Source organism: Sciurus vulgaris (genome assembly GCF_902686455.1).
Source record: "Sciurus vulgaris genome assembly, contig: HiC_scaffold_596_arrow_ctg1, whole genome shotgun sequence".
Lineage (NCBI taxonomy): Eukaryota > Metazoa > Chordata > Mammalia > Rodentia > Sciuridae > Sciurus > Sciurus vulgaris.
In genome coordinates this window covers 3,887-148,065 of record NW_027632426.1, presented here as the reverse complement: position 1 = coordinate 148,065, position 144,179 = coordinate 3,887, and the positions used below count along the sequence as shown (strand labels likewise).

The window sequence follows — 144,179 nt, the reverse complement described above, 5'->3', positions numbered from 1 at the left end:
GATTGTCCAGTCCACTGCTATGCATCTTCTTTTGATTTTGATACTATTTAAATATGATTTATGAATGGAAAACATGGGGGATATCCATGATAAGTATTTGTGAACCCTCATCTGTGGGACACTCATTGAAAGAGATTTTCCAGATTCCTTTTGTTCTAAATCCTTTGGAGATAGAGGCCAGTGCTGACTCTGCCTTACATTGCCATCTCCCTTCACCAGATTGGGTCTATTGGTGTCTAATATCAATGTTCTCACTTACTGAAAACCCTGGCTTCATTTTAAAGTCTTTTGAGGAAGGACTGGTATACCCGTCCTCTTCATCCTCCAGGGTAACTAGCACAGTGTTTATCCACAGGGGCTCAGCAAATGTATTCATTGAGTTTAACTAACTTAGAATGCAATTTATATATAAGTGAAGATTTTATGCTTTATACACATGGATAGAATAAATAAAGGAGTAAAGCAGGGATGTTAGTTTATTCTTTACCTAGAACAAAAGAGTTATCAATTATTATCCACTTGAATATCAGAAAGCCAGGATTTTAGCCTATTTCTCCATATCTTTTTGCTACAAACCTGAAGAGTACTTCGATCCCTTCTCCCCATTTGAAAAGAAGGTTGAGAAAAGAGTAACTAGTTACACAGCTAGGAATATGGTCAACATTAGTTTGCATTGATGTGCAGAGAGGATAGGATAGTGAGGTCTAGAGAGTACATTGTGATAATTTTCACAAGTATAAACTCATACATCTCAATTCACCTCTTTCTCCAGTTGGCCAAAACATAGGTAGCTACTGATGTCATCAGTCTTATCTTCAGAACTTACATTGTGGATTGCTCTGAGATTGGGGAGAATCCCCACACGTTTTCTAACTTTTACCTCTGGAATCTTATTCACCTTTTTGTCACAAATACCTAAGAAAAACTAACTCAATGGAGGTAAGATTAATTTTGAATTATGGTTTAAGAAGTTTATTCCATGGTTGGATGAATCCACTGGTTTGGGCTTGAGGTAAGGCAGAACATCATGGTGGAAAGCTGTGGTGGAGTAAAGCTATTCAGTTCCATAGCAGTCAGGAAGAAGGAAGGAGAAAGACCCAGAGTCCGGGGACAAGAAATACTATTCAGGGCCTGCCTCCAGTGACCTCCTTCTGCCAACACTGCCCCACTCTCTACAGTTCACTCAACTACCCATAGTCCATTCAGCTACCAACAGATTAATCCAATAGTGAGATTAGAACCCTCATGGTCCAATCATTTCCTAAAATTCTCACTTGTGAACATTGCTGCCCTGGGGGACCAGTCTTCATGAAACCAGTCTTTGGAGGACATTTCAAATCCAAACTATAAGAGAATCAAATCAGGTTCTCATGACAAATATCAGAAAAATCCCCAGATGATTGATAATCTCATATTAGGACATCTTATAATGCTACAAGGAGCAAAACAGTATGAAATATTTGGAAAGGAATCAGCAGAAACATCAATGGAAAAGAATACAGAGGCCGTAAACAAATCTATAGAAATAAGTCAACTATCCTTAACAAAGGTAAAAAGTTAATTTAATAAGAAAGGATAGACACTATAATAAATGGTGCTAGAACAAGATATCCACATTTTAAAAAATCTATACTGAGATCTTAAATCTTTCATAAAATGGATCACAGATAAAGGTGTGAGGTGTAAAACTATAAGACTCCTTGCTATGGTGTGCATGTATTTTGAATATGTCCCCAAAAATTCATGTGATGGAAGTTTGCTCCCCACTGTACCAGTATGGAGGTGATGGGGTTTTTAGTTGATGGCTAGATCAGGGGGCACTATCTTCAACAAGGATTAATGTAGTTCTCCAAGGATGAGAGGACTGGGTCAGTTCCTGTGAGATGAGGTTATTATAAACGAGGTGCCTCCTCTGTCTCCTGCTTCTTCTCTCACCTTATGACATCTCTAGCACACACTTCCACTGTGAGCTGCCATCTGCCATGTTGTGACAAACCACAGCCTCAGCCAGGTGCCTATCTAGCCTCTAGAACAGTGAGTCAAAATAAACTCTTTCCCTTATAAACTACCCAGACTCAAATATTTTGTTAAAGGAGCACAAGATGGACTAAGACACAACTAAAGATAAGATGAGAAAATCTAAGTGAACTTTGGTTTGGTGATATCTCTTAGACACAATATCAAAAGCACAATCCATGAGGAAAAATATTGGTAAGTTGAAGTTCACTGAAAAAAAAAAAAAACAAACTTATGCTCCATGAAAGTGCTGTTAAGAAACTGAACAAATAGTACACAAAGACTTGAAGAAAATATTTGCAAAATACAAATTTGATGAAGTATTGTTATACAAAAGTATATAAAAAGCTCTTAATACTCAGTGATATTAAAGTAATCAATCCAACTTAAAATGGGTAAAAGATCTGATACCTCATCAAAAAATGTATAGAGATGATGTCAAATAAGCATATAAAAGGAATTTCCAAAAATCATTTTTGTGGGTTGGGGTTGTAGCACAGTGATAGAGTGCTTGCCTATCATGTGTGAAGCACTGGGTTTTATTCTCAACACCTTACATAAATAAATAAAATAAAGGTCCATCGAGAACAAAATTTTTTAAAATTATTTCTCATTATGAAATTGAAAATTAAACAAAAATGAGATAACTTCTGCATATCTATCATAATAGCTAAAATTAAAAAAAATAACAATACCGAATGCTGCCAAAGATGTGGAACATAGAGGACCTTCAGTCATTGCTAGTAGAAATGTAAAATGATATAGACACTTTGGAAAACAATTCATCAGTTTATTACAACATTAAGTGTAATCTTACCATATACTAAGGTGATTACAGGCTGAGGTATTAACCAAAATGTGCTGAAAACTTATATTCACAAGAAAACTTTATATGAGTGCTTACAGTAACTTTATTCATAACTTTCAAAACACTAGACATAACCAAGATGTCCTACTACTAAGTGATGGATGAACAAATTGTGGTGTATCCCTACAATGGAAGAATATTAAGAAACAGAATGAAGTGAGCTATAGAGCCATAAAAGAACATGGAGGAAATTTATCTAATGTGAGAAAGAAGTCAGTGTGAAAATTCATATACTATCTGACATCCCATTCCAACTGTAGGGACATTCTGAAAAAGTCAAAACCATAGAGATAGTAAAGTGATCAGCAGTTGCCAAGGGTGAGAAAGGAGGGAGGATAAACTGGTGAAGCACAGAGAAGTTTTCAAGTAGTAAAAATATTCTGTATGAAACTGTAATGGGGTTAAAGGCATTCCACATTTGTCATAACCCACAGAACAATTCAGCACAAAAATAATATCTGATTTAAACCATGCACTTTAATTTATAAGGATATAGCAATATTTTTCATCTATTGTAACAAGTATACATATTAAAACAAGATACTAAAAATAGGAAAAATGTGTGCATGGACAGGAATATGTAGAAACTCTGTATGATCTGCTCAATTTATATCTAAACCTACAAGTATTCTTAAACAAATGTCAGAATGGGACAGCTCCAAATCAAAGTGTTGGTGGCATCCCTGTGATGGCAAAGTCAATACTCCCTTTAGGGGTGCACCAATCTGGAATTCAGAGTCATTTATTATTTCCATGCTTGATCCCTGAATGTACCCTGGAATCCAGATAGTTTGAGGTAGCCTCTGTGCTCTGAACAGTGAAGAGAGAACAGTGGCATCTGGTAGGATAGGAAGAAACCACTTCACAGGGCATAACTCAGTGAATATAACTGTTGAGCCCTCACAATATCCCAGCAGCAACCACAGGTCAAAGGAGAAGGAGACCAGGAGGAATGGAGGGTTACAGGATGAAAGATAAAAGAAACTTCAGAGAATGGTAAATTTTGAGAAAGAATCAGAAGTTGAATAAGAATCTAGATGAGGACTAAAGCATCCTGGTGTGGCCTTGAACCACTCATCTTTTCCATTAACAGCCATGTGCTGATTATAGCACAGAGAAAAAACACTGTGGAATCATAAGCTCTTACTGTGGGGGGAGAAGATGCTCCACAGCTCCTTAGTCTACTCTGAAAATACATTCAAAATCCTACTGGTACTGCAGACTTGTCTTTGGTCAAATTTAGTTTTGGACATGAATGGCTGTGTCACTTAACACCCAAATGCTAATCCCTGACCTTCTCCACCTATTCCTCTTCTCTCAGAAACTGATTCACTGCAGGTGGCAGTCATAGCACCTTGGTCTGATATAAACCATCTGTCATTCTTCAGTACACTTCACTTTTCAAATTCACTGTCAGTCTCCCAGGACCCAATAGTCTAGCATGTAGGAGGGACATGGTTGTTCCTCTATGTGCTGCCTCTCTGCCTCCAGTGGTGGAGTCCATGAGTCAGGTAACTGGGCTTTGTTCCATGTGCCACGCCTCCCTTAGTGCAGGACCTGGCACCTAAGATCACCCAATAAACACTCCATAGAGAAAAGGCATTCTTCCACAGTATCCTGGTGGGGGAGGGGCCAATAATTTACAACACTGGTTATGAAATATTTGCAACACTGAAAAAAGCTGTAGCCATTAAATTGTATACTCAGAGATTTCTCTCTCTCTCTCTCTCTCTCTCTCTCTCTCTCTCTCTTCTCTATCTCTTTCTTTCTTTCCCTCTCTCTATCCTCCTCCCTCTCTTAACACACACACAACACACACACATATCTTGTAATATAGTCATTACCTGTGTTTCTATGGACAGAAATAAACCATGTAAGCAATGCTGTTTCTTAGGTTCCTCAACCCCTTCATCCATTGGTGCAGCTTTTTATCTCCTGATTGTGGAAGAAGCCTTAGTATATGACCAGATATAAACACTTTTATCCTTTACATACAGCTAAAAAATCACCACCACAAATCTCTATCATCTTGACATTTCAGCACCTACAAGACTACAAAATACAAGTGGTTATCACAACTTTTTTTAAAATTACCTTGACAAGATATCTCAGAGCTTTCCATAGAATCTAGTTTTAAAAGCATCAAACACCTCAAAATCAAATTTCTTGGCATGGGTCAAATTGCTAATCATGCCAAGCTGACTGGTAACCATAGGCTGAAACAATAAGCAGAAAAAAATTCTTGAATTCCCTTTTGGAATACCTCTATTCCACCCATCCTCCTCTCTGCATCTACTAAAAGTTTCAAATTGATCACACTCAGCATCTCCATCTTTTATCAAGAGGAATCCTTTAGGGTAAGGGAAATGCTACCATCAATTCAGAGAGCAATGATAGTTAAAATGAGGCTGCTAAGTCATGGTAACCTTTGGAGATCAAAGCCTTACCTCTGATGGATCATGAATGCACTGTCCAACTACAAAACTTGTATTGTTTCTCTCCCCACAGGGAGATTCAAGATGGCAATGAAGTCATTATGGCTGTAGAACAAAACATAAGGTCAGTCAAGTTCCTTTAATAAGACAGAATATAGAAAACCAAGTGGTAATTATAGCATTATACAAATGATTTTCCATATCCCTAAGCTAACTGTGTCCCTTGTGTAAAAAAATAATGTATTCATCCAATCTCTTTATCTATATCATCTTGGACATATGTTTCCAACCCTTCCAACAACTTTGGTTCTTAAGCCAATGCCTAGAAAAAAATATAGTCAATGATCTCCCAAAATGGTTCATCTTGGTATAACAATTTTGCTCTATCAGAACAGATCCCTCATAAGTATAAGTACGTTAACAGATTTGGGATATAGGAGTTCTTAAGGTACTTTCCATATTTTGGTGAGTCATTACTGTAAAATGACCTATCTAGTTATCTGGGCCATTCTAGTAATACAGTTAATTCATCATTGCCTCTGCAAGTACCACATAACACTACCACCTTGAATTTTATGGTGCATTTTACTTTAGTGGCAGAAGTCACAGCAACAGATTCTGTGAGTTACAGGCTTTCTCCAAGCATAGAAAAGGCCTGTGTAACACCATCCTAAAGAATACACTCACAAGTTATTATAAATTCCCCTTGAGGTAATGATATTCTAAGTGGTAAAACATCTGACACACAATGAGGTTAAAAACCAATGCCATAGCTACTAAGTGGTCACAGAATAGGACAAAGAAAGCATCCAAAGAAAGCATCTAGTGGGTGGAGATGGGAAGTCCAGCCTGTTCACTCTTATTAGAAAGGATGATAGGTCAGGCTCTATTCCTGGACCCCTCAGTCTCAACCGAAACATTACCTTCACCTCTTAATCAGTAGAATCTTGGTGCTCCAGTTGTTGAAAGACCCAGAAATGAAGACCTCCTTGCCTCCTTCAGACCAGTGGATAAAAGTAGACTGGGCCTGCTGGGTGGGCTTTATGGAGTCGTTCAAATCCTGCTACCATGATACAACTCTTAGTCCCCAGGGAGCTGTAAGAAGGAGTAGGTTATTAGAATAAATTGTTACCCAAGAATTCTTAAAAAGATCATTCTCCTTCTTAGAGTATAAAGGGGTGCTAAGCTTCAGCTAAGGAAATAAGCCTTAAAATTAGAATAAATCATATTTTTACAAACCATAGAAAAATAACTCATCTTGAACTAAAAATGGTCAAATGGCTTATGCTCATGTGCTCCATAAATCATAGTCTAACTTTTGAGTTTCCATATATTACTTACCCTTTCAGAGCCTCAAGATTGCCCTTTAAAAAAGAAAAGAGAAGAAAAAGAAAACCCTACTGCCTACTGTCAGTTTAATTCATAGGCAGACAATTATAATGTGCTTCTGAGTACCTCTTAAGAGAGAGAAAATAATAAAAACAAAAGATGGCTATATTTTTAAAAATTAAGTCAGGTATATATTTTCACAAGCAACTATAAACAGCCCTCAGTTATCAACTGTAAAGGAAGTTACAGATACCAAACTTCATAAAAAAATTATAAACTCTATTTTAGCTAATAAGTTACACAAAGAAGGGCCATTAAAAATTAATATTAAAGGTCTGGGGAAGTAGCTCAGTGCCAGAGCACTTGCCTAGCCTATGTGAGGCCCTGGGTTCAAGCCCCAGGACCACAGATGAATCAGTTAATTAATTAAAATAAAAAAACAGATCATTGATTCCAGGATATCTTCTGAAAGAATGTTTGCCCACAAACATTTTAAAATGTTAAGCACCCCTGATCTCCTTAATGTTTTCTCAAAGTGTTGTTCACTATTTAAGTCTTTAAAAACTCGATTATATTTTTATCTCCAATGTTGCATGTATTCATTCAATTAATTAATCTGTGGACACTGAACTGTGTTCCAGGCACTACACTAGGCACTAGGAACACATAAATTGATTGCAAAGTGTCTGCCTCCCAAGAGTTTACTAATTGAAAGAGGAACCACTTGACAGAACTGTTGCTATGTAGTATGATAAGGATATTCAACAGGTGTAGTAAAAGCATAAAGGAGCCCAGTGTTTCATACTGGGGATCAGGGAAGAGAAAAAAGATGAATTGGATCTTGAAGATGATGGAGGTATTATTTAGCTGTAGAATTTACTGAAAGTACAACAAAAGATTATACAGAAGCATGGAAAATCATGCACTTTGGGAACTTCCAAGTAGGCAGTCTAGAGAATGTTTATTACTGCATTACTATTAGCTACAGTAACAAGGCGGGCCAAGTATAAGTAATATTACCTTAGTTATATATGTAGTTGCCCTTTATATAATGTCATTTGTGGGGACTGCTGATTTCATGTTCTCAGATACAAGAAAACTTATCTAAGTGAATTGAAGAAATTGTCTTTTGACTTTGTATCACCATTTCTCAGTCAATACAATTACAGTCAATACTTACTCAGCAAAGGAGGCAAAATTTGCCTTGGTGAGGTAGATTGTTTTATTAGATCAACTTAATTTTAGAGTAATCACAAAAACACATAGTAATATAAATGAATGGTATAGTTAATGTTCTTCCTTTAAGACAATTTCACTAGACTGTAGTTCTGGGTCAAATCCTGAATCAATTAATACATTTCTCTTTTCAAAGTAATTTTTAATTTTGAAATAGTTTTTGATTTAAGAAAGGTTGCAAAAATATTTCATAGTTTTTGGATATACCACACCTAGTTTTCCTTATGGTTGACACATTATTATGGTACATTTGTCACAACTCATAAATCAACATTGACACATTATTATTAATCAAAATGCCCATTTTATTTGTATTCACATATTTTTACAATTGATCCTCTCTTTATTCCAGAATATCCATTACATTTATATGACAGATTTCCTTAGGCTGCTGTATACTGTGACAATTGCTAAAATTTTCCTTATTTTTGATGACCTTGAAAGTTTTGAAGTGGTCAGGTAGTTTGTAGAATATTCCTCAACTTGAGATTATTGATACTTTTATCATGATTAGACTGGATTATGTTTTAGGAGAGGAATACCACAGAAGTAAGTCCCTCCTTGTCATATCATTTCAAGGGTACATACTGTTAGTATGACTTATTACTATTGATGTTAATCTTGATCACCTAGCCTCAGTGGTATTTGTCAAAGTTTTCCACTGCAGTCTTTTTCCCCTTTCCATACTGCAATTTTTTGAGGGAAGTCAATCTATTCAGCCCATTTAAAAAGTAGAAAATTGTGTTCCATCTCCTTGAGAAGAAACTATCTACATAAATTCAGAATTCTTTTGTATGGGAGAGTTGTCTGTTACATATCATTTATTAATTTATTTATTTAATCATTTATTTATATCACTATAGAATCATGTATTTTTATGTCTTATATTCTAATACTAGATTATTTATTTTATTGTTCAAATTTTCCACTATAGGATGGCTCTGGTGTCCCTTTGACATATGCTTATTCAGTTTCTGTTTTGAGCACTCTTTTACTCTTTGGCATTACAAGAATGCATTTTTCTTAGGTAACCAGATTTAATACAATTGGAAAAATTTTACATATATATGTATACATGTATATGATCTTAATGTAAAGGGCAAAATATGTAAGTAGAATATTAGTATATATGCATCAATAACTAAGGCTTTGCATCGTCAGATGTTTTGAGTGCAATATCCTATTCACATCTTGCTTTCAGCTTGGTTGAGAAAATGAGCAATGATTTCTTTTTTGGTAGCCGTATATAATAGAAATCAAATCAATTTAAAAATAAACACGTTAAAGAGGAAATTGGGGTGTTATTAATAATAATTAGAAATTATTAGAGGATTATTAATTCAATACATTTTCATTCCAAAACAGAGGTAAGTTTATATTATAAAAGGAGAAAATTTAAGAAACCTTCAATTTACTTTTGAACAAGAGTAATCTGCAGATCAAAAAATACTAGTTCCACTTTAAGAGATGACAAATCCCCTGTATCATAAATATTAGAGAAGGAAAAAGACTTAAGACATAATGTCAACTTTCAGTACTTTAGTTCTTGAAAAGGTAAAATGATTGGCAGCTGCCCAAATGATTATGTGATTAAGAAGTTTTAACTCACATCAATTCAATTCTAATTCTCTTTGTGCATTTGTATTTGTTGGATGTCCTTTTAGTTGTTTATTTATCCTGTAACTTATCCTGTAAATTTATCCTGTAGTTAAGAAATTGGTAGCAATCCAAATTTATAAAAAAATTGTAAAACAGCTATTAATTAACATACACTTGACTGGCACTCTCAGCACCTTTCCCTATGAATTTCATTGCCCTTGAGAGCTGACAATTTCTCATGAACTGGAACAAAGCAAAACTTCAACAAATGAGAAAAAGAATCAGCAGCAGCATTGGATGTAAACCCAAGTTCCTGCTTTCTGTTTCTCTGCTCTGTTTTTCAGAACTACACTGTATGACATAAGAAAAAGAGGTTTTAGAAAAATATTCCTATGTTTTAGACATAACCTCTTTGAATTCTTATTACTTAGAATTTACTTGAAGGAATGGGAGAAAATTAGAGTAGGAGTAGACAAAACTAATTTGTAGTTCACATTACAATTGTTGGCAGCTACTTATTTTCTAAAGTAAAACTGTGTTTAGATTCAATCTGGGAACTAAGAGATCACAAAAGATAGGGCAGTTATTTAAAAAAAAATCCCAAATTTTTTAACCAAGTAGAACCCATGGGTTGATGCTAAAATATTAAACAACCTATGAGCCTAGAAATTTGAAAGCAATTTCTTTTTTTTATTGTAAACGAATGGGATACATGTTATTTCTCTGTTTGAACATGGAGTAAAGGCGTACCATTTGTGTAATCATAAATATGAGGTTTTTAGGCCTCATCAGTCTTTTCAACTTTTTAAAAAGATTTTTATTGAGGAAAATTTTATAAAATATTATGATTATATTTGAATAGTTTATACTAATATTTTGAGCAAAATAGTTTTTAGTACACAATAAAATGAATATTACAAAACTCAGTTTCCTGAATTGTGTCTCTAGTTTTGATTTGGTATCTGTATAATTGTCAGTGAAATCCAAATTTAGATTTTGGTTGGAATTTAGTTTCTAAGTCATATTAATACCTGAGATTGTGGCAAATGTATAAACACAAAATATTCATATTTGTAATCTGAATGTGTTCAGTTAGGACTTTTGACTCATGGTGAGCATACTGAATGCACACGTGTCTGCCCCAACTCCAGTGTTCATTTTACACTCAAAGAGTTAGTGTTCATCCCATGCACTTGAGGATTGTTATTATTATTTTTTTCCCATTACCACCAACCTGCCTGGGCAAAGTCCTGAAGTCAGATAACTGTAATAACCCAAAATGTTATTTTTCTAACAAAGGTCAGACTTGTCACTAAGTTCTGTAATGCGCTACTGACATATCACATGCTATTTTATGTTTTTTTATTTTACTTAATAATTCAATTATTATTAAGTGGAGGGCCATGAATTTAAGCCTGGAACTGTGTGAACCTAAAGATCATATGTAGCATTCTAACATACTCATTCATATAGCACAACTAGTTTATGACTTTAAGTACAACTACCCTTACTATACATGAAGATTGTCTTTCAGGTAGGGACAGTAGAATATGGTATAGTTGATTTCTGATTGCTGTCTGTGTTGAGGGTTTCTGGAATAGCCCAGTAGACCCTAATATAAGCATACCTCAAAGATACTGTGGATTTGATTCCAGTCAAGTGCAATAATGTGAATAGCACATTAAAATGAGTCACACAATTGTTTTGGTTTTCTTTTGCATAAAAAAGATGCTTATAGTATATTTTACTGTACTAAGTGTACAATGACGTTATCTTAAAAAAGTATGTACCTTGATTTAAAATTTTTTAATCTTTATTGCTAAAAGTTGTAACAATCATCTGAGCTGTTTTAAAAATAATATGCTAGTAGATATGCTTGAAGCAGGTTTTACAAACCTCCAAATAGAAAACGGATGTAATATCTGAAAAGCACAATAAAGTAGATGGTAGTATATGAGATATTTTTGTGCTGAAGAAGGTCTACCTATGTCCAGAGAAGCCCATTCAGAATTAACCAGGTTGTACTTAAAAATAAACACTATTCTAATTCAGAAACTTGAGGATAGAAAACAATCTAATGAAAATTAAATGACAAAGATAAGAATATGTACTTACTTTGTTTATTTCAGGATCTCAAACTTGATGCAGAATTGTTTCCAGATATTTGCATAATGGAACATCATTCAAAAATGATGTTTTAAGAGTGTTGAAAATGAACAGAAAAGGTAGAGGCTGATGTTACAAGAGAACTATACCTCAATATTTGACATTGATTCTCTTAAATGAGAATCAGAGTAGACTTCCTCAGATTTCCTTGGTGAATATTTTACAAAGAATATTCACAATTACTCAAAAAAGAACTTAGATTTCCAAAGAGAAGATGAATCATTGCCAGAGGATTTAGAGGCTATGTTGAAAAAAATATGGGTTTGTATCATTATTCTTTTCCATCATAATTTTTCCCATCATATATTCTGTCCATTATATTTCTATTCAATAGCAAATTTCTATAGATATTATCATTTCATGTCCTATAAATATTCTTAAAATTAAAACAAAACAATTTCAAGTGAGGAATGAATAAAAATGGATCTCCCTTGGATCCATCCAAAGGAAATTAACAAAAGTTAAAATTGACTCTGCAGTTTTTCCTATGAGGCATTGTTTTGTCAGGTTCTCCAGAACATAATTACTCCAGGTTTACAGCTCATGTGAAAAACTACATCACAAGAACAGTCTTCTTTCATTTTATTTAGATTAGCAATTTTCAAAATATTAGTGTTGGCATTTATGTGGTTTAATTTTTGTCTTCCCTTTGCTTTGATTGCAGTTCTCCAGAGCAAAAGGACAAATGGTTCTCTTCCATTCAGAGGCATTTTCTTAGTATAGTTATTTTTAAATTTTAACATGTAGTAAGAAAATTAAAAGCTTTAAGTAATACCTTCATCTCTTTCTGTTGTCTTCAATCTACCACTTGAAGTTTCTTTAACATGTCTATCTATTGAGTTTCCATAAATATGAGGTTTTCTGTGGAATACCTAAAAAATCATAGACTGATTATATCCCTATCATTGAGAATACAGACTGAAGTGCTCAACTTAGGATCATGTGTTGGACTCACAGTCCTTCACTCTTTCCATTTTCCGCTCCCCAACTAATGAAGAAAAGCTAAATGAAAAGAGTTCATTGCCTTGTTTGATCTAGTAAAGTATCATGTGTTGTCTTCTTGTACTTATAAGCAAGATTCCATACCCCTTCCAGAAAACAGAGGGCTTTCAGGATACAACATCATGCAGATGTGCTGAAGCTGATTATCATTCTCAAGCTTTATATTACCTGGATCTTCAATCCATTATTGTTAGCCCACACTCCTAATGTCCAAAAATGCTTTGCCCTTGCACTATATCTACAACTTTTATTGTTTATTTGTCATTTGTTTATTTTATTTATTTAGAAAGAGGGTTTAATTAACTTGCTGAGCTTCTTAATTATTGAGACTGGACTCAAAGTTGTGGTCCTCCCTTAGCCTCCTGAGTCACTAGGATTAAAGGGATGTATTACTACATCTGGCATGTCCTGAAATTTTATGAAACCTCTTTTCATCCATAATATAATCTATGTGATGAGTCATTCATGTATCTTTAAAAATCACTTATGAATATACTGAAAACCCTAGTGAAATAAATTTATTTTAAAGTCAACCATAGCAAAATCCATCTAACTTTGTGTTCTTTTGGGTTATCATTGCATTTCATTAGAAACATCAATGTGGAGCAAGAGAAAGACAGTGAATGTGCTTTATAAGGAAATACTAGAAATATCATGAGGGAGATGAATTTTCCAGGGTATATGTTTATCTTTGTGTGCATAAAAACTAAACTCTAGAGGAAATGGGAACAAGAGAAATTATTAATTTCAATATTTAGCATTTATGTTTGGAAAAATATTGCTTTTCTGTTTTGTCTTATCACTGATGTGAATGTTTCTCTGAGACCTTTTCAAAAGAAAGAGAGTGGCTTAAAATTATAGCCACAGGAAGGTATTCCCTATTAGCATAAAGCAAGTGTCTCCAAACATCTCACATCTTGAAGGTAGTTTTGAAAAATTATTCAATCTTTGAGATTTTGTGGATTGAATACTTGCAGATAAAAAGTGGATGATCTGGGAGAGGAATTTTAATGGATTGGACTGTTTATGCCAATCATATTGTTAAATAAATATTAAATCTTTAACCCAAGTTATTATGTATAATGTTTGACTGAAGTTATGGTACAGGAACAAAGATGTATCAATAGGGAAAAGATGGCAATATTTTTATAAAACTATCAACTGCTATACTTTACAGCAGCTCAAAATCACCATGGAATTCTTTTGTTTGTGGAAAATGTGTAAGCAAAAGAGTTATGTTTCAACAGAAGTAAAAGGTTATTATGCAAAAGTTCTGACCCATTCCTGAGAGCCAGATGCTATTGTTTGAGGGAAGTACTCAATTTTTAAAAGTTTGAGGACTACAAAGTTCTCCCTATAGGTCAGTAGAAATAAAGCACACATACCTCAATTAAGATTTTGTGGCAGGTGTTTATGTTATGGAATTCAATGGAAAAATCCCTCTTTTTTTAGGCACATCTTTTATGTATGAAATATGTGTGTGATGGAACCTGAGTTACCACTCTAATTTTGACAAGAGCTGTGCGCAGTTTGGGGTTCTCTGCTTTTATAACTGAAACAATGAATGAGTCAAGAATGAAGTGACAATACTTTGCTCTCTTATACAGTTTTAGTGGCAACAGTCTCTTTCAGGGAGCCCTGTTTCTAGAGAGTTATTTTCCCAAATAAGAATGCATGTTTGGAAAATATTTTCATGTAATCTTTTGCTTTTTTGTGCACAATTTATGAGTTCTGCTAATATGGAACAGAATACTCATATTTCTACTTTTGTCTGTCTTATTATTTGTTTACTAGCCAAAGAACTCTATTGAATTGCAATTGTTTTTCACTCCCAGAAAGGCTTGCAGAGAAAAATATACTTCATGTAATTACTGCTATGAAATATATACCTAATGTTAAGGAAATTATCTCAGAAACAAGGTAATTCAGAAGATAGGTTCTTCACTATAGACTCCATGAAAGAGTTTCTTCAAATTTCCATGAAACTTATACTTAAAGTTAAGGCTGTGTATGTCACATTCCTTTGTTACTCTGGCAGATGGCAGTTTCTGGGTTGGGCACTTCAAAGTCTTCCCTGTTGGTTGGGCTCTGAGTTACCTTTTGCATAATCTTTGGACTTACAAGGAACACTTTAGAAATCAATGCATTTAAAATGCTTTTTATAAAAATTAAAATTCAGTTAATCAACAACTTTTAGGCAATTTGTTTTTTCAAGTAACTGATCTAAATGGGAAAAATTCTGTAAAAGAATAACATGTAAATTATCAGTGATTTCATGTTGCTTTGTTTTTATATACTTTGTGTTTATATCATTGTGTGACCATTTATTCTGCTTTATGTGCCATGTCAGCTGTGTCAATCCAGAGCCCTAACTGCTGATTTATTTGACAGTTATCTTATGTAAAACATATGTGCATAGCCTATACATTTTTGGTAGCATTGCACTGTATGCACTGTCTTTGGGAATTCAGTGATCTCTATAAATACCTCAGAATTCTTTTTGAGTTTGCTGCAGATTGTCCTTCTATTTTCAATTTAGTGTAGCACATAGCTAGTAAAGCTGATCTTTTTAATGACAGAATTGGAAAAAAGGAACTGAGTTTTCTAAGAATTACAGTACCTTTTTGTTAGTACTCTCAATTTTCAATTCTCAAAAGATTTCAACAACAACAAAAAAATTTGGGCAGCCACAATAACAAGACACATAGAAAATACCCAGTTAACAATTATGCTTTAAAAGTATTTAGTGACTAATTCTTTTTTATTTACTAATTCTTATTTTGATTTTACCTCAGCTGCTTTTATAACAAAGACATAAGCTTCTCCACTATAAAAAGAGCATTCAGGAAGAAATAGAATATAATTTTTCCTTTTCTTATTCACATTGAATTATGGAAATGCAGTAATGGAAATTAGGCAGAGGAATATCTTTGAGTGTTGTGGGTGTGTGATTGGGAGTAGCCTTCATGTACTCTCTTCAAAATATATTTTATTTTCTTACTTGGTTAAGCTCCTATATTTCATGAATCATATATCATAAGAAAAATACATATTTTATTAAATGAAATAATGTATCAGGGAATGAGAGTATCTTATAATCAAAGGCTTATGTTCTACTTAAGTCTTATGCTTTCCACTGTTCACAATTGAAATTAAGATTTGTCCTTGAATGATTATTGGTGATTATTATTCGTTCACCTGTCTGAAAGTCATTATTTATAGCTGTACTTATTTCTTTTCTTTACTATAGAAAGAACTCAGATACAGCAAGTGAAGTCATCAACATGACATTACCAGTGCTAAGGATAAATGTAAGTTACCTCACTGGATATTCTTAATGTTAAAGAGACTGTGATAAACTATATATGAATTAGTATTTAATAATTTAGTTGTAAATATTATCCCCACTATTATTGGACAAGTCATTATCAGAGATACTAATGATATTGTATACTTAAGAATTTACTCCATAGCAGAATTTTTATATAAATAACATTTGAAAATTTGGTGGCTGCAGGTTCTGAAGATGAAATGATTGATGCCTCTAGTGAAAAAAAAAAAAAAACAGCTTTGATTGGATAATGGACTTGAAAAACATTAATATGAATAGCACAATCTTCCTGGTTGCTTTTGGCCTTTTTTTTTTTTTTTTCTTTTTTTGAGGCAAAAGCAAGTTTAAACCATTTTCTAGTGGAAAAGATATAATGTTTGAGGATGACTGAAGGTTGAGGAAATTGAAGGTTGTCTCATTGCTTTCCTAATAAGTTATGTAAACAACACAAAATGAGCACTTATAGTAATAGGAGTGACATTTAGAAGACTGAAAAGTAAGGAAAGTACTTGAACAACATTATTTCTTCAGACAGATTATCTATTGTTATAAAAATATGATTAATATAATGTGTTATGATACATTTAAGATATGTCATAGTATTATTAACTGCATTTACATTGGCACTTACACAATCCTATAATAAGCCCTTAAGAATTCAGGGAAACCAAACTTTGGAATATGTCTTATTAGCAAAATTTAGTAATGTATTTACAGTATAATAAAATTTTGTATGAATTCATAAACCAGGCACATCTGCATTGATATCTTACCCAGATAAGAAGCTAGAACACTTTTAAATGCTCTTCACTGAGAAAACAGAGCCAACATTAATGCAGCTCACAAACAGATGTGAATACTCATTCCACAAAAGATATTCTTAAAGAATTGTTTTTTCTTCAGTTACACTTAGTCCTCAAAATAGTATGTGGGAAGGGCTGTTGCTTTAGGTAGTTGTCACCAACTGTAAGAGTGTATATGGTGGAAATTCAGGCAACAAACAGATTCCTTACAGTAAAATCCAAATAGTAAACAGCAGTACATTTTGGTTTGCAACAAACTTAGTCACAGTACTAGCCACCATAAAGTCTATGTATAGATTTTTTTTTCTTTTGTAGGACACAAATATCCCTATGGAATAAAAATGTGCACTCTTCAAGACACTGCACTCTGACACAGAGATCAAATGTACAGCACCACCACTTCCAACCTCTTACAGTTCTTCCTCATGGAAGAGGTTCCCCGTAGAATGCAGTGCCAATTCATTGTGAAACCCAGGCACCTGGCTGTGTCTCAGAATTCAAATGGTGAGTTTGCTTTTCCTCCTTTACAAGAACCTTCCTTTGGCACAAGATTTCCTTCCTGAGCACAAATTTAGTAAAAAGACAAGGATCCAAATTTTCATCCTAATGAAGTACTTTTTCTTTTAATTTTTCTAGTGTTTTAAAAGGAAAATCTGCAGGTTTAAGAGTATGGTTTTGTAAGTAAGCAATAGGCATGGCTTCTCTATAAGTAGCAGTAAGTAGCACTATAGTCATTCCCTTTTTTTCTTCAGCTTTTCCTTTTAATCTCTTGACCATAGTAGACCCAAAGAAGCTATAAGTGCTTCTTTGTACCCAAATACACTACATGTGTGCTCCCTGAAATGTTCACATTATATAAAGGAAGTTACCCCTTGATGGGTATTAGAAGACAGTGAAGTCTTACCTGGATACTTGTACTGGTTAGTATGTGAGCACTAACATGATTTCTAGAGAAGTCTCTTCTTAGCTGAATAATCTAATATACATTCTGTGTGAAATCTCTCTTTCTTACCTACCCCACAGTATGGATTCTTACATGGTAAGGATGTAGATCAATGAAAGAGCCCCATGATTTACCATACTTTTCCTCTTCCTTAAAATATACAATCTGACTTCATAAGAGTATTCTTACATGGTAAGGGTGGTGATCAATGAAAGATTCCCATAATTTACCATACTTTTGCTCTTCCTTAAAGTATACAAGTATGACTTCAAAAGAAACAAAACAAAATGGATACTAACAAAAATAAATGTGATTTTAAAGAGAAACAGAATTTCTACATCTGCCTTTTTTACTCTGAACCAACTAAAGGATCCAGTGAACAGTGTCATTGTGTTTTGCAAATGAGCAAACCTGGGCTCAAGAGAGAAAGTGCAGACCTTATAAGATCATTGAGGACAACTCACTTTCTGCCACATGTCAAATTATGGGCATAATCTCAATGCCAGGTGAAGTTCCAAAATATTTTGTCTTCCTATGAAACAATTGATGTAGAATTAAAGAAAAAGTGTCTCATATTACTTTAAAATTTAATTTATAATGACACCATTTTGTGGAAAAATTGTATCCAAATTTAAAGAAAACTGACAAATCACCATTCATTGTAAACTTTTATTTTTATTTGAGTTAGGTATTACACAGTATGATCCTTTAAAAGAGCCTCCCTTAAAGCTTTTAAAATTATTTAGTTAGCATTATTATTTTCATACTAAAACAAAGTCTCTTAAATAACTGGAACTTTGGTATGTGCTGTGTCTACTTTCTGCCATTCTGACACTTGACATGGTCTGTTGGAGTAGAGAATCCAACACTTGACACAGTCTGTTGGAATAAAGGACTCAACACTTGACACAGTTCTGTTGATCATCCTCCCTCTTGGGGACGATAGGCATGGCATGTCTCCATGTGTAGTTGCTTTTTCATATTAATAATCAATATATCATTAGAAACTTATATGAAAAAACATTGGGAAGATTTTACCGTATTGGGACAGAATATAGTGCACAATAAAAATTTGGCAATTGTACATATAAAAAATATATGAAAATAAACAATTGTAACTGTGCTTGATTTTGAAGGAGCCTGTGATTACTTAGTATAACAATAGATGGATAAAGAGGCATTCCTCTGAGCTTGGATGTGGTGTTTAGCCTTTGTTGCTTTCTTAGTTTTAATAGTTGATTCTAGAGATACTTTGCATAATTTAGTTTAGTCATAAATATAATTTGTGCTTTTCCTATGTTTCATCTAATTCTTTGAGAATCAGAATAAGAGTGTAGTCTGCCATTATATGATATTAGAATAGACTAAATATTAACTATAATTTGATTTCTTTTCCCTTTAATAATAGTAAAAATTTCTCACTGTTAAACACCAGAGTTCATGGTGGGGGTGGTTTCTCAGAAAATTTAGTGATGTGTTTTTTCTGAAGGTTGTAGGCTGCCAGATCATGGTGCCCTCAGATTAGCTGGGATACGAGGTTGTTTTAATCTATCTGGGATATAAGATTTTTTTTTCTGGACTGTCATACAGAGAGAATGTGTACTTTTAGAAGAAGCATAGATTGTACTTTTGAAGGTTTTTCTTGTTTTAAACTAACCAAAAATGATAGAATCATTACTAAAGAAAAATATCTATAAAAAGGCTGGCAGAAAAAATAAAAGATAGATTTAGCCTCAGAACACTTGTTGTCTCCATGTGCTATTTCTCCATCATGCTGATGCCTCCCATCCACCTAAAAACCCAGAACCCTGCTAGAGCTGAACCCCTGCAGGTATGATTTTTTTTTTTTTTATTTACTATGCCACATTTATTCAAGATTTTAAGTTTTGGGGGACCAAATGGTTATAACTGCTCTCTGTGCCCTTTGTTCATTTTCTGTTCATTATGTTTTTCTTTCTAGAAGCCCAGATTCCTTTTTACTTCAACCTGCTGTGCTCTGCCACTTTCTCCATCCATTAGTGCCATCACATCTTTATTCTTGCCTCCATGCACAACTTAAATACCATTTTTGAAAGAAAAAATAGGAATATTATTACATAAAGGAGGCAAGAACAGGTGACATGGAAAAAGAAAATGGATAGAAGAAAAAGGGCCTGTTTGAAGACAAAATGATATTCTAATGAGGTGGTAGAATAAAACTGATGGACAAGAGGCAGACTCTAAAGATGTTGCCATATCAGTTACAGATTCTGCCCTGAACTTTAGACTAAAACTTCTATTTCAGAAAACATCAATTCATTTGTTTCTTACAATTACAAAGGATGTGCATTTGAAACTGACTCAGCTGAAAACACCATTTAACTTCAACTTTTATAAAATCACCTTGATATTGCTTTCCAATTTCTCTTTCCAAGCTGACTCTAAACTCAAATTTAATTATTTATTGTTCGTTTGGCAACACTACCTTGATGGCTTACCTTAAATTTTGTAAACATCCAAGGTATTTGGCATTTCACTTTTGTTCAGGGAACCATATTTTTGCTGTTAAAAGTGATTTGTTCCATCCTTATTAGTCCAATGCCCCTAGGGATTTTGTATTCACGTTCTAAATATGGAACACTGGAATTTTAAGTGTGAGAATCAACAGACTGCAAGGACTCTGACTTCCTAGAAATATCTCAGAACTATATACTCTGAGAAACTTCCACATCCCTGACAAGAGAAAGAGACAAGTCTTTACAGCTTATAGAGCAGAAAGTCACATTTCTCTCTCTCATTCCCACAAATGCATTCTACTCAGCTTATTTTTTTTCTCAGAGACACTTTTCATGTGCCTTCAAGGAGCAGGTAGGGCAATAGGATAATCTCTTCTTTGAGTCCATTCTTTTGGAAGACCAGGAGAGAGGCTGCTTCTGCTTTCAGTTCTGCCAAAATTAGTGTGCAAAAAATTAAATAGCCTAGCTTATAGCAAAAAAGTTAATATTACTGTGCAAATAGGCCTGATTTATGGAGCATGTGGGTGTTGTAATAGTGAGGTATGCACAACAAAATTCTATGGTGTAACAGAATGTCCTCAATTTGTAGGATATTGGAAAAAACAGATGGAACATTTGTAGCATTTTCTGTGTTCTTACATAATGTAGTTTGGTCATATAATTTAAATAATTATTTCCCAATTTAATTCTATAAGCACCCAAGTGAATTTAAAATTTGGATATAGTTTTAGAGATCTTTCATGAAATAAAAAATGTATGTAAGTAATGCTACTGACAATACAAATATATTTGATTTAGAAAAAAATCACAAAGATATATACTCAAATAAGTGACTTTCTTGACAACATTCATTACTGACCTGGCTAGGGTTAGTAACTACGCAGCTAATTTTCTAACTGTATTCAAATCTAATAATCTATATTTTACTTCTCTCAATATGAAGTGAGTTACTCATCTTGAAAATGTAAACTAAAATAGTGTCTATATCTACTACATGTGATGTTCTAAAAATTACCCAAGTTAATCGTAAAAAAAAAAAAATTTAGAAGTTATTAATGAAAATGGCAACATTCAGTAAATGCTTTTGTTAGTATGGACAAACACATTCTCATTAAATTCCCTATTTTCTTTCATTTTAATTTGTCACTGACTCTAACAGTGATGTACTTTTATTACTATTGTAGATGCATCCACTTTATTTCTACTAGGATTTCTGCTGCTTGTGAATTTTTAAAATTAATTTTACATTGGATAAATTTACATATGAGGTGGATAGTGTTAATGATAGGGAAAGTAGAAAGCTATACTAGACTTTAAATATAAAAGGTAAGTAATTATAAACATAAAAACTTGATTTTGTACTGTGTATGATAACTTAACAAGTGTGATTTAAGCAATAATCTGCACAATTTGACTAAATTTAGTATTAAAAGCTTTGTTGTGATTAAAGAAAGAAATTGAAGGTGAATGAAAGGTTATAATGGTTTTACCACAGAGAAAAGCAAAACAAAGCAGAATAATTTCATATAATTGCATATAGTTTGAATTAATGAAGTTGTTTGATAAATTCTAGTCTAAAAATGTGAATCAACACATATATTTAAAATGAGTGATTTACTGGACTAATAAAATCAGCCCTTAATTATTATGCACAGGAAGTCCTTGAAATTTGGTCAATCTGATATGCACAAATGTTTGTTAACACATAAAAATTTATTTGGCTGAAATATAATAAGATTTCATTGAATCATAATCATAGTTTATGTTATCAGTAAGATATAAAATCTTGCCACTTTTATTTCCATACTTTTGTGAAAAACATTATTAATTTTTTATTGTTTTTATTATTTATTAAATATTATTTTTCATGAGAAATAAAGTAATAAAAGTAAGATAGTTACTATATATAAATGTATATAACTGATTTTTCTGATGATTCCCTAAAATTATCCTTTAGCACATTTATGTCAACCAAAAAAACAAAGTTTAATGTAATTATGACATATCACCCTGAAAGGTACCAAAGTGAAACTAAGTAAAATCTAGTATGAGGTGATTAGTTTTCCAAAATGAGGAAACCGTACAATTTATAATCCATACTAAATAGATTAGAGTGTAGATGTTTAATTATAGCAGTTTTACAAAAATACACTGATACTGTCTACTATAATTCAGGATACCACAATTGGATGATCACCATACAAACGGTTGTAAAAAATACATACTTGTGTTTTATTACAATATATATGTTATGTATGTACAGATATACACTGGTATTTCATATTATTTATGTAGTATGTATAACTGTATACAAAATTCATGAAAATGTGTACGTGTATATATTTATATGTTTATCTGTTTAATGAATGCCTTTTAAACTGTTAGGTAAATACTAAAGGAAGAAAAAAAGCACTGGTCCAATTCAAATAATAAGAATTGCTTTTAAATAGTTGCTTTTGTACAGTTCTCTATAGAATTGATTGAGTTGAGCAGTTTCTTCAACTTGCCCTTTCACAAAAGCAAATACCTTTTTTTCTTTCCTTTTTAAGTTTCTAGGCAAATTTTATTAGTAGGAAGAACTCCCTCCATAGACACCTAGTGTAGTTGTGCCAGGCTAGTTCTAAAGTTGGTAAGGATGTGGATTCAAGACCCCAGACTCGGGGAGTTGGGTGGAAGAAGGTCTGTGGTGAGCAGCCTGAAAACTCAATAATTGTGGGAACAGACATACATTTTATAGGCTTCTAGTCCAATCACAATGTGCCACGGGCGATCAGATCACCAGGTTCCTATAGACTTCCCTTATTAACACTGAGTCAACTTGGGGCAGTTTTATACTTTCTTAGGTAAGAAAAGCAGAACGCTCCTCCCTGCAAGTTTTCCTCACACATTTAGGACATTCACTGCTGCCAGCCAAGAACTGGGATTTCTCCCAAAATTTCCCCCATTTTTATTAATTTGGACATGGGATTCCTTCAGGAGGACTTGATTGACCTAAACCCTTGTGATTCTTTTGTTGAAAGTGGACCACAAACATTTTATAACTGCAAGTATTAGAAGAAAGAGTATGCAGGATAATCCTGACATTATAGTAGGATTTAGCATATTAAAAATATTCTATTTAAAGGTAATAACATAAGACTTCTCCTGGGAGGGAGAAGGGGGCCATGACTAATGTTCTAAAGTCCCAAGAAACGAGCACATCCTACATCCTTTATAGGTTATGGTGTCTTTTGTTCTCCAGTTCTTTCCCCCTTGTCTACCCTTCCTGTCTATGTGACTATGCCTGGTTGTGCAGGAAGATGCATAAAGTGAGAAGTGAATGATCAGGGGAAGGGAAAAGTGATTCAGTCAGGTAAGTCTGGAAATCAATGGACTCTGCAGATCCTTGACATTCCATTCTCCCAGGGGCAATCTCCAATTTCAGAGGCAGATGGCTTTCTTGGCCACCATTTCCTCAATTTGACTTGATCCCCTATTTCTACACTAACTGTTTGTCCACAATTCTGACTTCATTTCCTCCTTTTGCTTTTGAGACTCTTTACTGCTGTAACGAAAGTGAGTGATGACTGCTTTGGCTCCTTTGAGCTGGAATGGGGCAAAGTGGGGCAAGCAGTTTGGAGTTCCCTTTAAGAAACTGTGTCAATGGAGGGTTCCATGGTAGAAGTCTCGTTGGAGAAGAACAGGTTGTAAAGTCATCTGGTGGTGGGTGCTTCTATGAGAGAGAAACAAAAGACGTGAGTATTGAAATGAAATTAATACAAAATAAATGTTGCAGCATCTGGAACATGTCATGAAGATGACAGAAGTAAATAATCCCTTACTAGGTGGTGGAAGAACTGAGAAATTGTTCCCATAACAAGGCCTAAAAAGCGCTGGAGAGAAAAAGGTTTTTATGTGACTTTGTCATCATTGATAACATTGTCCAAGTTATCAGGAATGTAAACACCACATTTAACTCTTAATGTCATTGATCTCCCCAGAAAATATAACTAAACTACTTTGTGTCATCTGATTTTGTAAAATATCTTTTTATTGGTATAACCTGTGTTTAGTAGAGATCTCTATATTTCAGTTACTTATGGCTAGATAATCGTACTAGCAAACATAAATTAATCCTATCTGTTTAGCTTAGGAAGGTCTGTAGGCCTTAAAATGACTAAAAATTTCTGACTCTGACAGTTTCTCTTGATAGTTATCAGGCACATTTGCCTAAGAATCTCTCATTTTTAACTTCCAAACTTTACTTATTCTAGTGGGCTAACACAAGTGTATTTTATATGTTACATTTAACTATTGTTTTTTTTAAATGCCCAAGAATATTTTGGTTTTAACTTTTTCTAGATGTTTATGATAAAGATGATCAAATTGTTCCTGTATTGTTAAGAGTCAGCGGAGCTTCCACAGTGGTCTCTCATGGGGAACTTGAGAGCAGCTTCTTAGGTCCTTTAGTGCCATTTGCTAGATAGGGTCTCTTTAATGAGATGGCTTCTCTTGGAAGCATTAGAGATTTCTCCCTTTTCCGATGACCCTCCTCTAAAGCAGGTGCACTGATTGGCTTTCTATCCTCCTGTGGTCTCATCGACTTCCTTGTTTGGGAGGTCATACGACCCAGAGTTGCAAAGCCCCACAGAGAAATCCTCTTGTTCCCTGGATTCAGGCTGACTTTGAGGGCAAGATGCAAATACTGGTTTTTATTGGCCTCTGAATTTAATGTCAATCTCTAAGTTTGATCTTAAATAGTGAGAAAGCCAGTCTCACCAGTCATAAAGTAAGAGTAGTGGGCTTTAGCATTAGTGTCTATAACTTCACAGTTATTTACCCTTCGTTTTTTAACTGGAGTCTGTATTAGTACTGGAATTAACCATTATATACTATCTGTTCTGTAGGTGATGGATTATCACAAGTTACCCAGATTGTGTGCTCTTGAAGCAGTACCTCTGCAAATATTAACTGGTAACAGTTTTACAAAATGAAATTTGCAAGAGTAAAAATACATTCAGCTTGTATAAAAGTTATCTTGAATTTTGGCTGAGCATTTAGGCTCTACAATATATCCCCTTTTGAGATCACAGTAATTCCACAACAAGAACAAATCCTCTGACTATAACATTATTTTTTAATATCTTTTTTATTTTTACAGACACACTTTAATTCATTGCACACAAATGGTGTAAAACTTTTCATTTCTATGGTTGTACCCAATGTATATTCACACCATTTATGTAATTATACATATATATATATAGGGTAATACTGTTTAATTCTACTGTTTTTTGATTCCCTCCCCCTCCCACTCCCTTTTCTTCTACACCCTCCAAAGTATCTTCATTCTTCTCTTCCCCTTGCCACCCCCCATTGTTATATATTGTTATGCCCTTATCAGAGAAATCATTCAGCCTTTGGTTTTGGGGACTTGGCTTATTTCACTTAGCATATTTTCCAACTGCATCCATTTACCAGCAAATGCCATAATTTTATTGTTCTTTATGACAGAGTAATATTCCATTGTGTATATATACCACAGTTTCTTTATCCATCCATCAATTGAAGGGCATCTACGTTGGTTCCACAATCTAGCTATTGTGAATTGAGCTGCTATGAACATTGATGTGACTGCATCACTGCAGTATGCTGATTTTAAGTCCTTTGGGTATAAACCCAGGGATAGCTGGGTCAAATGGTGGGTTCATTCGAAGTTTTGGAGGAATCTCCATATTGTTTTCCAGAGTGGCTGTACCAATTTTCATTTCCAACAGCAATGTATGAATGTGCCTTTTCCCCCACATCCGTGCCAACACTTATTATTGCTTGTGTTCTTGATAATAGCCATTTTAATTGGAGTTAGATAAAATCTTGGGGGGGGGGTTTAATTTGCATTTCTCTAATTACCAGGGATGCTCAGCACTTTTTCATATATTTGTTGATCACTTTATATCTTCTTCTGTGAAGTGTATGCCCATTTCCTTAGGCCATTTATTGATTGGGTTCTTTGTATTTTGGGTGTAAAGTTTTTTAAGTTTTTTATAAACTTTAGAGATTAGTGCTCTGTCTGATGTGTGTGTGGAAAAGATTTTCTCCCACTCTAGGCTCTCTTTTCACATTGTTAATTGTTTTCTATGCTGAGAATAAACTTTTTAGTTTGAATCTATCCCATTTATTGATTCTTTCTTTTATTTCTTGCACTCTGGGAGTCTTGTTAAGGAAGTCTGGTCTTAAGTCAACATGATAGAGATTCAGGCCTACATTTTCTTCTATTTGGTGAAGGGTCTCAGGTCTAATTCCTAGATCCTTGATCCATTTTGAATTGAGTTTTGTACAATGTGAGAGATAGGAGTTTAGTTTAATTTTAATGCATGTGGATTTCTAGTTTTCCCAAAACCATTTGTTGAAGAGGCTATCTTTTCTCCATTGTAATTTTTTGGCACCCTTTTCTAGTATGATGTTACTGTACTTAAGTGGGTATGTCTCTGTGACCTCTAACCTGTACCATTGGTCTACCTGTCTATTTTGGTGCCAATACTATGCCGTTTTTGTAACTATTGCCTATAGTAGTGTTTAAGATGTGGTATAGTGATACCTCCAGAATCATTCTTCCTGCCCAAGATTACTTTGGCTATTCTGGGTCTTTTGTTCTTCCAGATAAATTTCATGATTGATTTTTTTTTCCATGAGAAATGTCATAGGAATTTTAATTGGAAATGCATTAAATATATTTAGTGCCTTTGGAAGTATGGCCATTTTGACAATATTAATTCTGCCTATCCAAGAACATGGGTGATCTTTCCATCTTCTAAGGTCTTCCTCAATTTCTTTCTTCAATGTTTTATAGTTTTCATTTTAGAGATCTTTTACCTCTTTGGTTAGATTGATTCCCAAGTACTTTATTTATTTGAGGCTATTGCATATGGAGTTGTTTTCCTCATTTCCCTTTCAGCTGTTTTATTGCTTGCATATAAAAATGCTTTAGGTATGTGTGTTGATTTTATAGCCTGCTATTTTGCTGAATTCATTGATGAGGTCTAGAAGTTTTCTGGAGGATGTTTTTGGATCCTCTAAATATAGAATCATGTCATCAGCAAATAGTGACAGCTTAAGTTCCTCTTTTCCTATTCATATTCCTTTAATTTCTTTGTTCTGTCTAATTGCTCTGGCTAGAGTTTCAGGGACAATGTTGAATTGAAGTGGTGAAAGAGGACATCCCTGACTTGTTCCCATTTTTAAATGGAATGGTTGCAGTTTTTCTCCATTAAGAATGATGTTGGCCATGGGCTTAGCATAAATAGCATTTAAAATGTTCAGGCATGTTCCTACTATCCCTATTTTTTCTAGTGTTTTGAGCATGAAGGGGTGTTGTATTTTGTTGAATGCTTTTTCTGCATCAATGGAAATAATTATATGATTCTTATCCTTAAGTCTATTGACATGATGGATTATGTTAATTGATTTATGGATGTTAAACCATCCTTGCATTCCAGGGATGAACCCAACTTGATCCTGGTGCACGATTTTCTTATTATGCTTTTGGATAAAGTTTGCCAATATTTTGTTAAGGATCTTTGCATCTATATTCATCAAGGTTATTGGTCTAAAATTTTCTTTCCTTGATGTGTCCTTTCCTGGTTTGTGTATGAGGGTGATATTAGCTTCATAGAATAAGTTCAGTAGGGTACCCTCCTTTTCTATTTCCTGGAATACTTTGAGAAGTATTGGAATGAGTTCTTCTTTGAAGGTCTTGTAGAACTCGGCTGAGAATCCGTCTTGTCCTGGTCTTTTCTGGGATGGTAAGTTTTTAATGGCTTCTTCTATTTCATTGCTTGATATTGATCTGTTTAAATTGTGTATGTCCTCCTGGTTCAGTTTGGAAGGAGCATATGTCTCTAGAAATTTGTCAATGTCTTCGGTAATTTCTATTTTGTTGGAATACAGATTTTCAAAGTAGCTTCTCATTACGTTCTGTGTCTCAATGTTGTCTGTCATATTTCCTTTTTCATCACGAATTTTAGTAATTTGAGTTTTCTCTCTTCTCTTTGCTAGTGTGGGTAAGTGTTTGTCTATTTTGTTTCCTTTTTCAAAGAACCAACTTTTTGTTCTGTCATTTTTTTGAATTGTTTCTTAGTTTTAATTTTACTGATTTCAGCTTTAATTTTAATCATTTCCTGTCTTCTGCTACTTTCCTGTTATTCTGGGTTTTTTTTAGGACTTTGAGCTGTAATATTAGGTCATTAAATTGTTGACTTTTTATTCTTTTCTTGATTGTGCTCCATGCAATGAATTTTCTTCTTTGGACTACTTTCATACTGTCCCAGATATTTTGATATGTTGTATCATCATTCTCATTTACCTCTAAGAAATGTTTTTATCTCCTCCCTGATGTTTTCCATTATTCATGTTTATTTCAATAGCATATTATTTATTCTCCAGGTGTTGGAGTAATTTCTGTTTTTCATTTTGTCATTGATTTCTAATTTTATTCCATTATGATCTGATAGAACACAAGATAGTAACTTTTTTTTTTTTTTTTTGCATTCACTAGGGGCTGCTTTGTGACATAACATATGGTCTATTTTAGAGAAGATTTCATGTGCTGGTGAGAAGAAAGTGAATTCACTCATTGATGGATGGAATATTCTATATATGTCTTATACATCTAGATTATTGATTGTGTTATTGATTCCATGGTTTCTTTGTTTTTTTTTTTTTGGAAGATTCGTCCAGTGATGACAGTGGTGCATTAAAGTCACCCAGAATTATTGTGTTGTGGTCTATGTGATTCTTGAAGTTGAGAAGGATTTGTTTGATGTAGAGGGATGCACCATTGTTTGGGGCATAAATATTTACTATCATCATGTCTTCCTGATTTATGGTTCCTTTAAGCAGTATGAAATGTCCTTCTTTATCCCTTCTGACTAAATTTGGCTTGAAGTCCACTTTATCTGATATAAGGATGGAAACTGCCACTTTTTTACTGAGTCCATGTGCGTGGTAGGTTTTTTTCCCATCCTTTCACCTTTAGTCTGTGGATGTCTTTTTCTATGAGATGAGTCTTTGCAGGCAGCATATTGTTGGGTCTTCCTTTTTAATCCATTCTTTCAGTCTATATCTTTTGATTGATGAGTTTAGGCCATTAACATTCTGGGTTATTATTGAGATATGATTTGTATTCCGAGTCATTTGGTTTATTTTTGGTTTTTAAGTTGGCTTGATTTCTCCTTTGAGTGAATTTTTCTTTAAGGTTCTTCCTCCATTTGCTGACCTGACTATAACTTTAAAGAAGCTGAAGTCTGGCTTATATTGGAGCCACTCTAACATGCAGTAAGGTGGGATGCAGAGCCTTATCTGAGGTAAGGAATGGCCCCTCACAAATCTTAAGTGTTGTAAATCTGATGGTGAGTTTGACTTCCTTAAATATCATTTTAAGTTTATATATATATATTGTTTCCTTAGTCTATATGAGCATTAGTCAACACAATTTAACATTATAACCAACACAAAAATCAAAGAATGGCTGAGAGAGCTCTTAAATTTCCTTTTGTGTGGAAAAGTGACAAAATGTTTTTTTATGTTTCATGATAACATTTAAAGAAATCAAACTCTCACTAATTTTAAGAAATACATTTCATTTGAAATTTTTTTTATCTCGGTGGAAAAAGTAAAAAATTTTACATATAACCTACTGATAATTAGTCCTATAATAGAGCATTAAATGATAGAAACAAATCCCCAATAAAATTTACTCTTTATAAGTTTGAAATTACCATTACAGGCAAGTTTAATTTGGAAAGGAGCAGCTTGATAAATTTCTGCTTTAAAGACTTGTATACCTGGAAGAAATGAACACATTTAATATACAAATAATGACCATTTGAATTATCTTAATATTTTATATTAACCAAATTTAGTTTTTTAAAGAAATCTTTAGTCTCTGTAATGTAGTATAATACTCTAACAATTGTTGTTTAACCATAATTGTATAACTGTATAGCCCCAATTTTCAAGAGTAATTTTTCTAAAGAAGAAAACTTAACAGACATGATGTTTAGAATAAATTAATGTTTCTAAGAAATCCTTGTCATATTAACTTATAGATGCAAACTTGTTGAAATTTGTCCTTTACTTACACACAGACTGTCTTAGCACTTACTTAGACCCTCATATTTATCACATAAGCATTTTCTTATCCAGAAACATTTTGTTTTTCACTAAATATATTTCCATATGTAGAACCTTTTATTTTTTCTTTCCTATCTGTTGACCCTTTGTTGTTTGCATCCTGAAGCAACTCTTATGCAATTTCTGAGTTTAGTTAAATCACTCCATTTTAACAATATTTAAACACTTTGTTGTTTATAGTACTCTAATTGAAACACAGTTGAAATTTTGGGGCCCTTTGTATATAGAATTGTACCTGTTAGGACTTAACTCTTAGTTACCTTGTTATTAGTGATGACAAAAAGCAATTTTAAACCCTTTTTATTCATCAATCTAAGAAAACACCAATAACATTTGTATGTTACCCACTGGAATTTAAGGAGTTAAGAGTGCTCAATGTTATTTAATAATTAGCATTTTAAATTTGCAAATTAATCAGATGTCTCTAACACACACATTTGAGTAATCTTGTATCTGTTAAGTCTAATTTATTTATTTGACTGCAAAACCAAGATATCACACCAGCGTATTAAACAGTTTGTGCTGACTCTTTCCTGTTGAAAAGTCCTAGATACAATTGATATTAGACATTTATAAATGTCAACATTTTATTTGTTTGACTACATAGAGAGAGACTTGCAAGTTATTTTCAAAGACCTTTTACTTTTAATAGTTTACCCAATTTAAATTGAACCTTTTTAAATCACATGAATTAAAACTATTTGGATCCATTTTATGCATGCTTACTTTAAATATCATGTACATGATATATACATGCATATAGACAATACGACATCAGAAAACATGATATAAACATAACACAAACGCAAAGGCCTTGTAACGTTTATCTCCATTGAAATGTAAAAGATGTTCAAAAATAACCCTAGATTTGGATGAAAAAGAGAACTGATCAACAAATCACTAACCTATATATGTAGGATCAAAATTGTGAGCTTGAAATAGCATTTAAGAAAAACAAAACAAGAATCCTAGAAGAAAAATGATGATGACCATTAATTATAGCATGAGAGAGTGAGAAAGAGGAAGGCAGAGAGAAGGGGTGAGAGGGAGGGAGACAGTGAGTTTGCATATCAGTCCAGGAGACTTTTAAAGTGGACACTTTTTCTTCACTCTCAGGTTGATTCACCACTGAGCCTGCTGCAAGCTTCAGCAAGGTCAGGTGGGGGAAATTGCCTAGGGTTTTTTCTCCATTTTTCCTGATTGGGAATCAGGTCAGGTTTGGATGCAGAAAATTATGAAACATTATCTCCCACTATTCTTGAGAAAGGGGCTGCTATATCATACTCCTTACTGCAACATGTCACAGGTAGGGTTATTTTCTCCACACCAACCACCTCCCATGGAGATTTTTCTTTTCCAGTAGGAGGAGGTGTTGGTTCACTCTTTTGTTTGGGATAGGGTTAGGGGGCATGAGGAATGTGACCAGACAGGATTCTCTCTCAAAATTGATTGCTTAGGAATGTCCTGTTCTCCCTTTACTTGCAGAGAACAAACAGGAGTAGCTGGAGAGGCATTTCTTTTGCTATCTGTGCTGCCTTTTCTTCACCATTTTTCCCAGGATGGGGAGAAACTACAGGTTTTGTTTCACTTTTTTCTATCATCTGAGAGAGTAAGATTTTTGGGTCTACATTTTATGCTGCAAATGGATTATTGTGAGAAAATTAGACCCTTTTAAAACTCCATGCTTCACAGAGGGAACTCCAGAGGGAGAAAGAGAAAGCAATTCATTCCAAGGGTACAGAGGGGGAGGAGCAGATGGCAGGAGGCCTTTGTTACTCAGTGGGTGGCCTCTGTTATTATTGGCATCAGTTTCCTCCTCTTTAGAAGTTACAATGCTTGAAGCAGAGGCCTGAAGTATTATTTTCTTGTCTCTGGGTTTCACTTTAACCTCCTGCTGTGAGAGAAGTGTTAAAGCAGCTAGCTGTGGGGCTCTCTGCTTAGGGGGAGACTGGAGTAAACAAATCCCTCAAAACAAAAAGAAGGACTGTAAAGTAAACTGCAATGAGTATCCCTAAGCCTAAGATAGGATACCCATGGGAGGACTAAGGGAGCCTATCTTCTGACATACAGAGAAATGTTTAGGATCCAATATGTCTCCTGTTTAGCAGGGAACTTCTGTCAGTCCTTATGTTATTGCTGTATGTACACACGGTGTCTCCAGTAAAATCTCCAAAGAGGAAGATGTGTTTCCAAATTTGGGGGGGGGTCAATTTCTGAAAGTGAAAGTAGAGCCACTGGAAGCGGGGGCGTATCAAATGAGCCAGCAGTGATTTGGACAAACAGGATGAACAGGGAAGAAAAGGGGGAGAGTGATCCTGTGCTCACCCTCACAGGACCGTCAGCACACCAAACACAAAGGATCCTTACTAAATCAGGGGGAACTCACCAAGGTACAGGAGTAGGTGAGGCACATTGAGAGCTAAAATATAGTTGTGCCAGGCTATCTCAGATCCTGGTAAGCAGGTGGAGTCAAGATCCCCAGACTATGGAAAATGGGTGGAAGCAGCCTGCAAACTCACTTATTTGGGGAACAGCTGTACATTTCATAGGCTTGTAGTCCAATCACCATGTGCCACAGGGATCAGACCACCAGGTTCCTATACGGGTTCCCTTGGTAACATTGAGTCAACTTGGGGCAGTTGTTTACTTTCCTAGGTAAGAGAAGTGGAGCGCTCCTCCTTGCAAGTTTTCCTTACACACTTGAGACATTCACTGCTGCCAGCCAAGAACTAGGATTTCTCCCAACAACCTAGAAGGAAAATATGCCATTAGATTATATTTGGTTTACTACTGAGTTTTCTTTATAATTTATCCTGTGTGATAAAGGGTCCTCCATATAACTTCAGGTAAAATCAGGCACAAGTGGAAAAATGACTTTATTAACTAGAATCTTTGATGTTCCTAGTTTCTGTTTCTAGTTTAGACTATCAACTATTCTTTATGTAAATGGGTTTAAAAAGTTTGTTTCTAATACTCTGTGTTTTATTTTATTAATGTTACTTTTCACATATGACCTCGGACAATTTATAAAATTCTTGGTGTGATCTAACCCATGTAGCCTAGAAAGGACTTTCAACTATTTTATTTATACATTGATCAACAAAACTAAAATCATATTAATAATAATATTAATAATCATATGCAACATTTCCATCATCAGATGTTATTGTATCAAGGCCCAAAACAACATCCAAAGACTGAGGGTCTATATAATTTCCAAACCACTCCTGAATATTCATTCCACACATGTTGGTTATATATACTTTGCAGCTATTTTCATAGATCAGGACACATAGATTCAGTAGAGATAAAATGATCCCTGGTCCACAGTAGAAAGCAAAGCAGTCAGGCTGGAGGCTTGGAAACTCTTACTCCTAATCCAGAGTGATGTTAGTTTAACATGTGTCCTTCTGTCACATCCCCTTTCTCCTCTTAAACATTAGGTAGATGCTGCCTTTTCATCCTGAAGCTATTTTTAACTAGGGAGAAATGACATCTTTGAACTCCTTTGATTTTCACACTGTGTATTTTTCTTCTGTGTTCTCACTCAGGCATCCTAAAATTGTCATACCCTAAATTTGACATGGAAAACAGAAGAGCTGATCAAAAGATCATTTGGTTAATGGAGCATCCTGAGATTCAGAAACCTGGAACCTGGGAGCTGCTCAGTGTAATCAGGGTCTCTGGCTACTTTACATGGGCTGTTGGAGGACAAGTCACTTTGCCAACCTGGTCCCCTCAACCAGGAGCTCACGGAGGTCTGGCCCCTGGTGGCTGTCAGTGTGTTCCTGAGTGAGAAGGTACACATCTCTCCACTGTTGTAATTTCTTCCTTAACTGGGACAGTTCTAGGGTCTGATCATGAATATGATATTGGAATTTTCCAAAGTAGAATACAGATAAATTTAAGTCTGTAGAGTTTTACAATAGATCATATGAACTTTGACAGAGATTTTGGTAAGAACATACCCAAGGATCTCTCAAAGCAGAATTCCCTTAGACTATAATAAAAGAAAAAAAAAAAAAAACTGGGTGTGGGAAAACATAGACCTCCCCTGTATAAAAAAGTGCTCTGTAAGATTCCTAGACATTCTCTAAAGTTAGGTGTCTTCCTGAATCTTCTACATAAGGATGCTCTTTCATTTTCTCATTTGACCAAGGACATTTCCATGCGGTAAAACACATCATGCATTGTGCTGGGATGGAATGTAAACCATACACAAAATGTGTCCTGATTCACACAGCTGGAGTTAATGGGAACAATGAAAAAAGAAGAGATTTACAGACTCAAGAATTCAGCAGCACTCAGGAGGTGATTTGGACTAAGAGTAAATGAGGCAGCACTTGCACATTATGACTACACCAAAGGTCACACAAATAGGTTGCTCACATAAAAACTTGCTTAATTTTATATTTGGTAATTATTTTAACTTGGTGCATTTTGGAAAAGTGGAAATGAAGCTTTCCATAACAATTTTAGACATCATGCACAACATGATTTGTTGATTTGTAGTTTCATAATTATTTGGGGGCCAAGTGCCTGTCATGGGACTTCATGTCCTTTCTTGCTCAAATGAGCTGTTAGTTCCCCCAGCTGAACTGCCAGAGTTGATTCACAGATCTTCATACCTGACTGAACTGCACATAGCCCCCTGTCCTGAGCTTCATGGCTAGCATCAACCTCTCTGCTAGCTCCCCATCCTTGCATTGAAACTTCTCCCCCAGCACATGATCATTGATGTCTTTGTCCTTTTCATGTTTGGAGAAGAAACAAATGGGTCTTCCTCACTGGATAGCTGGACATACTGCTGTAGGCACTGCCTTCAGAGGAGGAGGCAGGCCCACCCCAGGGACAACAGAAACTTCAAGTCCCAGGCTATATGCAGGGACCTCCACCTTTTGAAATCTCCCCAAGTACATGGTATTTGATTATATTCACATTTTAGATGAGGAAATAGAGGTTCAAAGACACAGGAAGTATCATAGGAGGGCAATTCAATGTATTTGGCAATCAGATTCACATCTGACTCTGAATCCTTGACTACTGTAATTACCAAAGCCCCTTGAGTCAAATACTAAGCTGGGCGTGAAGCACAGACTCTGTGGACACTCAGAAAGATCTCTACCACTACAGGACTGAAGGTTCCCTTGTGCCCACAACTTCAAAATACAATCATCTCCAACATAAAAAGTTTTATCTTGATCCACTTGTGTAAAGTATAAGGCTTAAGACTGTAAATGTCTGAAAGAAATATGCCTAACACTAATAAAGTTTGTATTAAATGGGAAGTAGTAGAAGAGTAAACTATCAGTGTTTATGCCAGGCACTGATGTAAAAACAATAAGAGAATTAATACCTACATGACAACTCATAACTGTAAGTACTATGATATAACACATAAACAGAGTAGGAAACTGAAGAAAAGACAAGAAACCTGGATTAGAGTCCAGGAGACTGGCTGGTGCCCTACTCTATACATAGTTAATAGGGTCTTGAGGGATATATTTTTTCATATTTTTCCTACAATTATCGCATGATTCTAAGAAAAAAAAAATACTAAAATATATTCTGCCTTTTTCCAAAATTTATTTCTTGAATTTCTTAGCAACTTTCTGTACTTTTTAAAAATTTCTTCCATATGAAAAAAAAGTCAATAAATTTTTGGAAAAAAATGTAGGTAAATGGGGCAAATTTGAGCCAGGTTATTTCTTATCATAGTTATTAGCACAGGTAATTTTCCCATGATTCCTTTAGGCCCAACAGCCCACCTTACTGATATGCAACTGGGCTCCCATTGCCAAGCTGATGGTTGGAGGGATGGGCCTCCAACCTTCTGAGCAGCTTGGGTTTTACTGAGGCTGATGGTCTTCTCCACCTAGCTTCATTCTCCCCTTGACCTCATAGCATGTATTTCAGACCATACAGCAGCTTCTAGACTGGCTGGCTATCTAGCAACCCTGAAGGTTCAGGAGCTCAGGGAAAGAACTATAGGGTGCTAAATATTCTCTGATGTTCCAGATACTATTTTTTGGTATCAGGGATTGAACTCAGGGTCACTCAACCACTGAGCCACATCCACAGCCCTATTTTGTATTTTATTCAGAGACAGGGCTGAATTGCTTAGTGCCTTGCTTTTTTGAGGCTGGATTTGAACTTGCAATCCTCCTGCCTCAGCCTCCTGTGCCACTGGGACTACAGGTGTGAACCACCGCACCTGGCAGAAACCATATATTGCACTACGGGAGAAGTCTCCTGCACTCATAAAAAGAGGCTGTGTCCCTAGAAATGGGGATTTCTCACCAGCAGAGTTCCTGGTCTTGAATATGTCACTTCTGTATACCACTGTTTCAGTTAGAACAAGACTGTACTTGAGCTCCTTTAAAGAAGGTACTGTGCACTGTCACATTGGTTCCTAGCATAACCAGAAAATGCTGTCCACTTGGTACTCAACAGAAGCTTGAACTGAGTGAAAATCATTAGTCCCAGACTCTTAGATCAACACACTTTTTATATGTCTGTAGAATCTGATATGATACAGAGAGGATCCTAGTAAAAATGGTGCGAGCTATTCTGATAAGAACAGGCAATTTATGCCTCCAAAAGCAGTCAGTAGATGGGACATTAACCATATTCCCACTCTACACCTATGAGTAAATTAGAAGATGCTATATTCTTTGTGCCTCATTTTTACATTTTCAGTAAACTGAAGGTTAAATACCAATCCCTAATTACTATAAATATGTTAAGGATGGAATTATATGAAAGAAGAGGAAAATCAAGTTGGAGAACATCTTGTTTCTCAGAGGAAAGAGTTGATCATTCATCACTTGCTGACTGTGACCTCATCTATAATTCATGGTATTTTTGCAGCTGGTTGACCAAACAATAGGTTGTAGATTTAGATATAAGAAATTTTTCATTGAGGTCTTAAAAATGCTGTTTGTTCTCTTTCAGTTGAGACTATAATTCCTGTTGATTTCTAGAAGATTCATTTCTGTCTATAGATCAGGTAAAGAGCTGACAGATACTGCCAAGATGACATTTGAGACAGAAAAGGTACAGTCTGGGGCTGCAATGAAGGAATCCAAACTTGTAATGGGTTAAAGATAAATTAAAGCAAAGAAGTTTTATGAGGCCTAAGGGATGACAATAGCCTAATCATTAAATTACTTTAGAGAAAAAGTTGATCAACACCCTATAACTTTGAGGAGTCCTTAGTATAAAAACAAGGTTCCAGATGCCAAAGCTCAAAGTTGAAGTCTCTGCCTACAGTTCAGAATCAGACTCAGGAGTGAGGAGATAGGGCCAGTGCACCAAGTAACAGTCTAACAGATGGTTAGAGACATCATGGAATGTGGGAAGCCCCTGCCTTTCAGTTGCCTTATCCAGGATTACCCACAGGAAACCTGTTTCTTTAGAAGGTCATCACAGATGTGAAACTCCCACTCATCTGCCAGTCTCAACAGTTATTTAGCCTTATACCAATACAGTCAACCTCTCTTTCCCCCAAATAAGTAAGAATACTTCATGTTTCTCCTTTGCATAAGCAGAAATAGTTTCTCAACAAGTTATATTTTCTTCAGCACTACACAGAAGTCACCTCACCATTTCTTGAACATTAAAATGGATCTTAAGGCTTTTCCTCAAAAATGTAAATTTTGCCAATGTAAAACTGTCATAATGTTCTTCTCTGATCGAGTCATTATTTCTAAGTTCCTTAAAATATATTGAAGAGCTGGGATCAGTAATGAATGCCTGGAATCCCAGCTGCTCAGGAAACTCAGGAATGAGGATCACAAGTCCAAGGCCAGCATCAGCAACTTAGTGAGACCCTCAGCAACTTCGTGAGACCATGTCTGAAAATAAAAAAATATAAATGATTGGGGATGGTAAATTGCTCCGGGGTTAAACCTCTAGTACCAAACCTTCTGCCTCTCACCAAAAAAATACAAGAGTGCTATATAACTCAAAGTAATTATGAGTGTTCTGGGCTTTTTATTTTATCAATATTATTCTTGTTATCATCAATTTTTATACTGACATCTTTTCGCTTACTGGTCATTTGTTGGTGTTTCACCAAACCTAAATAAAGTTTGACATCACTGTCTTTTGACCTCCTCCTTTATGTTTCCTGGCTTTGTTTTTGTTTCCTACTGTCACTAAACACTACATTTCATATCTCTTATGTATGGATTTTATTCTGGTCACACAAGAGTTATTTCTAAGGTCAATGTGATTAAAACATGCTTTGGTATAAACTTGAGTACATGTAAAGTCCACCCATTTTGAGACTTGTAAATATGATCCTATTTTTGTTTTAAGTTTGTTCACATATTTAACAATATAGGGCCCATCCAAAATATAGATGGGCATTAATCATTATGAGGTGTGGCCTTTCTCACTTCACATGATTTTCCAATTATTCTGTGTAATGATAGTGGTGCTGAGATTTATGTAAGCCTGTAATGGGATTCCTAGCTTCCATTAAAAAAGTTACTATTGGTCCAGGAAAAATTTGATAGAGAATGGTTGCAGATCATATACTATACATTTAGTGTCCATTAGGTCCAGTTTTGCTACACTCCTATTTCTAAGACATAGTGTTACTCTAAGCCAGCTCACTTGCTGTTTCAGAACCCTCAAGTCCTTTTCTCCACTACCATCTGGTCATTGTATAAACCCTCCATCCTCCTGTGTCTTCTAACCTGAGATGTCTTTTCTGCCTTGACTGTAGAATCCCAGTCATTCTTCCAGCTTGTTTACATGCATGAGGGACCTCAGGTGTCCATAAGATAGTGTAAGTTTTGCTATTTGGTATAGGGCCATCAATTGGGTCAATTGAGTAATATGTTTTCTCCAGAAGTCTCTAGGTATTGCTGAATGCAGTAAATGTTCTCTTGCTTTAAGACAATTAACCACACTCATGCATTGAATTTCTCTGAATTTATTTTTTGTGCAGGATCTTGACTTTGCTGAATCATGTGTTATTGAATTGTCCAGTCCATCGCTATGCATCTTCTTTTGATTTTGATACTATTTAAATATGATCTATGAATGGAAAACATGGAGGATATCCATGATAAGTATTTGTGAACCTTCATCTGTGGGACACTCATTGGAAGAGATTTTCCAGATTCCTTTTGTTCTAAATCCTTTGGAGATAGAGGCCAGTGCTGACTCTGCCTTACATTGCCATCTCCCTTTACCAGGTTGTATCTATTGGTGTCTAACATCAATGTTCTCACTTACTGAGAACACTGGCTGCATTCTAAAGTCTTTTGAGGAAGGACTGGTATACCCGTCCTCTTCATCCTCCAGGGTAACCAGCACAGTGTTTATCCACAGGGGCTCAGCAAATGTATTCATTGTGTTTAACTAACTTAGAATGCAATTTATATATAAGTGAAGATTTTATGTTTTAGATACATAAATAGGATAAATAAAGGAGTAAAGCAGGGATGTTAGTTTATTCTTTACCTAGAACAAGAGTCATCAATTATTATCCACTTGAATGTCAGAAAGCCAAGATTTTAGCCTAATTCTCCATATCTTTTTGCTACAAACCTGAAAGGTACTTCAATCCCTTCTCCCCATTTGAAAAGAAGGTTGAGAAAGAAGTAACGAGTTACACATCTAGGAATATGGTCAATATTAGTTTGCATTGATGTGCAAAGAGGATGGGTTAGTGAGGTCTAGAGAGAACATCGTGATAATTTTCACAAGGATGAACTCATACATCTTAATTTGCATCTTTCTCCAGTTGGCCAGAACACAGGTAGCTACCGATGTCATCAGTCTTCTCTTCAGAACTTGACATTGTGAATTGCTCTGAGATTGGGGAGGATCCCCACACCTTTCTAACTTTTAACTCTGGAAATCTTATTCACATTTTTGTCACAAATACCTGAGAAAAATAAAAGAAAGGAGGTAAGATTAATTTTGAATTATGGTTTAAGAGGTTTTATTCCATGGTTGGATGAATACACTGGTTTGGGCTTGAGGTAAGGCAGAACATCAGGGTGGAAAGCTGTGGTGGAGTAAAGCTATTCAGTTCATAGCAGTCAGGAAGAAGGAAGGAGAAAGACCCAGAGTCTGGGGACAAGAAATACTATTACAGGACCTGCCTCCAGTGACCTCCTTTTGCCAACACTGCCCCACTGTCTACAGTTCACTCAACTCCCCATAGTCCATTCAGCTACCAACAGATTAATCCAATAGTGAGATTAGAACACTCATGGTCCTATCACTTCCTAAAATTCTCACTTCTGAACATTGCTGCCCTGGGGACCAGTCTTCATGAAACCAGTATTTGGAGGACATTTCAAATCCAAACTATAAGAGAATCAAATCAGGTTCTCATGACAAAGATCAGAAAAATCCCCAGAGGATTGATAATCTAATATTAGGACTTCTTATAATGCTACAAGAAGCAAAACAGTATGAAATATTTGGAAAGAAATCAGCAGAAACATCAATGAAAAAGAATACAGAGGACAGAAACAAATCTATAGAAATAAGTCAACTCTCTTTAACACAGGTAAAAAGTTAATTTAATGAAGAAAGGATAGACATTATAATAAATGGTGCTAGAACAACTAGATAGCCACATTTTAAAAAATCTATACTGAGATCTTAAATCTTTCATAAAATGAATCACAGATAAAGGCATGAGGTGTAAAACTACAAGACTCCTTGCTGTGGTGTGGATGTATTTTGAATATGTCCCCCAAAATTCATGGGATGGAAGTTTGCTCCCCACTGTACCAGTATGGAGGTGATGGAGTTTTTAATTGATGGCTAGATCGGGGGCACTACCTTCAACAAGGTTTAATGTAGTTCTCCAAGGATGAGACGACTGGGTCAGTTCCTGTGAGATGAGGTTATTGTAAACAAGGCACCTCCTCTGTCTCCTGCTTCTTCTCTCACCTTAAGACATCTCTTGCACACACTTCCACTGTGAGCTGCCATCTGCCATGTTGTGACAAACCACAGCCTCAGCCAGGTGCCCATCTAGCCTCTAGAATAGTGAGCCAAAATAAACTCTTTCCCTTGTAAACTACCCAGACTCAAATATTTTGTTAAAAGAGCACAAAATGTACTAAGACACAACTAAAGATAAAATGACAAAATCTAAGTGAACTTTGGTTTGGGGATATCTCTTAGATACAATATCAAAAGCACAATCCATGAAGAAAAAATATTGATAAGTTGAAGTTCACTGAAAAAAAAAAAAAAAAAAAAAAAAAAAAAAAACCTTATGCTCCATGAAAGGTGCTGTTAAGAAACTAAACAGTATACAAAGACTTGAAGAAAATATTAGCAAAATACAAATTTGATGAAGGATTTTTATACAAAATATATAAAAAGCTCTTCATACTCAGTGATATTAACCTAATCCATCCAACTTAAAATGGATAAAAGATCTGAAACCTCATCAAAAAATATATAGTGATGATGTCAAATAAGCATATAAAAGGTTGTCCGAAATCATTTTTTGTGGGTTGGGGTTGTAGCACAGTGATAGAGTGCTTGCCTATCATGTGTGAAGCACTGGTTTTATTCTCAACACCTTACAGAAATAAATAAAATAAAGGTCCATCAACAACTAAAAATTTTTAAAATTATTTTTCATTATGAAATTGAAAATTAAACAAAAATGAGATAACTTCTACATACCTATTATAATAGCTAAAATTTTAAAAGTAACAGTACCGAATGCTGCCAAAGATATGGAACATAGGGACCTTCAGTCATTGCTAGTAGAAATGTAAAATGATATAGACACTTTGAAAAATAATTCATCAGTTTATTACAACATTAAGTGTAATCTTACCACATAATAAAGTGATTACAGGCTGAGGTATTAACCAAAATGTGCTGAAAACTTATATTCACAAGAAAACTTTACAGGAGTGATTACAGTAACTTTATTCATAATTTTCAAAACACTAGACATAACCAAGATGTCCTCTAGTAAGTGATGGATGAACAAATTGTGGTGTATCCCTAAAATGGAAGAATATTAAGAAACAGAATGAAGTGAGCTATAGAGCCATAAAAGAACATGGAGAAAACTTATCTAATCTGAGAAAGAAGTCAGTGTGAAAATTCATATACTATCTGACATCCCATTCCAACTGTAGAACATTCTGGAAAAGTCAAAACCATAGAGATAGTAAGTGATCAGCAGTTGCCAAGGATGAGAAAGGAGGGAGGATAAACTGGTGAAGCACAGAGAAGTTTTAGTAGTAAAAATTTTCTGTATGAAACTGTAATGGGGTTAAAGGTATTCCACATTTGTCATAACCCACAGAACAATTCAGCACAAAAATAATATCTGATTTAAACCATGCACTTTAATTGATAAAGATATATCAATATTTTTTTATCAATTTTAAGAAGTATACATATTAAAACAAGATACTAAAAATAGGAAAAATGCGTGCATGGAAAGGATTATGTAGAAACTCTGTATGATCTGCTCAATTTATATCTAAACCTACAAGTATTCTTAAACAAATGTCAGAATGGGACCGCTCCAAATCAAAGTGTTGATGACATCCTGTGATGGCAAAGTCAATACTCCCTTTAGGGGTGCACCAATCTGGATTCAGAGTCATTTATTATTTCCATGCTTGATCCCTGAATGCACCCTGGAATCCAGATAGTTTGAGGTAGCCTTTGCGCTCTGAACAGTGAAGAGAGAGCAGTGGCATCTGGTAGGATAGGAAGAAACCACTTCACAGGGCATAACTCAGTGAATATAACTGTTGAGCCCTCACAATATCCCAGCAGCAACCACAGGTCAAAGGAGAAGGAGACCAGGAGGAATGGAGGGTTACAGGATGAAAGATGAAAGAAACTTCAGAGAATGGTAAATTTTGAAAAAGAATCAAAAGTTGAATAAGAATCTAGATGAGGACTAAAGCATCCTGGTGTGACCTTGAACCACTCATCTTTTCCATTAACATCCATGTGCTGATTATAGCATAGAGAAAAAACACTGTGGAATAATAAGCTCTTACTGTGGGGGGAGAAGATGCTCCACCGCTTAGTCTACTCTGAAAATCCATTCAAAATCTACTGGTACTGCAGACTTGTCTTTGGTCAAATTTAGTTTTGGACATGAATGGCTGTGTCACTTAACACCCAAATGCTAATCCCTGACCTTCTCCACCTATTCCTTTTCTCTCAGAAACTGATTCACTGCAGGTGGCAGTCATAGCATCTTGGTCTGATATAACCCATCTGTCATTCTTCAGTACACTTCACTTTTCAAATTCACTGTCAGTCTCCCAGGACCCAATAGTCTAGCATGTAGGAGGGACATGGTTGTTCTTCTATGTGCTGCCTCTCTGCCTCCAGCGGTGGAGTCCATGAGTCAGGTAACTGGGCTTTGTTCCACGTGCCACGCCTCCCTTAGTGCAGGACCTGGCACCTAAGATCACCCAATAAACGCTCCATAGAAAAAGGCATTCTTCCACAGTATCCTGGTGGGGGAGGGGCCAATAATTTACACACTGGTTATGAAATATTTGCAACACTGAAAAAAGCTGTAGCCATTAAATTGTATACTCAGAGATTCCTCTCTCTCTCTCTCTCTCTCTCTCTCTCTCTCTCTCTCTCTATCTCTCTCTTTCTTTCCCTCTCTCTATCCTCCTCCCTCTCTTTAACACACACACACACACACACACACACACACACATCTTGTAATATAGTCATTTACCTGTGTTTCTATGGACAGAAATAAACCATGTAAGCAATGCTGTTTCTCAGGTTCCTTAATCCCTTCATCCATTGGTGCAGCTTTTTATCTCCTGATTGTGGAAGAAGTCTTAGTATATGACCAGATATAAACACTTTTATCCTTTACATACAGCTAAAAAATCACCACCAAATCTCTATCATCTTGACATTTCAGCACCTACAAGACTACAAAATACAAGTGGTTATCACAACTTTTTTAAAAAATTACCTTGACAAGATATCTCAGAGCTTTCCATAGAATCTAGTTTTAAAGAATCAAACACCTCAAAATCAAATTTCTTGGCATGGTCAAATTGCTAATCATGCCAAGCTGACTGGTAACCATAGGCTGAAACAATAAGCAGAAAAAAATTCTTGGATTTCCTTTTTGAATACCTCTATTCCACCCATCCTCCTCTCTGCATCTACTAAAAGTTTCAAATGATCACACTCAGCATCTCCATCTTTTATCAAGAGGAATCCTTTAGGGTAAGGGAAATGCTACCATCAATTCAGAGAGCAATGATAGTTAAAATGAGGCTGCTAAGTCATGGTAACCTTTGGAGATCAAAGCCTTACCTCTGATGGATCATGAATGCACTGTCCAACTACAAAAACTTGTATTGGTTCTCTCCCCACAGGGAGATCCAAGATGGCAATGAAGTCATTATGGCTGTAGAACAAAACATAAGGTCAGTCAAGTTCCTTTAATAAGACAGAATATAGAAAACCAAGTGGTAATTATAGCATTATACAAATGATTTCCCATATCCCTAAGCTACTGTGTCCCTTGTGTAAAAAAATAATGTATTCATCCAATCTCTTTATCTATATCATCTTGGACATATGTTTCCAACCCTTCCAACAACTTTGGTTCTTAAGCCAATGCATAGAAAATAAAGTAGTCAATGATCTCCCAAAATGGTTCATCTTGGTATAACTATTTTACTCTAGCAGAACAGATCCCTCATAAGTATAAGTACCTTAACAGATTTGGGATATAGGAGTTCTTAAGGTACTTTCCATATTTTGGTGAGTCATTACTGTAAAATGACCTATCTAGTTATCTGGGCCATTCTAGTAGTCAGTTAATTCATCATTGCTCTGCAAGTACCACATAACACTACCACCTTGAATTTTATGGTGCATTTTACTTTAGTGCAGAAGTCACAGCAACAGATTCTGTCAGTTACAGGCTTTCTCCAAGCATAGAAAAGGCCTGTGTAACACCATCCTAAAGAATACACTCACAAAGCTATTATAAATTCCCTTGAGGTAATGATATTCTAAGTGGTAAAACATCTGACACACAATGAGGTTAAAAACCAATGCCATAGACACTAAGTGGTCACAGAATAGGACAAAGAAAGCATCCAAAGAAAGCATCTAGTGGGTGGAGATGGGAAGTCCAGCCTGTTCACTCTTATTAGAAAGGATGATAGGTCAGGCTCTATTCCTGGACCCCTCAGTCTCAACCGAAACACTTACCTTCACCTCTTAATCAGTAGAATCTTGGTGCTCCAGTTGTTGAAAGACCCAGAAATGAAGACCTCCTTGCCTCCTTCAGACCAGTGGATAAAAGTAGACTGGGCCTGCTGGGTGGGCTTTATGGAGTCGTTCAAATCCTGCTACCATGATACAAACTCTTAGTCCCCAGGGAGCTGTAAGAAGGAGTAGGTTATTATTAGAATAAATTGTTAGCCAAGAATTCTTAAAAAGATCATTCTCCTTCTTAGAGTATAAAGGGGTGCTAAGCTTCAGCTAAGGAAATAAGCCTTAAAATTAGAATAAATCATATTTTTACAAACCATAGAAAAATAACCCATCTTGAACTAAAAATGGTCAAATGGCTTATGCTCATGTGCTCCATAAATCATAGTCTAACTTTTGAGTTTCCATATATTACTTACCCTTTCAGAGCCTCAAGATTGCCCTTTAAAAAAGAAAAGAGAAGAAAAAGAAAACCCTACTGCCTACTGTCAGTTTAATTCATAGGCAGACAATTATAATGTGCTTCTGAGTACCTCTTAAGAGAGAGAAAATAATAAAAACAAAAGATGGCTATATTTTTAAAAATTAAGTCAGGTATATATTTTTCACAAGCAACTATAAACAGCCCTCAGTTATCAACTGTAAAGGAAGTTACAGATACCAAACTTCATAAAAAAATTATAAACTCTATTTTAGCTAATAAGTTACACAAAGAAGGGCCATTAAAAATTAATATTAAAGGTCTGGGGAAGTAGCTCAGTGCCAGAGCACTTGCCTAGCCTATGTGAGGCCCTGGGTTCAAGCCCCAGGACCACAGATGAATCAGTTAATTAATTAAAATAAAAAAACAGATCATTGATTCCAGGATATCTTCTGAAAGAATGTTTGCCTACAAACATTTTAAAATGTTAAGCACCCCTGATCTCCTTAATGTTTTCTCAAAGTGTTGTTCACTATTTAAGTCTTTAAAAACTCGATTATATTTTTATCTCCAATGTTGCATGTATTCATTCAATTAATTAATCTGTGGACACTGAACTGTGTTCCAGGCACTACACTAGGCACTAGGAACACATAAATTGATTGCAAAGTGTCTGCCTCCCAAGAGTTTACTAATTGAAAGAGGAACCACTTGACAGAACTGTTGCTATGTAGTATGATAAGGATATTCAACAGGTGTAGTAAAAGCATAAAGGAGCCCAGTGTTTCATACTGGGGATCAGGGAAGAGAAAAAAGATGAATTGGATCTTGAAGATGATGGAGGTATTATTTAGCTGTAGAATTTACTGAAAGTACAACAAAAGATTATACAGAAGCATGGAAAATCATGCACTTTGGGAACTTCCAAGTAGGCAGTCTAGAGAATGTTTATTACTGCATTACTATTAGCTACAGTAACAAGGCGGGCCAAGTGATAAGTAATATTACCTTAGTTATATATGTAGTTGCCCTTTATATAAATGTCATTTGTGGGGACTGCTGATTTCATGTTCTCAGATACAAGAAAACTTATCTAAGTGAATTGAAGAAATTGTCTTTTGACTTTGTATCACCATTTCTCAGTCAATACAATTACAGTCAATACTTACTCAGCAAAGGAGGCAAAATTTGCCTTGGTGAGGTAGATTGTTTTATTAGATCAACTTAATTTTAGAGTAATCACAAAAACACATAGTAATATAAATGAATGGTATAGTTAATGTTCTTCCTTTAAGACAATTTCACTAGACTGTAGTTCTGGGTCAAATCCTGAATCAATTAAATACATTTCTCTTTTCAAAGTAATTTTTAATTTTGAAATAGTTTTTGATTTAAGAAAGGTTGCAAAAATATTTCATAGTTCTTGGATATACCACACCTAGTTTTCCTTATGGTTGACACATTATTATGGTACATTTGTCACAACTCATAAATCAACATTGACACATTATTATTAATCAAAATGCCCATTTTATTTGTATTCACATATTTTTACAATTGATCCTCTCTTTATTCCAGAATATCCATTACATTTATATGACAGATTTCCTTAGGCTGCTGTATACTGTGACAATTGCTAAAATTTTCCTTATTTTTGATGACCTTGAAAGTTTTGAAGTGGTCAGGTAGTTTGTAGAATATTCCTCAACTTGAGATTATTGATACTTTTATCATGATTAGACTGGATTATGTTTTAGGAGAGGAATACCACAGAAGTAAGTCCCTCCTTGTCATATCATTTCAAGGGTACATACTGTTAGTATGACTTATTACTATTGATGTTAATCTTGATCACCTAGCCTCAGTGGTATTTGTCAAAGTTTTCCACTGCAGTTACTTTTTCCCCTTTCCATACTGCAATTTTTTGAGGGAAGTCAATCTATTCAGCCCATTTAAAAAGTAGAAAATTGTGTTCCATCTCCTTGAGAAGAAACTATCTACATAAATTCAGAATTCTTTTGTATGGGAGAGTTGTCTGTTACATATCATTTATTAATTTATTTATTTAATCATTTATTTATATCACTATAGAATCATGTATTTTTATGTCTTATATTCTAATACTAGATTATTTATTTTATTGTTCAAATTTTCCACTATAGGATGGCTCTGGTGTCCCTTTGACATATGCTTATTCAGTTTCTGTTTTGAGCACTCTTTTACTCTTTGGCATTACAAGAATGCATTTTTCTTAGGTAACCAGATTTAATACAATTGGAAAAATTTTACATATATATGTATACATGTATATGATCTTAATGTAAAGGGCAAAATATGTAAGTAGAATATTAGTATATATGCATCAATAACTAAGGCTTTGCATCGTCAGATGTTTTGAGTGCAATATCCTATTCACATCTTGCTTTCAGCTTGGTTGAGAAAATGAGCAATGATTTCTTTTTTGGTAGCCGTATATAATAGAAATCAAATCAATTTAAAAATAAACACGTTAAAGAGGAAATTGGGGTGTTATTAATAATAATTAGAAATTATTAGAGGATTATTAATTCAATACATTTTCATTCCAAAACAGAGGTAAGTTTATATTATAAAAGGAGAAAATTTAAGAAACCTTCAATTTACTTTTGAACAAGAGTAATCTGCAGATCAAAAAATACTAGTTCCACTTTAAGAGATGACAAATCCCCTGTATCATAAATATTAGAGAAGGAAAAAGACTTAAGACATAATGTCAACTTTCAGTACTTTAGTTCTTGAAAAGGTAAAATGATTGGCAGCTGCCCAAATGATTATGTGATTAAGAAGTTTTAACTCTCACAATTCTAATTCTCTTTTGTGCATTTGTATTTGTTGGATGTCCTTTTAGTTGTTTATTTATCCTGTAACTTATCCTGTAAATTTATCCTGTAGTTAAGAAATTGGTAGCAATCCAAATTTATAAAAAAATTGTAAAACAGCTATTAGTTAACATACACTTGACTGGCACTCTCAGCACCTTTCCCTATGAATTTCATTGCCCTTGAGAGCTGACAATTTCTCATGAACTGGAACAAAGCAAAACTTCAACAAATGAGTAAAAGAATCAGCAGCAGCATTGGATGTAAACCCAAGTTCCTGCTTTCTGTTTCTCTGCTCTGTTTTTGAGAACTACACTGTATGACATAAGAAAAAGAGGTTTTAGAAAAATATTCCTATGTTTTAGACATAACCTCTTTGAATTCTTATTACTTAGAATTTACTTGAAGGAATGGGAGAAAATTAGAGTAGGAGTAGACAAAACTAATTTGTAGTTCACATTACAATTGTTGGCAGCTACTTATTTTCTAAAGTAAAACTCTGTTTAGATTCAATCTGGGAACTAAGAGATCACAAAAGATAGGGCAGTTATTTAAAAAAAAATCCCAAATTTTTTAACCAAGTAGAACCCATGGGTTGATGCTAAAATATTAAACAACCTATGAGCCTAGAAATTTGAAAGCAATTTCTTTTTTTTATTGTAAACGAATGGGATACATGTTATTTCTCTGTTTGAACATGGAGTAAAGGCGTACCATTTGTGTAATCATAAATTTACATAGGGTAATGTTGTTTGATTCATTCTGTTATTTTTTCCCTTTCTGCCACCCTTCCCACCCCTCTTTTCCCTCTACACAGTCCTTCCTTCCTCCATTCTTGCCCCCCTCCCTAACCCTAACTCTAACCCTAACACTAACCCCTCCCACCCCCATTATGTATCATCATCCACTTATCAGCGAGATCATTTGTCCTTTGTTTTTTTGAGATTGGCTTTTCTCACTTAGCATGATATTCTCCAATTTCATCCATTTGCCTGCAAATGCCATAATGTTGTCATTCCTCATGGCTGAGTAATATTCCATTGTATATCTATACCACAGTTTCTTTATCCATTCATCAATTGAAGGGCATCTAGGTTGGTTCCACAATCTGGCTATTGTGAATTGAGCAGCTATGAACATTGATGTGGCTGTATCTCTGTATTATGCTGATTTTAAGTCCTTTGGTTATAGACCAAGGAGTGGGATAGCTGTGGAGTGGCTGTACTAATTTGAAACCCCACCAGCAATATATGAGTGTACCTTTTTCCCAAATCCTTGCCAAAACCTGTTGTTGCTTGTATTCTTGATAATTGCCATTCTAATTGGGGTGAGATGGAATCTTAGGGTGATTTTGATTTGCATTTCTCTTATTACTAGAGATGTTGAACATTTTTCCATATGTTTGTTGATTGCTTGTAGATCTTCTTCTGTGAAGTGTCTGTTCATATCCTTAGCACATTTGTCAATTGGGTGATTTGCATTTGTGGTGTAGAGTTTTTTGAGTTCTTTATAGATTCTGGAGATTAGTGCCCTATCTGAAGTATGATTGGCAAAGATATCTTCCCACTCTGTAGGCTGCCTCTTAGCATTGCTGATACTTTCCTTTGCTGAGAAAGCTTTTTAGTTTGAATCTACCCGCATTGCTGATTCATGCTTTTATTTCTTGTGCTATGGGAATCCTGTTGAGGCACTCTTGTCCTAAGCTGACATGTTGAATATCTGGACCTACTTTTTCTTCTACAATCTGCAGGGTCTCTGGTCTGATTCCAAATCCTTAATCCATTTTGAGTTTAGCTTCGTGCATGGTGAGAGATATAGATTTAGTTTCACTCTGTTGCATATGGATTTCCAGTTTTCCCAGCACCATTTGTTGAAGAGGCTATCTTTTGTCCATTGCATATTTTTGGCACCTTTGTCTAGCATGAGAAAATTGTATTTATTTGGGTTTGTGGCCGTGTCCTCTATTCTGTATCATTGATCTACCTGTCTATTTTGGCAACAATACCATGCCGTTTTTGTTACTATTGCTTTGTAGTAGAGTTGAAGATCTGGTATTGCGATACCCCCAGCTTCACTCTTTCTGCTAAGGATTGCTTTAGCTCTTTTGGGTTTCTTATTCTTCCAGATGAATTCGATAATTGATTGCTCTATTTCTGTAAGGTACGTCATTGGCATTTTAATTGGACTTGCATTGAATCTGTATAGCACTTTTGGTAGTATGGCCATTTTGACAAAATTAATTCTTCCTATCAAAGAACATGGGAGTTCTTTCCATCTTCTAAGGGGTTCCTTAAATTCTTTCTTTAGTGTTCTGTATTTCTCATTGTAGAGGTCTTTCACCTCTTTTGTGAGATTGATTCCTAAGTATTTTATTTTTTTCGAGGCTATTGTGAATTGGGTAGTTTTCCTAATTATTCTTTCCAAAGATTCATCACTTATGTATAAAAATGCATTAGATTTATGTGCATTGATCTTATATCCCGCTACTTTACTGAATTCACTTATGAGTTCTAAAAGTTTTGTGGTGGAATTTCCTGGTTCCTCTAAGTATATAATCATATCATCAGCAAATAGGGATAGTTTGAGTTCTTCTTTTCCTATTCGTATCCCTTTAATTTCTTTGGTCTGTCCAATTGCTCTGGCTAGAGTTTCAAGGACGATATTGAATAGAAGTGGTGAAAGAAGGCATCCCTGCCTTGTTCCATTTTGTAGGGGGAATGTTTTCAGTTTTTCACCATTTAGAATAATATTAGCCATGGGCTTAGCATAGATGACTTTTACAATGTTAAGGAATGTTCCCACTATCCCTATTTTTTCTAGTGTTTTGTGCATGAAGGGGTGTTGTGTTTTTTTTTTTTTCTTTTTTTTTTTATTGTAAACAAATGGGATACATGTTGTTTCTCTGTTTGTACATGGCGTAAAGGCATACCATTTGTGTAATCATAAATTTACATAGAGCAATGTTGTTTGATTCATTCTGTTATTTTTTTCCCTTCCCCCCACCCCTCCCACCCCTCTTTACCCTCTATACAGTAGTTCCTTCCTCCATATTTGCCCCCCTCCCTAACCCTAACTCTAACCCTTCCCTCCCCCCCATTATGTGTCAACCTCCACTTATTAGCGATATCATTCGTCCTTTGGCTTTTTGAGATTGGCTTATCTCACTTAGCATGATATTCTCCAATTTCATCCATTTGCCTGCAAATGTCATAATTTTATCATTCTTTATGGCTGAGTAATATTCCATAGTATATATATACCACAGTTTCTTTATCCACTCATCAATTGAAGGGCATCTAGGTTGGTTCCACAGTCTGGCTATTGTGAATTGAGCAGCTATGAACATTGATGTGGCTGTATTTCTGTAGTATGCAGATTTTAAGTCCTTTGGGTATAGGCCAAGGAGTGGGATAGCTGGGTCAAATGGTGGTTCCATTCCAAGTTTTCTAAGGAATCTCCACACTGCTTTCCATAGCGGCTGCACTAATTTGCAGCCCCACCAGCAGTGTATGAGTGTACCTTTCTCCCCACATCCTCGCCAACACCTGTTGTTGCTCGTATTCTTGATAATCGCCATTCTAATTGGGGTGAGATGGAACCTTAGGGTGGTTTTGATTTGCATTTCTCTTATTACTAGAGATGTTGAACATTTTTCCATATGTTTGTTGATTGCTTGTAGATCTTCTTCTGTGAAGTGTCTATTCATTTCCTTAGCCCATTTGTTGACTGGACTGTTTGAATTCTTGGAGTAGAGTTTTTTGAGTTCTTTATAGATTCTGGAGATTAGTGCTCTATCTGAAGTATGATTGGCAAAGATATTCTCCCACTCTGTAGGCTCTTTCTTCGCATTGCTGCTAGTTTCCTTTGCTGAGAGAAAGCTTTTTAGTTTGAATCTATCCCAGTGGTTGATTCTAGCTTTTATTTCTTGTGCTATGGGAGTCCTGTTAAGGAAGTCTGGTCCTAGACCAACAAGATGAAGATTTGGACCTACTTTTTCTTCTATAATCTGCAGGGTCTCTGGTCTGATTCCGAGGTCCTTAATCCATTTTGAGTTTAGTTTCGTGCATGGTGAGAGATATGGGTTTAGTTTCATTCTGTTGCATATGGATTTCCAATTCTCCCAGCACCATTTGTTGAAGAGGCTATCTTTTCTCCATTGCATATTTTTGGCCCCTTTGTCTAGTATGAGAAAATTGTATTTATTTGGGTTTGTGTCCGTGTCCTCTATTCTGTACCATTGATCTACCTTTCTATTTTGGTACCAATACCATGCCGTTTTTGTTACTATTGCTTTGTAGTAGAGTTGAAGATCTGGTATTGCAATACCCCCTGTTTCACTCTTCCTGCTAAGGATTGCTTTAGCTATTCTGGGTTTCTTATTCTTCCAGATGAATTTCATAATTGCCTGCTCTATTTCTGTAAGGTACGTCATTGGGATTTTAATTGGAATTGCATTGAATTTGTATAGCACTTTAGGTAGTATGGCCATTTTGACAATATTAATTCTTCCTATCCAAGAACATGGAAGATCTTTCCATCTTCTAAGGTGTTCTTTAATTTCTTTCTTTAGTGTTGTATAGTTCTCATTGTAGAGGTCTTTCACCTCTTTGTGAGATTGATTCCCAAGTATTTTATTTTTTTCGAGGCTATTGTGAATGGGGTAGTTTTCCTAATTTCTCTTTCTGAAGATTCATCACTTATGTATAAAAATGCGTTGGATTTATGGGCATTGATCTTGTAACCTGCTACTTTACTGAAATCACTTATGAGTTCTAAGAGTTTTCTGGTGGAATTTCCAGGTTCCTCTAAATATATAATCATGTCATCAGCGAGCAGGGATAGTTTGAGTTCTTCTTTTCCAATTCGTATCCCTTTAATTTCTTTGGTTTGTCTAATTGCTCTGGCCAGAGTCTCAAGAACGATGTTGAATAGAAGTGGTGAAAGAGGGCATCCCTGCCTTGTTCCAGTTTTTAGGGGGAATGCTTTCAGTTTTTCACCATTTAGAATGATATTAGCCATGGGCTTAGCATAAATGGCCTTTACAATATTAAGGAATGTTCCCACTATCCCTATTTTTTCTAGTGTTTTGAGCATGAAGGGGTGCTGTATTTTATCAAATGCTTTTTCTGCATCTATTGAAATAATCATGTGATTCTTGACTTTAAGTCTATTAATATGGTGAATTACGTTTATTGATTTCCTGATGTTGAACCAACCTTGCATCCCTGGGATGAAACCCACTTGATCATGGTGCACTATCTTTTTAATATGTTTTTGTATGCGATTTGCTAAAATTTTGTTGAGAATTTTTGCGTCGATGTTCATTAAGGATATTGGTCTGAAATTTTCTTTCCTTGATGAGTCTCTTTCTGGTTTAGGTATCAGTGTGATATTGGCTTCATAGAATGAGTTTGGGAGGGTTCCCTCCTCTTCTATTTTATGGAATACTTTGAGAAGTATTGGAATGAGCTCTTCCTTAAAGGTTTTGTAGAACTCGGCTGAGAACACATCTGGTCCCGGACTTTTCTTTGTTGGTAGGCTTGTGATGACTTCTTCTATTTCAGTACTTGAAATTGGTCTATTTAAATTGTTTATGTCCTCCTCGTTCAGTTTAGGCAATTCATATGTCTCTAGAAACCTGTTGATGTCTTCGAAATTTTCTATTTTGTTGGAGTATAGATTTTCAAAATAGCTTCTAATTATGTTTTGTATTTCCATCCTGTCTGTTGTGATATTTCCTTGTTCATTCCGAATTTTAGTGATTTGGGTTTTCTCTCGTCTTCTCTTTGTTAGTGTGGCTAAAGGTTTATCAATTTTGTTTATTTTTTCGAAGAACCAACTATTTATTTTGTCAATTTTTTGTATTGTTTCTTTTGTTTCAATTTCATTGATTTCAGCTCTGAGTTTAACAATTTCCTGTCTTCTACTACTTTTGGTGCTGTTCTGTTCTTCTTTTTCTAAGGCTTTGAGCTGTAGTGTTAGGTTGTTTATTTGTTGAGTTTTACTTCTTTTATTAAATGCGCTCCATGAAATAAATTTCCCTCTAAGTACTGCTTTCATAGTGTCCCAGAGGTTTTGATATGATGTTTCTTTGTTCTCATTTACCTCTAAGAATTTTTTAATTTCCTTCCTAATATCTTCTGTTATCCATTCATCATATAATAGCATATTGTTTAATCTCCAGATGTTGGAATAGTTTCTGTGTTTTACTCTTTCATTTATTTCTAACTTCAATCCATTATGATCTGATAGAATACATGCTAGTGTCTCTATCTTCTTGTATTTGCTAACATTAGCTTTGTGGCATAATATATGGTCTATTTTAGAGAAGGATCCATGTGCTGCTGAGAAGAAAGTGTATTCACTCTTGGTTGGATGGAATATTCTATAAATGTCCATTAAGTCTAAATTATTGATTGTGTTGTTGAGATCTATGGTTTCTTTGCTCAATTTTTGTCTGGAAGATCTGTCCAGTGGTGAGAGCGGCGTGTTAAAATCACCTAGTATTATTGTGTTGTGGTCTATTTGGTTTCTGAAATTGAGAAGGATTTGTTTGACATACATAGATGAGCCACTGTTTGGGGCATAGATGTTTATGATTGTTATATCTTGCTGATTTATGCTTCCCTTAAGCAGTATGAAATGACCTTCTTTATCCCTTCTGACTAACTTTGGCTTGAAGTCCACATTATCTGAAATGAGGATGGATACTCCAGCTTTTTTGCTGAGTCCATGTGCATGGTATGTTTTTCCCCATCCTTTCACCTTTAATCTATGGGTATCTTTTTCTATGAGGTGAGTCTCTTGCAGGCAACATATTGTTGGATCTTTCTTTTTAATCCAGTCTGCCAGTCTATGTCTTTTGATTGATGAATTCAGGCCATTAACGTTCAGGGTTATTATAGAGAAATGATTTGGTTTCCCGGTCATTTGGTTCATTTTTAAAATTTTGTTTATTTATTTGTTTGACACAACTTGTTTCCTCCTTTATTTGACAATTCCTTTAGGATAATTCCTCCCTTTGCTGATTTGCTTCTTTGTTTTTCATCTCTTCCTCATGGAATATTTTGTTGAGAATGTTCTGTAATGCTGGCTTTCTTTTTGTAAATTCTTTTAGCTTTTGTTTATCATGGAAGGATTTTATTTCATCGTCAAATTTGAAGGTAAGTTTTGCTGGGTATAAGATTCTTGGTTGGCATCCATTTTCTTTCAGGGCTTGAAAAATGTTGTTCCAGGACCTTCTAGCTTTTAGGGTCTGGATTGAAAAATCTGCTGATATGCGTAATGGTTTCCCCCTGAATGTAATTTGGTTTTTTTCTCTCACAGCCTTTAAAATTCTGTCTTTATTTTGTATGTTAGGTATTTTCATTATACTGTGCCTTGGTGTGGGTCTGTTGTAATTTTGTGTATTTGGAGTCCTGTAAGCCTCTTGAACTTGATTTTCCATTTCATTCTTCAGATTTGGGAAATTTTCTGATATTATTTCATTGAATAGGTTGTTCATTCCTTTGGCTTGTTTCTCTAGGCCTTCCTCCATCCCAATAATTCTTAAATTTGGCCTTTTCATGATATCCCATAGTTCTTGTAGATTCTGTTCATGATTTCTTACCATCTTCTCTGTTTGTTCAGCTTTGTTTTCAAGGTTAAATATTTTGTCTTCAATGTCTGAGGTTCTGTCTTCCAGGTGTTCTATCCTATTGGATATGCTTTCTATGGAGTTCTTAATTTGGTTTATTGTTTCCTTCATGTCAAGGATTTCTGTTTGGTTTTTTTTCAATATCTCTAACTCTTTATTGAAATGATCTTTTGCTTCCTGTATTTGCTCTTTTAACTGTCGATTGGTGCGATCAATCAATGCTTGCATTTGCTCTTTCATCTCATCATTCAATGCTTGCATTTGCTCTTTCATCTCCTCGTTTGCTTCTCTGATCATTTTAATTATGTACATTCTGAACTCCTTTTCTGTCATTTCTTCTGCCATGCTGTCATTGGGTTTTATTGATGTAATATCTAGATTTGTTTGCAGCATTTTCTTTCCTTGTTTTCTCATGTTGTTCAGATATCAGTGGACCGCTGAGATATTGCAGATTTCCTCTGTTGATTTACAATGACCCTGAAGATTTCTATATATATCCCCTCTTAGCCTGCAGTAGGCTGAAGTCTTGGAGGAGGTTGATAATGCTGTGCTCCACAAGGAAGCTGCCTCTCTAGGAGTGGTGGCCTTCAGGTGGGGTATATTCCCTGCTAGTGGGCAGAGGTGCCTCCACTTGTTGACCAATGGTCATCCAAAGGGGACCTAGGCTGTGGGCTGAGGCAAGGCCTGTTTGGGCCTGAGCCTCTGGTTTTACCGTCCTTGTGGGAAACCTCACCCAGCAGGGAAGACTCACCCGGTGGGGAGGTCTCGCTGGTCAGTTTCCTCCTAGAGGTTCCCCTCAATTTACAGCTACTGCCTGGGCTGGGCTGCCTTCCTCTGCAAAGTTTCCAGGGGCCCGGCCCTACCTCCTGGGCCTGGGAGCCTCACCCTTCGCAGATGAATCTCCTTAGGCTGCCCCTCCTCAGAGAATTTGCCCATAGGCCTGGAACCTTCGCTCCGCCCTAAGCCTGTCTCTGTGCGGCTCTTCCACCCAGAAGCCTCCTAGATCCTGGGACCCTGTTCTGCACCTAATCGCCTGGCTGCGTGGCCCCTCCTCTGAGCAGCCACCTGTGGCCCCGAACAATCGCTCTGAGTCCCAGAGACCCGCCACAGGCCTCTTCCTCCAGACAGCCGCCCAGTATGCCGGTGGGGTCACTAGGAGTCCAAGAAACTCACTTCGTGCCTCCTCCTCCCACCAACCACCCATAGCCCGGGGCAATCAATCACTCCGAGTCGAAGTGACACTGCCCGTTCCTCCTCCTTCTCCAGATAACCCCCCGGGTGTTCAGGAGCAGTCCCTCTGAGTGGCTCTGAATCCACGTGACCCGCTGCACGGATCCTCTGGGCAACCGCCCAGAGCTCTGGTGTGGTCCCTCAAGACCAAGCGTCCCACCACGCTTCTCCTCCAGGCAGCCCCCCTGTGTTCAGGAGCTGTCACTTTAAGACCAAACAACTCACCACTCGCCTTCTCTCTGAGCAGCCGCCTGGAGCGCTAATGCAGTCACTGCGAGTCCAAAGGACCCGCCGCGCTCCTTCTCCTCCTTCTCCTACTCCTCCGGGCAGGCCCCGGGGTTCAGAAGTGGTCAGGGTCCAAACAGCTCGCCACGCAGCCCCTTCTCTGGCAACCTCCTGTAGTTCCCGTATAGTCACCCGAATCCAAGCGGCTGCTCCTCTTCCTCCTTGTCCTCAGGGCAGGCCCCGGTGTTCAGAAGCGTCGTTCTGATTCCAAACAGCTCGCCGCGCGGCTTCTCCTCTGGCAACCGCCTGCAGCTCTGGTGCAGTCTCTCCGAATCCAAGTGGCCACGCTCCTCTCCTCCTCCTCAGGCCAGGCCCCGGTGTCCTGAGTCCACACAGTTCTCCCCGCCACTCCTCCCCCGGGCAGCCGCCGGAGCCCCAGTGGCTGCTCCGAGTCCCAGCGCTGTGCCGAGCGGCCTCCTCTATGGCGCTCCAGCGGGGGGAGGGGCGTCTCGCCGGCAGTTCTACTTCACAAAGTTTCCTGCATTCCGGGACCCCCGTCCCATCCGGGATGCCCCCCCCAGGGGGTGAGAGTCACCCGGCTACTTTGAGTTGGTCCCAAGCGTCTCAATATCTCCTCTCTTGAATCCTGAGTTCTGGAGCAACACGTAATGCAGCCACCCTCTAGGCCGTCATCTTGAAAACCCGGGTGTTGTGTTTTATCAAATGCTTTCTCTGTGTCTATTGAAGTAATCATGTGATTCTTAACTTTAAGTCTATTGATATGGTGAATTACATTTATTGATTTCCAGATGTTGAACCAACCCTGCATTCCTGGGATGAAACCCACTTGAACATGGTGCACTATCTTTTTAATATGTTTTTGTATGTGATTTGCTAAAATTTTGTTGAGAATTTTTGTGTCGATGTTCTTTATGGATATTGGTCTAAAATTTTCATTCCTCAATGTGTCTCTGTCTGGTTTATAGAATATTGGCTTTATAGAATGAGTTTGGGAGGGTTCCCTCCTCTTCTATTTCATGGAATACTTTGAGAACTATTGGAATGAGCTCTTTTTTAAAGATTTTGTAGAAATTGACTGAGATCCCATCTGGTCCTGGATTTTTCTTTGTTGGTATGCTTTTGATGACTTCTTCTATTTCATTACTGGAAATTCATCTATTTAAATTGTGTATGTCCTCCTTGTTCAGTTTAGGCAATTCATATATCTCTACAATCCTGTTGATGTCTTTTAAATTTTCTATTTTGTTGGAGTATAGATTTTCAAAATAGCTTCTAATTATGTTTTGTATTTCAATCGTGTCTGTTTTGATTTTTCCTTGTTCACTCCGAATTTTAGTGATTTGGATTTTCTCTCATTTTCTCTTTGTTAGTGTTGCTTAAGGTTTATCAATTTTGTTTATTTTTTCAAAGAACCAAATATTTATTTTGTTAATTTTTTGTATTATTTCTTTTGTTTCAATTTTGTTGATTTCTGAGCTGAGTTTAACTATTTCCTGTCCTCTACTACTTTTGGTGTTGGTCTGTTCTTTTTCTAGGGCTTTGATCTGTTATGTTAGTTCATTTATTGAGTTTTACTTCTTTCATTGTATGCGCTCCATGAAATGAATTTTCCTCTAAGTACTGCTTTCATAGTGTCCCAGAGATTTTGATATGATGTTTCTTTGTTCTCATTTACCTCTAAGAATTTTTTGATGTCCTTCCTGATGCCTTCTGTTATCCATTCATCATATAATAGCATATTGTTTAATCTCCAGATGTTGGAGTAGTTTCTGTTTTTTACTCTCATTTATTTCTAATTTTAATCCATTATGATCTCATAGAATACAAGGTAGTGTCTCTATCTTCTTGTATTTTCTAACATTAGCTTTATGGCATAATATATGGTCTATTTTAGAGTAGTACACATGTGCTGCTGAGAAGAAAGTTTATTCACTCTTGGTTGGATGGTATACTCTATAAATGTCTGTTAAGTCTAAATTATTGATTGTGTTATTGAGATCTATGGTTTCTTTGTTCAATTTTTGTTTGGAATATCTGTCCAGTGGTGAGAGAGGCATGTTAAAATCACCTAGTATTATTGTGTTATGGTCTATTTGGTTTCTGAAATTGAGAAGGATTTGTTTGACATACATGGATGAGTCACTGTTTGGGGCATAGATGTTTATGATTTTTATGTCTTACTGATTTATACTTCCCTTAAGCAATATGAAATGTCCTTGTTTATCCCTTCTGACTAACTTTGGCTTGATGTCCACATTATCTGAAATGAGGATAGATACCCTAGCTTTTTTGCTGAGTCCATGTGCATGGTATGTTTTTCCCCATCCTTTCCCATTTAGTCTATGGGTATCTCTTTCTATGAGGTGAGTCTCTTGCAGACAACATATTGTTGCATCTTTGTTTAAAATCCAATCTGCCAGTCTATGACTTTTGATTAATGAGTTCAGGCCATTAACATTCATGGTTATTATTGAGATATGATTTGTATTCTTGGTCATTTGGCTCATTTTTAAAATTTTTTTAATTTATTTTTTGACATGACTTGATTCCTCATTTATTTGACAATACCTTTAGGATAATTCCTCCCTTTGCTGATTTGCTACTTTGTTTTTCATCTCTGCCTCATGGATATTTTGCTGAGAATGTTCTGTAATGCTGGCATTCTTTTTGTAAATTCTTTTAGTTTTTGTTTATCATGGAAGGATTTTATTTCATTGTCGACTTTGAAGGTAAGTTTTGCTGGGTATAAGATTTTTGGTTGGCATCCATTTTCTTTCAGTGCTTGAAAAATGTCATTTCAGGCCCTTCTAGCTTTTAGAGCCTAGATTAAAACATCTGCTGATATCCATATTGGTTTTCCCCTGAATGTAATTTGGTTCCTTTCTCTCACAGCCTTTAAAATTCTGTCTTTATTTTGTATATTACGTATTTTCATTATAATGTGCCTTGGTGTGGGTCTTTTGTAATTTTGTGTATTTGGAGTCCTATAGGCCTCTTGAACTTGATTTTCCATTTCATTCTTAAGATTTGGGAAATTTTCTGATATTATTTCATTGAATAGATTGTTCAATCCTTTGGTTTGTTTCTCTAAGCCTTACTCAATCCCAGTAATTCTTAAATTTGGCCTTTTCATGATATCACATAGTTCTTGGAGATTCTGTTCATGATTTCTTACCATCTTCTCTGGTAAACTTTGTTTTCAAGGTTAAATATTTTGTTTTCAATGTCTGAGGTTCTGTCTTCCAGGTGTTCTATCCTATTGGATATGCTTTCTATGAAGTTCTTAATTTGGTTTATTGTTTCCTTCATTTCAAGGATTTCTGTTTGTGTTTTTTTCAATATCTCTAACTCTTTATTGAAATGATCTTTTGCTTCCTGTATTTGCTCTTTTAACTGTCGATTGGTGCGATCATTCAATGCCTGCATTTGCTCTTTCATCTCATCATTCAGTGCCTGCATTTGCTCTTTCATCTCATTGTTTGCTTCCCTGATCATTTTAATTATATATATTCTGAACTCCCTTTCTGTCATTTCTTCTGCCATGCTGTCATTGGGTTTTATTGATGTAACATCTGGATTTGTTTGGGGCATTTTCTTCTCTTATTTTCTCATATTTTTCAGGTATCCACAGACCCCTGAGATATTGCAGATTTCCTCTATTGACTTATAGTGTCCCTGAAGATTTCTAGAATATCCCCTCCTAGTCTTAAGTAGCCTGAATTCTTGGAGGAAGTTGATAGTGCGGTGCTCCAAAGGAAGCTGCCTCTCTAGGGGTGGTGACCTTCAGGTTGAGTATATTCCTTGCTAGTGGGCAGAGGTGCCTCCATTTTTTGACCATTGGTCACCCAAAGGGGAACTAGGCTGTGGGCTGAGGCAAGGCCTCTTTTGGCCTGTGTCTCTGGTTTTACCATCCGTGTGGGATAATGTCACCTGGCGGGAAAACTCACCCAGTGGGGAGGTCTCGCTGGTCAGTTCCCCTCCTAGAGGTTTCTGTCCATCCACAACTACCGCCTGGGCTGGTCTGCCTTCCTCTGCAATGTTCCCAGGGGCCTGAACCTACGTCTTGGGCCTGGGAGCCTCACCCTTCTCAGATGAGTCTCCTTAGGCTGCCCCTCCTCAGAAAATCTGCCCGCAGTCCTGGAACCTTTGCTCCACCCCTCATCTTTTCTCTGTGCGGCTCGTCCACCCAGAAGCCTCCTAGGTCCTGGGACCTTGCTCTGCACTTAATTGCCTGGCTATGTGGCCCCTCCTCTGAGCAGCCACCTGGAGCCACATACAGACGCTCTGAGCCCCAGCGATCTGCCGCATGCCTCCTCCTCCAGGTAGCCGCCCGGCGTTCTGGTGCGGTCGCAAGGAGTCCAAGCAACTCACTGTGCACCTCCTCCTCCCAACAACTGCCTGTAGCCCTGGTGCAGTCACTCCAAGTCCAAGTGACCCACCACACTCCTCCTCCTCCTCTGGGCAGCCCCCCGTTTTTCATGAGTGGTCATTCTGAATCCAAACAACTCACCCTGGGCCTCCTCCTCTGACAACCGCCCGTAGCTCTGGTGCAGTCACTCCGAGACCAAGCAACCTGCCACACTCCTCCTCCTTCTCCAGGCAGCCCCCCGGTGTTCAGGAGCAGTTGCCATGAGTCCAAGCAACACACTGCATGCACCTCCTCATCCCGACAACCACCTGTAGCCCTGATGGAGTGACTCCGAGTCCAAGTGACCCGCTGCGCTCCTCCTCCTTCTCCTCTGGGCAGCCCCTGGTGTTCAGAAGTGGTCGCTCTGAGTCCAAACACCTCGATGTGCACCTCCTCCTCTGCACAGCCTCCTGGAGCCCCAGTGGGTTGCTCCAAGTCCAAACGCTGTGCTGAGCGGCCTCCTCTCCAATGCTCCCAGTTGTCTGAGTTCACTGCTCCAGTGGGTGTCTCATTGGGCAACTCTACTTCACAAAGTTCCCTGTGTTCTGGGACTACTGCCCCATCTGGGACACCTCTCCAACTGGAGCGACTCACCCTGTGGCTTTGAGTTGGTCCCAAGTCTCTCAATATCTTCTCTTCTTGAATCCTGAGTCCTGGAGCAACATGAAATGCAGCCACCCTCTAGTCCCCCATCTTGAAAGCCTGAAAGTAATTTCTTTATTAAGAAAATAAAGACATGTTGCTTAGGGAGAGGAACAAAAATGACCAGTTATCAGGAACATTAGTAAATAATAAATAAAACAAAATGTCTTATCATAGACAACTATTTTAAGAGCATTATTTCTTTTTTCTCTCAGAAAACATATATTTAGTTATAATATTAAAAACAAACAGAAATTTACCTTTTAATAGAAAATCAAATCCTATCAGAAGAATTAAATGGAGTCAGCCATTTTTTAGAGATGCTGATTTAGGGTCCCCACCATAATATTTGATAATCAACATGACTAAGGACATAATATAAAAATAACTAAAGGATTCTATGAGCTCACAGTCTAGAAATTATTGGAAGAGAAAAGTGACAGATTACAAGAGTAAGGGAGGGATGAATCAACACAAATGAAAATTCTGGATTTCATTGTAGAAATAAAAAGCAGAAAGATGATCAATGCTTCTGAAAGAGAAGTAAAGGTAATTTCTGGGAAATATAAGTTGATAGTTGTTCCTTCTTGGTAGGTTTGGAAGCCATCTCTAGATTGAGCTTCCCAATGTAAACCAGGGCATTGACAATGAGATATCTAAAAAAAAAAAAAAAGCCATAATCACCTCAAAGAAAATAACAGCTAGCATAAATCTGCCCATTGTCTTTGTTGAAGCTATGGAATTACTCCTTTCAATTACTCCTGTCTTCATAGGCTTCCTGATATGATCATCTGTGGTTAAGATGGTTTTTTGAACACCATTCCACTTTCCAGGGACCTATAGACAAAACTGTAGTGGAGTACAGGGTCCCCAAAATAACTGTAATGCTAGCTTGGACCAGTGAAGGCCAGAGACAGTAGATTAGACTTGACTCCCACCAAATCAGCAATTCCTTCCATGCTATCAATGTAGTCTCCCTGAATGGTATGATGTTGGCTCTCCACATACCTAAAAGTAGAGAAGATAGAAGCTGGTTTTGATTTTATATTGAACTATTAGCTGTAGTAAATAGTGAAAAAAAGATGATATTTGTCACCATCCTTAAAGATCTTACAAATTGTCTAGTAAGAGATAAGATAGGTATACACCTACAGAACTCAAGGATTTTTCTAAATATTGTAGGTTTGACTGCTAATTGGAAATGTAAAAAGGGCATTTAAATGAAGGCTACACTAGGCTGTTGAAGGATGTGAAAGATACAGATAAGATGAGAAAAAAGAAAAGGATTAAAAATCAGGGATAGCAGCAAAGTGAAAGAATAAAGCAGGAATGGATCAAAGAATATTTTTGGTCATTGTCTAAATTAGTAGAAAACAAGAATGGACAGCATTCCAGATTCAGAAGACTGATGCCAAAGAGGGAACTCACCACAAAAATCCTCAAACATGAGATTCTCAGTTATTTTATTAGGGCAGTGGTGGTGGGGTGGTGGGTGTCCACAGATCAGGACTTTCCATGGAAAATGTTAACTTGAAATCCTGAAAGGATGAAAGAGGGTGACTTATTATACAAAAGAATTCACCCTTCAGATGGAACCAGATAAAATGATTATTTCAAGTGCAGATGTGGAGAGCTAAAAAGACTTTTTAGTGGGAAAATGTGGTGAACAGTAAAATATGTGGAAGAAGTGTGACTAGGAGACTTTCACTTGCTACTTTCTATAATGAAAAGAATGAAAAATGGAACACAAAGGAAATAAGAGGAAAGTCAAATTAAGCTGATTGAGGGATCCAAAAACAAGGACAGGAAAAAAAATGATTAGAAAATAAATTTTAGGTAGAATTTTTGAGATGGAATTCCAAAGGAACTGATAGATGGTCAAGTAGTACTTTATCAAAATGGGGCTGGAGTTTCAAAGATATGAAATAGGAAATAATTTGAGAGCTTTGCTTTCTGGAGATGATATTAACTCAGGTGTTTGTATGCATGCATTTATTTATCTTATAGCAGTAGGTCAAGAGCTGGAGTTTTCATAAATTTTTCACAAAAGGATTCACTAGTTCCAGCATTGCAGGATTGTTATGAGGATTAAATAAGCTCCATGTACATGAAGTGCTGAATGTAACTGTCAACACTTAATGAAGTTCAAATTATATCTTTGGGGACTGCTTAAAGTCAGAAAGTGGTGGGACAAGAACAAGTCAAAGGAAAGGAGGCAGAAAAGTCCAAATAAAAGAGTCTAGTGCCAGAAAAGAAGGAAAAGAAAGCACTCCAAGGGAAAATGTTTAAAAATGCCTAGCTCAGTAGTGAGAGATTGGAATCTAGTCATGGATGACCTCCAAGGGAACAGTGTCAGGAGTAAGGAGGCAAGTTTAAAATACAGGGATTCCTGGGAGCAAGGGGAGAGGCCTGAGAGCATAAGATGTAGAAACTTTAGATGTTTTGGCAATGAAAGAGGGGAAGAATATAGGAGAGCACCTGGTAAGGATAAGAGGATTAAATAAAAAAAATACTTTTTCTTTCTCCAAGTTAGGGGAGTTATGCTAGTATAGTCAGTTGCAGAAACCCACCATTTTGGGGACTTCAACAATTTCCACTTTTTCTGAATAAAAACAACCCTAGGATTGAGCTCAAGTTCAGACTTGCAAATCATTGTGTTCAACACAGCACTAAGCAGCCAGCTGATTTTATTACCTTACCAAGTCATATGGACTTTTCATGCTCCCATCCACTGTAACCTGCATGTGCTATTCACCTGATGATAGCCAGCAAAGCAGTCACTTCAGATTTGTAAATCTACTTAACAGATTTGAAATTATCATTAATTCAACATACTCTTTCTTCCCTTGCCAGCTCTGTTACTCCTTCAAGTAATTCTTCCCAAAATAACATACCTAACTTTCTTCTCCATGAGCTTTTTTCTGCCTAATTTTTATTTTAAGTCCAAAACATAGTCGTTATACCCTTTCTTGAGTTTTCTCTCCTTTTTCATCCATATTGAAACTGTTAGTAATATTTCCCCATTCAGTTGTCACAAATATTGTTCCCTTTTAAATCAGAATTCTCAAGTTAACAAGAGGAAACTGAAATGTAGTAAAATATTGTTTGTATTAACAAATAAGTAGAAAAAGTTAGCATGTATCATCCTGGGAGAATTTCTTATCTTTTTGCCATTTCCTCTTGAGTTTTAGTTATACCTGCCATCATTTCATGTTGTGAGGAAAATTTCTTTAGCCCTAAAGAAAAAAAATTAAAATTTGAGTGTAAATTACCTCAGTAAAAACAATGATCCTATTAACAATTACTGTGTCATGAGGAATTCAAAGAAATACAGGATAATTTTCTGTACTCAAAGAGATTATGGTTTGCTTGATCCTTCCTCCATCAAAATATAATAAGTAGAGGAAACCTAATTGTAAAATCAGAAATCTGAAATGTTCCAAGCCCCAATACTCTTTGAACACTGACAAGATGCCACAAGTAGGAAATTCAGCACTTGACCTCATGTGATAGCTCACAGTCAAAAAACAGGCACATTAAAACTCTTGTATAAAATTACCTTGTGGTAATAAGGTACATATGAAAAATAAGTGAATTTTATTTTTAGATTTGGGTTCCATCTCCAAGATTGGCCATTATGTATATGCAAATATTTCAAACTCTGAAAATACATGAAGTTCAAAACACCTCTAGTCCTAAGCATTTTGGATAAAGAATATTCACCTGTATCAATATGTGTAGCATATTTTATTCTGCCTTGTCTTAACATGTTTACTGTACTCTGCTTTCCAACAAATACCTGCCTCCTCCCTAACATAGTCTTTGAATTGGTAAATGAAATATGGACACATGGAAATGACAAATGGTCTTAAAAGCACATGGAAAATGAGATACAAGGTCAAAAGGCAAGTTGGATGTGGTGACACAACCTGCAACCCCAGCACTTGGGAGGCTGAAGTAGGAGGATAATTTGAGTCCAGGTGTTCAATCATCCTGAGTAATGTAATAAAACACCATTCTCAAAAAAGGAGAGGACTGGAGAAACCCACCTACACAGGTATCTTCATAAAAAAGATATTTTATACAATGGAAACCAAAGGAAGTAAACATAAATTCTCAATCACATTTTATGCTAAAGTCCTAAGTCTCACCTTCTAACCTCTTTTATTAGATATGAGTTTGTGTGGGGGGTAAGGCCAAGGGTAACTCATAATACCCAATCTTGACAAATAAATTTAAGCATTAATGTACAGTTCCTGTACTAGGATCTAACACCAAGGACATGGCTAGACAAAGGCAGAATCACATTTAAGTTCATATAAACAACTCTAGCTCAAACAATTAGCCTTTTGACCAGATATATAGCCTCATGACCAGGTAAGTAGGCACTATGCCATGTTGAAAATTTAAACCACAATCCTAAAGTGTTACTCTATAAAATTCCGGAATGTAGAATTTCAGTACAGGAATGTGTCTTACTCAGTCCAATCCTTCTTTCTACAATACAGTATCAAGAGATTATCTCATTCCTCCTTAAAAGTCTCTAGTCTTGGAGATCTCACCACCATCTGAGAAGATGATAAAATTGATTTCTGTAGCTGCTGGAACATTATTTTTTGTACTGATCCCCAAATCTACTTCTACTTGCATAATTGGAAGTAGCTTTTACTTCTGGAGCTACAGAATTGTATTTTAACAACTGACAGGTCTTAAAACATGTGAAAAACACCTGTCATAACTACTTTAATCTTCTCATTATCTGGCTAACAAGCACAGGTTTCTTATATAACAGGTTTCATGCTCTCTGACATTCTCTGACATTTTCTGGGCACACTCCATTAACTATCCTCATATACTCCTCCTGAAACACAGAAGTCAGAAATTCAGTACTCAGAGTTTACTGTTTTCTGATGTGTTTTCTCATTTTAGATACAGAAATTTTTACTTATAAATCAATAAGGAAGAATGGGAATATTTCCTTTGAAATTAATCAGAGGTCTTTTAGGATGCTCAAGAAATACACTTTGAGAGCTTATTTCCAATTATTTCTTATAGGGTATTCATAGAGGTGATATCAGGAAAGTTCTTGGCTGCCATGCAAGCAATTTGTATTTAATGTAGGCTATAGAGAACCACTGAAGGATTTTGATTGGGAGAGAACTCAAATCAGATTTTCAATTTAGAATACATGTCAGAGGGATTAAATAAATGCAAGTAAATCTTGCATTTATTAGCTTGAAATTTTATGGAGGAGGAGGGGATAGAGATCTATTTCTTGGTGGTGACAGTTCATAAACAACAATAACAACAATCTGTTAAGATTTGATGAACAAAAGTATTTACAACATTCTGTGATGCAATTCTCTTTGAATTCATTAACTTTCAGTATTATCTTGTTTAGACACATATTGTATCATATTTCTTATCTCCCTCCAAATCTTGCTTCCATTTTTATATTCCTAGTTTACAATAATGGCCACAGAACCTGGGCAGATTCTTTTCTCTTATCCCCAACATGTATTCTGCCACCAAATCCTTTTAAAAGTTCATATGAAGTTCCATTCAAATTTGTCACCTGCTATTCATTTACATTGCCATTACTTTGGTTTAAAGGCTTCATGAGATCTTACATGGACTGACATTCCCATTTTACTCCCTCAAACATGTATTCTAAATTACAAATCTTATTTGAGTTCTTCTCTCCCAGTTAAAATCTTTCAGTGATTCTCTATAGCATACATTTATAAAAAAACTTCTTGCATGGCAGCCAAGAACTTACTTGATATCACCTGTATGAATACCCCTGACTTCATTTTCCTTAATTCCTATAACATTATTTCTCAACATTCTCAATTACTTGTAATATCCAGAACTCAATCTACTGTCATTTTCCCCTAACTTTATATAAATACTGGTGATTTTCCAACTTATATATCAAATTCATTTTTTCTCTTAATATATAACCATGTAAGTATTGGGTACTTGTTGCCTACTGTTCCAATATTAGCTTCTCTAAATTGTTACTAGACCATCTGCTTAGGATGCAGTAAATATCTGTGAAATGAAGGAACACATTAAATGTTTGTTTCTTGTCTATCTTACTTCTATGTCTCTGAGTTCCATAAAAATAGGGACTTTTTGTTTTTCTGTTTTTTTCTGCACTAGGAGATCATATATACTGAGAGATCAGTAATGTTTGCTGAATAATGTTGTAGAAAAACAGTGAGGAATTGAAGTTTATTTTCCCAGGGTCCCAAGACAATATGGAAATAGAGAGCCTACATTAAGCTCTATGGTTATGGGTCTTTCAAGGTCTTCTCTCAGGAGTAAGGCATGTTGTATTTGTGTAATCCTGACTTTCTGAAATCCTGACTTGCCCTGCACATTTTGGTATAATGTTACAAGAGAAAAGAGATATGGCTGCCATACTGGTCTTCCAGACCAGTTCAGCCTTTTAACATGAAGAGAAATAGGCCAAGGCACTTGATAAGCTGATAAGCTGAGATCTTATGAAGTTTCTACTATAGAATTCAGAACTTCATTTGCTTGAAGGCCATAACTGTATTCATTAGAAGTGACATTTATTAGATATCTTCTATGTGCTAGGCATTGGTCTAGCCTTGGAATAGAAAGGTAAGTAAACATGGTCATTTAAAGAACTTTCAATATATTAATAAAGGGGTGAGGAAATATGCATAGGTTTGTCCTGTATAAACAGAAAGTAAGGGAAGGCATACTAAGAAGAGAACATCAGAAACAAAAGCTCTGGGTACAAGGATATCTGCTATATTGTTGCTTAGTAAGTAAGTCATCCCATGCTTCTAGAAGACTTGATATGTGGTAAAGACTAGTGAAAAATGAACCTGAAAAAGCAGGTTATACAATCTGTGGTGGAACCTAAATGTCACCCTATAACATTATACCTTCTGGTAATACAGAGAATTGGTATAACTTGATATGGTTTTTAAGGAAAGAAAGTTGTTGAATGAAAGAATCCTTGAGAGACTGGCAAAACAGGCAAAGAACAAAGAAACTTGATTTAATTCATGGCAAGAATGTGGGTTCAGTGTTATAGAAAAGGGTGGAATACTTCCCTTGACAAGAGGGAAATAATTCCAGAGAATGAAGGAAGAAGGAAAATGGAATGTGGTTGAGGGAACACAGACCAAAGAAGAGGACAGACTTAGCTGGGCAGGCTTGAAAGACTAGGAGAAACTAGGTCAAAGATGAACTAGTGAAGATAAAATTCAGGAATGAGAAAGACAAGAATTTGGTAGGTAGACAGGTAAGCCATGGCTAGAATAAAAATCTCAGGGTTCCTGTTGGAAGTTTGGTAAAGTGACAGAGATTCTTCTGAAGTTTTCTTCTTGGAAAAAGCTGGAGGAATATGTGCTAGGCTTCTGCTACCATAAGAAGCTAAAAATTTGGTACATTTTTCTTCAGATTACCTACTTTCATACCCATAATGCAGAACCTTCCAAATACTCATGTTTCCAATTTCACTTAACAAGTTACTTGGGCATGGAATAAGAGTCCCATTTGCTTCAAGCATACTAAGATGCTCTGACCTATGTTAATGAATTTTTCTCCCCTTACTTAATTGATATAATTAAAATATCCATATAACTGAAATTAACCCAACCATGGGTTACTTGGATTTGGTGGCCCAGTGTTCTTAAAAAGTACATGAACTACTGAATAGACTGTAAGAAATTAAGTAATGTCAGATGTCAGGAAAGATTTTTTTTACGTATTAACCATATAGCACTATATTTTTTCCCTCTGACATCATGAGGATCTCATGATGTCATGAGTAACAGTAACCTATAGTAAACAGTATAGTAAACAGTAACCTATAATTCCAATAAAAACACTGAATAGTTTTAATTAAATACTAGGAATGATAACAAATTTTATTATAATAATTATAGGATCAAAGAATTTCTTCTTTAGAAAGAAACTTCAAAGTCATCTGGCTTCTCTCTGTTCTGAGGCTTAACTCTCCTCCATTCACCTCTGTTCAAATGGTCATCTAGCCATGTGACATTCTTTTGCTAATATATTTGGATTTCACACAATTCCAGAGGCTGCCCAAGAAAAGGTCTTGTTGATCTAGTCATTAGACTAAAAACCCTGCCCCTAATAGAAGAAAATATAGACCCAACTCTCTATCATTTTGGCTCAGGAACCAACATCTTCCTTAAGACTCTTAAAACAGAAGTAAAATCAAGAATCAATAAATGGGATGGTATCAAACAAAAACTTCTTTGCAGTAAAGGAAACAATCAAAAGAGCTCTCAGAATGGTAGAAAATCTTTACCATCTACACCTCAGAGCATTAATTTCAAGGATATACAAAGAACTCAAAAATCTTAATACCAAAAATCCCCAAAAACTCAATCAATAAATGGGCAAAGGAACTAAACAGGCACCTCACAGAGAAATGCAAATGGTCAAAAAATATAAAAAAAAATGGTCAACATCGCTAGTAATGAGAGAAATGCAAATTAAAACTATACTGAGAGTTCTTCGCAGTCAGAAATATATCAAGAATACAAGTAACAGTAAATGTTGGCAATGATGTAGGGGAAAATGCTCACTCATACATTGCTAAGTGGACTGCAAACTGGTGGAACCACTGAAGAAAACAGTATGGAGATTCCTCAGAAAACTTGGAATGGAACCATCATTTGACCCAGTTATCTCACTCCTTGGTTTATACCCAAAGGATTTAAAATCAGCAGACTACAGTGACACAGCCACATCAATGTTTATAGCACTCAATTCATGATAGCAAAGTTATGGAACCGACCTAGGTGCCCTTCGACAGATGAATAGATAAAGAATATGTGGTATATATATACAATGGAATATTACTCAGCCATAAAGAAGAATGAAATTATGGCATTTGCCAGTAAATGGATGGAACTGGACAATATCATGCTAAGTGAAATAAATCAGGAGTAGAGTTCTGGCTCAATGTTTGAGTGCTTGGTTAGCATGTGTGAGGTCCTGGGTTTCATCCTCAGCACTGAATAAAAAGTGAATAATATAAAAGTATTATGTCCATCTACACCAAAAACATTTTTAAAAAGAAATTAACCAGTTCCAAGAAATAAAAGGCCAAAGCACTCTCTGATATGTGGATGATAACTTATAACAGGGGAGGGTAAGGAGGAAAAGTATGGACGTTCACTGGATTAGACAAAGAGGAATGAAGGGAAAGGAGGAGGGATGAGAATGGGAAAGACAGTAGAATGAATTAGACAAGTCTTTCCTATGCTTATATATAAATACAAGACCAGTGTAATTCCACATCATGTTCAACCACAAGAATGGGATGCAAATTGGAATGGGTTGCACTCCCTGTATGTATGATATGTCAAAATACACCTTACTGTTATGTATATCTAAAAACAACAAATTAAGAATAAAACTTTATATGGACAAAAAAGGAAAAGTTCTTGTCTTTTTTATTTTTTAATGTTAAGCTGATATTATGCAACCCTCAAGGTTTCACTCCTTGGTTGTAGTTTGACTCTTTGCCCTACTATGTAGGTTATTCCTTCAAATGATTGAAGGTACCTCTCAGATATCCCCCAGATCTTAACTTCTTTTGCCTAAACTTCTCCAGCCAATTCATCTGTATTTCAAATGATATGTTTTCATATTCCTTAAATCATTTTTTTAATTTTTTTTAATTGTAAACAAATGGGATACATGTTGTTTCTCTATTTGTACATGGAGTCAAGGCATACCATTTGTGTGATCATAAATTTACATAGGATAATGTTGTTTGATTCTTTCTGTTATTTTTCTCTTCCCCCCATCCTTCCCACCCCTCTTTTCCCTCTATACAGTTCTTCCTTCCTCCATTCTTACTGCCCTTCTTAACCCTAACCCTAAACCTAACCCTAACCCTAACACTAATCCCTACCACCCCCCATTATATGTCCTCATCCTTAAATCATTCTTATCTCTCTCCTTATTCAATAAATCCAGTTTTACTTTTATAATATTTTCAGGGTAGGGTCTGATCAGTTTAGAGAAAAATTATGTGTTCTGGGACATAATAATTTTTTGATGATGCTAGATTTAATCATGCCTTTTAGAAACCCTATCCTCTGCTGACTCATATTGATCCTACTATCCCAAACCTCAATTTTTTTTTCTACTACTCCTAGCTAAAACTGTGAAACAGTCTTAATTTCTGAATTTTAAGTCAGTGGGCTCTGACAGTCCTCATTCCATTATCTTCCTGGCCTAGCCTCAGAAATAGTGTATGGTTTACAACTATCCTTGAATTGTTGAATTTAATTTGCTTTGATTCTAACCTTCAGGAAGATTCTTTTCTGCATCCCAACCTCATGATTTCATTTTTCTTTCTAAACCTATTCCCTTTCACTAGCAGTACCACCATTAACATAGATGGACAAGTCACAAAACTGTCTCATATCTGCTTACCAAGCCTATGCTCTTTATCCCTTAAAATGGAAGATTACCCAGAATAGTTTTGTTTCCTCCCTATCTCTCCTGAACTATTACAGTTGTCTTTAGGGCTCCCTTCCTATATGCCTTCTGTACCATTTGCCTTAGAATAGAAAGACAAGTAAATATGATTTTAGGATTCTCAAAGTAGAAAAGAAAATAAAAAGCTAGAAAGAATATTATTGGGTCAGGTGCTGTGGTCATTCTACAATACTTTATTACAGATTTATTTTTATGTCACTCACTTGCTTAAATTCTAGGCAAGTGCTCTGCCACTGAGCTAAATCACCAACCCTCAAACTTTCCATTCAGCAGAGCATACACTAAGTTTCTTACCTGATAGACCTAGAGTTATATTCAACTACTCTTCTACCTTTGCCATATAGTCTAGATATGTCAGACTATGTGCATGTCTCAGGTTATAATGTTCCTTTTGCTATTCTAAGATATTATAATTAGAATGCTACATGCTGACAATATTTAACTACCTCTTATTACTCCATAATACCTGAATTTGTTTTACAAATTTGTTTATTCATGCTTAAATAACTAAATGAAAAATTGCTGGGAAACACAGAATCCAAGTATCGTCTCACTAATTAATTTCAAATTGCTGAGGCAATTTAGCAAGGCCCTAAGCAACTTAGTGAGACCCTACCTAAAAACATACAAAGGGCTGAGAATGTAACTCAGTGGTAACGTGACTCTGGGTACAATCCCTAGTACCCAAAGGAGAAAAAAGAATATTATTGAGACATCTGTGGAAAACATAATGTATTTTATCAATGTTAAATTTCCCAAACGTGATAATTGTATTATTTTATATAACAGAGTGCCATTTTTCTTAGGTATACATTAATGATTTTGACTCACTTTTTAAAAAATGTTAAGTATATATGTATACTACATATTGTTTGAATCTTCTTATCTTCTAAAAGGGTAAACAGAAAAAGCAAATATGGCCATATTTGATAGGTGAATCTAGGTAAAAGATATATAAATGTTCAATGTATTTATTATTGAACTGCTTTTCTGTAGATCTCAACATTTTTAAAAATGAGAAATTAGAAAAAAATCATTTAAAGTCAGTATATAGAAATGATTTCACAATGGTTCTCCTGGCTGTATGAGAACCTCATTATTTATACTCTGCATCCTATGCATTTTTTTGTCATACCCTGTTGTCTATCTTCTCATTTATATTTTTAAGGTAAGATCCATTCTTAAGTCTTCCATTTGTTACTCATGTTTTCCTTGGGCAAATTACTTAGTTTCTCTTAGTTTCAATTTTTTAAATCTGTAAAATAGACATAAGAAAGGTATGGACCCCCAGGGCCATTTGTGAGGATTAAATGAGATAATACATATAATTCATCACTGTGATTGTTTTTAAAAACTCTTCAAAATAAAAGGTATTATTTGTATTATCATGTCTTTTCTCTCTGTATTTCATACCCAATGTATGTCTTGCTCACAACAGGTGCCTCATATTTGTTGACAGACTGCATGATGCACTGCCCTGTACTACCTTTTTGTTGTTTTGGGGCACAATATAAAAAGAACTGATACCTGACAGAATAAGAAAATCATTAATACCAATGATAATAAGTGACAGAAATACTTTAGACCAGCAGATTTTGTTATTCAGTGGTTAATAAGGTAAAAAATGAATTTCAAATTCTCTGGATTTTCTTAGTGTATGGGCACAGATAACTCTGTTAGCCTGTGTGAACAATCCTTGTTCTTGTATCTTAGACATTATCAACTCCATTCCCATCCTGAAAACATACCTGTGTTTAGACATCAGGCAAAACATTTCACAATCAAGTCTTTGATTCATACTTTTCTCCAAAAGTGTATTTGTTAATGCTTGGCCACATATCTTTGGTATAAGATGTTAAGTTGAGAAAAGTGTACCACATGAAAAGAATATACATGGCCCCCTACATGATTCAGGATTCAAGCCCCACTCCTCGTGCTGAGGAATACATAAGGCATGGAAAATATTGTTTACTTTTATCATTCTGACTCACAATCTGAAAGCACTCCCACTTTATTCAAGATTAAGTTCAATCTCACTATTGTGTCATTTTAGTTCTGTACAATCTTTTTTTTTTTAAGCTGTGAGCTCAGATTTAATTCTGTAAGTCTCTGCTCATCCCAAGTATATTTACTGTGCAAAGAGTAAAATCACAAATGAATTTACTAGGTAAGAACAGATGAATGAAAACTGCCATCACTTAGTGAGAATACAATCTGAAATATGAGCTTTAGAGGTTAAAGTTCTTTTCTTTATTTTATTGTAAACAAATGGGATACATATTGTTTCTCTGTTTGTACATGGAGTAAAGGCATACCATTTGTGTAATCAGAAATTTCCATAGGGTAATGTTGTTTGATTCATTCTGTTATTTTTTCCCTTCCCCCAACTCCTCCCTCCCTCTTTTCCCTCTATAGTCCTTCCTTCATTCTTGCTCCCCTCCATAACCCTAACTCTAAACCTAACACTAACCCCTCCCACCTCCCATTATGTGTCATCATCCATTTATCAGCGAGATCATTCATTCGTCCTTTGGTTTTTTGAGATTGGCTTATCTCACTTAGCATGATATTCTCCAATTTCATCCATTTGCCTGCAAATGCCATAATGTTGTCATTCCTCATGGCTGAGTAATATTCCATTGTATATCTATACCACAGTTTCTTTATCCATTCATCAATTGAAGGGCAGCTAGGTTGGTTCCACAATCTGGCTATTGTGAATTGAGCAGCTATGAACATTGATGTGGCTGTATCTCTGTAGTATGCTGATTTTAAGTCCTTTGGGTATAGGCCAAGGAGTGGAATAGCTGTGTCAAATCGAGGTTCCATTCCAAGTTTTCTAAGGAATCTCCACTCTACTTTCCAGAGTGGCTGCACTAATTTGCATCCCCACCAGCAGCGTATGAGTGTACCCTTTTCCCCACATCCCCACCAACATCTATTGTTGCTTGTATTCTTGATAATCATCATTCTAATTGGGGTTAGATGGAATCTTAGGGTGGTCTTGATTTGCATTTCTCTTATTACTAGAGATGTTGAACATTTTTTCAAATGTTTATTGATTGCTAATAGATCTTCTTTGGTGAAGTGTCTGTTCAATTCCTTAGCCCATTTGTCAATTGGGTTATTTGTATTCTTGATGTTGAGTTTTTTGAGTTCTTTATAGGTTCTGGAGATTAGTGCTCTACCTGAAGTATGATTGGCAAAGATTTTCTCCCACTCTGTAGGCCCTTTCTTCACAATGCTGAGAGTTTCCTTTGCTGAGAGAAAGTTTTTAGTTTGAATCTGTCTCAGTTATTGATTCCTGCTTTTATTTCTTGGGCTATGGGAGTCCTGTTGAGGAAGTCTTGTCCTAAGCCGACATGTTGAAAATCTGGACCTACTTTTTCTTCTATAATCTGTAGTATCTCTGATCTGATTCTCAGGTCCTTAATCCATTTTGAGTTGAGTTTCATGCACAGTGAGAGATATGGATTTAGTTTCATTCTGTTGCATATGGATTTTCAATTCTCCCAGCACCATTTGTTGAAGAGGCTATCTTTTCTTCATTGCATATTTTTGGCACCTTTGTCTAGTATGAGAAAATTGTATTTATTTGGGTTTGTGGCTGTGTCTTCTATTCTGTAACATTGATCTACCTATCTATTTTGGTACCAATACCATGATGTTTTTGTTACTATTGCTTTGTAGTATAATTGAGGTTCTGGTATTGTGATACTCCCAGCTACATTTTTCCTGCTAAGGATTGCTTTAGCTATTCTGGGTTTATTATTCTTCTATATGAATTTAATGACTGCTTGCTCTATTTCTATAAGGTATGTCATTGGGATTTTAATTGAAATAGCATTGAATCTCTATAGCACTTTTGTTAGTATGGCCATTTTGACAATATTAATTCTTCCTATCCAAGAACATGGGATACCTTTCCATCTTCTAAGGTGTTCTGTAATTTCTTTCTTTAGTGTTCTGTAGTTCTCATTGTAGAGGTCTTTCACCTCTTTTGTGAGAATGATTCCTAAGTATTTTATTTTTTTCGAAGCTATTGTGAATGAAGTAGTTTTCCTAATTTTTCTTTCCAGAGATTCATCATTTATGTATAAAAATGCATCAGATTTATGAGCATTGATCTTATATCCTGCTACTTTACTGAATTCACTTATGAGTTTTAAAAGTTTTGTGGTGGAATTTCCTGGTTCCTCTAAGTATATTATCATATCATCAGCAAATAGTGACGGTTTGAGTTCTTCTTTTCCTATTCATATCCCTTTAATTACTTTGGTCTGTCTAATTGCTCTGGCTAGAGTTTCAAGGACGATATTGAATAGAAGTGGTGAAAGGGGGCATCCCTGCCTTGTTCCAGTTTTTAGGGGGAATGCTTTGAGTTTTTCACCATTTAGAATAATGTTGGCCATGGGCTTAGCATAGATGGCCTTTACAATGTTAAGGAATGTTCCCACTATCCCTATTTTTTCTAGTGTTTTGAGCATGAAGGAATGCTGTATTTTATCAAATACTTTTTCTGCATCGATTGAAATAATCATGTGATTCTTGACTTTAAGTCTATTGATATGGTGAATTACATTTATTGATTTCTGGATTTTGAACCAACCTTGCATCCCTGGGATGAAACCCACTTGATAATGGTGCACTATCTTTTTAATATGTTTTTGTATGCAATTTGCTAAAATTTTGTTGAGAATTTTTGCGTCAATGTTCATTAAGGATATTGGTTTGAAATTTTCTTTCCTCTATGTGTCTTTGTCTGGTTTAGGTATCAGGGTAATATTGGCTTCATAGAATGAGTTTGGGAGGGTTTCCTCCTCTTCTATTTCATGGAATACTTTTAAAAGTATTGGAATGAGCTCTTCTTTAAAGGTTTTGTAGAACTCGGCTGAGAACACTTCTGGTCCTGGACTTTTCTTTGTTGGTAGGCTTTTGATGACTTCTTCTATTTCATTACTTGAAATTGGTCTATTTAAATTGTGTATGTCCTCCTAGTCCAGTTTAGGCGATTCATATGCCTCTAGACAGTTGTTGATGTCTTTGAAATTTTCTATTTTTTTTGGAGTATAGATTTTCAAAATAGCTTCTAATTATGTTTTGTATTTCAATCGTATCTCTTGTGATATTTCCTTGTTCATTCTGAATTTTAGTGGTTTGTATGATCTTTTTTTTTTAATTTCCTGCCATTTTCCTTCCCAAATACTGTCCAAGAATATATCTCACTGTGATTCACCATTATGTTTCTGTTTAAATTTAATGTGCTTGAAAAGTTCTCCTCTTTTAAATTCTCCCCAGCCAATTCATTTTTAAGATTCAGATCAAGTTGCCTTCCTCTATGAGAACATCACTGACCTTTCAGGCTGACAATTCTCTCTCCATCCTCTGAACTTCACTAGCACTTACCACCTATAGGACTCATTGAAAATCATGGAATAGGCTGGGCTCAGTGGTGCATGCCTATAATCCCAGTGATTCTAGAGGCTGAGGCTGGAGGATCATGAGTTAAAAGCCAGCCTCAGCAATTTAGTAAGGCCCTAATCAACTCAATGAGACCCTGTCTCTAATTAAAATATTAAAAGGGCTGGGGAAGTGGCTCAGTGGGTAAGTGCTGATATCCATATGTTTTTGAAGAGATTAGATTGCTTCTTTTTTTTTTTTTTTCCATTTGAGTGGCAAAAAGGAAACTCACCCCTCATCCTCTTAAGTAACAGTTTTTAATTACCAAAATGCACCTTCCTTTATATGAGAACATGGCATTTCTTCTGGCCTATGGACAATTCACCCTCTCCATATTGCATTTACACAAACTCTTCCAGCAAATACCTGGTCTTGATCAAATCCAGGGAGAGGCTAACTAGAATTCTTTAAAAATTTTTTTTGTAGTTGTGGATGGACAGTATGCCTTTGATTTATTTGTTTATTTTTCTGTGGTACTAAGGATGGAATCCAGTGCCTCACCCATGGCAGGCCAACACTTTGCCACTGTGCTACAGCCCCAGCCCTAACTGGGATTCTGTTTGTAGCCTGAAGCAGTGAACTCATTCCTTAGTATAGAGCCAACTGAATAGTGGAATTCTAGTCAGCAATCACGTCCCTCCATTAGCATCAGTCATGATGCCAGTTGAGGCAATGAAACCATGCCCCATATTTGCCACTGGTACTGATGGGCAATGTGCAGCCATCCATACTCTGTTGGGTCTACCTTCTTGATAAGACTGAAGATAGAATAAAGCAAAGTAAATTATTGACTCAAACCTGCTTTGCTGTGTAGCTAATCTGTACAGCAAGATCTCCTCCAGAATTCCCAACAATTTTAAAGACTCTTTTTCCAGCCAATGTCTCTGGGTTTTTATAGTCTCAACTATGGAAGTACTGTCCTTTGAACTTCTCAATCCCTGCAAGAGAATCTAAAATAATTTTGGATGATAGTTTATATGATGGATAACATTTGTAAAATCATTCTTTTGTAGAATTTAAAGTTGAAGCACATATTCTCCATATGATCTCCCTTTATTCAGCTATTCTTGTTATTCTCAATATATTTGCTTATTTTTCTTCCATAGCCCCAGAAGAGTAAATTGTGATTCCTTTATCGTATGTAGTTTGTATTTTGTATTTGCAGACTCACACATCCAAATGCCTCAGAAAACTGACGTTTTCCTTTGTCTTTTCATTCCCTTAGATAAATACTCCCATTTCCATTTAGAGTTTCTGTATACTCTAGGATATACATAAAGTGCATTTTTTAGAAAAAGAAAGTTCAGTTCCCAAACCGAAACTAAATTTATTCAAGTTTTCATTTAACCCTTAGAAACTCAATATTTGTTTGTTTCCTCAATCACTGAAAAAATCCCACATCTGAACCAATGCTGTGTAAGAGTTCAACAGTCTTCCTTTTTGATCCTTACAAAGACCAAAGTCATTGTGAAACTAAATACAATCATGTTGTACTTGTCAGAAATACATATGTTCTCAAAATTTTGCTGTAAGTTGGTTTCATTATTGTGAAAACATCACAGAAGTACTTACATAAGCAAAGATTGTTTAGGCCAGTCACTCCATGTGGCCTCCTGATGCAATCAAGACCCACAAAAAACATGAGACATGTGAGGCTAGTTGGTGTAACATGGCAGTCTGCTTTACAGTAAATGTTTCTATAAGTAGAATCAGTATACTCTACACTAAATGTAGTAAATACATAAACCAGTAACATGGCTGTTTATTATTGTTATGTACCACATATATAATTGTGTGAGCTATAATTTTATACAAGTGACAGTGCAGATGGGTTTGTACATCAACATCACCATGATATTATAATGGCTATGATACTGCCCAACCAGTAGTAATTTTTCAGTCCACATTATAATCTTATGGGATCACCACTCTGTATGTACTCCAGCCTTGACTGAAATGGCATTATGTGGTGGCATGATTGTTCACAGACCTCTAAACTCTAAAATTACCATTGCCCAAATGGCAATAAAACAAATTATCCCATTTTCAAGGGAACATGCAGAATTAGGGTAAGCCTTATTTCACCCCAAAGTAAAAATCACTCAGACCACAACCTTCTATTCCTCAGTGTCAAAGGCATGGCTTGAGTGTCACCCTCCTTTCTGGTAGGTCACTCACCTGGAAAGCTTTCCAGGGGTAAGTGAGCATTAGTGTAATGGCCAGTGCAAAGCATGACTCCATCAAGGACTTTAACCTCCTCTTTCCCTTCACACTCAGTGACCACCTACCATTGGCCTGAGGTACAGAAATCAGGCCTCTTCTTCACACTGTGCACAGTGGTCTGAAAGAAAAGTAACATACACAGGGGACTGTAACTATAGTCAGTACAATGTATATCTTCCCAGACATGACTTTTCCTGAAAAATGTTACACAAAAGGTCAATACTGCTAGTACCATCACATCATGAGGGTCCTTGCAAGAATATTTGATTTTCATACTCCATAAAGAACAGTTTTATTTGAGGTTGTGGTCTGAATGAGAAGATTTTTATATGGCAGATAAAGTAAAATGGAGTTGACAGAATAATGTACTCTCCTGTGCCTCTAGAAAAGTAGGATTTGTGAAGATTTTTAGTCTCTGCCTTAAGGCATTATAGCATCTGAATAAATCCTGAATTTCTTCTGTACTTCTGTGACATTCTGTGTACTAAACACCTAATCCTCCACTAACCTCAGACATCCCCAAACTCTCTGATGTCTTCTGATGCCCAAATCCTTTTCTCTTTTACTAACCTCAAACATGTGACTATGAGGCTCCCATTCATGTTAGAGTGGGAAAATATTTCAGTGGCTCTTATTTTTTTAAAAGGAATCTCTCTTTGCCTTTTACATATGCCCACTGTACAAGTAATTATAGAGAAAGAGGCTGTGATATAGGGAAATAGTGGTATAATTTTTAGTTTTTCAAAAAAAGCAATAAATACAGGTTACTCTGCTAGCCTAAGGAAACATCAAGAATGCATTCCAATGAGCTTCTAGGACCTTTGCTTTAATGTCTTGGTTGAATAATAGAGACACTAAGCCTTAACCATCCTATACTATTTATAGTTTCTGTCATGTGTTTTTACACAAGCTGGTGCTTATACTTGGATTATGCTTTTATTCCTTCTTAATTTAGTAGACTCCTTTCTACTCAAAACTCAGTTTGGACATTATCTTCTCTAAAAATCTTTTCTGGAACTTGATTCCTCTTTCCTGGTGGGTTAAACATCCCTGTTATGAGCTGCAATGTATAGATCTCTATAGCACTTATCAGTTGGTTTATTACTTGTATGTATAATAATGATTTTCTTCATTTTTTTCTGTCTTTAAACACAGTTACTTAGTTAAGTTACTTATTTTTTTGTCTTTGCATCATCACTGCTTAGTACAGTAACAAACTTGTTCAAGAACTGTCACTTAAATAGGTCAGAGGTGCACCACTGTGCTGTAAATGACTGGATTTGGAAATTGTCACCAGATATTACCATTTTATTATTGTTGCTAAACAGAAAAATGTGGAAGGTTTGGGCTTTAAGTCAGGTTATATATCTGTTTATGGTCATGATTATAAATTATGGGAAAATCATAGCAGATTTTAGAGAAGGAAGGAACCAAATTCATACAGTACAATCATCTTATTTTACATAAAAAGAAAATTATGATAAATTCAAGTTGAGAAACTAACTCATCTCAGGTCACATGTTAATTAGTGGTAAGAACAAGGACAAGAATTCAGGGTTTTTTTTCCTAATCCAGTGTTCTACTCTGTGCACCAGATTTAACTTATTTGCTTCCTCAATAACTTGTCTGTCACTATGTACTTCACCAGGTTGTTTTGGTGATCACATAAATAATATATTGAAAAGTGCCTAAGAAAATATAAAAGAATAAAGCAATAGTAGAAAAGTTGTGGAACCAGAAAGATTTAAAATTCCCATACATATTCATTCCCCTCATCTCCTTTATTATAAGCAGATTGTGAAATGAAGACAATGAAAATATTGGTGGCAGGAGTCTTTCTGTATCTGCAGCCAAAATATATGACAGACTTTCCCAGGGGTATTTTAGAGAGAGAACAAAGAATGTAGTCTTTGTACTTGGGCATATCAACCTAATATTTACACATAATCACTGGTAAATGAAGCCACATTATTCATTTACTTGATGAAGCACTTCAAACACAAAGACACCCACAAAACTGCCTACCTTGAACTGGATATACTTTAAAAGGTTGAATTCTTTGGCATAAATCCTGAAATACTCAAGGACCTGGGAATTGTGCATGAAGTTAAGATAATGATCTGGGATGGTGTATTCGCTGAAGCACATCATCTCCTTAGAAGTATTGATGATCACTGACTTGTAAATACTGACTCTCCCTTCTTCAAGATTTTCCTGCCATAAATTAGAAGTATTCATGGCAACTTGGGAACTAATTTCATGATTTACAAATAGCCAGTGAACAGTTGAAAAATTTCCTGAAATAAGTGCCAATTCAAACAAATACACACATAAAACACCTCCATACATCTCCCAGTACTTGTGCATCTGTGTAGTTCCTTCCTCTTTAAACTCAGTATCTTTATGACTTGCTTTTGACCAACAGTATACAGTTGAAATGGCACTGAATGACATTCAATACTAAGTAATAAGTAGTCTTGCAGCTTCCACCTGGGTGTCTTAGAAGGCTCATTTTGGTGGAACCCAGCAGTCATGTAAGAAGTTAGCTTTTGTAGCTGTGACCCAAATAACTGACAATGAGAAAGAATTCTTTTGGCTCATGCATTCAGAGGATTCAGCTCCACTTCTTTTGGCTTCAGGCAAGGTAGAAAATCCTGGTGGAAGGGTATGGCAGAGGAAAGCTTCTAAGCTCATGGTAGCCAGAAAGCAGGGGTTGGGGGAAGAGGCCCAGGACAAGGTAGAGTCCCCAAGGGTAACACCCCTGAACCCGTGATCTTCTTTTCAACCATGTCCCACCTGCCTACAGTTTCTACCACTGCCTAGTAATCCATTCAGCTGTCAATGAATTAATTCATTGATGATGTCAGAACCCTAATGAATGAATCACTTTCCAAAAGACCCACCTCTTGACAATGCTGCATTGGATACCAAGACTTAAACACCTGGGCTTTTGGGGGATATTCTAAATCTTTACTATAAAAACTCCAACTACATTGAGATCACAATACTGTTAGGAAGCCCAACCAAGGCACATGGAATAAAATATCTAGGATAGAGAAATATTCAAATAGCCCCCAGAAATTCTAGCTATCCCACCTAAAGTTCTAAACATGTGAACAAAGTAGTCACATTAAATCCATTCTTAGCACTCATTGGATGGCAATCCAAGAAATTCCAAATGAGAACTTCCCAGCTGAATGAATAAGTCTCAAGAACTTTCATATATATTGAGACATTGCTCTCAAGAAAATGTACTAAATCTATTTCCAGTATAAGTTGTTATTTACCCCATTGTTACTTTTGCTGGGTAACAGTCATTTAAGTGAGTAAAAATGGATTAGATAAAAACATATGAGGGAGAGTATAAGTTAGTACAATATTTTCTGAATAATTTTGCAATGTATATAAAAATCCTTGAAATTTACATAGCCTTATAAAGAAATATTCAGACTTACAAACAGAGATTATTGTTAAAAGATGTTACTGTCAGCATTATTCATAAAATAAAAAGAAAACAAGTTAAATGCTTAAGAAAAAATAACTGAAATTTGAGAACCACTGTTCTAGATCCTTGCTTCCCAAAGTATGGTCTGTGGACCAGCACAAAGGGGATCACTAGGGACATTGTTAACAATGCAGAATTTTAGGCCCCTTCCTAGACTTACTTAATCAGAACTAACATAACAAAATATTCAAATGAGTCAGATGCACATGAAAACTGAGAAGCACTGGTTCAGATGACATGAATCCCTAGTTCAGTGTCTTCCTTCCTACAACAAACTTTTTGCTTCCTCAAAAATTTCCAATTAATTACTTCATGGGGTTAAGGTGGTAATCCAATAAAGTAATGCAATATGAATCCAGCCTATTATACTGTCACTGAAATGTCACAAACCACAGGTTATCAAACCTATTAAATTTAAATTATTTTTTTATTATAGAAAATCATCTTAACCAATTTGGACCCTCTCCTTCCTTTGTATTACAGAAATGAATAAATATTAGGAGAGTAGGTATTACAAAACATTAAATATCCACAAAACAGAGTGTTGGATTTGTCCACATTCAGGTTTATTTTCCTCCCAATTCTTATTAAAGAATTATTTAGTCTAGAAATCCGAAATTGACCATACTCATTTGTCTGTTCCATAATTATTTCTTTTTGACTACTAATAAGGTTTTAGGAGTCTCCTTTCAAGTCTTTTCTTATTTATTTTATCTATTTCAACCAAAGTATACATTTAAGTTGTGGTTATGACTATATCTCTGTCATAATTAACATTTTTGCTGTTCATGTTTCCTGTATTACCTAGAAGAGTGCATAATTGGGACTCCAGATCAATACCACCAGAATCTCATGAATGAGCTGACATCATTTTTTGTTAATGTTCTCCCAGTGATTAATTCTTATATATGGAGCAAAAGTGGACAACTATATCCTTTTAAGTGTTTTTCAATTCATTTATTCTCTTATTCTCTTTTTTGCCAGTTTTTTGAGAAAGAAGAAGTTATGAAATTCATGGTTATTTAAAAATCATTTTATTAAAGTGTGTATATTATTTAATTTTCTGATTAAACAGTAACATTTTATATTATATTATGCCCACATGACAACTATTTGTCTATCTGCTATACTTTAAAACTTTACTATGTGAAATTGTTAACTGATCATCAGCATAAATATCACTTAGGGCTTGTCAGAAATGGAAAATTTTGGTATACTCCAAATTAGTTTATGAGAATCTCCAGTAATTCATGTGTACATTAAAGTTTGAAAAGCGCAGTTTAGCTTGCTTTAATGATTTTTAGATCTGCAGTTTGACTCAAAAATATTCAGATTATTTTATAACATTGAGTACTTATTAAATCCTTAGCATTTTGAAAGAAATTTATTAACTTTTCAAGTAATTTCATTCATAAGGTAACATCAAAGTAAACTGATGTATATATATATATATCTATATATCATATCACAGCCTACTTTCTACCATCTATCTTACTTAACGTTAATGAAGAGATCAAGAATTGATTGGAATTAATGTCTTGAACTCTCCTATAATTATTATTGGAAAGTTTTCAGCTGTACAAGGAGACAATACCAGTTTGGTAGGTGGAACATGATCAGAAAATAAAAATGGTGGTGTCTGAGAAAACACTTGTTTGGCAGATAGAAAAATAAAAGAGGAATCATGATAGGAAAGTACAAGTGGTACTACCAGAGAAGAAAATAAAAATATACTGAATCTCAGGAAACTGTCACAAAAAAGAAGAAAATAGAAACCCTGAATTCCCAGTGTTCTTATTGGACACCTACCAGTGGAGGTGGAATTTCAAAGTGCTTAGATCAATTTTACATATGAAAACTCTAACCAACTATAAAAAAGTTTTGGGGGATGGAAGGACAACTAGACTACCAATAATGATCATGGGACTGATAGAGAAGTACAACTCAGGAAAAAGTTCTCAAGGTAACCACCAGCAACATGCAAAATATGTTTCAGTCCATTAAATGCTGTTTATAATATCTTAGTCTCCACAGTTATGTAACTCAAAAATGTGAAAAGGAGGGTCCATAGCTCCATAAACATTCTTAGCAGCCACTCAAGATAGATTCCTTCTCAGAAATTCACTTATTAAACATAAATATATTGGGTAGAAAATGTATGCCAGGCATCATTCTTGGTTTTAGAATATAATAGTGAACCACATAGGTATGTCTGTGTTAAGAAAAGTCAGAGAAGTCAGAGCATTATGATGAAAGTTTTTTTTTTTTATAAAAGCAGTTCATAAGGTGTTGAAATTTTGCCCAGAGGATTATAAATAAGAAATCCCCATGCTGTATATTCAGCAGATTTTAACTTCAAATCCCCTTAGAGCTTAAAAACCACAAAACTGATAATGAGGCAGAATAATGACTACCCTTCCAACATCATCCTTGCCTCGATTGATTTCACCACTGTTCAGTAATTGCCAAACCTCGCTAGGATGCTTAAGGAGACTCAAAATGTGGGGGTCTCACTCTAGGCATGAATAATAACTGACATGTAACCATATGCAGAGCTGTCACTTTTATAAGTGATTGATGTAATTATTCATTCACTTTCTCCCTATGATCACTGTACAAAGGGGGTATTACTATTATCCCTTCCTAAAGATTCAAAAAAAAAAAAACAGGGGTCAGAGAGGTTTAATGATTTCCCAAGGCCATACTTCTTATAAATGACAGTCTTTGAATCTAAAGCAGTGCTCTTAACCTCTACACTAAGGTGTTACTGAATTTCAAGAGTAGAATTCTCTGTTACTAAAAACAAATTAACAGGGTTTTCAGTCCACATCTGATTATGATAAAGGTATAGGGATTTGCTAAGGGGATCTATTTTAGATCTGAATAAGACTATAGTCAGAATTAGTTCCCAAAATGAGCCAAGATACAACACATTTGTTCAACTAAGAAATGTCATAAGGCCCTTTTAAGTAGCTGGCCAAAACTGTGTTAGTTTTTATGATGTGAAATATACCTGTGACACCTCAATTCCATTCACTTGTCCAGAAAATGAGTTTAAAAGTAAACCAAGTTAGAGATCAATGAAGGTGACTGATACTTTTTGGCACTTAATAAGCATACCATTTGAATAGATGATATTGTCAACAGTTACTAACAAGTTGTAGGGTTGGATGTGCATATTAAAACAATTTAACTTTAAAACTGAGTATGTGTAAGGACAAAAAAAAAAAAAAAACATTTGAGGGTGCCCTTTACCCTCTTCTGGAAGACAAAGGACTTTGAACTTCTCAAAGCAAGAAGTTTACAACAAGCTATACTATCAAATTTTATACCTTATTAAAGAACAAGAAATGTCAGAAAAATACCTGGATTTTTTTAAGTGGAAAAAGTAATGTTGACGATTGGAGGGGGATATTCCTGGAAGGAGATGTTAGCAGGTCATTATAGCTCATTTACCTTTAAGACATATCAGAAGCAACCACTCTACATTTTCTAATCCCTTTGTGCTTTCTAATATATGTTGTTCTGTTACTCATCCTCCCTGCTTCACCAGATTGTCTCCCTCTTCTGAAAAACAGAAAAATTAATGAAATAAAAATGTTGTCTGTGGTTTTCATAGACAGTAGAAGAGGAAAAAAAAAAGGGACAGGCAGAATTTTATCAGGTTTAGTCACTATCAAACTCTCATATTACCTAACATGAGATAAAATGTTGCATGCACCCATCTGCAGGGAGGACTTCAAGTATTAATGGACAAGGAGATTTACCTGATACCTACAAAGCCCTAAAATGTCATCAGTCCTTTCAAAGCAAACAGATTCCAAGTCTTCATCCAAGCACCACTTGACAGAAGAGAGTCCACAGGATTCACTCCCAATCACAGCAATTCTTTTCTTGGTCATGGTCTCCACAGGTCTTCACCTGGCTATAGCAATGTCACTTGTCCTAAAGAAAGAATTACAAGAGACAGAAAGCACAAATCTGTTGGGACTAATGACATGTTAACTAACTCAGGCTGACTTCTTACTCCCTGGCGAGTGAGCAAGATCAAGGCCTCAAAGGCAGTTTCAATAGTTAATGATGATAAATCAGACCACCATCAGGGATTGGTTAACAACAGTTCTGTGAACGTGATCAGCTCGTGCTTGCCATATAGTCCTATGGGACTCTTGCCTGCGTGAACACCCCATGCCTTGCTGACCTTTAAACTGATTGGTTCCCACCTAGCCCCCACCCTACATAAAAGGTGTGTGACTTCCTCAGTAAATGAGTTTCTGCTGTGACTGGTCTCCCTGACTCATCTGATTGTCCTCTGCCCGAAGGGCTGGGAGCGGGTGGTCAGTGGGCCCTACCTATTCTGATCTGACTTTGTTGGGGAGTATCCCTTTCCCTTGTCACTGGTCGAGAAGAGCAAGGGGGCTTAAGACTCTGAAACAAATCTGTCAACAGTTTTTAAGAAAGACAGTTGCCATGACACTCAAATAAATGCTGTAACAAGAGGTGACTTTGGGAAAGCCAGATTTGGTTGTCGTCTTCAGAAGGAATCTTCTGCACAGGATAGGGCAACCCTGTTGCCTGCAGGACCCAGAGCTGAGAAGCTCCATAGTGTTATTGTACTGTTTCCAGAAGCATCTGGCTGATTCTTCAGCTGCAATCTGGAAGTTAATCTGATTTTCTGCTGTGATAAAAGAAATATAAACTACAGAAGTACAAACTGCAGCAACAGTCAATGGGGGGAGATGTTCTTCCTCACCTCCTTTCAGCCAACACCCCACTCATTGGCAGCAATTCTCCCTTTCTTAACAAGAAGAAATGTGGAGTGAATCTGCTTTGGGCAGAAAACAAAAACAAAAAAATTATCTACAACTTCTGTAATTTTAAGCTGCTGTTATAGACAATGCTTTTTTACTCCCTCTGGGGACAGAATGGTCCTCTAATCTCTTTTGCTCCCCTTCTCTTCACATTCACTTTTAACATTCTGCTTTTCCCTTAAAGTAACAAATTTCTACTATAACAAACCTATCAACAACTCCCAAGCAAGCTTGATAGAAATGCCAAAATACAAAACACCCTCCTTGCAGGAAATGTGTTCAAACAGGTGAAACTACTCCTTTCTCTCCCTCCTCCCCACCTCATGAACTAGATCTTCAGATATACACTACTGGTAGAATTTACTTTAAAATCCCCATGCATGTTTTAAACTACTTTTAGATGAACTACAGCTTTTTTCATTTCAACTACTTTTAAATATGGTTACAAATAGATCGTGACTTGGAGAATTATTTTACTCCATCAGGAAGATGCCTGTCTTAGACAAATATATGGTCTGAATTATATAAAAATATAGGAAGCACACAATGGGAAACACATAATGTCCATATCACCTAATGGAAAATGAAAGAAAAGAGGATCAAAGGTGGCGTAGTGTGTGTGTGCATAAATATGTGTATATATATATGTGTGTATATATATATATATATATATATATATATACACACACACACATATTTATATATGCATGTATATATGTAATAAAAGGAATGTTTTCACTTTGGTTGGGGTATGAGAGATTGAACCTGGGGCACTTGCTTACTAAGCCACAACCAATTATTTTTTTTATTTTGAGACAGGGACTCACTGTTTCTTAGGGCCTCACTACATTTCTGAAGCTGGCTTTGAACTTGTGATCCTCCTGCTTCAACATCCTGAGCCACTGGGATTACAGGTGAGTGCCACAGCACTGGGCATAATGTTTTAACTTTTTGATGTGGTTCTGTCAAAAGTTACTCATTAAAATATACTAATCTTTCAATGGACACATCAAGATGACCTAGTTAACTAGTTCTTATTTTAAAAGAGCTGCTATTTAATTTTGCTGTGAATTCTCATCTCACTTTGCTCCTGCAACACTTCCACTAACACCTTTATTTAACTTGTGTCTGTCCTCACAGAGTTGCCAAGGACCTTTTCTTGTGTCTAATGCTACTTTCTCCTAGGAAGATAAAACAATGTTCTTTTTTTCAGTTACCTAAATCCTTTTTTAGATTTCAGAATAATCAGTTTCCCATTCCATCCCTCCCATGACCTATGGTAGTGTAAGGGCCAAGGGATACTTAAGAAAAGGATATCTCATCTACAACCATCCAGCTTCTGTTAAACCATGGTTTTTCAGGTGTTGGAGAATGCAGATGGTATTCTTTCTATTAATGAATCACTGGACCACAAGGAGCTACATCTGAATCTGAGAAAGACAACTGCATGTCACCCAGACATACAATTCAAGTTGGATGCGGTAGCCAGATGGGTTCAGGGTTGTCATCTTTGGGGTAGGAATAAGCATATCAAGAGCAGAATTAACATTGAATTTTAGTGGCTAGACAAGAAGCAGACACTGCTAGATACTCAGTAAAATGTTTTCTCCTCCTCTTAAAATATCATATATCTCTTTGGAATGGGGCTGCCCAAAGAAGAACTGTATTTTTCTGGTTCCCCTTTTAGCTATGTGTAAATTTATAATCAAGTTATCACAAAGAAACATAAGAGCAAATGTGAGCAACTTCTACCTAACCTGTGAAGATTGTACTATTTTGAAAATATTAATAGCACACAACAAACAAAAAAAAATCAACATCTTGAGTGATTAAAGAAATACAAATTAAAATGGCATTGAGAGTTCATCTCATTCCTGTCAGAATAATAATTATCAAGAATACAAGTAAGAATAAATGTTGGCAAGGATATGGTGAAAAATGTTCACTCATATGTTGCTGGGGGGACTGCAAACTGGTGCAACCACTGTGCAAAGCAATATGGAGATTCCTCAGAAAACTTGAAACAGAACCACCATTTGACCCAGTTATCCCACTCCTATGTTTATACCCAAAGGACTTAAAATCAACATACTATGGTGACACAGCCACATCAATGTTTATAGCAGCTCAATTCACAATAGCTGAACTATGGAACCAATGTAGATGTCCTTCAACAGATGAATGGATAAGGAAATGTGGTATATATACATGAAGGAATATGACTGAGCCATAAAGAAGAATGAAATTATGACATTTGCAAATAAATGGACAGAAATGGAGACTATCATACTAAGTGAAATAAGTCAATCCCAGAAAACCAAAGGCTGAATATCCTCTCTGATATGCAGATGCTAACACACAATAACGTGGGGTAAGGGAAAAATAGAAGTACATTAGATAAAGGAGAATGAAGGAAAGGGAGGGGAATAAGAAAAGAGAGTAAAACGAATTGAACATAACTTTCCTGTGTTCACATATGAATTCATGACCAGTGTAACTCCACATCATGCACAAACACAAGGATGAAAAGTTATACTCCATGTATGTATAATATGCCAAAATACATTCTAATGTCATGTATAACTAAACAGAACAAATAAAATATTAAATTTAAAAAATAAAGAAATTATTAATAGCAGATAATTTCCCAGATGATAAGTGCAACTCTAGGTGGTGAGGGCCAAACCCATGTGCAGGATAGTCATTGAATTAAACAGTTTACCTTTACCTTATTAGCAGAAAACCTAAGGTGGAAAATTAACATGGAAAGGAGATATGGGACTCATAAAGAGGCATAATGAAGGAGAATGCAGGCACAACACTAGTACCTCCTCTACAGGTGATGATATTAAGATACATACATAATGTATACACATACACTTTTTGAAATAATATAAACTAATATTTACATAGAAGTTTAGGAAAAATTTTAATCACCATGAAACTTATTTGATTTATATAACTTTCATAGCAGGCAGTAGGAATAATCTAAGCAGGCACATTTAAAACTTCAACTCATACATCATGTTCGTAAACATTCCAAAACAAAGCACATGGGTTCTGTCCTTTGAGAGACACAGAAAGTCACATGACTAAGGGTCTGGATGCACAATATTCCTATAGGGGAGAAGATGGAGAGCTGGGAATAGGAATACAATCTACCAAAGTTGGCTATGCATGAACTATAATTGAGTAGATAAAGCACACTCTGATTCTGTTTGCTTTCAGAGACCACATCTATGGGTCATGAAAAGGAGGAAAACCCTATGCCTGTCGACTTCACAAGCTAATGAGATTACCATGGAACCTCAACCATGAAGGATAACTCCTGATAATTTGAGTCTTTACTGGTGAGATTCAGACAGTTGGGTGATCTCCAGATTTATTTCCAGCTAAAGTATTTTGGTCTTTTACAATACCCTGGAAATTCAAATTTGTGTTTTGTTTCTTCTTTATAAAAAAAGGTGGGACTGTGGTTATGGCTCCCTGGTAGAGGACTTGCCTAGCATGTGTGAAGCACTGGGTTCATTTCTCAGCACAGCATATAAATAAATGAATAAAATAAAGGTCTATCAACATCTAAAAAATAAGTTTAAAAAAAGTTGTCTATTTAGTGTTCTCAACAGTGTTATAGGATGACTACTATTGTCCTCACTATGAATAACTATACATCATGGGCCTTTTGGAAACACTGTCAGGTTATTTATGTCCTCTGAGGTTGAAGATTATTTTACATGCTACTTTTGAGCATTTTTGGGTATCAAAATGGGAAACTTCCTTATCTAAATGTTACAACTGTACCTCAGGAATACAAATATATGTGCAACAGGTATGTTCATTTTTCAAACCTAAGACCAAGGTTTGTGAAGTTAGGAGGAAGAAAAGATGATGGAATGAAACAAATCATTACCCTATGTACATGTATGATTACATAGAAGGTGTGAATCTACATGGTATAGCAACAGAGCAATGAAAAGTTGTATTCCATTTGATACAAAGAATCAAAATGCATTCTGCTTTCGTGTGTAACAAAATAGAACAAAAAATAAAACAAGAAAATAATACAGTTTATGGTCTCTGTTTTGCCAATTACCATTCAAAGTCATAGTAAATAGGACCTATTTATAGGTTGTTGTGAGTATTAAATGAGAAAATATGTGAAAACTCCTTAGGGTAGCACCTAGAACTACATAAATAAAAGCAACTCTTTTGTTATTATCATAATATTTGTATTAGTGGTATGCTTCATCATAAAATCACTCAAAACTGATGTTGAGTCACCCTTAAGTTAACACATTGGTTAATTTCCCAGTGGTTTCCTTGAAACATCCTTGGTGGCATAACATCTTTGGTGATTTCAATTCACTACATTCATAGGCTTTCACCTGGCCTACAGTTAACAGGGAACAGGTCAGGAGATTTCAGTCAAAACTAATTTTTCACTGGAGTCAACAGAATTGAGCATGCTCCTGAGAACAGAGTAGCCATTCCAGCACTCTACCCAAGAATTCCCAGACTAAACTTGAGGCTGACTCAAAGCTTCAGCTCTGAGGCATCCTCAGGGTGCACCCGCTGTTGGCTGTCCTCCCTGGTGCACCGGAAAGGCCAAGTACGCAGAGCCCGAGGCTGGAGCCTCTCTCGGCCATACGTAGGGTGACGTGCCAGGCTCCTTACTAGCACTACCAGCAAGGGCAGACCCGAGGCGGTGTGGACATGGGTGGAGGAGCAGGATTTAAGGTGAACAACCGCTCAGACTCACCTACTCCTGGGCACTGGCCTTTTGCCGGTGGGGTCGTGAGGGCAGCTTTCCCGTGGCCCCAGGTCCAGCGGTGGGTGGGTACGGAAGGTGCCAAGCTCAAGCAGCGTGCATGGGGGATGGATATGGGCCTGGGCCCCATCTGGATGACCAGGCTGGTGGGAGGGAAAACGTGTAAATGTGCGCGGGAAGCATAGGTCTCAAAACAGAGACTACATACTGGCGCCCCAGGCTGTGTGATTGCCCTTCAGGTTCCGGTGGTTTGGAGGCCTGGCCTGTGCGGTTGCTTAGTAAAACACTGAAAACACATGTCCCACTTTTGATTTCTTCTCCGTTGACTGTGCAGGCGCAGTTGGTGATTTGCCACTGGTTAATAACCATCAAAGTTGTATTTTGACAAATGCAAACAAGCAAAAGTTTGTAGGCTCCTTACTGCACGCATTGTCAATTTCAGATCCACCTGCCCTCCTCATAGTCTTCTAAGCCTGGATAATGCAGGGAGCAACTGGTAGTGCCCACCCTCCATCCAGCCTCTCCCAACCTCCTTGTCCTTATTTATCAGACTCAGAACGTGGTGGTGCCTTAGTGGACTGACAGAATTGTTCTCAATAATAATATAGTCATTTACTCATCATTTTATTGAAATGCTAGTGAGAGCATGCTATTGGGTGTTGGGTATGGGAGACAACAAAGCCAAGATGAGCCCTGTCCACCGAGTTTCTAGATTAGTGAACAATGCTTTTCAAAGTATGAAAGCAAGTGTTCATTCAGCTCATACTTATGCACTAAATACCACAGGAGTGTGAGGTTTTGTTGTTCTTGGAAGGAAACCAAAGGTGCAGTTCTGTGTTCTGCTTAGAGGAGTGATGGATGTAGATGTATGGAGAAGGTGCATGTCTGAAGAGTAGGAGTCTGGCAGAGTGTTTATCCAATCTAAGTATGAATTTTTGGACTGGCTTTTTATGTTCAGCGTATCTTGACTAAAGTGTAAATAGCTAAGTGCTTGCCTATCAACAGTGTGTGCTCTTTGATATCCAACTACAGAGAAATCTACATGTGGATATGAGTTAGTGAAAATGAGTAGACAAGAGGTTTGAAGATGGAGAGGATGAGATAGAATGAGTAAAAGCAGAAGTATATAGGAAAATTAGTGGGGGTATTTATCAACTGGTGTTTCTAAACTGATAGTGTAGGGAAAGAAACGGAAAGTAGAAGTAGCCCAAGACATAATTATTGAATATTGTAACTGGTAATTCCTATTTGCCAAAATAAATTAATATTTTTCAAAATTATTCTTTGTGAGTTGAAATTTTTTATTTTCCTAATTCCAGAAGTAGTCCCTGTTCTTTGTAAAACATTTGGGGAAATAGCCTATGCTTTTGGTTGTGCCAGTGCATTCAGGTTGGTTCCTGGATTCCTGTTCATGGAGGCTGATGCTACCTTAATGAGCCAGTTCTATGGTAGTTATTCAGTAGTTGTACCAGGAAGCTAAACCTGGAGGCTACTCTTCTAGCCCTTCCAACAATTTTATGGTGACCTAATTCCCTACATTAAATTCTTTTCTGCCTAACTTTCTTGGATTATTTTTTTAAATTTTTGAGTTGTCTCAAGTATTAAATACTGTTATCTTTGTGGATATAGTTTCATATTTTAATTAAATGTCATTTATGGTAATTACAGATTCACATTCTGTTTAAAAAACATAATAGAGATCCTATGTAATCTTACTCAGTTTCTCCAATGGTAATGTCTTGCAAAACTATTTAGAATATTATAGCCCAGACATTGACTTGATATAGTGAAGAGCCTGAACATTTCTGTTAATGGAGTCCTAGGACAGAAGCCTAACTTTGGAGATCCAACAGATCAGGTGTGGCCACTCTTCCAAAACACTAAAAAAAAAAAAGGTAATTATAAAAAACATGACAGGGCCTCTGTGTCCTCCTGTTTTAGATCCTGCAACATGCTATATTGGATCCTTTTGTTGATGGAGGACAGAAGAGGCTGGACACCTGAGGAGTTTTCAGGAAGCAGGTTCACTGACTGCAGCATCCAGGGTGGATCTTGCCTAAGAATTCTTCCTCTGATCAAAGATTTTAGAAATTTTTTGAACTTTAATCCAGTAGGAGGAGGGACTTGGAGGTTTTACATGACTATTGCTTTCTGATCCATCCCCTAGACCAGGTTTCATTAGTTTTTATCAAGAAAACAGAGATAATATCTTTTTGTATGCTAAGCCTGCAGATTAACTCTGTCACACCCTTTGTGTGCAAACTTAGCATTTACAAGAAAGAGGAAGCTTCAAATCCCAAGACATCATGCTGATCTGACAAGAGGAAAAGTTTAATTATGGCAAGGGTCTATTGGGTGGGGCTACCTAGTCTGCTTCACTATAGTCACCTCCTAATCACAACCGGTAAAGGTTCCCCTTTCCTAAAGGTGTATGTGATTAGATTGGATAGTCCAGGATAATTCAGTACAATCTTCCCTTCTCAAGACCTTGAATATTAATTGTGCCTGTGGAGTCTTTTCTGCCAAATAAAGTAACATACTCACTGATTTTGGGGTGTAAACATGAACTATTTGAAGGCCATCTTTATCTCCCACTCCAACCTTTTACTTTTGAACTATAGATAGATAGATAGATAGATAGATAGATAGATAGATAGATATAGATAGATAGATACTCATACATTTCCATTCTTATCTCTGCTTCTCTGTTGAAGTATATTGTCCTATTTTTATTTTGTCCTTTAGAATGTGTCACTCCACAGCCCAGGAGTGCTAGGTTGTGGGAAGGCCAGAGAAGGTGCTTGAAGACAGCTTGGAAGACATGATTAATTGGGGAAAGCATATAGCAGATCAGTGGCAGCTGCAGGAAGAGTTCCATGGCAACAGACTGATTGAGAGCATCTGTATCTCTTAAGGTGCTTCTCCAAGCAGTACCTCTCTGTGGTGTTTTGCATAGTGGCACTGGCCAAATGAGTGACATGTATCCTTTCCCCAGTGTCCTCAGTTCTTTGCTCATCCCCATTCAGGAGGGCTTATGTGATAGACTGAAGAAGCAGTGATATCAGCATTACTTTGCTTATATGACCAGCATTCCAAGGATCAACTGACCCAGTGAACATGCAAGAAAGTAGATTTTTACACACAATACCAATTTGCCCTAGTCCCAGTGTGCATGAGAGAAATTCAGTGTCCTTTAAGATAATATGTATCTGAACTTTCCAGATCAGGTTTGCTCTCATTGTTTCCTTAATTTTGGTAGGTTTTTAGGAACAGAAAGTGAGCATTCAGGGTCTTGGTGTTTTACTGTTCCTCTTTTCTTTAGTAACAACACAGCACAAATGGCAAATTCAGATGGGTGCAATTAATCAAGCATGTGAACTATCCATATATTGTTTGTTAAGTTGCATCATTACCAGGGGTGCTTCATTTCCAGGAAAGGACAATGGCATGAGCTGGATATTAGAGAACAAATCCCAAGCTGAGTTTATCATCGATTACGTGGATTATATAACAATGACAGGCTATTTTAGGGCTTTTACTGGTGACCCAATTCTGCACATAAAGTAATTTGGATATCAGCTGATGTTTTTATGCATAAAACTTCCCAGTAAAAGATACTGGTAGTAAAGTTTGACATTAAGAGAATTTAAGCCATGTTCTTCATTCAGAGTCTTAGAGCTTAGTCCACATATATGTCTACTCTCTGGTTTTGCTGTATTTTTTATTTCTAGAAATTCATCTATATCCTTATCAACTGGAGGGAGTCAACTGACTGGTCCAATGCTTCCACTGTCAGAATGGCTGCATCCTGGAAAATGAGATGGGCCTCGGTAATACCTGCCAGGTATGTTAGTGTGGAACAAGCACTGTTCACCTCCACCTAAATACCTCCTCACATTTCATTACCATCTTAGCTGTTAGCTACAAGAACTATTTTTATACTAGAATGTGAAATGCCTCACTTTTATTAAGAGATCACAAACTTGGAGTTGATTTTTCCAGTTGTGGGGGTGGTTAAGAATCATGTCATTACCCTTATTTTATCTGAGCCTTGACATCTATCTATGAAAAGAGTTAATTACTTGATTTAGAAGTGCAGTTAATGTGCCCAGGCTTAGGACTTTTCTCTGTGTTAAGTATATATACTTGCCCAAGGATCTAATTGACTCTGACCTCCTTAATAACACTTTATGAAGTTAACTGTATTGCTTCTAGTTTTAATCTCCCTTCCACAGTGGGGGTGGGTTGGGGTAGGGCTGCTTCCCATTTTTACACTCTGATAGAGAAATGAAGAGGAATTACACTATTTTCCAAAATACAACTTAGCCATCTGATGGCCTTAAGGGGGTTGAGGTATGGGACTGGGGTTTTAGCTCAGTGTTAGACCAATTGCCTAGCATGTGTGAGGCACCTTGTTCAGTTCTCAGCACCACATGTAAATAAATAAAATAAGGATCCATTGACAACTAAAAAAATTTTTTTAAAAAAGTGTTGCAGGTGAGGTAGAGCCTAGAAACCTGGAGAATCAGATGTGGCCCCCTTGGGCATCGATCAGTAAGTGGTGTGTTGAAATTGATGCTTCTGTCAAGATAATCAGCAATACTGCCATGGGTTGACATATGTGGGCTTGGATTAAAGGAAAATTTAGTCATGATATCCCTTGGGTTAATTACACAAGGATTACTTTTCTGAAGCATACCAAAGACATCCTGGTGTAATTATGATATATGTCACAGGCAGCTTGATCAGAAATTAGGAGGATAAAAACTTCCTAATCCCAAGAAATTTCAGCAGTGGGCAATGGTGAGAATGAGCATGGGTCTCATCATCTTTTTAGAAGCTCACCATCCCCTCTAATGCTCACCTTACATATATAAAGTTTGAACTGGAGCAGTGCTGCATGTAGGCTAGTCTGATGATGTGTCAAAGGCTGCTTTATTTAGTCCAGGTGTACCTCATCAATCTTGGCATTATTCAGAACACAATATGACCTCTCAGTAGGGTCCCCTGAGATTCATCACTGATTCCTCTTAGCTTTCTTGGGCAAAGAAAATGTTCCTGGTTTATTCCTGCACTGAGAATTATGAAAGTAGATTAATACTCAGATTCCAGGAGGTGAGGTGTACTTCCTATAATCTCTTTCATCTCAGTCATTGAAATTGTCCTACTGACTTCATTGAGAGCCAGAAAATTCCGCTTGTTCTTTGCCTTTTCAGCTCTAGATTAAATTCTTTAAATATATACCAAGTCCCAATCTGTTTTGGTAGAAGTGTGTTTAGAATTTTTGCATATACATTATGAAGAATATTGGTTTGCAATTTTCCTTTCTAATAATAATTTTGTCTGGTTTTAGTATTTTGGTAAATCTGTCCTCATAGAATAAGTTGAAAAGTGTTCCTCTTAAATTTTCTGGAAGAGTTTATGTAGAATTGTTATTATTTATTTTTTAGATGTTTGATAGAATTCACTAATGACTCCAAGTTAATTTTGTAGACACACCTGATTTTTGGTAATAAAAGATAAACTGTTTCTAAATTGTATCCCCAGGGAATGCTAAACATAATGATTTTAATCCAGTTAAGTAACATATTAGAGGGTTGCTCTGGGCACAGTTGAGGCTGGAATAGTTAAATAAGAAAATTATTTCCTTTATGAAATTAATATGATCATGTCAAAAAAGTGAACTGCCACTCTATCATCACAGCATTCTAACCTTGCAAGCAGCAAGGTATGTTTTATATCAATGAAGTTACAGTGCACATATAGTTCAAATGGTTTCTATTTGTTAATGTGCCACTGCCACTGTAATGTTGCATTTTATTATATTCACAATCATTTTCAACTGGCTGCATAAAATGCCATCAAAAGAATTTATAATTTACTTAAATGTTCTATTGAGAGGAGTCATGAGTACCCCCTCTTTTGGGTTACTTAAGTTAATTTTGATGTGAATGTCTTTGAGCATATAGTTTTCACAGGATTTTGAATATGAACCTTAGGGCCTATTTTTTTCCTCAGAAATATCACTGTATTTGAGGATGCAAGCTCTTCAAATGTTTTCATTTGTCGAGAGTATTCTTTTTCTTTATATATCACAGCAATTTTAGAGTCATAAGTGCCTACAGGCATCTCCTGAAGTATGCCCATTTGGCTTTACAAAGTTACATTTTATACCCATACTTCTTATCAGAATGCTTTATTGTCTATTTTCACCATTTGAATGTATGTTCTAGATATGAGCATATACAAATATGGCATAACAAATCCCACTATTCAGTATAATCATAAAGCACCAACTAAAAAAGACCAAGAGACTTTATGGGTTTCGTTCACATAGAACTTGAACCAATAGAAGGTACTCTATAAATTTATACAAAAGGAAGGAAAATACAGAAGGCAGGAGACAGTTGGGAAGGAAGGAAAGCACTCTCATCAGGGAAGTTGGGCAGCAGCAGAGGCCACAATGTGTAATCTGTTTATAGTCAGGTCTTAGCATTTCTGACTTGATGTTTTCAAGTATGCCTGCTCTTTTCCATCAGTTGTGTTGGTTTCATTGATTTCTGTTTTTTTCCTGACTTTTTTTGCTTGTGTTAGAAGTTCAATTACACAAATATTGAGCCTTATTTCTTGTTAACTCCTGAAGTAATTGAACACCATCGATTCCCTCAGCAAGCTTACTGAGTCTTACCTAAGTTTGCTCTAGGAATGTACTAGTGTCCTAATGTGTGAAAGATTGTGCATAATTTCTTTATGAAGCAAGTCATATATAAGAGTTTGTGTTTTCAACCTACAGCTATGGGAACTTTGTTGTTTCTTATGGGAAAATGTGATCAAAACTGCCTTCTTGCTTTGTTTCAGATGATTGCTCTCATAATTTACTTGGCAGGAAAGTTAAATGATTAAGGACCATTTCTGATTCTCTGTCCCCTTTCTGTTTTGAACAACTGGAAAGAAGAGATGGAAAGGTACTGAGTAGATGTAGCTGGACTTGTATTATTAATTTGATATTTTTCTAAATGATGTGTAAATTATCATAAATCAATATCTTGTCATATTCAATGATTTTATTCCAGAATGCTTGAACCAAAACAGTGTAGGTTAAGACTCAGGATCTGATGCGGGAAGATCCAATGGGTTTTACTGTTACCATTCTGCAATTTCAAGACTAGTACTCACTTTTTTGTTTCTGTATTTATTCATTACTGCCTGATTTTGAGATAGATATCCTCTAGCATACCAATTGATGTCTTTGTTTCCTTTCTTTTGTATATTTTTTAAAAATTTTCTTGATGGTTGCCCTAGGGATTAAAAGAACTTTGTACAGATTGATGCCAACAATTTCAATAGTATATAAAGCTTTAATTCAATATAGTTTTCTCTATCCCTTCTTGTTTCTCTTATTGTCATATAAATTGTATCTTTTGGTATCATAAATAAAATTTACTTTTCAAAGGGAGAAACTATACTTCCCATAGAAACAGGAAGTAACTAAAATGAGAAACATCATTGCATTTTCAGTTAGCACAAGATCCTCTTAGACCTGATCTTTCTCCCTGCTTACCACAGACCTTCCCCTGAGATTTAACCTCATTCTAGATAATAATTAAGAATCCCAGTATTCTTTCTGGGATCAGCACCTAATGAATGGAGTCTGTACATTGCAGTTCTTTCATGACAAGAACACATCATCTCATGGCTCTAGCATTTGTGTTCATCTGCCTCTTGTCTTGGATTTAGATTTGCTCCAGGTATTTTCTGTATAATGCATGCAGGGGACAAGGAGAAAAGAGCACATCTTCAGCAAGATCTAAAGCAAGAGTCATTTTCATGTGCTGCTGACTACCTGTGAGATATTCATTTGTTTCTGTAAAGCAAGAATTTCTAACCTGGGTCCTTAGAAGTTCTAAAACCCACTGAAATTAAATTTAAAATTTTTTGAGTGCACACATTTTTCTAGGAGGACAGTCTACCTTCATCACATTCTAAAAGAGGGACTGTGACCAAATTAAATGAAGGAGCACTTTGCTTCAAGTTAGTTAGATATATTTTCCTCTTTTGCCTGGTGAATCAAGGGGGAAAGCTTCCTTGATAAGTGGCACTTTAGCTTCCTCCTTTGACAACTAGCAGGAGGCTGGCAGGCAGGTGAGGGGGTTTTGTATACAGATGCATCATGTCTGATAATGGGATTATAGGAATGAGGGATGCTTAATTCTAGTCTCATTTTATATCTTTGTTTAAACTATGACTGGGTAACTGTAAGATCTTCCACTTAACCATACCACCCTTCTGTTCATATGATAGTGCTAGTTTAGAAATTGGGCTTACATTTTTTTTTTACAGAGTTAACAAGTTAAAAGACTTAGAGCCTGTGGTTTAAGAGAGTTAAGAAAAAATGAGAAACTAGCTTAATATCAGAATTTATCAATTGCAGTGTTTTTATTTTTTAAATTTCTTATTTTTTTTTTTTTTTGTACCAGGGATTGAACCCAAGGGTGTTTAACAACTGAGTCACATTTCCAGCCCTTTTTATTTTTCATTTAGGACCAGGTATCACGAAGTTTCTTAGGACCTCATTTAAGTTGTTGAGGCTTGCTTTGCACTGGTCATTCTCTTGTCTTAGTCTCCCAAAGTCTTTGGGATTGCAGGTATGTGCCACCACTCCCAACAATACCAGTCTTTTTAATGTCTCTTTCTTAATTTTTTAGATTTGCTTAAAAGATGCACCATTTCTAAAATCGTGAATATATTGCACTCTGTCAGAAATTGTACTGCATGTGAGGAAGTCTTATCTGTTCTTACATTGGTATTTGCCACTTTTCTGATATGCCTGGTCTGTCTTCTTTGGGTCCTGTTTATTCTTAGGCAGGCATAGTGGGAGTCTTGTGTTCTAATCTCTACTCATTAGCTATGTGTCCTTGAGTTAGCTATTTAATTTCCTTGAACTTCAGTGTCCTCAATGGTAAAGAGGGGATAATGGGTTTTGTTTGGATGGCTGTTGTGAGAACTGAGATTATATCTACATGGTTGGTGTTAAGTAGATTCCTAGTTTTGTATTTTTGTTTGTTTGTTTGATTCTTTGTTTTTGCTTTGGTACTAGCTATTGAACCCAGGAGTTCTCTATCACTGAGCTACATCTCTAGTCCTATTTCTTTTATTTTAACATGTAGAGACAGAGTTTCTGTGAGCTGCCAAGTATAGCCTTGAATTTTTAATCCCCCTGCCTCAACTCCCAGAATCTCCAGGATTACAGGTGGATGCCACAGCATCCTGCCTATTCACTAGATTTGTTACCTTGTAACTTGTATAAACATCTTTCAGGACTGCTATTTGGTGATTTTACTGTAATATAGGAGACATTTCCTGGAAATAACCAAGTTCTGTGGTACGTACACACAATGAAATATTATAAAGCCACAAAGAAGAATAAAATTATGGCACTTGCAGGTAAATGAATGGAATTGGATAATATCATGCTAAGTAAAATAAGCCAAACCCAAAAAAACAAAGGTCTAATGTTTTACCTGATCAGTGGATGATAATACAGAATAGGGGTTGGGGGGGTAACAGAAGAATGGAAGAACTTTAGATTATGTAGAGGAAAATAAGAAGGGGGAAGAGGTGGGGGTACAAAAGATGGAATGAGATGGACATCATTACCCTGTGTACATTTATGATAACACTACATCATAAATGAATCTATATCATGAATTCATGATATAGATTCATCATGATTCATGATGAATCTACATCATGTACAACCATATAAACAAAAATTTGTACCCCATTTGTTTGTGTACAATGAATTAAAATGCAGTCTAGAAAAATAAAAAAAGACCTTAAAAAAAGAAATAACGAAGTAGAAATCAGTGCTGTAGAATTAACTTTTTAGAAAGGATGTTTGAAGTATACTTCTAATTTGTCACTTTAAATTATATTTTGGTAGCAGGGATTGAACCCAGGGGCACTTTACCACTGAGCTGCATGCCCAGTCCTTTTCATTGTTTAGTCTGAGATTGTCTCACTAAGTTGTTGAGGCTGGCCTCAAATTTGCCATCCTCTAGCTTCCCAAGTAGTTGTCATTATAGATGTGCACCATCCTGCCCTATGTGCTGTTTTGCCATTCAGAAGGTTTTGTTTTCAGAGTGCCTTATCAATATTTTAAATATGTTTCTGCTCATCCAGGTTGTTGTGCATGGGTTTCTGTTGCAATCTTATTTTGAAGTACTAAAGACTAGGTCAAAGATTTTATGACTATCCAGTATTTTGTTTTATTAAATTTACATTTTTTTTTTTTTTTTGCGGTGCTGGGGATTGAACCCTGGGCCTTGTGCATGCAAGGCAAGCACTCTACCAACTGAGCTATATCCCCAGCCCTTATTTAATTTACATTTAAATGAGTATATTAACTTTTCTTCAGAAGAACATATGCTTTTACTCTTTTTCATCCTTTTATTTTATTTGTTTAATGTCATGTCATGTTGATTTTATGTCAGTTGATTTCATGGTGCTGGGCATTGAACCTTGGGCCTCCCATGTGGTAGGCAACTGTTCTACCACTAGTTATTCCCCCATCTCTTCTTTATATTCTTAATGTCCAGCTTAATTTTTTGATGTTTCTCCATGGAAAGAAACTGTTTAAAGTTACTGGTAAAAGCCAGGAAAGTAAATCATTGAGCTATCTCATGAGCCAATAGAGGGACAAGCAGTATAAAGATATCCATGATACAAGGAAATATATGGCAAGTCTCAAAAGATAATAAAATAAGTAGATAAATGTTCTTGGGTACTTTATATAAATTGTCCCATTTAGGTTTCATGAAAACCCTAATAGGCAGGTATTATCATTCATTTTACAAATGAGGAAATTAACAGAACAGTTATCCCAGTAAAGCAGAGCTGACATTTGAGCAGACATTCAAACCCAGCACTTGGTGCCATGGCTCTTCTTTCTAAGAGAGCTTCTCTAAGTATCTACAAACACTGGAGCGTCACTTTATTCTGCAGAAATACATTTTTATATCCCAGTCTGTTCTGAATGCATTTCTGAGTGGAGTAAAGAACCTTAGTAACAAAGGGATATTTATAATGTTGACTTATAGTAAGAATCCCACAACATAAGTATATTCTTTCAGTATATTTGTTAAGGTTATATTTCTCCATTACTATATTGTACATTTAGAAAATAATTTCCTTTGATGAGTGATTCAGCTCACCTTCATTCATTGAACCAAATCCACCTCACTTGTTCTTCTGCATTGAATAAGCATTTTTAGATGTTTGTGTTACACAAACCTGTTTCTAGTCCTTCCAAAGGAATGGGATCTAATCTACTTTGAATGGTACTACAGTATGGACACTCAGCACCTGTGTCATAACCACTGTCCGATCTCACTGGGACCCTATCTCCTTTTAATCCTTAAATACATCCCCTGCTTCCACTGCCCAGTGGTCTCCTTGGACTTCCTGCCCTCTCTTTGGACCCCCAGATCATTCTTCACCTGCACCACGCTCATTAGGTAAATGGCAGTAGGTACCTCTGTTCCTCTGAATTTTCTCTGTATCCTCAGAGAAGTAAGCCTTCCTTTTTGTAGGCCAGACTCTACACAGATCAATCTTTTAATTTTTCAGGAATTGTTCTTCTTTATCCACTGTTTTGCTTGACCGACTTAGTTTTACAAATACAAAACAATGCAGTAGGATTCCATAGTGTTACATACAAAATTAAAATTAAAAAATTGTATAACTTATACTTTATTGTCTTTTGCATGATTTTCACATTTTTAAAAAGGACCTTCAATATTTATATCTTTTTAGTTATTATACAAGTATTTTTGCAGCATAATATTTATCAATTTATCACCTATTATTGGATATTTAGTTTATTTTTTAGTTTTTTCTATATTATAAATATTACATCTTAGAATATCATCCAGTCCTTTTCCATATGTTGGCTTGTTTTTAACAGTTTTCCACCAGGAGCATCTGTTTAAAATATTATTTTTACAACTGATCTTCTTGAGAAATTGCTGTCATAACCTACTTACTACAAATCATACTCTGACAGTAGCCACGAATGACCTCTATGCTAACAAATCCAGTGACACATCTTCCTGAACATATCTGTGATCCTGTTCACCACTTCTCCATTTTAAAGTCTCTTGAATTTCCTTATGGGTTTGAATCTTATCTCTACCTTTATGATCTCAACCTATTTACCTAACCTTTCTGAATTTTAGTCTCCTTGTTGGCACAATTATGGTTGCTTATCTTATTCTTTTGGATTAAATAACACATAAAACCATAAGCACAATATCTTGTACATAGTACAAGATTATAAATGTATCCTTTTCTTTTCTGTCTCTGGCCCCTTACTTCCTGCATAGATCTTTCTCATCTTGGCAAAAGAAAAAAAAGCACTTGGTAATCTCTGAGATAGAATGATCATGATTCCGGGTATATTTCTAACCCAGTGGGATTACTGTTAGTCTTTCTAACAAGTCACAATTTTGTAGTAAGATGTGGTTGTGAGAAATGTGTTTGAGCTACCTGACAATGAATGTTTGGATTTCCTCTCACAGCTTCACATGGAGTATTCTTGTTGTGATTGAAGCTCACAGATTGAAAAACCAAAGTTCTCTGCTGCATAAGACACTTTCATAGGAAAACCCAAGGGATAGTCTTAGTTTTTATATAACCCTCCTTCATTTTTTAATTGACTTTATTTTTTAGAGCAAGTTAGGTTTCCAACAAAATTGAGTAGAAGGTGTAGAGAGATTCCATATGTCCCCTGCCCCTTTACAAACATGCTCCCTCCATTCTCAGAATCTCCCTGAAGAGAGATGTTAAAACTAATGAACTTGCATTAACACATCAGAATAATCCAGAGTCTATAATTTATGGAATCACTTTTGTTATTGCACATACTTTGAGTTTGGAAAAACAGGTATTGACATGTATTCACTATTATAGTATCGCACAGAATGGTTTCACAGGCTTAAAAATCTTATATCCCATGTATTCATTGTTCCTTATCCCCTCTAACTCCCCTTTGAAAACATGTAGTTTAGGTATGTACATAGTCAACTAAATTGATATATTCTTAGACAGATTTCTGCAGGGCTAAATGAACCTGTTTTGGAGGGTTAGGGGTAGTGACAAAAGTAGTGTTGAATATGGCTAATTACTTTTCCTTTCTCTTTTATATAGGAGATAATGTTTACTAAAATTCAGTTATCAAATGAGCAAGACCCTACTCCAATAAAATACATTGTTTTATTGGAGATGTTTCAACTCTCTTTTGAGTGTCTTTAATTTCCTGGCAAAAATGATCTTATAGTTCTGCCTGCAGTCACAGATGTATTGGACATACCTTACCATCCCCCCATTAACCTAGTCAAAACTTTTGACCATTCATATGGACTCATGGAAAGACCGATTTCTTATAGAACATTGCCTCCAATCTCTCATCTGTCATATTTTTTGTTATGATACCCTTGATTTCATTCCCTTCTCTCAATATCTTGTATCATTTTGGCAAAGTAGGTGAGAAACATCATTGTAACCTAGTGCTGCCCTTTTTTGCTGAGAAGCCAGTGGAATGTGAACTACATTCTCCTTGTTTACCTGGTGAAAGTCTGCTCAATCATGAGAACACACTTGGCAATTTCTGAGATAATACTTGAAATTTGGTCCTCATCCTGTAATAAATCACTTAACTTTGAGTTCGTTTAGCAGAAAATCTTAGATCCAAATTCTATATTTAGTGTCTAGAAGTTGCAGTTTTTAGAGTTTTATTGAAGATGTAATCAGTTTTGATTAGTTTCAAACATTTTTATCCCCTGTCTGGTAGGGTATCCTCTCTCTCTGGTGTCCTCTTTTCCTACTTTGTAGGGACCCTTGATTGTGTCTCTTTGCCATAAATTTCTACTTTAATATTTTAAATAATATATACATATAAATAGGATATGTCTTTTCAACTTTGCTGTATTATTCAATTCTCCTGGTTTAAGCTCTTGTGTCAGTTTAGAGGTTGACCTTACTTGGCCTAATACTTTTAATGTTGTTTTTCTTCATTCATTAGTCTCTCCTGTTATTGGTGTTCTTATCTGTTTTTCAATGCTTTTCCTTTTTTTTTTTTTTTTTTTTGGTGATGCTTGTGTTTGACCCAGAGCTTCATGCATGCTAGGCAAGTGACCTGCCAGTGAACCACATTCCCTGCCCTGTTTCTCAAAAATTTAAAGAAGTCCTTTCTTTATTGGATTTCTTATGGCAGAATGTCAGGAAACATCCAGAAATCTTAATGTTTTGCATCTGATGTACTGCAAAGTTTTATAAACAGATATTTTGTTAGTGTACATCTTGTTTCTTGCTTGTAGCAGAGAAGCCTGAAGCTGTAGCTCTGGGTTTTCAAACTCCTCAGGTGTATGTGTTTACTCAGATGCCCGAGTTAACTTCCCTTGTGGGTCATAACATTTTTGAATCCTTACATAGATTGAATAATAATAACCATAGTGAATAATTGTTTAATACTCAGAGTGCACAAAGTGATGTTTCTTACATTCCTATGACAGTGTCTTCTTTTTTTTTTTTTTTGTTTTTCAGTATTCCCTTTATTTTTTTATTTTTAATTTTAATTAAAAATCATAAATTTACATAGGGCAATGTTGTTTGATTCATTTTGTTATTTTTTCCCTTCCCCCCTTCCCTCCCACCCCTCATTTCCCTCTATACATTCCTTTCTTCCTCATTCTTACCAAAAAACTAAAGGACGAATGATCTCGCTGATAAGCGGATGAGGACATAGTGTTAGGGACAGTGTCTTCTTTACAGATTATTATCCCTTTCTTTAAGTTGAAATTGAAGAGATCTCCTACTTTAAATAGAGCGTACCACTTGAACTTGAGTCTCCTGATTTCATGTGCCTTATCTCATTCCACCAAATCATGCCACTCTGTGTTTCAATAAATGTTGTCATGAGTAACAGCTTTGCTTCTCAATGTTAGAGACTTTTAATTGTGTTTATTTACATATTCTAGTTCTCAGTGGTTTTTAGTCTCCTGTTGACTGGAATTCCTATCCAAACAGCCTCCAAGAGTTCCACTCCCTTCTCAGTTTTGTGGAACCTGAGCTTTTTTCCAAGGAACAGGTGGAAGATTTTATTCAACATTACCAGGATATTGAAAAGAGTCCAATCAGGTTAATTTCCATTCAACAAATCATCCCCAAGAGATGTTGACACACAAATTTCCCTAATGCATAACAGTTACAGATAAAAAAGAAAGAGCATGGATAACCAGAGGATTCATGTTGTTCTTCAGATAAAGAACCACAAATACAAGGCAGATGTTGGGTCCCTCATGTTGTGTCCAGTTATCTGCTATTAATGACTATTATTTGTGTGGCGGGCGAGACCCAGACCTGGGGCCCAGGGTTATGCCACATGCTTTCAAGATGGCAGAGAGCCAGAGGGCATGTTGAATGCTCTTGAGAAAAAAAGGAAGCGTTTACCATTGGCTGTATGATAATTAGTTCAGTTGCTTAGCGTGTGGACAGATATATCTTACATGTATGCTTGAGCTCGTGATCGCTTGACCTTCAACAGGATTGGATGGACATATCTGATTACAATTGCTTATGCATGAGACTGCTTATATATTGAGGGTATTATCTGAATAAAATGGGAAGCTGCTTCATGAACTTCTGAAGAGTGCATGTCGTTTGTCCCGCTGGTTGGCGTCAAGCGGCAGAAAGCTGCAATTTGTTTGCCTCATGATTCTACATGGGGGTTTATTTGGTTCATTTTTGGAAGAAGGTAGAAAGTACCAACTGATCTGTATACATTTTTTTATAACCTACTTGTAATTTTCTTTTTAATTTTTTTTCTTTTTTTGGTATTGAAGATTGAAGCCAGGGGTGATTTACCTCTGAGATACATTTCAAGTGCTTTTGTTAAAAATTGGAAACAGCATCTTGCTAAGTTTCTTAGGCTGGCCTTCAACTTGCCATCCTCCTTTCTCAAGCATATATTACCATGCCTGACTTCAAATTGTAAATTTTTATAAAGACTTTACTTTTCATGCCACTTCCCAGTGCAGAAAATAAGAGCATGCTGTAGTCCCAAACTGTCCTTAAGAATTCTGCAACAGTGGTATTTATCTTTAACACTTTTGAGAAAACAAAATTCTGAGATGAGTTGGAAGTGGAAGTTAAAAGGGAAGACTTTATCCATATATCCAGTATCTTTCTCTTATACCGTTGCCTTTCTGTCTTATGGAATTATCTGAATATTTCTGTAATATTTGAATATCCTAGGCTGATTATTCAAAACAAATTGCAGGAGACCAACTAGTGATTATGTTTGTACTGGTTAAAGATGAGTTGCAAAGACTTCTTATAGCACAAATTCCCATACCACAGGATAAAGATTACCTCATGAACCTGCTCTGATTGATTCCTCCCATGTTTAGAGTTGCCAGATAAAATATAGGACATTCAATTACATGTGACATGGGACAAACTTGTATTGAAAAAGTTTTAATTGTTTATCTGAATTTCAGATTTAGCTGGTTGCTTGTATATTTAATTTCTCTTTCTGATAATACTATGTGAGGTATAATTCTAATTTAACATTATTTTTTATGTTCAGGATACCTGGTCAAGGCACAGGGGATTAGAAGTCAAAAACTCAAGTTTGAATGCTCACAAAATTCACATTCACCTGCATGTCCTTGGATAAGCTGCTTAATTCCTCTGAGACTCACTTATCTGTTGTAAAAATGGTGACAGTATTACTTGTCATACATTTCTAGTCTGTTATGCTTCTCAATGAGATTAAATGGAAGAATACTGTGGAAAGAAGTTTCTTGAAAATGAGATTATTAGTGAGAAGAATCAAGCTTTTTGGGCGTTTGCATTTTGGGGGTTAAAAGGCAGGAACAAGTCCAGAAGGAATAGGGAATAACACAGTAAAGGCAGAAATCAGATGGTCCTCTAATTATGTGTGTTCAGCTTACAATTTTTTGATTTTACCATTTTACAAAAGCATTACACATTCAATACAAAGAGTACTTTGAATTTTGAATTTTTATTTATGTACATATTTGTGCTGATTTTTGAAGTATGTGGTATTGTTGTTGTGATTCATGTATGCATTGGGTATTGATCAATTTAGAGAATTAGCATATCTTAGCATATCATATACTCATACTTCTTTATGTTGTGTATATTCAGAATTGTGTCTGAATTCTAACTGGTTTGAGATATATAATGCATTATTGTTAGTTATAATAAAATGTTTAATGTCATTAATCATCAGGGAAATGCAAATCAAGACCACAATGATGAGAAACTACCTCACCCCAGTGAGAATGGTTATTACAAAAAGACAAAAAAAAAAAAAAAAAAAAAAAAAAAAAAACTAACAAATCAGGGGAACTCTGATGTACTTCTGGCAGGAGTAAATTGGTTCAAACATAATGGAAAACAGAATGGAGTTTCCTCAAAAATCTAAAACTAGAACTGCTGTACAATTCAGCAGTCCCATCAAAGGAAGGAACATCAACATGTCACAGAAATATCCCTACTTCTGTGTTTATTGCAGCACTATTCACAGTACCCAAAATTTGGAACTAACCTAAATGTCTATTAGCAGATGAAAGTGTGGTGTGTGTACACAATGGGATACTATTCAGCCATAAGACACCATGATTTTCAGTCTTTTCCAGGCTAGAGATATGTTGTTAGGTACTGTCCTGTGAGGGTGGGTGGCAGCAGCAAGTCACAATTCCCCAGTTCCCCAGGCAATCATGAGGATAAATACCTGATACTCTAGTGTTCTGTGTTGTAAGTGTTGCTTAGATACAGGTATTCAATAAATTACATGAAGCATTCAACAGTTTTTCATAAAATATTACTGTTAGATTATTTTGCCTGAGTTGACTATTATAAGTATTATGAGCACATTTAATGTAGGGTGGGCTAAGCTCTGATGTTTGGTTTGTTAGGTCTGTTAAATACATTTTTTATTTACATGATATTTTCAATTTGTGATGGGTTTATAAGAATGCAATCACTCTGTAAGTCCATGAGTGTCTGTACTATGAAAATTGCTATACTAACCTAGAATGCAGAATTAGCTTGAAAATGAGGAAAGTAAATTGCTATATTTTCTCTAGTAGTTCAGTGCCTTTGTTGTATTTTTGAATCACTCTCTTTTTTTTTTCTTACACAGCAAGTGAACTACACAACCTCTTCCAGCCATTTCTGCTGAGAAGGGTAAAAGCTGAGGTAGCCTCAGAGCTTCCCAAGAAGACACAAGTAGTGATATAGCACAGCATGTGAGCTTTGTAGAAAAAATACTACAAGGCTATTTTGATGAAAGACCAAGGTAATCAGAGGGCAGTTCATCCATTTAGAAACTAAATGAGGATATGATTTGGGGGCAGGGAAATATTTTATAATTACACTCACTTTGTATTGTAAGAACAGAGGGTTGCATTTTGTATTCTGAATGAGACTCAGGTCAGCTGCAGGGAGACAATGGCAGTGTTAAGTGTTTCAGACTCAGTTGTTCATGATGAAATTTCCCTTTTCCCTTTTGCCTAGTTTTTCTTATTCCTTAAGAGGAAACAAACACTTTAAAATATCCATTCATGTCTTTTGTCCTCCATTTGCTTTTTCTCCCCTCTTAAATCCACAATAGGAGTTAAAGAAGGAAATTTCAGAAATTTCCAGTCATTATAAAAACTACCCCCAAGTTCAATTTATAGACTTTCTTCTTTCAAAACAAAGTGATGTACAGGAAAGTTCCATGTGTATATGCTATTAATTTTCAGTTCAGATGAGCCATTGGGAGTTAGTATAAATTTGAGGAATGTTCAATGAAATTAATAAGGTTATTTATAAAGAGTTGGGTTTGTTTTTTGTTTTTGTTTTTGATTTTTAGTCCATTTTTCTTTTTCTCTTCAAAATTACAAATGCATTTGAAAATGAGATGGCAAAGAAAGTTAAACTTCAGAATATCTGTCTTCTGTCTGTCCTACTCTCTTTTCTCTATTCTCCTGGCTTTCCATTCTCTCTAGCACATGTCCTTTCTTTTTCTTTCTATTTTCCTCTCATTTTCTCTCTTACCCTGCAGGGAGACACTATTTGCTTAATAAATTCCCTTATGTAATTTCCCATATCTGGCATGGTTCTGAAGCCAGAATTGGGAACAGGTAGTTAGTGTAGAAATAGGGGATCGGGTCAAATCGAGGAAATGGAGGCCATAAAATCATCTGCCTCTGGAAGTTGGAAACTGCCCCTGGAAGAATGGAATGTCAAGGATTTCCGGAGCCCATTGATTACCAAATTTACCTGCCTTTATCAAGAACTGCAAGCCAGGAACTGCTAATTAATGCCCCCTGGGCCCTTGCCTGCCTGAATCACCTTGGCCCTCCCCCTGCCCATGGCTTTTCACTTAATGCAAAACCAGGCCTAGTCACATAGGCAGGGAAGAGAGATAAGGGGAGGAGAGAACTGGAGAACAAAAGAGAATTTAACCTATAAAAGATGTAGGGTGCGCTCACTTCGTGGGACTTTAGAACATCAGCCATGGCCCCCTTCTCCCTGCCGGGAGAAGTCTGTATTATTACCTTTAAATAAAACCTGCTTAACATGCTTGTCTTGGCGTGCTTCTCTAGTGTTCAATCTTCAACATTAGAAGGAGCAGAACTCGGCACCGGTAAACGGCGGTATCAGTTCCATGGAAATTCCCTTATATTGGTGCCACAACCCGGGATGGGAACTTCCACTGTCTCTTAAGGGAGTGGAACCCCATCTGATGACCCAGTGCTCCCAGATACTGCTCCACCTTTCATTCTGCCTGGTCACTCTGCTCTGCATTTGTCACTGGACTTCAGTTCGTGACTGACTTATCTGCTGGGTGGATACCTGATTTTATGGTGGAGATCTCTCTTAGGGTTGAGGCTCATCTTGTACTCACATCTGCACTTGAAAGCCCTGATGTCAGGTCCTTGGCCTTTGCCTGGCCCCACATGCTTGTGTGATGACATCTCCACACAAGATGAGGGCTTGTGGGCCCCTCATCTCCAGCCCAGTACTCTGGCCTCGGGATGCCCTGGCCACAGACTCGGCTGCATCAGTCCCCACCATGGAATCTGGGTCCTCCAATCTGGCAGATTCTACCCTGGGAACCCTTCGCCCGACTCCTGGTACTTAAAGCCATCAAAAACCATTTGTGTAATGGCACACAGCTTCCACAAGCGAGCAGGCAGATGGAAAGGAATTCCTTATTTTCAAGTCTTTTCTTTCTCACTTCTTGGCTCTTCCTGCAGGCTCAAGCACCTCCAAACCTAAATTAAAAGGAACTATTCATCAAGTTTCTGCTAGAACATTTTAGCCCCTTTCAGATTCAGATCTCAGTCAAGGCTTACATTGAAATGTAAATGGAGGAAGGCACTGTGGGAAACCAGTCTGAAGCCCAAGGAAAAATGTGGCCCTTTAAAATTTCTCCTGGTCTACAACTCAGAATACTTTTCTCCCTTTCACCTTTTCTTTCCTTCTCATTTTCTCATGCTTTAAGTAATAACCATTATCATTATTCTTCTAGGACTTTTGTTTTTCTTAAATGCTATATTTTTGAGCTCACAATTTTGATCCTACATTCATAGGTTAATGATTTTTGATCAGTTCTTTTTATTCAACTCTAGAGTTACTTTTGAACATCTGTTACATTGAAAAGGAGATAAATATTACAAGGCCTTTGCTTTTGTGTTAAATATAAGCGCACATAAAAATTAAAGTTTTAAAAATGGATCCAAATATTTTTAATTCACATGATTTAAAGAGGTTCAATTTAAATTGGGTAAACTAATAAAAGTAAAATGTCCTTAAAATTAACTCACAAGTCTCTAAGTGGTCAAACTAATAAAATGTTGATGTTTATAAAATGTCTAACAAATTTTTCTAGGACTTTTTTTCATCATGAAAGAGACGGCAAATACAGTTGGTACACTTGTCTGATATCTTGGTTTTTCTACAATAAGATGAGCGAATTAAAGTCGACATGTATGGGATTACTCAATTGTGTTTGTTAGAGACATCTAATTAATTTATAAAGTTTTTCCATGGAGTAACATACTTAAAAACATTATTCGTTGTATATTAAATGTGTTCATATTTTCCAGGTATACAAGTCTTTAACGCAGAAAATTTATCAAGCTGCTGTCCTCCAAATTAAACTTGTCTGTAATGGTAAACCTATCATTTAATGTTCTATTATAGGACCTGTTATCAATAGGGTATATGTACAATTTGTTAATGTTCATACAGACTCAGGAGTCAATATATGTAAACTTCTTAAAATTACATTTAAGCAAGAGTGTAATATGCAGTAGCAAAAATGGAACAACACTGACTGAAATTGAGGTCTCTGATGACCTCATGGCTGTGGCATGCCTGGTGCCTGGGAGTGCTCCTGTGCAGGGGCACAAGATGACTAACTGCCAAGGCAGTACAATGATCTCAGGCACACAGCTCTTGGGCAGAAAGGAATTATTTTGCTAGACAACCAGTGTTTCATCGGCTTCCTTCTCTGGTTCCTGCCCACTTTACAGTAACTTTGGATCCTAACATTGCACATATATAAAGATTGCTGACATAATTCTGTAGATTTGCATTTCCATCAGAGAACAGAGGTCCATCTGATCTCAGCTTAATATTCAAAGTCTGTATTTATAACCCTTTATTTTCTAGTACTCCTTTGCCCCTCACTGAAAAGCTCCACGTTATCTGAGATAAGGCTCTGCCTCACGACCCTGTTACACATTACAATGGCTCCAAAGTAAGCCTAACTTTAACTCATTTAAAATTGTGTGCAAAAGTTTGATGTTTGTTGTAAAGATTACTATGATCTCAAACGGGAACTCAGCCAAAATTCAAGGTAACTATTGCACAAACTAAGTGTTTTACTGTTGGTGATTCCATTTTGTATTTTTCTTGTAAACTTTAATTGTTGCCTGATCAATATTTTGCAGAAGTATTGCTTCAAGAGTGAACATCATAAATTAACTTGGAATAGTAAGCCATCACCTATAGGACATATAATGTAAACCCCAATTAGATACAAGAGGGTAAATAACTGTAAAGTCATAGACATTGAAGCTAAAGCCCAGTACTCTTACTTTATAACTGGTGAGACTGACTTGCTTGATGGTTAAGATCAAACTTAGAGATTGAGATTAAATACAGAGGTCAAGAAAAGTCCATATTTGGGTCTTGCCCTCAAAGTTAGCTTGAAACCAGGGAATAAGAGGACCTCTCCAGGGAGCTTTGCAACTCTGGGTCACACAACCTCCTGACCAAGGAGATTGATGAGGCCACTAGAGGAAAAGGCACTCAGTGTACCTACTGCAGAGGAGGGAGATGGAAAAAGGGAGACACCCCTAATGCTTCCAAGGGGAGCCACCTCATCGAGAAGACCCTGCCTAACCAATGGCACTAATGGAGCTAAGAAGCTGCTCTTAAGTTCTTTATGAGTGACCCCTGTGGAACTCAGCTGACTCCTTAACAGACAGGAACAGGTCACTTTGACCAGCTTGATCTTAAACACCTAGCAAAACAATTAAAACAAAAATATAGCCATTCTTAGACATTTAAAAGAAATAATACTTAAATGTAACTTAAGGTGTACACTTGTGTTAGCCCACTAGAATAAAGACTAAAAGCTACAAAATAGAGATTCTTTGGCAAATGTGCCTGATAACTATCAAGAGAAACTTCCAGAGTCAGAAGATTTTAGTCAGTTTAAGGCCTACAGACACAGGAAGGCTTAATCAATATTTGCTAGTATCCCTACTAAATGTTGTGTTTGCATTCCTGATAACCTAGACAATGTTAAAGTTTCCAAATAAAGGCCTTGTCCTCTGCAGCCCTTGCTAGTCCTTGCTATGGGAAAAACTTCTCAGTTCTTCCACCCCCTGATGAGGAGTTATTGATTTCTATCATCTTTATGATATGCATTGACATGTTCCAGATTCTGCAACATTTATATTGTATCAATCTCATTTCAGTACTCATGTCTTTTTGTTCTTCTCTCATAGAAACACCCATCCCCAGATACCTTTATTACCTGCTCTTCCCAAACAGACCTCTACCATGAACCCCTCAATTACCCGATTTCTAAAAAGGGAACTCCAAACTGCTTGCCCCACACTGCCCCCTTCCAGCTCCAAGAATCCAGGTCATTTATCACCCCGTTTCCCAATAGCAGTGACGGAACTCATACAATTAGAGGGGCAAATGAAGTCAGATTTGGGGAAAGGCAGTTAGTGTAGAAACAGGGGATCAGTCAAATCAAGGAAATGAAATCCATGAGAATCATCTGCCTTTGGAAGTCTGGAAGGAATGGACTTTTTACATCTCACCTGCAAAACCAACCCCAGTCACTTAGGCAGGAAAGAGAGAGAAGGCTTCAAAAAGAACTGGAGAGCAAATATTTTCTTATAAAAAAAGAAATGGGGGAATATAATATATAAAGCCACTCCCCTGCCCATCAGGTGCAGTAATTTTCCCCACCTCCCAACCACTTGTCAATCTGTGAACATCCTGGCTAGCTATTGGTTCATCAGTCAGTTTGCAAGTATCCTTCTCTGATATTGGTCCTCTGTTAGCCCCGCAGAATTCAACTGTTTTCCTCTAGCTTCCCCACCATCTTTTTCCATACTTCTTCTGTCTGTCCCACTCACTTTTCTCTATCCTCCTGGCTTTCCACTGTCTCTAGTGCGAGCCCTTTCTTTTCCTTTCTATTTTTCTCTCATTTTCTCTCTTACCCTGCAGGGAGACACTGTTTGCTTAATAAATTCCCTTATGTGAAAAAAAAAAACAAAAAACAAAAAAAACTTCAGAATATCTCTTCCCAGCTTGAAAAGTGTGTGGATCGCCCATATTTGTTTGATGGTGAGGAAGTGTCCTTTTTCCCCACATTATTTTTTTTTAGTAGTTTTGGTTCCAAAATCATAGAATTTTTCAAAAAAGAACCTACCTGTATTTACTGTGTATATTTTGTTTATTCTCATTTTCTCTATAGTATCTAATGTTATTCAGATTTCTTCAGATGTTCCTGTAATATCCCTTATGGCTATGTTTTCTTTTTCTCTCTTAATCCAAGATCCATAGATTCTGTATTGCATTTGCAATGTCTCTATTTTTCTGCAATCTAGAAATGTTTTTAAGCTTTTTTGGGGGGTGCAGAAAGGGGACCATTTTGTCTTCCATGATGTTGACAGTTATGGAGAATAAAACAGATAGTTTTACAGAATGTGTAATAATCTGGATTCATCTGACCATTTCTTTGTGATTAGATTTTCTCTAGTCTTGAATCTACTCAGCCACTATGCTAAGTTCACCAGTGATTTGTGATGCCCAGTGATTGTCAATTCACATTTCAGTTAACCTCTCGGAAACCCTTGACACAGTAGATCACTTTTTTTCTTCACTCAGCTTCTGAAGTAGCACTTTCTCTTGCTTTTCCTCCTCCCCACATGCTGCTTAGAATCCTTTGTCGCTTCCCCTTCATTTTACTGATTTCTGTATGTTTCTATCTAAGCATTGCTTTAGTGCTTGCCTACAAAATTGATGTGTTGTGTTTTCATTTTTATTCAAATAAAATTTTTTTTTAACACACTCTGGTAGGCAATTCTCTGCCCACGCAGGCTCCAGTATAGAAAGAATGCAAAAGGTTTGCTGTACTTGTATTATAGACTTTTTGCCAAGTATCACTGTGAACTGTTTAAAAGTTTAACAGGATCTTAATCAGATGCACATTAGAATTTTTTTTAAGGAAGAAGAGGCATAAGGTATATAGATTTTGAAGGAAAACTTCAAGAATATTCTTTAAGTTTTTAAAATTTGTTCTAATTAGCTGTACATGATGGTAGAATGCATTCATACATTTTGATAGATCATACATAAATGAAGTATAATTTCTCATTTTTCTGATTATATATGTAGGATCACATTGGTCATGCAGTCATATATGTACACGAGGTAAAAATATGTTTCACTCAACTGTCCTTCTTACCCCCATACCCCTTCCCTTCCACTCACTCCCTCTACCTAATATAAAGTAACTCTATTCTTCTTCTACCCCACCTTATTGTGAGTAAACATCTGCACATCAGAGAAAACATTTGGCCTTTAATTTTGTGTGTTTGGCTTATTTCACTTAGCATGACATTCTCTAATTCCATCCATTTACCAGCAAATGCCATAATTTCATTCTTTTTTTAAAGCTGAGTAGTATTCCATTATATAAACATACAACATTTTCTTTATCCATTCATCTGTTGAAGGGCATCTAGGTTGGTTTCATAGTTTAGCTATTGTAAATTGAACTGCTTTAAACATTGATTTGGCTGCATTACTGTAGTATGCTGATTTTAAGTCCTTAAGGTATAAACCAACGAATGGGATACCTGGGTCAAATGGTAGTTCCATTCCAAGTTTTCTGAGGAATCTTCATACAGCTTTCCATAATGGTTGCACCAATTTGCATTCCCAGCATCAATGTATGAGTGGACCTTTTTCCCCATATCCTTCTCAACATTTATTGTTGCTTGTGTTCTTGATAATTGCCATTCTAATTGGAGTGAGAAGAAATCTTAGAGTAGTTTTGATTTGCATTTCTCTAATTGCTAGCAATGTTGAACATTTTTCATGTATTTGTTGATCGATTGTATAACTTCTGTGATATGTCTGTTAGCCCATTTATTGATTGGGTTATTTGTTTTTGGTGTTGTTTGTTGAATTCTTTATATATCCTAGAGATTAATGCTTTATCTGAGGTGCATGTGGTGAAGATTTTCTCCCACTGTGTAAGCTCTCTCTTCACATTATTGATTGTTTCTTTTGCTGAGAAGAAGCTTTTTAGTTTGAATCCTTTTCATTTATTGATTCTTGATTTAACACATTGCACTTTTAGGGGTCTTGTTAAGGAAATCAGATTCTAGGCTGACATGGTATAGATTTGGGCCTAGTTTTTCTTCTATTAGGCCTGAGTCTTTGATCCACTTTGAGTTGAGTTTCATGCAGGGTGAGAGATAAAGGTGTAATTTTATTTTGTTACATGTTCTTTCCATTTTTCTCAGCACCATTTGTTAAATAAGCTTTCTTTTCTCCAGTGAATATTTTTGGCACACTTGTCTAGTATGAGATACCTGTTTTTATGTGGGTTTGTCTCCATGTCTTCTATTCTGTACTATTGGTCTTTGTGTCTGTTTTGGCACCAATCCATGCTGTTTTTATTACTATACCTCTGTAGTATAGTTTAAGTTCTGGTATAGTGATGTCTCCTCCTTCACTATTCTTGTTAAGGATTGCTTTGACTATCCTGAATCTCTAATTTTTTTTCAAATGAATTTCGTGATTGTTTTTTCTAGTTCTGTGAAGAATGTTATTGGGATTTTAATAGGAATTGAATTAAATTTGTATAACACTTTTGGTAGTATGGCCATTTTGATAATACTAGTTCTGCCTATCCAGGAGCATGGGAGGTCTTTCTGTCCTCTAATGTCATCTTAAGTTTCTTTCTTTAGTGTTCTGTAGTTTTCATTGTAGAGGTCTTTCACCTCTTTTGTTAGATTGATGCCTATTTTTTTGAGGCTACTGTGAATGGGATAGTTTACTCTCTTTTTTGGGGGGAGGGGGATAATTTTCTTTATTTCTCTTTTAGTGAATTCATTACTACTGTATAGGAAGGCATTTAATTTATGGGTATTGATTTTATATCCTGCTACTTTGCTGAATTTATTTATTAGTTCTAGAAATTTTCTGGTAGAATTTTTTAGATTTTCTAAATAAAGAATCATGTTATCAGCAAATAGTAATAGTTTGGGTTCTTCTTTACCTATTTGAATACCTTTAATTTCCTTCTCTTTTCTAATTGCTCTGGCTAGAGTTTCAAGGACATTGTTGAATAAAAGTGATGAAAGGGCATCCTTGCTTTGTTCCAGATTTTAGAGGGAATGCTTTCCAATTTTTTTCCATTAAGAATTACGTTGGCCTTGGGTTTAGCATATGTGGCTTTTATGATGTTGAGGTATGTTCCTACTATACCTAAGTTTTTCTAGGTTTTTAAACATGAAGGGGTCTTGTATTTTGCCAAATGCTTTTTTTGCATCTATTGAGATAATGATTCTTGTTTTTAAGTCTATTGATATGATAAATCACATTTATTGTTTTCCATATGTTGAACCAATTCTGCACCCCTATTATGAACCACACTTGATAGTGGTGCACTATCTTTTTAATATTTTTGGTAGAAATTTTCCAGGATTTCATTGAGAATTTTTGCATCTGTGTTTATCAGGGATATTAGTCTGAAGTTTCCTCTCCTTAATGTGTCTTTGTCTGATTATAGTATCAAGGTGATATTAGTCTCATAGAATGAGTTTGGAAAGGTTCCCTCCTTCTATTTCATGGAATAATTTGAAGAGTACTGGTATTAATTCTTCTTTGAAGATCTTGTATAACTCAACTGAGAATCCATCTGATTCTGGGCTTTTCTTAATTGGTAGGCTTTTGATGGCATTTCCTATTTTAGTACTTAAAATTATTCTGTTTAGATCATGTATGATGTCCTGATTTAGATTAGATAGGTCATGTGTCTCTAGAAATTTGTCAATGTCTGCAGTATTTTCCTTTGTTGGAGTATAAATTTTCAAAATACTTTCTAATTATTCTGTATTTCAGTTGGGTCTGTTGTGATATTTCCTTTTTTATCTTGTATTTTGTTAATTCAGATTTTCTTTCTCTTTCTCTTTATTAGTGTGACTAGGGATTTATCAATTTTATTGATTTTTCAAAGAACCAACTTTTTGTTTTGTCATTTTTTTAAGTTGCTCCTTTTGTTTCAATTTCATTGATTTCAGTTCTGATTTTAATTATTTTCTATCTTCTCCTGTTTTTGGTGTTGATTTGTTCATCTTTTTCTAGGACTTTGAGATATAATGTTAGGTCATTTATTTGTCAACTTTTTATTATTTAATAAATGAGCTCAATGCAGTGAACTTTCCTCTTAGTACTGCCTTCATTGTGTCCCAGATATTTTGGTTCATTGTATCCATATTCTCATTCTCTAGGTATTTTTTTTTCATTTGTCATTCAATAGTGTATTAGTCTCCATATATTAGAGTAGCTTCTATTTTTTATCTTATCATTAATTTCTAATCAGTCCATTATGATCTGATAGACTGTAGGGTATTATCTCCATTTTTTTTGTATTTACTAAGAGTTATTTTGTGGCATAAGATGTGGTTTGTTTTAGAGAAGGATCCATGTGCTGCTGAGAAAAAAGTGTATCACACATTTATTTATGAATTATTGTATATATGTCTGTTAAGTCTAAGCTATTTATTGTATTATTGAGTTCTATAGTTTCTTTATTTAGATTTTGTTTAGATTTGTCCAGTAGTGAGAGAGATGTGTTAAAGTCACCCAGTTGTATTGTGCTGTGATCTATTTTATTCTTGAAATTGTGAAGGGTTTGTTGGATGTAGATAGATGCTCCATTGTTTGGGGCATAAGTATTTATAATTGTATGTCTTGCTGATGTATAATTCCCTTCAGTAGAAAGAAATGACCTTCTTTGTCCCTTCTTATTAACTTTGACTAGAAGGCCACCTTTTCTGATATGAGGATGAAAACCCCTGATTGTTTCCACAATTCGTATGAGTGATATGTTTTTTTTTTCCATCTTTCACATTCAGTCTGTGCATGTCTTTGCCTATGAAGTGAGTCTCTTGGAGACACCATATTGTTGGATTTTGTTTTTCAATCAAATCTGCAAGTCTATATCTTTTTCTTGATAAATTTGGACCATTAACATTCAAGGTTATTACTGAGATATGATTTGTATTCATGGTCATTTGGTTTATTACTGGCTTTTAATTTGATGTCATTTCTTCTTTGACTATTCCTTTCATGTAGTTTCTCTCTTTGCTGGTTTTCACTTTTTTTTCCCCTTTTCATCCTCATGGAATATTTTGTTGAGAATGTTCTATAGAGCAGGCTTTCTAATTGTGAATTCTTTTAACTTTAGTTTTTCATGGAAGGTGTTTATTTCATCTTTAAATCTGAAACTTATTTTTGCTGGTTATAAAATTCTTAGTTGGCATCCACTTTCTTTCCAAGCTTGAATATGTTTTTCTCTGACCTCCTAGCTTTGTGGGTCTGGGTTGAGAAATCATTTGAGATCTGAATTGGTTTTCTCCTATATGTAACTTGCTTTTTTTTTTTCTCACAGCCTTTAAGAATTTACCCTTATTCTGTATTTTAGTCATTCTCATTTTAATGTGTCTTGCTGTGGGTCGTCTGTAATTTTGTACAATTGGAGTCCTATAAGCCTCCTGTATTTGATTTCCCATTTTATTCCTTAGGTTTGGGAAATTTTATAATATTATGTCATTGAAAAATTGTGCATTTCCTTGGTTTATACCTCTGCTCCTTCATCAATCCATATAACTCCTAAATTTGGTCTTTTATGTTTTCCCATAATTCTTAGAAGGTCTGTTCATGGATTTTTGCCATCTTCTCTGCATGATAAAGTTTATTTTCAGTAGTAAATAATATTGTCTTCATTGTCTGAGGTTCTGTCTTCCAAATGGTTTGGTTTATTGGTGATGCTTTCCATTACAAGTACAATTTGGTTTATTAATACCTTCATTTTAAGGATTTCTGATTGTTTTTTTCCCACAATCTCTAACTCTTTATTGAAGCGATCCTTCACTTCCTGTATTTTCTCTTTGATTTCACTCTTTATACCATCCTTTACATCATAGATCAGTTTACCTATGTACATTCTAAAATCTTATGGCCATTTCTTCTACTGTTATGTCAGTGAATTATTGGGCATCTTGATTTGTTTGGGGCACTTTCTTCCCTTGTTTTTTTCATGTTGCTTGTGTGTTTCCCCATCTACTTGTATGAATTTGAGATACTACAGACTCTACCCTATAGAACTATATTATCCCTGAACTTTTCTAGTATACTACCTTTAAGAGGGAGACCGACATCAACAGCACCCAGTACAAACAATACATAGCCTCAAATCTAATAGTCTCCACCAAGGTGTCCACTGCCTTCTAGCTTTCAACAGCAATGATGAGTTCAATCACGGTCCAAAATATAAACAGAAAATTTGCCAAAAGGATTTACAATCTCAAATATTGGACACTGAGAAATCAGAAATAGTGCAGGACATGATGTTCATGAAGGAGAAAGAGAGAAACCAGAAGCAAAAATCCACAGGAAGAGTGGAAAAAGAACCAACAGAGATTGAATATTAGGGGGGGAAAGTTAGAAAGGGAATCCAGAGAAACAGACAAGGAAGAGGAAGAATATATATATAAAGAGAAAAAAAAATTAAAAATATAAGAATATACAGCAGAACTGCAAAACACCATGCATATATCTCCATCCTCAACAAACTGGTGCATGAAAAACACCGTGCTCCAAATATGGTGGAAAGAGATGTCAGAGGAAAAAATAAAATAAAATAAATCTCAGTGGAAAATTGAAAAACTATCTCTGCTAGAATCCAAAAGCTTCTCAGCCCTGCCTCTTACTTCCCACAATACTGTCTGACCCAGACAGACCCTGACAGAACCAGTCACTAGCCCACCAATCTGGGCCTCAGATGTCTTAGGTTTGACCATATTGAAGTCCCAAGATCTCAACCATACTGGAATTTGGAAATAGACCACCATGGACAAGAAATCCTGAGAGACAATAACTAGAAGGCAGTAACCAGCACCCCCAGGAGTAAGACCCCAGGTACAGCCAAACCTACAGGCACTTGACACTCAACCACCAGGTCCTGGTGGATGTCCCCAGACAGGGGCACTTTGACTCCCCAAGATGGCAATAGCAGAAAACCCACCAGTGTGTCATACCTCAGGCTCTGGCTGGTGTCTCAAAATGGATGCAGTCATGTGCAACCAAACCTGGAGTCTCCCTGGCAGCAAATCTCTGATAAGTGCTAGAAGCCATAAGTGGCAGGGGTCAGTGGCAGCAGGCAGACACTCAGCAGCAGCTCAGTTGTCTGTGTTGTTGGCAGTAGTGGGGGATCAGCAGCTGCAGTGGGGGCAGCTGTGGCTACAGATACAGCAACAACTAAAGAGAAGACCTCCAAGTTACATCTGGGGAGCAGCATAAGTTTTGGCATCAGGGATGTCAGAGGCAGCAATGTTCGTGGCAGCAGTGTAGACCACAGGCGTGCCCAGAGAAAAGACCTCTGGTGTGCAGCAGCAGCATGGGGAGCAGCAGCACCCAAAGGAAACACCTCCAGGCATCTGGGGCAGTGGCATCAGGGGCAGTTGTGCCCCAACTAAGAGAAAACCTCCAGGCAATGACCCCTACCAGAATATTCTGACTGCCACCCCATACCTTGAGAATCACTTATATACACCTAAGCCTCTTTCTTGATTCCTTTTCTAGAGTGAGAGCCTTAGCATTTTATTTTTGGATCTTCTTGACCTGTGGCATCTCCCTTTGCCTCAGTTTCCTAAACAGTGGGTTTGATTCCTAGGCAGGTATTTATTAGGCTTTTTGGATGTGCCAGGCTCTGCAATTGGTGTTAAGCTGCACTGAGATAGTGATGTAAGCAAATAGTTATAAAATGCCTCAAATAGATGTGACTAAGGCACATAATGAATTAAAAGGAGCAAGGGTTCTCTTGCTGTTGCCTACCTATTGACTTTTCTATTCAAGAAGTTTGCCCTGAGTCAGGACATGTGATTGGGAATGGGCCCTCTCTTTTCCAGGTGTAGAGCCAGAGCTTTTTGAAGTTGGATACCACCTGATTGAGGTTAGTGGGAAACTTCACCTGCTGGATAAGCTGCTGGACTTTCTGCAGTCCAGGTATAGGTATATGTACTGCTCTCAGCTGGTGACTGTTTAAAACCTAATTAATGAGGAACTTACTTATTTCGTGAGATTGACTCAAGTTTTCCTCTTTTACAAGACTTTAATTCAGGGTCTACTTTCTCTAAAATTATACTCTCACCCCATTCCACCTCATCCCTTCCCACTCTTCCCCACCATTATCCTTTCTTTCCTGAATTCCTATAACATTTAGGATCCCACTCTAACACTTGGCTAGCCCTACCTTAATCTACTGCCTGGTTGATCAGTGTATGTTCACCTCATCAGTCCAGTTATATTGTTTAGAGCCACAAGGACACAGTCAGCATTGAGCATTTCTTTTATAATTGCCTGCTGGTACCTTGTGTTGAATTGACACAATAAAGTGTCAATACATAAGTATTTATTCTTGTTAACCTGTGGGGTTTGATTTAAACTCAAGGGGTACTTGGAATAATCTTTCCCAGAAATGTGAGCTGGTTATCAGTAGAACAGAATTTCAAAATTGTCCCGTTAGGATGACTGTCCCAGGTGTGGCCTGAACTAAACTAAAACTTCATATTTGGCAAAATTATCCAATCTTTTGCAAGTTAAATAATTGCATGTATTACTGTGCTTTATTTTCTTTGACATATCTACTATAGGTGTGTAAGAGATGGAGAAGAGCTCATAACTACCTTCCATCCAAATTTTTTATGTTCCAGACCCACAAATGTCTTGCCCAAAGTCATATAGCTAGCAAATGTCAGAGATGAGATAAGAATTGAGGTACTCACCTTTAAGCTCAATGCTTTCCCAACAATTTGGGCTAGAATCTGGCAGGAGTTCTCCCTCACTCTTGATCTTATCTTTGTAGTAAGCTTAAATTAAGTTCATTTTCTTAAAAAGAATATTGTTTTGTCAAAACTGTACTTCTTTGTTCAGGCAAATTTTAAAGCAATGTCTGATAACAAGGAGCTCTCAGCTTGATTTTGTTCTTAATGCATTATTTTGAATTCTTTCCTCTCTTCACTATATGTAAGTTTCCTCATGTATCATGGGGGAATGCTTCTCTAAAGTGATGCTTCTCAGACTTTTCTAGATGATAGTGACTTACACCCCCAAGTGGGGAATAGCAGTAGATAGCTGACCACAGCTCTTCAGGATCTTGGAAAAGGGGTACACACACAAGCAATTTTTTCCCTTTACTCTTCATGTGTTTATTTCACTATTAAAGTGAAAGTTTGTATTTCTTTTCAATGAGTGAAGTGACATTCCAGAAATAGGCTCCTTGGTTGTTCTACCATTTCTATAGTTCCTGACATGTGCCCTGAGAATATCTCCACTGTAGCTTTAAAACTGCTCTGAAGGATGCAGCTACATGTGGAGGCACTTTGTATTCTTATGTAAACTATGTAGAATTTCTGAGAAAGATATGTGACATTTATATTTCTACTTTAGCATTTGACTTACTTCTAAAATTGTATTCTTTGATAAATTTTATGTGATGGTAACTCACCCTAAATACTACTATAGTTTCTCCTTTTCCTTACCAGAGGTCATTCAGGTTGTACTTTTCTCCCAAATGACGTAGATGTTGGATATTCTCCAAGACTATATGGATTACAGAAGTGACTCCCCTGGGCCACTACATTACTGAAGAACTTCTTTTAGATTTAATGATCAAATAGGTCCATGATGAATAATAAGGCATGTGGGAATGTTACAGAGGAAAAAGGTGGAAAACATTATTGAGAACCAAAAGAAGATGAGGAAAGGGGACAGCACTATGTGAAGCACATGTGAAAATGTTGAGTATCTTCAAAAATGTATGATAAGTCAAGTTTCAGTGACAGAAACTTTCAGTCTTGCAACATTCAGCTCAACACTTGTGTACTTATTCAGGATTAGTAAGAAAATGAATATTGATAGAATAGAGCTCCCACAAATCATGCAGGGGAAGGTAAGACCAATTATTTCTATGGGCAATAGGAAATGTAGGCAATTACCTGAGAACTCTGTTTTATATGTAATAAAATTGATGTGGGATAATGGAAAAAATCTTAAACAGTGAATGATTTTTGAGCCTTTGGTAGACTATCAGCTGAAGAACTAAGAGTTTAAAATTTTAGTTCAGAGTGGTCTCTCAGATCCGCTTGACCTCCAAGTACTGCAGTAACCTGGATACTTGGGGAAATGCCATTGGCACATTGAGGAATCTCCAGTGTCAAAACATGATGAGTTTATAATTCCCCATCCTAACTTGTTGCGTGGTGGTAAGGGGAGATCCCAACAGCTTCATTGAAAAGCAGAGGCTGGGTAAACAGGCAGGCCCTTAAGTGCTTGTATTACTACTTGACTAAGTAAGGATTGTGTCTCAGCATATAGAAACTGCCATAGAATGTGGATATTTAGGGTTGCCTAAGAATAACCAAAACTAAATATTAACTCTGTTTTGAGTGCCAAACGTTGGCTGAATGTGTTTTAAAAACCCAGGATAGAGTGTTATGGTGAGTTTTTTTGTAAAGTGATATATTGTCCCACTAAATTTAGATTTTTCCCATGGGATTTATTTAAAGTAGGGTCATGCCTGGATATGGAAAGGACAATATAGGCATTTGGTTTAGGAATGACTTGATTTTTTTTATTTCCTGAAGGGTCTCTGAAAAGAGTTAAGCTCTGTTTGTTTGTTGTTCTTCTCTATGTAAAGGCTACAGCTATGAGCATGTGGATGGTTCTGTGAAAGGAGAAGAGAGACACCTAGATTTAAAGGACTTTGGCCAGCAACCCATTTTTATATTTCCCCTAAGTACCAGGGCAGGAAAGCCACATAAGTATTGATGAAAGCAGACAAAGAAGGAGTGGTGTAGTACTTTTACATACTGAACATTGGTACATTTTTTCATAATTCTCTGAAAGGTGAGGTTATTAAAAGGAGTATAATTAAAGGAGAGAATCAAGGCAGTTGACATAGCATAGTACTGGACTTCTACTTTGGAGCTCTTTTCTGTCCAACCTATCTAAGCTGTGATGTCACAAAAAAGTGAGGCTGGAACCTGAGCTTACTGGAAAGTAATTCTGATCTGCTTTGACCTCTGACCTGGGAATGTTCTGGATTTTTTTTTTTTTTGTAATGTTGAGGAAGTTTTATTTATGTTCAGTGGAGTCAGCTCTCTTTCCCAGCTGTGAATTTGGAAAACAAGATAATCTCATTGCTAGTTGCCCCTCCTCCATGAGTACACCTGGAATAGTGTTGTAAAGTTTAACAAACATTTTGTTATTTAAAATGTGATCATAGTGAAACTGCCAGCTATTTGTAATTATTATGGAATTGTCCATATGACTTAAATCATAAATATCATATGACATCTGTGATGCTTTGTCAGTTATGGAGTGCTCTCATACACTATTAAATAATTTGAAATCAGTTATGGGAGATGAAATTTTCCTTACATCTGAATCAAAATGACTTTAAATTAATTTTGAATTCATAATCTGAGTCTCATTATCCTATTTTTATAGACCTTAATTCATATGGAATACATATAGGAATAAAAAAAGGATGTGTGTCCTTGATGCAGGAGAGATTAATATCTTTATGTAAAGAAAGTTCAGAATTATTTTGAAAACATTTAAGTCTGAAATTTCTTTTCATAAATATAATCATACCCTTTATATATAAAGGAAATGTTAGATATACTCCTTGAGTATGAGAAGATTATTTCTCCAGCATATCTTATCTGTCTAATAAACTCAATAATAAGATATAATCAGACTCCTTTGGCCTGTCTCTTCCAAGGTCACATGTCACACCCTGCATCAGAGCCATTCATTCAGTTGTCTCATGGTTAGTCTTAGGGGAAACTTGAAAGATCTGGTCAAATGCGTCATCAGGTTGGAAGAAGAATTCCATTTATATTTTAAAGATTTTATTATTCATATTTAGAAAGCAGATATTTGAATCATCTAAAATTAGAAAGAAAGAAACCTCTGCTTTTCCATTAGTCTCCCTGGAAGCCTTAGTAGTTTATCTAGGATCTGAAGCAGTCCTGGATGTTAACCTTGTCAAACACTCATTTTCATTTTTGCTATAGTTCTGCAGCATTTTCATTTAATGGGTTTCCTTCCAACTTTCAAGAGGTGAATTTATTACCACATATTGCCAGCAGGTGGCAGTGATGGCTTACGACTATATCCCAAACAACTAAATACAGATTAAAATATTCCCCTTAGTGAAGAAGGGCTGCATTAGCCAAATTCAACCCAAGAGGAAGATAAGTTTTATGGAACACATTTTTAAATAAAATGATTGCCTGGGTAGGATATAGTGGATAAAAAGTTTCTGGAGCCAGGTGCACTAGTGCATGCCTACAGTCCCAGTTACTCAGGAGGCTGAGGCAGAAGGATGGTGTGAGCCCAGAAATTCAAGGCCACTGAGGGCAACACAGCAGAATCCTGTCTCAAACCCAGGAGTAATAAACACAGATTCTTAAATACGGGCTGAAGTCCTGACTCTTTCATTTTCTAGTGGTGCAACTTCAAATAAGTCCCTTAATCTAACTGTGTTTTTATTTCAGCATCTACAAAATGAGAATTATACTGGCAAGGATGCAGAGTTGTGAGGGTTAAAAGAGTTAATTTCTGTAAACCTTTTTGAAAAATGCTTGGTGAATAGTAAAGTAGAAGAATAACTGTCATTATTGGATATAATTTAGCATCTCTCAGTAATCAGACATTATTATTTCTTTATTCCAACTTAAATTTTATATGAAGGCTTTAATGAGAATGTTCCTCCTGACTTGTCTTGAGCTCCAGCTGGGAGTCAGGAGTCATTATGGAAAGGAACCCTTCATTCACCTCTTGGAACAAGTCCTTTTAGGCTTGTTTCAGCAATGACCTGTAACAACCCTGGGAAGAATAAGTCTGCTCTGTACTAGTTTTCACATTAATCACAGAGAATTCTGTAATTTGCCTTCATAGTAGTCTAAATTCCTGTAACCCAAGGTACTTCCTTTACCCTTTTTCTGCACTGCTGAATAAAGACCTGGAAGTTGTTGCATTGAGTGTTCTTGTCTTAAATTGATTTTATGACATCGTTTTTGATTAATGTGGAAACCAATTCAGGAAGACATGTTCAAGTTTTCTCTACTCAGAGGCATGTATCATCCCATCTTCTCATTAACTAGTGTCAGGCTTTTCCTATCTTGTAACTTGCAAGTGTGTTTAAGTGCTTTTCTTAATGTGCATTGCAGACCTCTTCTTTTATAAAATTTGTGTTTTAGTTGTAGATGGACACTGTTTTATTCAGCTATTTTTGTCAGTGTGACTAAAATACCTGATCCGAACAACTGTAGAGGAGAAAAGTTTATTTGAGGGCTCATGGTTTCAGAGGTCTTAGTCCATATGAGGCTGGCTTCTTTCCTCAGGGCTCAAGGTGAGGCTGAATATAATGATGAGATAGTGTAGCACAGGGAAGCAGCACACATCATGATCAGGAAGCAGAGAGACTCCACTTTCCACATATAAACTATATACCCCATATCTATGCCCCCAATGAACAAGTTCCTTCAGCCACACCACACCTGCCCCTAATTACCATTCAGTTAATCCCATTAGGGATTTATTCACTTTTTAGGCCAAAGCTATAATCCAATCATTTCTCCTCTAAACCTTGCATTGTCTCAGATGTGAGTTTTGGGGGGAAACCACATCTAAACTGTAAGAGACAATATCTTTATTTTGTTTATTTTCATGTGATGCTGAGGATTGATCCCAGTGCCTCACACATGCTAGGTGAGCACTCTGTCACTGAGCCACAACAGCAACCCCAGACCTCTCATTTTTGGAGCTGTTTTCTCAAAGAGCATGTGTTCTAATTCACAGATTTTTCTAAGCAAAATCCAATCAAGGTTTTCAAACATGGTTTCACAGCATTAAATTAAGCACCCTTTTCTGCCCCTTACCTCTCATTCTGCTATATTTGATAATTAAATTTTCCCAGGTCAGGCAACATAAGGTGAGGTGGCACTTTTGACCACTCCAAGGCTCTGGAGTTGGGGGCAGAGATGTCAGCCTGAAGGAGGAAACCACTCAGTTGGACTGATTTCAGGTGTTCCGTTTCAGGTGTTCAGTATGACCGAGTCTCGCCTTGTCTCTGTTTATCAGTTCCTTATCTGTATGTTGCTGATCATACTTCTTTTTTCCATGGTTTTCAGGTAGAATTGGCATGAACTTAACAGCATCAGATACTGTTACTTTTATTGACAGTAATTTTAATCCTCAAAATGACTTACAAGCAGCTGCCAGAGCTCACCAAATTGGCCAGAACAAGTGAATGAGTTAGACATCTTCATTTTCCTGCTCTGTTGGTTTCTAGTTCTGAATTGGATAGAAAGGTGAAGAATGTAGTACTGACAACAGTGTAATAGTGGGAAATGAGAACCACTGGGTTTTAACCCCATTTTGGCAGTGACTTTCAGAGTCATATTCAGTGGGTTACATGATCAATTCAGTCTCACTTTGTTAAAAAGAACAGTTAAATTGCAAAATGATTAGAAGAAACTTTTAGGCTTTAGTTAGAACCTAACTCAGTTTTAAAATGGAGTTAAAGTTGCTATGGTGGCACATACCTGTATTCATAGCAACTTGGGAGACCGAAGCAGGAGGATCGCAAGTTCAAGGCCAGCCTTAGCAACTTACTAAAACCCTGTCTCAAAATAAAATATTTTGGGGCTGGGGTTGTGGATCAGTAGAAGAGCACTTGCCTAGCATGTGAGGCAGTGGTTGAATTCTTACCACTGCATGTAAATAAATGAATAAAATAAAGGTCCATCAATATCTACAAAAAAAATTTAATTAAATAAATAAAAATAAAACATTTTTTTATAAAATGCTAGGGATATAACTCATTGGTAATGCTCCCCTGGATTTGATTCCCAGTACCCTGAAAAGAAAAGAAAATGGGGTTAAAAGGTTGTGGAACTACCCTTTGACCTTAGGATCACATGCTGACCAGGGGTTGTCCTTGGTTATAAATAAAGTCCTATTTTTGGTCACTTTATCATTCTTTCCCTGACTCTTTTGGGAAAGGTTCAAAGAGAAATTGAGGCCAGATCTCTCTAACAAATGCTCAGGTCCAAATGAGTAATGTCCTTTGAATTGTTTCCTTAATATGGTCTTCGATTCTGCTTCCTTTTTGGTGTATTTTTCTGGCATGATTTCCCTCCCAGCTTTGCAGACTCATAGCACACTGCTCTCACTTGACTTACATACAGGGCTGTGAAAGTTATTTGACTGATGCTGAGACACTGTGGATGAATTAGTTCATAGGAAAGCACCCTTCAAACTGCAGCTCACCAATATGATTGTAGGAGGCCATTTTACTCTTGGAGCCCAGAAACCTTTGGCTGATGCTGACCTCCAGGTAAAATATGTTGTTCTTTTCTTTAAAGTCCCATGATTTATAATCAGTACTCTCTGTGAATGTGAATGCAAATAAAGAATACCAGGATTAACCACACTTTGTCTCTAGTTACACATTGGTTCATTAGCCTAATTCATAGCCTCTCAGTACCTACTACATGCAAGGTGCCATAGAAGCTAAATGAGTGTGGGGCTTAAAGGCAGAGAAAATAAAATGAAGAGAATGGGCTTTAAACTGTCAAATTTGAATTCAGATTTATACCTTATTACTTACTAGATGTATGACTTTGAGCAGGTAACTTAACATCATGGATATAATCTCTTTGGGGTTTGTAAAAATGAGTGTGCCACTAGTTATCTCAGAGAAAATTTGTTTGTTTGGGTTTGTTGTTGTTGGTTTTTAAAGAACTTGACTTAATCAGCAATGATTAATTCCATACCTCCTCTTTAATCCCAGACCATTTGTGCAGTGACATACAGTACTCATTCTATACCCAGAGGAGGATGAACAAGACTGGGAATTAAAAATTATACCATAGGATATATGGATGAAAGACTAGAGTTTATTTGCTTGAGGAAACAAAAATTAGATAGGAGTCAAATTCTGACTTGGAAGATTCTGGAGAGAGCTCTCTTTTGGAAAAAGGCTTAGAGTTATTCCATAGCAGCAGCTTTTGAGCTAAAATTAGAACCCATATTAAAATGTACCCTAGGTTCTTTTGAGGAATAAGATACAGAGAGATTAAACCCTAGGATTCTGGAATGATTTAGGCATGAAGTGAGTAAGAAATGGCTGACAAGGGCAGTATCTATGGTAAGATCTGCTGTACGAAACATTGCAGAGAAGAAATGAAGGAGTTGACTGTTTATTTTTTGAGGCAGGGAGTGAGAGAGATAGCAAATTCAAAGATGACTTTAAGACTTTAAGACTGAATGATGAGAATAGAAATTAGGAAGATAGGTGGTAAAGTGTTAGGAAGGTGAAAATAATGCTGGCTTTAGTCAACAGGGTTTGTAGTAAAAATCAATGTAAATTATCATTAGAGGGAGACTCAGAAGAGGATTTCATTTAGAAAATTTTTCAAGAAAAACCAGATTTTAAAAGACCAGCTATCAAAAAAAAAATTCAATAGGTATGCAAAAGAGAAAAAATTACACAGTATTATAAGCAGAATTATCAAGTTTACAATTAGCCCAAGTGTGGGTTAACAAAAAGCAGTTTTCTCTCACACACACCTGTATCTTTGCACATCAGCATTGCAGACAGGGATCAGTGCTATATTTTAGGGAGTCATTGACTTGCCAAAAAAGTTCACAGTTTTTTGGGTACTAAAACCTGAAAGAAGAACCCTAGGTTTTGTTTGTTTGCTTGATTTTTGCTTACCTTAGGGAGTAACTGTGGAGTCTGACTTTTTCTATAGTTTTAGTGTTCTGCATGTTCATCTGTCATGGTGGTAGGGCAGCCGTGCATTTTGTTTTCACATTATTGAAGAGGCAATTACAAATGTAAGGTAAAAGCTTGAGTGAGAGGTAGGTATATAGTGTAGATATCTAAATACATTTCTTCACAGAACCTTGAGAAGTGAGTTCATTGTGGTCTATAGTGAAAGTTCACATATTGGGAGTTAGAAGAGATGAGGTCGCAGATGCTCAAACTCTTCCCCTGTGAAGGGAAATCCAGACTTTCAATTGGGGGTTCCCTGTGATGTGGTCTACCAGCACATCATTGTGAAGTGCACAGGCACAACTCCCTGCTGTGGGCCAATATAGATTACTGGCTGTTGGAGAGGAACTTGGTGGAACTTCATGTCCAGGCCAGGGGCAAAAAATCTCATTCTAGTTCTGTATGATTTTTGTCTTCACCATCCAGTTAATGAGTTATTTATGGTTTCCAAGAACAAGAGTAATAACTCACTGCCTTGTCTCAAAAGAAAGCAGGGCATTTTTTTAAATTACTGAAGAATCTAATAGTAAAAGATGTGGTTCTGGTTTGAAAATCTAAGCAGTGTAGAGTTGTGAACTCCTGAAAAAGGAAAGCAGGTTCTTTATCCTGCAAGGAGAACTCAACAGAAAGAGAGGGACAGATATAGATGTAGTGAACATTTATTGAATGCTTACTGTGTGCTAAGGATTGACTGAGGTGTCCTTTTTACAGTAGTTTTATGAAGAAGAGTAACAGGAGAATGACATAGACAATGTCTTTAAAATTTTTAAGAAATTTTCCAAACATCAGAGAAGTGAGAAGGTTTAAGTGCAAGGAAGTGGAAGTGAGGATCCCAGTATGAACTGAGCTTCAACATAAACATGTGGCTTTCTTCTCTTTTGGTTATTAAATGCCAAAGCAATTTGCCTTGGTATATATATATGTATTTTTATATTTTCTGTTTATATATAATTATATATGTATATATGTATATATATTAATATAAGTAATCTATATACATATTTATGTGTATGTCTTTGTATACCTACACACACACACACACACACACACACACACACACACACGTACCAATGCTAAATATAAACACATCCAGGTATGTTATTGCTTAGTTATTTTTTTGGCACTTTTTTCCCTGTCAACTATTGTTTTAATGTAAACAAATGGGACACATGTTGTTTCTCTGTTTGTACATGAAGTAAAAAGCATACAATTTGTGTAATCATAAATTTGCATAGGGTAATGTTATTTTATTTATTCTGTTATTTTTTACCTTCCCACATCCCTCCCACTGCTCTTTTCCCTCTATATGGCTCTTCCTTCCTCCATTCTTGCAACCCTCCCTAACCCTAACCCTAACACTGACCCCTCACACCCCCCATTATGTGTCATGTCATCATCTGCTTATCAGCGAGATCATTCGTCCTTTGGTTTTCTGAGATTGGCTTATCTCACTTAGCATGATATTCTCCAATTTCATCCATTTGCCTGAAAATGCCATAATTTTATCTTTCTTTATGGCAGTGTAATATTCCATTGCCACCCAAGAATCTTATACACAGCAAAACTTACTTTCAGATTTGATGATGAAATAAAATCTTTCCATGTTAAACAAAAGCTAAAAGAATTTATGAAAAGGAAGCCAGCATTAGAGAACATTCACAGCAAATTATTCCGTGAGGAAGAGATGAAATACAATGATGCAAATCAGCAACGGGTGGAACTAGCCTAAAGGAATAGCCAAATAAAGGAGAAACCATGTCGTGCCAAAAAACAAAAATGAGTCAAGTGACTGGGAATACAAATCATATCACAATAATAACCCTGAATGATAATGGCCTGAACTCATCAATCAAAAGACATAGACTGGCAGATTAGATTAAAAAGAAAAATCCAACAATATTCTGCCTGCAAGAGACTCAGCTCATAGAAAGAGATACCCACAGACTTAAGGTGAAAGGATGGGAAAAAACATACCATGCACAAGGACACAGCAAAAAAGTTGGAGTATCCATCCTTATTTCAGATAATGTGGACTTCAAGCCAAAACTAGTCAGAAGGGATAAAGAAGGACATTACATACTGCTTAAGGAAAGCATAAATCAGCAAGACAAAACAATCATAAATATCTATGCCCCAAACATTGCCTCATCCAAGTACATCAAACAAATCCTTCTCAATTCCAGAAATCAAAGAGACCACAACACAATAATACAAAATGATTTTAACACACCTCTCTCACCCCTGGGTAGGTCTTCCAAACAAAAATTGAATAAAGAAACCATAGATCTCAAAAACACATTCAACAATTTAGACTTAATGGACACATATAGAATATACCATCCAACAAAGAATGAATACACTTTCTTCTCAGCAGCACATGGATCCTTCTCTAACATAGACCATATTTTATGCCACAAAGCTACTGTTAGCAAATACAAGAATATAGAGATACTACTTTGTATTCTATCAGATCATAATGGATTGAAATTAGAAATAAATGACAGAATAAGAAATAAATTTCTCCAATACCTGGAGATTAAATAATATGCTATTATATGATGAATGGATAACACAAGACATCAGGAGGGAAATAAAAAAATTCTTAGAAGTAAATGAGAACGAAGACACATCATATTAAAATCCCTGGGACACTATGAAAGCAGTACTTAGAGGCAGATTTATTTCATGGAGCACATTCAACATAAGAAGTAAAAATCAACAATCAAACGACTTAACACTAAGGCTCAAAGTCCTAGAAAAAGAAGAGCAGACCAACACCAAAAGTAGTAGAAGACAGGAAATAGTTAAAATCAGAGCTGAAATAAAAAAAAATTAAAACAAAAGAAACAATAAAAAAATTAACAAAATAAAGAGTTGGTTCTTTGAACAAATAAACAAAATTGATAAACACTTAGCCACACTAACAAAGAGAAAGGGAGAGAAAACACATATTACTAAAATTCAGAATGAACAAGGAAATATCATTACACACATGAGTGAAATACAGAACATAATTAGAAGCTATTTTGAAAATCTATACTCCAACAAAACAGAAAACCTTGGAGACATCAACAGGTCTCTAGAGATATATGAATTACCTAAACTGAACCAGGAGGACATACACAACTTAAATAAATCAATTTCAAGCAAGGAAATAGAAGAGGTCATCAAAAGTCTACCAACAAAGAAAAGTCTAGGACCAAATGGGTTCTCAGCCAAGTTCAACAAAACCTTTAAAGAAGAGCTCATTCTAATACTCGTCAAAGTATTCCATGAAATAGAAGTGTACCGAACCCTCCTAAACCCATTCTATGAAGCCAATATCACCGTGATATCTAAACCAGACAGAGGCACATTGAGAAAAGAATATTTCAGACCAATATTATTAATGAATATCGACGCAAAGATTCTCAACAAAATTTTAGCAAATCGTATACAACAATATATTGAAAAGATGGTGCACCACGATCAAGTGGGTTTTATCCCACGGATGCAATGTTGGTTCAACATCCAGAAATTAATAAATGTCATTCACCATATCAACAGACTTAAAGTTAAGAATCACATGATTATTTTGATAGATGCAGAAAAAGCATTTGATAAAATACAGCATCCCTTCATGCTCAAAATACTAGAAAAAATAGGGATACTGGAAAAATTCCTTAATATTGTAAAGGCCATCTATGATAAGCCCATGACCAATGTCATTCTAAATGGTGAAAAACTGAGAGCATTCCCCCTAAAAACTGGAACAAGGCATAGTTGCCCTCTTTCACCACTTCTATTCAACATCATCCTTGAAACTCTAGCCAGAGCAATTAGAGAAACAAAATAAATTAAAGGGATATGAATAGGAAAAGAAGATCTCAAACTATTCCTGTTCGCTGATGACACAATTATATATTTAGAGGAACATGGAAATTCCACCAGAAAACTTTTAGAACTTTTAGGTGAATTCAGTAAAGTAGCAGGTTACAAGATCAATGCTCATAAATCTAATGCATTTTTATACATAAGTGATGAATCTTCAGAAAGAGAAGTTAGAAAAACTACCCCATTCACAATAGCCTCAAAAAACATAAAATACTTGGGAATCAATCGCACAAAAGAGGTGAAAGACCTCCACAATGAGAACTACAGAACACTAAAGAAAGAAATTAAAGAAAATCTTCAAAGATGGAAAGATCTCCCATGTTCTTGGATAGGAAGAATTAATATTGTCAAAAAGGCCATACTACCAAAAGTGCTCTACAGATTCAATGCAATTCCAATTAAAATCCCAATGACGTACCTTACAGAAACAGAGCAAGCAATTATGAAATTCATCTGGAAGAATAAGAAACCCAGAATAGTTAAAGCAATCCTTAGCAGGAAGAGTGAAGCAGGGGGTATCGCAGTACCAGATCTTCAACTCTACTACAAAACAATAGTAAAAAAATGGCATGTTACTGGTACCAAAATAGATAGTTAGATCAATGGCACAGAATAGAGGACATGGACACAAACCTAAATAAACACAATTTTCTCATATTAGACAAAGGGGCAAAAAAAATATGCAATGGAGAAAAGATAGCCTCTTTAACAAATGGTGCTGGGAAAACAGGAAATCCATATGCAACAGAATGAAATTAAACCCCTATCTCTCATCCTGCACAAAACTCAACTCAAAATGGATCAAGGACCTTGGAATCAGACCAGATACCCTTCATCTTATAGAAGAAGACATAGGTCCAAATCTTCAACATGTCGGCTTAGGATCAGCCTTCCTTAACAGGACTCCCTTAGCACATGAAATAAAAGCAAGAATCAACAACTGGGATAGATTCAAACTGAAATGGTTTCTCTCAGCAAAGGAAACTATCAGTAATGTGAAGAGAGAGCCTATAGCATGGGAGAAAATCTTTGCCACTCATACTTCAGATACAGCACTAATTTCCAGAATCTATAAAGAACACAAAGAACTCTACACCAGGAATATAAATAGTCCAATCAACAAATGGACTAAGGAAATGAACAGACACTTCACAGAAGAAGATCTACAAACAATCAACAGATATAGGAAAAAAATGTTCAACATCTCTAGTAATAAGAGAAATGCAAATCAAAACTACCCTAAGATTCCATCTCACACCAATTAGAATGGTGATTATCAAGAACACAAGCAACAATAGGTGTTGGTGAAGATGCGGGGAAAAAGGTACGCTCATGCTGCTGGGGTTGGAAATTAGTGCAGCCAATCTGGAAAGCAGTTTGGAAATTCCTCAGAAAACTTGGAATGGAACCACCATTCGACCCAGCTATTCCACTACTTGGCCTATATCCAAAGAACTTAAAATCAGCATACTACAGAGATACAGCCACATCAATGTTCATAGCTGCTCAGTTCACAATAGCCAGATTGTGGAACCAACCTGGATGCCCTTCAATGGATGAATGGATAAAGAAACTGTGTATATATATATACAAGTATGGAGGAAGGAACTACTGTGTGGGGGGTAGGGAGGGGTGGGAGGGGTGGGGGGAAGGGAAAAAATAACAGAATGAATCGAACAACATTGCTCTATGTAAATTTATGATTACACAAATGGTATGCCTTTACGCCATGTACAAACAGAGAAACAACATGTATCCCATTTGTTTACAATAAAAAAAATAAAAAATAAAAAAAAAAGAGTATAATGGGACTATCAGAACTTCTTTCAAATTCTATTTTAATATGCCTTTCTAGAGAGCATCCCATACTCTATGTCCTGAATATCTGTTTTGTGTTAAACAAACTGGTCATAAACCCCAAGGTTTTGGTCTATTTTATATAACCCTTATTTCCATCCAATGCAGTGATGTTCCTCCTCAGTGTTGCCTTTCCCTTGGTTAGTCTCACTCTGATACTCTACTGCTGGGCTCACTTAGTAATCTCATCTTACCCACTTCAGTTGCTTTCCACAGTCACTCGTACCCTGTTATGTCTGTTGTAAGCACATTCACTACACAGTGATAATCAGGAGAATCACTGAGTTTAGAATTGAGGAGTCTCTGTTCAAATATCATTGCTACCCCTTTCAACACTCAGAAAAGTCCCTTTGATATCTATAAGTTCAGGTTCACCATCATGACCATCATTCCGCCAGCATGTCAAACACATATTGAAGGATGAGTGGGTACTTGATTAGTTGTTAAAATTCTTAGAATTCTGAAATTTTCTGAAATTTTGATTCAGTCAATAGAATTAAAGAATATTCAATTGAGAGAATAAAAAAAGAAACAGCAAGAGAGCACAACAGAAAGTAAACATAAAAATTCAAGAAAAGTTTTTAATCATAGAAAAAGAAAAAAATTGTATAAAGGAAAAATTTCTTCATAAAACTAAATATAAATAGTAGCCTGAAGGGAATGTAACTCTTAAAAACAGAAACAAAATGCGGGTAGGGTATTGAAGGAAACCAAACTGGAAAATTGAAAAGTAGGTATATCTCTATACAGAGGGTTAACATATCTAATATAGCATGGTCTACACAAAGCTATTCTTGACTTCAAGTAAAATAATTCCTCTACAGAACTAGCCTGATCTTGTTTATGAAGAAAACATGTGACCACATCTCTGTGAGATTTTTTCCTAAAACTGTATAAGCAGGCTGCTCAGATAAATAATGAATCAGAATTAACATACAACTGATTCTGCCTTTCTGAATTGATGATATAGACCTGCATCTTGATTCTAGTTCTGCACTGGCATCACCCTATACAGTGGAGGAATAAAGTGGAGTTGTCAGCCAGGCAAGCTTACAGTCTAACTGCAGGCCTGGCACTTAATAATTATGGGAACATGGGACAAAGAGCCAACGTCTATTAATGATATCTGCTTAACTAGTAAATAACAGGTTATAATAGCACAGGCACTTTCAAAGTTACCATGATGATTTTAATAAACAAGTGTTAGGAACAATTGTCTGTTCCAGACTGGAACACTCAAAAAAATCTTTATTCCTTTTATCTTCATTTTCTAATCAGTTAGCATACTATCTTCTAAAATATATAAAATCCTACTTGTTTATGGGGTCATCTATAGAATTTCCATCCACTATTAAAAAAAAGAAGAAAATGTTTATTTAATCAACAATAGAAAATATAAAACATTAAATGTGTACAACTGTGATTCTTTGTTACAGAGTGTTCCTCTGGGTCCCTATATGGAGACTTTACTATAATAGATACTAATTATATTTCTGACAGGCAATTAATGAATTAAGAATTCCTATGTCCCACACTTTGTACTTTTGAAATGCTAGGAAAAAACAGGATTTATTCAAAATTTGATACCTAAAAGTAAACAGTTGGTCCCATGAATATAACTAAAAGTTGCAAATGAACAGAAAGCAATATTATTAGCAGATTCAGGAGCATAAAGAAAATGTCAAATAGCATAATTTTTCTAGACTAATTGCAGTAGGAACAATTATCAGAGAATATTCTTATGTTGTTATGACACACAACAGCTCCAGATAGAGGAAACACAACATAATAATTTGGAAATACTTTTCTTATTTATACAAAAAAAAATAAGATTTAAGGGACCAAAGTTAAATTAACATAAAATTTCTTTAGACAATATCATTTCAGATTATAGATTTCCTACAATTTGTTGCTTAAATAATCATGAATTCTATACTATTAAGAAAGTAAATAAGAACAATATGAATATAACATATATATAAACTTCTCCTTTGCCATCAGAACATTCTAATTCCTATTTATTTATTTATTTTTTCACACCAGGAATTGAACCCAGGGGATCTGAACCACTGAAAGATATCCCAGTCCTTTTTAAATTTTTGAGGTAGTGTCTTGCTGAGTCACTTAGGGCCTCAATAAGTTGCTCAGGCTTTAAACTTGTGATCATCCTGCCTCAGCCTCCTGAGCTGCCAAGATTATAGGATTGCTGATACTGCATCCAGATATACACTTATTTTTTGTTATAAGCTATGAACACCAAGAAAAATTCACTTTCTGAAATCTTACCTGGGTAGACATTTTAAGAATTTTTAGGTTCTGCTATCATATATTGAAGAATTAATTCCCTATGACTATGTATGAAAAATTAATAAAATTTGAATTTCAATATTGATATGAAAAAAAACCAAATTGAATACATAAAATTGTTTTAGACAATGTAAGTATAAAATCAGACTTCATAATACGCAGTTCAAATTTGTCATCCCAGACATTTTGTTAACTTGACAATTATTTGTAAATTGTTCTATTTTCTTTTGTTTTTGAAATGGAATTTCACAGGGATGCCCAGGTTGGTCTGAAATTCCTGAGCTCAAGCGATTCTCATGCCTCAGTCTCCTAAATAACTGGGGTGAACACAAATATGCCAGTGTACCCATAACATATATTAAGAAAAAAGAAAGTAAGATGTAATGATCATGCACTGAGGGCAATAAAGTAATTATATTAAATGACAATAGCTTGAACTCAGAAAATGTCATGTCCCTGTAAACAATAGCTCTTTCTTCTTGCACAATTAATTTCTCTTAAGATTAAGGACTTCTTCCAAAAATAAGGGGTAAACCCTAACTTAAAATAATGTTGTAACTTTTTTTTCCAAAACCTATTTTATTTTATTTTATTAATTTTTTTAAATTTATATTTATTGTTAACAAATGGGATACATGTTGTTTCTGTTTGTACATGGAGTAACAGCACGCCATCTTCATATTCATACATTTACATAGGGTAATTATGTTTGACTAATTCCATTACTTTTTTCTCCCCCCACCCTTCCACCCCTCTTTTCCCTCTATACAGTCCCTCCTTCCTCCATTCATACCCCCTTCACACCTCCCATTATGTGTCATCATCTGCTGATCAGTGAGATCATTCGTCTTTTGGATTTTTGAGATTGGCTTAACTCACTTAACATGATACTCTCCAATTTCATCCATTTGCCTGCAAATGCTAAAATTTTATCATTCTTTATGGCTGAGCAATATTCCATTGTATATTTATATACCACAGTTTCTCTATCCATTCATCAATTGAAGGGAAT

General features: G+C 36.0%; 2 pseudogenes across 2 annotated transcripts; one reads left to right on the top strand and one right to left on the bottom strand.

Moving 5' to 3' along the window:
- Positions 1–79,755: 79,755 nt before the first annotated feature.
- Positions 79,756–88,691, bottom strand: LOC306652788 (flavin-containing monooxygenase 5-like; annotated as a pseudogene). The gene is made up of 4 exons: positions 88,557–88,691; positions 83,310–83,498; positions 81,240–81,402; positions 79,756–79,999 (listed from the first exon to the last, which is right to left on the bottom strand). The product of its transcript is annotated as a flavin-containing monooxygenase 5-like (transcript).
- A 5,622-nt stretch (positions 88,692–94,313) lies between these two features.
- Positions 94,314–129,105, top strand: LOC306652787 (chromodomain-helicase-DNA-binding protein 1-like; annotated as a pseudogene). Its single transcript has 9 exons — positions 94,314–94,514; positions 98,100–98,198; positions 109,404–109,553; positions 112,598–112,753; positions 113,343–113,383; positions 118,272–118,323; positions 126,186–126,282; positions 127,821–127,895; positions 128,975–129,105. The product of its transcript is annotated as a chromodomain-helicase-DNA-binding protein 1-like (transcript).
- Positions 129,106–144,179: the final 15,074 nt, after the last annotated feature.